Below are 142,022 nucleotides of genomic sequence, written 5' to 3'. Positions count from 1 at the left end.
ATGGGGCCAGCCCCTGGATGTTTTCTTTTTAAAGATAATTTTCACCCTTTTCCTAGGCTGCAGGTCTGCAGTGCTGTCATACTGGAAGTGGAACTCTCCACCCGTGCATCTTAAAATCACTTTGTTAATTCACCAGCGATGCCCATGTCCGTAAATATAATCGACATGTTCATTCCTTGTCTTCTTCACTCCGCACCATTCAATTAATCCTTCATTCTTGAAACACTCTGTTCTCTTGGCTTCCATAGGACCACACTCATCTTGTTTTGTCCTGCTATTCTGGTTTCAGCTGCTCAGTCTTGTTTGCTCCCTCCTCATCTAATATTCAACATAACCATCGATCCTGTTTCATACATAGAATTTGACTGTCATGGGTACTAGTTGCAAAGGCAGAGAGAGAATAATCAAAGCAGAAAGTCGCCACAGACATTCTAAACTCCACCAGGAGAGTGAGTTCTACCATCTTCCAGGCCTGGGTTTCCCCGTTGAAGCAGCCCCTACAGAGAGTGCACGCGAGGAAGAGTGGCTCACAGACGCTCAGTGAAGCAGATGCTATTTTTGGCTTTACAAAAGCCAAATAGTCATTTTCCCTTCTACTCAGTTTAAGCTAGGGTTGAATGTGTGACTGGATACCTGAAAATGAGATATAAGAGAAAGTGTTCTGGGAGGATTCGGGGAAGGAAAGAAAAGACATCTCTGTGGATAGAAGAAAGTCCTACAGAGGGCTACGCCGGGCCACATGGAGCCATCTACTTCTTGTGTTTGAGTGAGCTGAGAGGGCTTCCTGCCCTCTGGCAACCATGAGGAGAAGACCCGGACGATCAGACATGCCAGCCAGTCCAGGGTGCTGAACACTGAACCTTTGAACTAAGGATAACAGCTGTGTATTTTTAGGCATTGTGTTACTTGTTTCAAAAAGAAAAACTCTTATTTGTGTCAAATGGAGCCATCCACATCTGCATACCTACACGTCATTGTTTATTTATACCTGTCCTGAGCAGATCAGCAGGAGAAAATACAGCTTGCCCAAAATGTTCTTTTTTTTTTTTGAGGAAGATTAGCCCTGAGCTAACATCTGCTGCCAATCCTCCTCTTTTTACTGAGGAAGACTGGCCATGAGCTAACACCCATGCCCATCTTCCTCTACTTTATATGTGGGATGCCTACCACAGCATGGCTTGCCAAGTGGTGCCATGTCTGCACCCGGGATCCGAACTGGTGAACCCCCGGCCGCTGAAGCGGAAGGTGTGCACTTAACTGCTGCGCCACTGGGTGGCCCCCCAAAGTGTTCTTAAGTGAACACATGGGTATATCCTTGGGTCACTGCACAAATGCACTTTCATAGTATTTGCTTTTTTTGTCTCCAGTTTAACTTCTTTCACATTCCCCCATCTCTGATAGTGTGTTTTTTGTTTTGCTGGGAAAGATTCACCATGAGCCAACATCCACTGCCAACCTTCCTCTTTTTCTTATTTTTTCCCTCACCAAAGCCCTAACACACAGCTGTACATACTAGTTGTAGGTGCTTCTAGTTCTGTGTGAGCCACTGCCACACCATGACTACTGACAGACGACTGGTATGGTTCCACGCCCGGGAAATGAACCTGGGCCACCGAAGTGGAATGTGCCAAACTTTAACCACTAGGCCATCAGGGCTGCCTTCCCTCATATTGTTTCTTGGATGTCAAAGCTGTACTGTATTCTCCTCTTTATAATGGCAGTTCCTTTAGTGATGGTTTTCATCTAATCTCTCCACTTCAATGCATGGAACCAACGTACAGGTGGGGCAAATGGAAAACAGCTTTAAATCAAAGTACATCAGCAACTATATTCAATATAAAAAGAATAAGTGTTCCAATTAAAAGGCAGAGACTGACAACCTGGTATAAAAAAAAATCATATGTTGGTTGAAGACAAAAAGCCCAGATATAGGGACATATAAGGGGACAGACATACCCAAGTTGACCATAAAAAAATTGGAAAAATTTATACCACCATCCTAGTCTTGCTGCTGTAACAAAAATACTGAAACTGGGAGGCTTATAAACAACAGAAATTTATTTCTCACACTTCTGGAGGCTGGGAAGTCCAAGATCTAGGCACTGGCAGATTCAGTGTCTGGTGAGAGCCCGCCTCCTGGTTCGTGGATGATGCCTGATCAGCGCATCCTCACGTGGAGGAAGGGGCAAGGGATCTCTCTGGGATCTCTTTTATAAGGGCACTAGTCCCACCAGGACAGAGCCCTCATGACCTAATCACCTCCCAGAGGCCTTACCTCCTAATACCATCTCTTTGGGGGTTAGGATTTCCTATTATGAATTTGGGGGGACATAAACATTCAGTCTGTCACACTGTGCAAATACTAATCAAAATAAAGCTAGTTTAGTCCTACTAATATCAGACAAGGTAAACTTGAAGGCCAAACATTACACTTAGAGATAAAATGGAGCATTTTACAAAATCCACAGGGTGAATTTCCCAAGAAGAAATAAAATTCTACAGTCTAAATGTATTCTTAATGAAGGACATACCTTCTGAAAACATAGCAAAGCAAAAACCAATACAGGTATAAAGAGAAAGGCAAAACAGCCACCACAGAGGGACATTCAGCATCCATGGCTCAGTCATTGATAGAACAAGTTCTTGGTCACATCAGACCTGTCTTTGTTCAAATGTAGGACTCGGATCATGGTACGTGGTGCCTTGCAAGCATTCTATCAGCACTAGCCTTTTTTTTTTTTTTTACCTGACTTTAAGTTTTTTACTTTACTGCACCCTTGAGTTAATTTCTTGAACGTATAATAATGTGCATTCACATTATTGGTTGAATTAATGGTTGATCCTTAACGTACCCATGTGCCTCCTGGATCAGCCAGGTTACATCCTTTCCCCCACTATTCTCCCAGGGGGGTCAAGTAACCAGCACCCATGACATCCCCCGTGGTACCCCTGGGAATCTGTACCTGAGATTCAAACACAGTTTCTCTTACTCCAATCCCATGGTATTCAACCTCTTAGCTACAATGATAGACAAAATTCTGCCATTAAGACAAAGGCCAGAGACATGGTTAGGTTGGGTCAATGGTTGAAGCTCAGATTTGGGATTAGTGGTATGGATGCAACAGCACTGAGGTAAGGGATGAAAGCACTAGATAGGGATAAGTTATTGTCAATAAAAATTTAGAAGTATTAGTTCCCATTTATTAAGCACTGAATCTATACCATACTCTGTGCTACATATTAGGAGTTGGGACCTGAGTTTAGTACCCAAAAGGTAAGTGGAAATATTGAACAGAACGCCCAGTAGGTGTTCTAATATGTTCATTGGATGCTGCATATGTGAACTGGTCAGAGGGAGTAATGGAACACTGCTTCCCTGCTTCAGCTGCCCGTGAGTCAAAGCATAGATCTCATCAGATAACTGAGATATCTGTCTCAGATAGTCTGCCTTGGCTCTTTGGAGGGAATCCCAGAATCCAGGGATGTTTCCTGGAAAGTGGCAGCTGGCCCTGTGAGTTCATGGTGCTTTGCATGGAGTTCGGAGCCTCCTGGCAGCTCGTTATTTGGCCTGTTTTCATGCCTGGGTCGGGAGAGAAACTGCGAATCAAAAATGAACACACCTTTCCTTTACTGAGCACTTGTCATCTACAAGGTCCTATGAAATGTGTAGTAAGTGTTGTATGTACTGTGGTTCTTAAATCCTACCTTTCACTCCTTCTCCTACAAAGTTCCTGACAGTGAAGTTCTGTGTGTCAGTACTTATAGGTTAAAAAAATGGTACCACTGTAATCAGGAGCTGGGCCTCCACCAATAATGCAGGGCTCCCTCAGCAAAAGATGCTGGAATTCAGGCCTCTGTCCTAAAGACTCAGTGAAGTTTCAGGTCCTCCTTGCCCAAAGGGAAGACCCTCAGACCATGTTCTCCATCTATCAAGAGGACAAGTGGCTGGCACAGAGAAAGTGTGGGTCACGTCTAGGTCTGGCTCCTGGAGACAGGCCCACGGACCCTGCCGCTGTCTGCCTGTCCCACAGGAACAGCGCAAGAGGCCCAGCTGTGGGGAAGGGCAGGAAAGGAAAAAAGATACAAGAGGAGGGCTCCCTCATGCCTTGATAAATGAGGACATTCTTTTGAAAATTGTGCCTCTGAGGAAAGTGCAAAGAAACCTATTCAGAAACATGCATTTTCAGCTTCACAGGGAACTCGCCCACCTGTGAAATGAATATTTGGTTCCGGACAGTCAGATTGGTGACATCTCCATTGAGAAGAATTTGCTCAAAGGGTGGAAAGAAGTTTTGGAAATGTGAGATGAAAGGTCTTCCTCCCGCACCTACACCTGGAACTCAAGTAAGGAAGGGAAGGTCCCCTCCCCGAGCTCCGCCAACAGCACTGAGCTCTCCATCTCCATTTACTGAATTACACAGATGACTGCAGCGAATCAGGGATCACACTGACTGCTAAGGATTCTAACTTTACAGAAGAGGTGACTCATTTCTCTTCATAAGAGAGTTCCCGATGTCCCTTGACCTCGTTTAGTTAAAAGCCACTCTGCCTCAGATTTAATCAGCCGAGTGAAATTCAATTTTCAGAAGCATTCAATAATCAATGGCTGGTATTATTAGTAACATTTAAAGATTCCTTCGTTTATTTGTTCCTTCAACAAACATTTATTAAACAACCAGCTAATGCTTAGTAGGCACAGGACGGGCCCCCCAGCAATCCCTCGCCACAGGCCAGCTGGCCCTTTACGCTGTGGAGAGAGGCAAGTGCTGTGTCAGCACTCTGCCCTGCAGCCTACTGTTAGATATTTTCCAGCACGCTGCTGAACACAAACAAGTAAAAAAATCTAAAAAAGCGTTTCATGTGCTGTGACAGCAATCCACACAAAACACAAGAGGGAAGTGCTGGGCTCAGACTGGACTTAGTGCCCAGCCCCGGACCGTCTCTGGCGGTCGATAGAGGGTAAACTCTGGCCAGAGGTTCTTATTTCTCTGATTCTTCCTAGGGGAGATGAGAGGTATGTAGTGGAGGCAGATTGTGGCTTCTCACAAGCATTCCTTCTGTAAGCAGCTCTCCCCTCCCACCTCTTTCATCCTATCAACTCCAGCGCATACTCCAGTCCTCAGATTAACGAACATGTCTACAGGCTGGGCTTCACCGACCACCTAGACCACATTAGACTTCCTCCACTCTGATCCTGGTGGAGTCCTGAATTCCCTGTGGAGGGACAAGAATCCCCCACAGTCCCCTAATAAATAAGAACATAGACGCAAGAAAACCCTAACCTTTCCTTGAGTCTCCACTCGGTTACTGAGTGGCTATAGGAAAGTAATTAAACCTTTTTGAGCCTTAGTTTCCGTGTATGAGAGGAGATATTGCATACACAGTGCTTTGCATCATAAAACAAGCCAGGGCAATATTCTGCCTTGTTTTATGCATTCTGCCACACAAGTGTTCTAGAAATTTCCATTTGATATGAAAGTTCCAAGGAATTTTTTGGCAGAGTACACTGGGAGCATAAGCTGGGGCATTTGCAGTGGGTGGTGCTCCATGAGGTTTCCTAGTTATTATTGTTCTACGCAGTTGGGTTGGAGGCAAATATCTTTGCCTGTCCAAGATGATGGCCATTCCCAGTGCAATATGGTCCCCAATGACCAGTGTGTGGGCATGCACAGGGAGCCTGGGCTGGCTATTACACGGCCTCCATAAATGAACACATGATGAAAAAAGTCAATGGCTGTTGCCCATGTATATATCAACTTTTTACTCTATCCTTGAATGTTAAATATTCATAAAATCCCAAGATAATACCTATCCTTAAACCTTAGAGAAATTTTAGAAAAAAAATCATATTCAAATTTCTGCACTTATCAATTAGCCTGAATGAAAGTTTAAGTTTTTGTGATATAGACATAATTACATAAAGCTGTGGCATTGGTACCATGCCACTGTCATTTGGGCTTATGTTAACTAATGACCCCCATGTGTCTTGACATCAAGGAACTGGCAAATTCCTTTTTTTTTTAAAAAAGATTTTATTTTTCCTTTTTCTCCCAAAGCCCCCTGGTACGTAGTTCTGAATTTTTAGTTGTGGGTCCTTCTAGTTGTGGCATGTGGGATGCCGCCTCAGCATAGCTTGACGAGTGGTGCCATGTCCTTGCCCAGGATCCGAACCAGCAAAACCCTGAGCCACTGAAGCAGAGCATGCGAACTTAACCACTTGGCCATGAGGCTGGCCCCAGTAACTGACCAATTCTTAGAAGGAGAAAACTGGTAAGTTCTTACAAGGAGAAAAATTGTGCAAGTAAATGAGCAGCAGCACCTTGACATTAGAAGGAAGTTAAACATCCTAATTTTGTTCTCCTCTGATTGGGTTATTTCAAAGTTCCTATCCTCTAGATCACTGATTCTATCTTCCATTTGGCCTACTTTGATATAGATGCTCTCTATTACATTTTTCATTTCATTCATTGAATTCTTCAGCTCTAGAATTTCTGTTTGGTTCTTTTTTATTATTTCTATCTCTTTCTTAAATTTCTCATTTGTTCATGTATTTTTTTCCTGATTTTATTGAATTGTCTTTCTTGTAGCACATTGAGTTTCTTCAGAATAGCTATTTTGAATTCTTTGTCAGCTAGATCACTAAATTCCATGCCTTTGAGCTTGGTTTTTGGAGGATCATTGTTATCTTTTGGTGATGACATGTTTCCTTGATTCTTCATGTTCCCTGTTGTCTTGCATTGCTGCTTTCGCATTTGAAGGAGCAGATACCGCCTCAAATCTTGGTTAGTTGCTTTCAGGTGGGAGATGCTGTTTAAAGGTCCTGTTATATCTGGGGTTTCCTTTGAACTTATATGGATACACCCTGCTCCCCACTTTCTGCTCCCCACTTTCTGCTCCCTCTTGTGGTAGAATTCTTGAGCTTTTACGTCTTCCCTGGTTTGTACAACTTACCAGGCTGACTGCTGGAAACATCTCTTGTTTTCCAGAAGGTGGCACTATAGCTCCAGTTTATGGTTTCTCCTTTGCCCACACACACACAAAAATGATAATTATGTGACACGATAGAAGGATTAGGTAACACTGTGGTGCTAATCATATTGCAGTTTATAAATGTATCAAATCAACACATTGTACACCTTAAACTTATACAATGTTATATATAAATTATGCCTCAATAAAAAAATAAAAATAAAAATACATGTAATAAAAAAATCATGCACTTTTTGAAAGGATGCAATAAGGATGCATCCCTTCTGAGATATTCCTGCCAAGCATTCATAATGTGAATCAAGAGGAAACATCAGACAAACTCAAAATGAGACACTCCACAAAATAAATTGCCTGTAATCTTCCAAAGTGTCAAGACGAAAAAAGTCAAATAAAGAAAAAGAACCTTTTCCGGTCTGAAGGAGTCTGAAGAGACAGGACAGGTAAATAGCAACATGTAATTCTGACCTGTCTACTTTCACTACTAAGGACTTTATTGAAATAATTGGTGAAATTTGATTAGGGAGTGAGGATTAGATCGTAGTAAGTATCAATGTGAATTTCCTGGATTTCGTGATTGTATTGTGGATATGTAAGCTAAAATCCTTGTTTTTAGGGAATATACACTAAAGTAACCAGGGGGTTAGGGTTCCGGGTTAGAAGATAACTCTCAAATGTTTTGTGAAAATAAAAGCCAATTTTGCTGTACTTTGAATTTTTTGTAAATTTGAGATAGTTTCAAAATAAAAATTGTATACAAAAATGGAAAAATTAAAATTGAAAACTCAATGTATTGGTTTGAAACAGAGAAACAGTTGTGAGAGAAATGCTGTACCAGAATGACAGAACAATAGACATTTATATTGTGCTGAAGATGATGTGAGAACCTGCAGGCAGGAGCGCTTAACCATGTGGCAGTAGGAGTGAAATGGATCAAAGCACTTTGGAAAGTTTTTTGCACCATATCTTAAAAACACTGGTAATGCATCACTCCCCAACCTCCAGAAGTTGTATTCACCTGTCTGTGTCCCACCTGGAAAAGTTCTCTTGCTCATGTGCACTGAGACACATCCCAATATGTAAATAGCAGGATTTTTGTAATATCATGCAGCAAAGACAGGAGAATTAATAATTGTGAAACAGCTATACAACAGAATAATAATCAACAATATCTGTAGTTCGGACTAAGAAACAATAGTGAACATGAATAAACTAAAGTTATGGGCAAAAACATGCATGAATGGCATAAACAAAATATTAACAAAAAAAAACCACACAGAGAACGATTCCATTTGCACACATTTTGAAAACGTATGATAAAACCCTAAGGAAAGCAAAGGGATGAAAAACAAAAAATTCAGATCTTTGGTCACTTTGTGTAGAAAGGGGAAAATGCATTTCTAGAGTGTCTTTGAGGAGTGTCCCTGCGTGGGAGCCCCTCTGGGTTTTATCCCTAAAATCACCCTCATCATTACCAATTATAGCCAAATTAAGACTATCTGGTTTGAAAAATAAGTCTAGTTTCAATAAATTTGGCCCAATTATTTACATAAGTACAGCAAGAATAGTAGTTGATCCTATAGGCTCTTTTAAATCTGCTTTGCTGGAACTTTTCATAAGGAATCTCAGATTGAATTTTAAAGGCCTCTCAAGACCGGGAAAACCAAGCCACGGACTTGTCATCAGACTTTGCTGGCAGTACCTATAGATTTGGGTGGGTTCCTCTCTTCTCTTGAGGTTCCCCAAAATATTCTGAGGTTTCTTGCACCTGCCAGGGAAGTGGCCTTCTTTATTCACCCGGTAAGGTTGCTAATCCTCACAGTGCACATAGGGAGTTGTGCCTCCTATATGGCAGCAGAGGGAGCTGAGGCTCAAAGAGAAGGCGACAGGGCAAAGCATCTTTGGGCTGCTGGAAGGACCCGATGAGATGATGTCAAGTGGTTGGCAGAATTTCTGCAGCCTAGTGTGTGCTCAGCTAATGGCATTTAGTTGTTTTTATGATCACGGTTGCTTGGTTATTATTATTAGATGTCTTTGACCAGCAAATTAGATGCATTTTGACCTGCCAACTGGTCCCAGCAGTCAGGCTATCTCTCCAGCACAGTGATGGACCCTGACTTTGAGCTGGTCGTGGCCCCCATGAGCCAAAGCTTCTCAGCCTCCCTTGCAGCTGTGTTCTGGGCCATGGGACGTGGACAGAAGTGTGTACCCCCTCCATCCACCTTCACCCAATCTCTCTCTTCCTTAAATGTCACTGCACTTCCCAGAAATGGTCCCTAGGGTAACCCTGCCCCACCTCCCTCCCCCAGCCTGGGTGCAGGAAGAACTTACTTTCTCATGGTCCCTTAGGATCTTGTACTTTTGGTCATCACAGCACTTTTCACACTCTTCTGGGTGCCCATTCACTTGTCTGCGGACCCCTGCCAACACCACCCCATCCTGGAGGGCTGCATGGTGCAGCCGACACCCTCACCCCGGGGGGGCACTCTGTGTCTGAGGAAGAAGTGAGGAGGTTCTTCCTGGACTATAATGCCTGGCTCTCCACCTGGGCTGCACCTGGGAGCTTCTTTCTTCTCCCCCCACCACCCCTGCAGCTTTATTGAGATATTGTTACCACATAAATGGGTTCTCCTACCTGATGTGCATTTTAAAAAGCCAATTATTACAGAATCAGCTTTTGGAAAAAGAAAACAGCTTTATTGCTAGATCCATCTGCAAGGAGACAGGAGGCATATGCTCTCAGATCTGTCTCCTGATCCAGGGCTTGGGGCAAAATCTTTGAGAGCAGAGGCAGGGCGGTCTGAAGTGTGGAGAGAGATGATCTGAGGTAAGAAGTGAGGTAATTGCTGATCTGAGCAAGTGTGATCAAGCTCCATGGCTCTCCATGGGACACATGTTCACAAAATGGTGGTGTTAGCATGATCTGAGGATGGAGTTTTCAGCCCCCTGACATCAAAAGGGTCACTTATCAGGCATTCGCACAGGCCCAGTTGAAGGGTTAGTGATCTCAACTGGCCTGAACTGAACAAGGGGTCTCAGTTTCTGAAAAACCCACTCTTAATTAGTCTGATAAGATGGAATCAGTTGAACTGGTCCTAGAGGGCCCGTGGTTACAATGATTGACAGATAACATTGTGTAACTTTAAGGTGTACAGCGTGTTGACTTGATACATTTGTATTATAAAATGCTTGCCACCACAGCACTAGTTAACACCTCCATCCTGTCACATCACTACCATTTCTTTAAAAGATCGGTGCAGCACCACCTGGGGCCGGCTGAAGCCCAGCCTCAGGGATGGACCCCCTGCCCCTCTAGATGATTCCAAGGTGCAAGAGGTTAAGTAGATGCCGTAATGTTGCCGCGAAGCTTTGCAACTGCAAAGGACCAGACGGTGCCATACTTTGGTGGCTATTCCAATTCTTATGAGCCTTCAAGAACCGAAAAAGAATCTTGTGACTTTCTCGAATCTGTAGGATCCTAGTGCTCCTTTCCTGACCGTGCCTGTGGGCAGAAGCTTCCTCCCCCCAATAAAGAACACCCATATCAGCCAAGTTTCCTAATCATTCTAATTTTGTCTCTTCTCCATCCCATTTTCAAACTTGAGTGCCTCAGAATCAACTGGAGGCCCAGGAAACACAGTTGCTGCCCCACCCCTGGAGTCTCTGGCTCCATAGTCTGGAGTGGGACCCTGGGAATTTGCATTTCTAACAAGCTCCCAGAAGGTGCAAATGTCGTTGGTTGGGAGACCACAGTTTGAGAACCACCAGCCAGAGGGTTTTTAGATTTTAATTTGCATGAAGTAGTAATGAGCTATTACTCAGGCTGGTCCTTAGCCACTGAGGTAGATGCATCTACACCTCCCCCAGCCCTGTAGGGTGGATACAGACACGCTGGCGGGGAAAGGCATTGGGGACACAGGGAAGAGGGGCCATGTGTCACCATCAAACCTTCCAAAGGCTCGAAGGATCCCTCTGCTCAGGTGCAGGGACTATTCTGGTCTTGCTTAGAGTCAAAAAGGAAGACGGCATCTTTCCTGGGGGCAGGGGGAACTCAGCAATCCAGAAAGGGGTTACATGTTCTGACTCTGACACCAATTATATGTTTTTCTCACACACCACCAAGCAATTCCGCGGAACCAGCTGGGTGTCCTACAATTCAACTCACTTCTGACACTATCTATGCATCTGGAGACAGCATCAGATGCCACACATGAAGGGCTCAGTCCTCTTCAGAGCTCCTACCTCTTCAGAGCCCAGTCCAAAGTCCAGGATGTCACCTGTGCTTCTGACTGACCGGCTGTAAATCAGAGGTTCCCATGACCCCCTCCTCAGGTTCAGTTAATTTGCTAGAGCAGCTCACAGAACTCAGAGAAACATTTTACTTACTAGGTGACTGGTTTATTATATAAGAATATAAGTGAGGAACAGCCAGGTGGGAGAGACGCATAGGAGGAGGTATGAGGGAAGGGGTATGGGACTTCCATGCTCTCTGAATGCCCTATTCTCCCCAAAGCTCCACGTGTTCACCAACCTGGAAGCTCTCTGAACTCCATCCTTTGGGGGTTTTCTGGAAGCTTCATGACGTAGGCAGGACTGATTAAATCATTGGCCTTTGGCGACTGATTCATCCTGAAAGGTCTGACCTTCCAATCAGCTGGTTGGTTCCCATGGCAACTAGTCCATCCTCAGGTGCTTTCCAAAAGTCACCTTATTAACATATAAAAGGCCTTTATCCTTTTCATCACTAACGAAATGGGAGCTCTGTGTCAGGAATGGGGACAAAGACCAAATATATATTTCTTATTATACGTCACACCTGTATATGCCACGTAATCACCACAGCGTGGGAGGCAGGAAGATGGCGAGGCTAACAGCGAAGGTTTTGACAGTAAGTGGATGCACTGGGCTGTCTACTTGCTCAGTGGCCCCTCTGCCCAAGCGAGGGAGCTGCTCCGGGCCCAGCGTTCTCAGGGTGAACTGGGGAGTACAGAGAGGAGCCACATTCAGGGGGTTGTGGCGAAGGTTTAAACAGTAACGTAATCATTTTACAGGTTTTGGCACAAAACAAGGATTCAGTACATGGTAGCTATTATGAGCTGATACGAATTCTATTAAACAGATAGTATGTATCATTTTTGAAAGAAATTATATGCTAGCCCCTTCACATTTACTCTGAAAAGGAAAACAATCGCCAACAATCATTGAACACCTGTGCAGGGCCCTGACTTAAGACCTGTGTGCGCTTCCCATTGACTGTAACAAGCCTGGGAGGGGATCAGATCCGCCACTGAAACCCGAGGAATTGAAACTCTTGCCTTGGCTCCGGCTCTGTAGCTAGGTGGCGCCAGAGCCAAGATCCAGACCCAGGTCAAGATGCAGCAAGCAAACCTGTAACCAGGATGCATTATCAGGGGGCAGGAGCTCCCACCTGAGCTGGCTGTGGGGGGAGGGAGGTGAGGTCCCGGTCTCAGTAGTTTGCTTGGTGCCTGGTAAACGCTCTGATCCGTGGCAGCTTGCGTTAGCATTCACAAAGCAGAGACCTGGTCTAGATCAGTGGTCCTGTTAGCCCAAGGGGGGATCCTCTGCTCACCACAAGACATGCCAATAGTCAGAAGGCAAGGTGGGAGGAGAGAAAGGGTTTTTATTACAGCTTGCTAGCAAGAGGGAAGATGGCGGACTCATGTCTGAAAGAACCATCTCCCAGAACAAAGACTACAGGCCAGTTATATACGGGGCTGGCGTCCAGGTGGGCAAGGCGGCTGGTCTCTGGGTTGGGTAGACATCTGGTCCTAGGTCCTGATAGTCCTTTGTTTTACTGGATATGCATCACGGAATGGAGTAATGCCCTATGCCCTGATCTTTCAGTTGTCATTGATGATGGCTGTGAGCGTAGGTTCTCTGCCTGGGGGTCATCACATTCCTAGAGAACTCAAAAGACTACAGATATCACCATAAAGCAGCTGGGAGGGGCCACACAAGCTACAGAGCATGTCTGGGCTAGTTAATCAGAGGTCATTCAAAGTTACAATATGGTTTCTTTTCTACGGTATGGTTTCCCTTATGTCAATCTCGTGTTGAGCTGGTATCAGTCCCACTTGGTTTTTTGTTTTGTTTTCGTTTTTTCTTTTTAGGAAGACTGGCCCTGAGCTAACATCCGTGCCCATCTTCCTCTACTTTATATGTGGGCTTGACCAGCAGTGTGTAGGTCCGCACCCAGGATAGGAAAGGGGTGGGGGGGAGCAGCCAGCCAGCTCAGTCAACACCTTCCCCACAGCAACCGCAGCTGGAGGGCCGCAGTTTGACCACTAATTCCAGACCAAACCTAATGTGAAAAAAAGAAAGGAAGTAAAATCATAATAGCATTAGAGGGAATTCAATTACGTTGGGCCAGACTTCATAGGTTGAGGGTACAAGATCGCCCCCACTTTAGACATCAGCCACAAGCTCCAGGGCTCCTGGGCCACTTCTGCACAGACCACCTACACATTCGAAGGTTTCCTACCCACCTCAGGTTCGGTAACTCGTTAGAATGACACAGAACTCAGGAAAGCTCTGTACTTACGGCTATAGTTTTATTATAAAGGATACAAACCAGGGCCAGCCGCAGGGAGGTGTGCGAGATCCCAGATGCAAAGCTCCCCATGTCCTCAGGATGTGGCCAGTTGATGTGTATCACCAACCAGGGGGCTCACCAAGCCTCGGGGGTGCGGGGTTTTTACTGGGGTTTCATCAAGTAGGCATGATGAGTGGATGACTGGCCGCCTCATTTAACTCAATCTCCAGCCCCCACTCCTCCTCACAAAGCCCAAACCGCCAATCACAGGGGTGGTCTTTCCGGCATGACCAGCCCCCATCCTGAAACTATCCAGGGGCCCACCACCATGAGTCACCTCGTTATCTTAAGCTCACGCAGGGTCCAAGGGGCCCACCATGGAATAACAAATTCCAAAGGTGTGAGGTTCCCTCCCAGGGACCAGGGAACACAGGCCAACCACTTCTTACTATCCAGCAGCCTGCAAGGCCAAAACATAGTTACCGATCATGATCATAGATGACCGATCATGAAGTCTGAGAACATGAAGAGTACACATTCTCCTGATTCTTTCTCAGGAAAGTGGAATAACAGCCACTGACACCTAACACACCTCCACTGGGCTGGGCAGACACTGTGCCTCCTGGCGGAGGCAGGGACCACCCCCCATCAATTCCCCATACACTGTCTTAGGGGAACTGTGGCTGCGACTTCAATTTGCCACTGACCCTTGGGCCCAGCAGGGGGAAGAACCCTGGGGGGCCAGCAGCCTTGGCTGAGCCATTTTACTGGTGATTACTCATCTGAGAGTAAGGGATGAGACCAAGCCCCACGGGGTTGCCAGAAGAATGAAATGAGAGCATGTCCACCGGGGGTCTGACAAACGCTCAAGGAGCATCATCTTGATTACTAATTGCCTGGTGTTTAAGAGACGAGCCCCTTGGGCCCAGCTGCCAGGGTGGTACCTAGTTCCACGGTCTTGCACCAGAGGCCTCCCCTCCAGAGCCTGGGTTTTCCCACCTGTAACAGGGAGGTGACAACAGTACCAGCTCCGGGGTGGTGCAAGGAGTCAACACATTCTGTGAAGCACTCAGGACAGGGCCTGGCACACTCGGCCCTTTGCGCAGACTAGAAATAGAAAGCTCCTCACCCACGTTTATGGAGAAGCGGAAAAGGACCCCAGGCCCTGGTCTCCCGGCCTCCACAGAGGAAGGTTCTGAATCAGCACCCTCACCTCCTTGACCCTCCCACTCATAGCAGCTGACCGCACGGGGAGGGGCAGCCAAGGGGCCAGATGACCAATCACCCCTACACTCCAAGGTTCAACTCCAAACTAAGAGGCGTAGAAACTCCCAGACGACAAAATAAGGCTTTCCAATATATTTTTCAAATGGCACATTGAGGGCTCTAAAGAAGGCTCTGCTGTTGATTCTCTGCCCCAAATTCCGCCCCCTGTGTCTCCGAGGTAATGAGCTAAGCCGTGCCAACGCCTGGCCCGCACCTGGGACGCGGGTTGGCAGGTTTCCGCCAGTTTGGGACACAGGTTAGGGGGTGTGCAGCCCTAGAAGCTGGGCGAGGGCTGAGCCGCTCTAAGGGCCCTCCGCACTCCCCGTAGGCGTGGGGCCGCAGCAGGCAGGGGTCCCCCACCACGGTGCCGCCAGCGTCTACGCGCTTGCCGGGCGCCTGCCCTCCCCGGCGGGTGCCCTCACCGGCCGCGCCCGGGCGCACGCGTGCGTCCCGCGGTGGCGCGCCAGGTGCGCACACTTGCCAAAGGCCTTCCCGCACCGGTCGCACTCGAAGGGCCTCTCGCCCGAGTGCACGCGCAGGTGCTGCGCCAGGTAGGCGCGCTGGGTGAAGGCCTTGCCGCACACAGGGCATCCGAAGGGCCGTTCGCCCGTGTGGATCCTCCGGTGCTGCAGCAGGGCGGCGGACGAGCGGAAGGCTCTGCCGCAGTCCCCGCAGGCGTGCGGCTTCTGCGTCACGTGCACCTTCTGGTGGCGCGCGAGGTGCGCGCTCTGGCTGAAGGCCCGGCCACAGCGGACGCACGCGTATGGCCTCTCGCCCGTGTGCACGCGCCGGTGCTCTACCAGAGCCGAGCGGCGGGTGAAGGCCTTCCCGCAGGTGAGGCAGTCGTAGGGCCGCTCCCCGGTGTGCGTGCGCTTGTGCAGGATGAGCGAGGAGCTCTGCGAGAAGGCGCGGCCGCAGTCCCGGCACGCGTAGGGCCGCTCGCCCGTGTGCACGCGCCGGTGCAGGAGCAGCGCCGAGCTGTGGCTGAAGGCCTTGCCGCACTGCGCGCAGGGGAACGGCCGCTCGCCGGTGTGCGTCCTCTGGTGCACCGCCAGGGCCGAGGGGTAACTGAAGCCTTTCCCACACTCGCTGCACTTGAACGGCTTCTTGCCCGCGTAGATCCTCTGGTGGTCGAGCAGGTCCGAGCGCTGCTCAAAGCTCTTCCCGCAGATGGCGCACTGGTGATGACTCTCTGCCGAAGGAGCTTTCCGAGGCTTGCCGACAGGCCGGCTGGCAGTCTTCTCAAATCCATAACATGGGTGGCCTTCGTCCTCCACGATGGTCAGTTCCCCCAAGAGCGGCTCCTGGTCGTAGGGTGGGTCCTGCCTCCGGGCCTCTAGGGGCTCGGGACACTGAGGGACCTCCATCGCGTCCTCATGGGTTTACTCTCCAGAAACGTCCCTGTTCTGGTGCCTCCGCTAAGTTGCTCCAGCTGAAAGAATTTGAAAATGCACGTGTCATCCATGGGGTTCCCACAAAGGAAAAAAAGAATTCTGTTCTTGGGTGAGCACCCCTCACCGCCTGCACAGCTTAGGACGGGTGATGCACACAAACGGCCCTGGCTCCAAACAGTTTATCCCAGCTCCACCTCCTAACAGCTGAGGGACCGTCTACAACACGTGGACTCGAATTCCTGCCTCCAGGTGGTGGTGTGGCTTAATGGATGCAGACAGCTCTGGTCCCTTCATCCCCTTATAAGGGCACCAATCCCATCGTGGGGGCCCCACCCCCATGACCTCATCCAAACCCAATTACCTCCCAAAGGCCCCACCTCCAGATACCATCACATTGGCCATTAGGGACGCAACATATGGATTTGGGGGAGGGGCGGGGCCCACAAACATTCAGCCCACCACAGAATGCCAGCAGCTTCTACACCCTGGTAGAGGCCAGGCAGCCGAGTCATCCCTAGCTGTTAGTTTAGGTGAAAGGTTGACTATTAGTTTAAATGAAGGGGTTAGTGACCGAATGAAGGAAGCCAAAGGGGGAACAAGCACACACCTCTTTAGGATTCAGGAATGAAAAAAGTGATGAATGTTAGAGCACAACAGACCTTTACAGATCATCCAGCTGGTGTTTCTCAATGCTACTACATGTTAGAATCTTCTGAGGAGTTTTAAAAACACAATGCACTGGGCTACAACCAAGAAAACTTGAAACAATCTCCGGAGGCAGGGCTGGGCACAGTATTCTTTTTTTTACAGTTCCCAAGTGGTTCTGATGTCCAACCTAGAGTGAGAACCGCTGAATGTTCAAAAATTATTTTTAAAATGAACCTTCATTGTACTGGCCCAAATGGAAAGCCAGTATCACTTGCCATAAAGAGAAGATTGGATTCTAACAGTAAATACAATGAAACCAAATACAATCTGATACAAAAGAGATGGGTAAGCGTTAGAGCTGTGAGGATATGCTTACTCTCTCAGTAATGAGAAAGTCAGGGAACAGAAAAAATAACAACTTCCTGACCACGGGCTTCAATGATGCCATCGCCTTATGCCTCCACGGGTCATGAGGGGCAGTGACCTAGTTACAGTCCTATTTCAGAGGGGAGGCGAGAGGGAAACATGACTGGCCCAGTTTTGCTACACAACTGGAAAAACAAACACGGATGAACAATGGGTGAAGGCCTATCTGAGACTAAGAGGAAAAAGATACTGCGACACCACAAAGGGAGGTCTGCATGGGTACCAGATTTACTGACTGCAATTTTAGCACGGAAAGCGACCTCCAAGTTCAATTGTACATCCCTTGGTTATTTTACAGATGGTGCAAGGTCAGACCACACAGCTTGCCCAAGGTCACCAAGCAAAGTCAGGGGTAGTGCCTGGACCAGAAGCTAGAATTAGAAGTCCATCCCCATGATTTTCCACTGGAGGAAACTCAGGGCTCCTCAAAGAGCCGTGGACCAGGTCACGCAGCAGTGAACACGACAAGGGCAGATTTCTGAAATTCCGGTGTCTTACCACCAAACCCTGTAGCATCTCTCGGGGAGAACAAAGTCATTGGTTGTGTGCCCAGAAGAAAGCTTAGTACTCACGAAACCCAATACGTCCAATTTGCAGATCAACACACTGAGACCCCAGAGGAGGGAGGGACCTGTTCAGATGCCAAACAAAAGACAACCTGATGACAAGCAGAGACGGTCATTGTGTCCAGGACACTGTCCTAAGGCTCTTTAATCTTCACAACATTACGAGTCAAGTTCTATCATCATCCTCATTTTAGATGGGGAAACTGAGGCACAGAGCCCATGTACCTTGCCTGGGATCTTAGAGCTAGTAAGGGGCAGAGAAGGAACTCCAAAGATCATTTCACAAAAAGGGAAACCGAGGCCCAGAGAGGATGAAAAGGTATCGGCCCACCCTTCCCGGGGTGGGGGATTCAGGGTGGGCGGCCCGGAGGAGGTGGCGCGGCTCAGAATCCATGACTCCAAATTTGCTCGCTCTCCCCGCGAGTGGCAGCTATGACGTCACATGCGAGCGAGGAGGAACTGTTACCGTGGAGACAGGGAATCCCATTCCGAAACCCGGGCAGGGGAGCCGAGGGTCGCACTCACCTCCAGGGGCACTTCGGAGCCTGCGCCTCTGGTTTGGGTAGGGAGGCCCTGAGCATGCGCAGACTCCACCTCCCCGCAGCGCGACCAGCGACACCGCCCAATTGCTGGAGCCTTGAGGACCCCCCAGCCTCCCCGACCGAAAACGCGCGGGGCCAACGCAATGCGCATGTGCACCCCTGACCCGTCCTTTAGGGCTGACGTAGTGGCCTCTCCGCCAATTAGAAGCCTTCTTCCAGCCTTGCCCCTCCTCATTCGTTAGGCTTCCGGCGTCTCGCTGTCTCCAAGGCAACCCTCCGCCAGAGGGCCTGGGAAAGAGCAGCCCAGAGGTTTCTGGGTATTGTAGTCTCAAAGGGGCAGAGAAACAGGAGGCGCACATTTTGGTAAAAAGGAGATTGTGATACAAATACCTACGTTCAGGCATGACTTTATGGATAGAAAGCGCCTGTAAGTGCTTTCGCCAACTGTTGTTTACTGGCGAAGTGGAAAGAAAGGAGGGGGTGGCCGCGGAGGCTTCTGGGAGTTGTAGTTCAGCACGCTGGGGACGGGCTGGGAGCTGGCGACCCCACCCTGGATACGGAAGTGGCCGCCGAGCGACAGGGCCGCTGATGACAGTGAGAAATGTCCGCGACCCAGGCGTTCCTGCTTTCTTTCCCTGGCTCCGCTTGTCAGGTCCTGCCACGGTGGCCGGCCCGTTTGCGAGCCTTGGAGTCGGTTATGGGGGCTCGACCGTCACTTGTGGACTTTTCTGAGCGCGTTGCGATCACCATGGTAACACCGCTCGCTCTCCGCCCCTTGCGTGGTGATGTCACGCGCCGAGCCCCGAGAGGAAGCAGTGGGCGCATGCGCCTGGGCAAGGCGGCTGTCGGGTGGGTCGTGGGACGGGAGGGGCTCTTGCCAACCCTGTACGTGGGGTTGGGGAAACCTTACCTGAATAATGATATATGTGCGAGCACCTGGTAGTGTGCCTGGGCGTCTGCTTTCTAGTAGGTGCTCAGAGACTTCTCTGGAATTCACTCACTCTTTTAAAAAAAGTTTTTTGCTCCCAATTTGGTGGGAAACTTGGACTTTCCATTTCACGCGTGTCTCCAATCAAAAGAAGTGACTAGTAGCTCTGGGGAGCACCCCCGCCTCCCCCTGCCTGCTCTGGGCCGTGATGACATGCTCGTGCTGTGCACTTATTCTTTCAACAGGTCATTATTAAATGCCCAGTAAATGCCGGTTGCCAAGGAGACAGCAGTAAACAAGCAGGGGAACAGCCTCGGACGTTGTGTTGGGAGCTCGGGTAGGAAGAAAGTGAACCCTGTTTCTCATCCTCAGCGTTATTGACATTTGGGTCTGATCTTCCCTTGGGGTGAGAGCCGACCTGCGCACTGTAAGATGATGAGCAGCATCCCTGGTCTCCACCCGCTAGATGCCAGGAGCAACACCCCGACCCCGCCCACCAGTCTGACGGCCCAAAGTGTCTCCAGACACTGACAAGCGTCCCCTAGGAGGGTAAAGTCAGCCCCCTTGAGAGCCACTGCTCTTCAAGGGGTTTTCCTAAGCACCCATCCTACTTTCAAATAACTTGGGCACCTGGTAAACTCTCGCCAGCTCCTTAAATTGTGACATCTGTGTATTTCAGGGATGCTGAGTGGATCTTAAAGGTTCTCATCACACACACAAAAAAGTAACTATGTGAGATGACAGATGTTAACTAAACTTATTGTGGTGATCATTTCGCAATATATACTTGTATCAAATCATTATCTTGTACACTTTAATATAATGTTGTATGTCAATTATATCATAATAAAACTGCAGGAGGGAATCTGATATCAATTGCTGTGATGAGCTGACAGGTTAACAAAACTCAATTTTAAAGATTTTCTTTTTACTTTTCCTTTTTCTCCCAAAGCCCGCTGGGTCATAGTTGTGTATTTTTAGCTGTGGGTCCTTCTAGTTGTCACATGTGGGACGCCACCCCAGCATGGCCTGATGAGCAGTGCCATGTCCATGCCCAGGACTTGAACGGCAAAACCCCAGGCCGCCAAAGCAGAGCGTGCAAACTCAACGACTTAGCCACGCGGCAGCCCCAAAACTCAATTTTAAATAAGATTTAAGAGAGCCTCCTTCACCACCACCACACCCTCAAAGGGAAGGGGTGATCGGAAAGGCCCTTAAAGGTATACAGGGAAAGTTACAAAAACCACCTTGAATAACGTCAATTACCTGGGCTGCTTCTGGTTAGCATATAGAACCTCTTCCTTATAATACCTAGTTTAAAATTAATTTTAAAAATTAGTTACTGCTGCGGCCAGCCCTGTGTTGCAGCAGTGAAGTTCACACATTCCGCTTCCGCAGCTCGGGGTTTGCCAGTTCGGATCCCAGGTGTGGACCTGTGCACCACTTGTCAAGCCATGCTGTAGCAGGCGTCCCACATAAAGTAGAGAAAGATGGGCATGGATGTTAGCTCAAGGGCCAGTCTTCCTCAGCAAAAAGAGGAGGATTGGAGGCAGATGATAGCTCAAGGCTAATCTTCCTCAAAAAAAAAAAAAATTAGTTACTGCTGGGTTTCACTAGGATAAAGGGCACAGTACCATTATTTTTGCCTGATGTATCTAAAGGAATTGGCATTCCCTTCCATCTGTCTGTCAGAATCATCACCAGTGGTTTCCATAGTTTTTAGCAGTTTCTTCTTATTTATTAAAGGAGCAGCCCCATTTGTACTCAAATTGCTGAAGAAAAGACAACAGCTTCCTATGAGCTCAGAGGCACCTGTGCCAACACAGCCATGTCCACACCCCCTTGAATGAAGGAGTTAGGTTGACTTGGGAAGTCACACGGAGCTTGGTTTTAGAGGAGTTTTTCATGACCGCTTAATTGGAACTCAAGCACGTGAAATTACCCTCTGAGGAGTACAGGAAAGTCTTTATTTCCTTATCCATTAAGCTACCACTCTTCCTTTAAATGGATTTTGAGGGGGCTGGGAGAAAGACAGTCTCATTTGCCAAGAACAGATACAACCACGTTTCCTCCACTACCCTGGGCAAGGGCCCTGTACTCTGGCTTTTCATTCATCCGACAATCATTGAAGCCTGTTGAGTGCCAGTCCTTGGGCTGGCAGCTGGGTCCACAGAGGCAATCAGACACGGTGTCCCAAAGATTCACAGCCGAGAGAGGAAGACAGACAAAACCATTACAACCAGAGGGACAGTGACCGGGAAATGTTGCCTCAGAGTCTGAGGAGTCCAGTAGAGGCCCCCTTCCCCCCAGAGACTTTCTGGGGGTTCAGGGAAGGTGTGGGGAAGGGGCACATGGTGCAGGTCCTCAGTCTTGCAAAATATTAAAAAACTAGTCAGGATGCTGTGTTGTAAGGTCTAAAATTTCATGTGCTGCCTTGAGATCTTTGAGCCTCACAGGGCCCCAAGGCTTAACCATGAGGTCCCCTATTCTCACCACATTTGTCGCCCACCCAGTGGAAAAGGCTCCCCCCAGCTAGGCCAGCTGCACCCCACCCAGTCCCCAACCTAATGAAGAAGGATATAAACTATCACATTAATAATAGTTTTATCTGTTGCTTGTTAAAATGATAATATTTTGGCTATATTGAGTTAATTCATATATATTATTAATACTGTTTTCACCTATTTCTTTTTTCACCTCTCTGCCAGCCCGTGGAATTATTCAAATAAGCCAGTCACAGGAAGCGAGGCTCACCCCGAAAGCCTGCCTCCCATAGCCCCTCCTGGTTCACTCTGCTTCTGAGCACACCCTCCCTGTGGCCCTGGGTGTCCTCCGCCCAGGCTGTGAGTATTTGTGACTGATAAACTGCTGCCGGCTCATCTGTGCAGTGTCAGGTGTCCTGTCACGCCATCCTCATGACCCTAGGGCAGGAATCTCTCCCTCACCAGTGGGGTGAGGAGGAGGCAAACAAAACAGACTGACTGGTGGGCTGACGAGGGGAGGTGCTGGTGAGGGGACTGCTGCAGTGGCTGCCCTAGGGGAGTTTTGGGTGGGCCCTGCCAGGCTTCCAGGGGGCCTGTCCCAGTACCCTGTTCTGGTGCACGCCTGCCCCTCAGGCTGGCTGCCTCTTCCCCGCCTCCATTCCAGCGCTTCTCAGTCAAGGCCTTAGACGACCTTGACAGTTTCGAAGAGGACTGGCCAGGTGTTTTATAAAATGTCCTTCAGGTGTTTGTTTATGACTAGACTTGGGTTATCAGTAGGAACTGACTTTCTAATTTAATCTTAATTTAAAATTGATACTTGATTCAATTATTGGACAACTTTTAAGCATGTTTGGAACAACTTGGATATGGGAATCTACTTTTTTCCTTCGAAATTTTATGACATCTAACTGCAGATCAATGATTTCTGGTGAGAATTTAGCATTCCAAGGGAGATGTGCTATATGTGAAAAATGCATACTGGATTTCAAAGAGTTCATGCAACAAGAAGGATGTAAACTATTGCATTAATAATAGTTTTATCTGTTGCCTGTTAAAATGATAATATTTGGGCTATATTGAGTTAATTCATATGTATTATAAATACTGATTTCACCTATTTCTTTTTACTTTTTTCCAGCTTTATTGAGATAGAATTGACATATAGCATTGTGTAAGTTTAAGGTGTACAACGTGATGATTTGCTACACGTATATATCATGAAATGATTACCACAATAGGGTTAGGGAACACCCCCACCGCCTCACATAATTACCTCTTTTGTGTGTGTGTGGTGAGGACATTTAAGATCTACTCTCTTGGCAACTTTTAAGTACACAATACAGTATTGTTACCCAAAGTCACCGTGGTGTACGTCAGATCCCCAGAACTTATTCATTTTATAATTGGAAGTCTGTTCCCTTTGACCAATATTTTTTACTTTTTTTTTTCTCTTTTTACTTTTTAATGTGACTACTAGAAAGTTTAAAATTGCTATAGCTCACATTAGATTTTGACTGGACAGCGCTGCCCTGGATAATAATATACTAACTAACATTTGATGAGAACTTACTGTGTCCCAGGCATTGTGTTTGGGAAACATCATTTCATTTAAACCTTACGGTAACCCTAGGAGGTAGATTCAGTAGAAACTTTCTTAAACAAACTCCAGTTTTAAGTGATTCCTGGCATAACTGATGCCCCCCATTCCATCTCTAAGACATACGGCTGATGTCCAGGGCTCACGGGTGCCTGTGGCCAGCGTACTGCTCTTGGACATGCCTGATTTCTTCTCCTTTGTCAGTTCCAAGAGTTAGTTGTATTTATTCCAAACTTTCTCATACTAATAGAATTGGTTTCAATTCTGTAAAGCCGTTAAATATTACGTAAACCAGGAGCATTTCAGTGCATAGAATTGTTTCCATGAAAGCAAATGTAAGTGCTTGGGAAAGATGTGACAAAGGCCAGTTGTTAATAAGAACAGCTACAACAACAAAATGTGTTGCCTTCAAATGGGCAAGATCGCTGTAAAGATGGACTTTTTCTCTTGTTTTCCTCTAGGAAGGGTCTATGCTCAAACTGCTTTGAAAGAGTTCCCAAATTTTTGCTCCCCTTTTAAGGGACAAACTGGAAATTGTAGGTCCACAGACCCACACTAAAAAGAAAGCAAGACCTTTGTCCTGTATCAAAAGATTGGCAAATGGGTGTACATTTACATGCTTTAAAGTATTTTTAATTGCCCTTTTTTTTTTTTTTTTTTGAGCAAGTTTAGCCCTGAGCTAACTACTGCCAATCCTCTTCTTTTTGCTGAGGAAGCCTGGCCATGAGCTAACATCCATGCCCATCTTCCTCTGCTTTATATGTGGGGCGCCTACCACAGCATGGTGTGCCAAATGGTGCCATGTCCGCATCCGAGATCCGAACTGGTGAACCCGGGGTCTCCGAGAAGTGGAACGTGCAAACTTAACCACTGTGCCACTGGGCCAGCCCCTTTAATTGCCCATTTTAACCAACTTTTTGATGAACCAACCAACTACTAGTCCTGATCATGATGATAAGAGGGCTTCTACTCTGTTAATATCCCCATTTTACAGATGACAAAATAAGGCATCAAGAGACAGCTTCCCCAGGGGGTGGAGCTGGGATTTGAACTCAAGAAACTTGTCTCCAGAGCCCAAGCTCTCAACCAGGACGCTGGGCCTCCTCAAACAGAGGCAAGAAACGTGCAGGCTGGAGAGCCACAATGCAGCTGACTTATGGAGCCGCTACATCTTCAGATGCCATTTCCCCAGCGGGGAGCCCTAAATCTTTATTACAAAAAGACCTTGGAATGGGTCAAATCTCAGTTCTGTCACTTGTGTGAACTCATACAAGTTATCGATCCCCCCAGCCAGTCTCTTCATCTGTAAGGTAGATGACATAATAGGACCTCCTGATAGATATTGACTTGAAAAGCCTCAAAATGAGTTTATTTGGAAACAGCCAAAAGAATTGCAATTTGGAATGTGCGCCCTATGGCAAACCATAGGCAAATCCAACAAACAAGGAAGGGGAGCTGCTTTTATAGAGAAAAAGGGAGAGTACGGAGGGGCTGCTCTAAATGAAATTCCATTGGAGGAAAGTAGCGGGTCAGGGCAGCAATGGCTTCTCACTGGCCGGGCTGTTCCTAGGTGGGAGGAGAAGTCTTCCTTCAGTGGTGAAGTAGCTCTGCTTCCTCTCCAAGATGGAAGCCATCCCTCTTTTCCTGTCTGGTGTAATTGAGGATGTGTGATAGGGCACGAGAGCTCCCCCTACAGGTCTTCCTGACTCCAATTTAGTCAAAGTTTCTCTTATTAATTTCCATATAGAGTTGTTGCCAGAATAAGTGATATATACGATTCTTGGCACTCATCACCCCACACCCTGTTAATTCTTAATGTTAGGTGAATGGAAGAACAGAGCATTTAGCCATTTCAACAAGCCTACATTTTATTATAGAAACAGTGGGGAAGAGTTGAAAAAGGCCTGGAAACGAATTTGTAGGAGAAACCCCTGCACGTGGTCACTCAGCCACTCTCTGGGACCATCTTCTCCCGGCCCTCAAGAGGCCTTCCCACCATGCCCCTTGGCAGACAGGTGTTAGTCCTCAGAGGACCTGATTAATTATCCTCCAACTTGGCAGTCCAGGGAGCAGAGAGGTTTCTTGGGAGGTGACACTACCTGGGAGATGAGGACTTGTGAAGGTTGCGCTGAGATGGAGCCGGTTGGCTAGAAAGAACAGCAGGGATCATCTCTAAGGAAGGGAAGAAAGAAGAGAGACTTGTATTTGCACATTGATTTACATCTTCATGCATTCTCAAACTCCTTGCCTTGCCTTCTGCATGACCTGCCCTAAGCCCACCTCCTCCTTCTGTCACCTTAGACCACATTCCTCACTCACTATGTTCTGCTCGCTCTGTCCCTCCAACCCACCAGGCTGTTCCACCACCTGGAACAGTCTTCCCTAGGTTTGAGCTGGGCTGGCTCTTCCGCATCACTCAGCACAGATGTCTCCTCCTCAGAGAAGGGTTCTTCTGAACACCCAGTTGAACAAAGCTGTCCTCTCCAGTTCCTCTCTGGCACAGCACCCTGTCAGGCCTTCCAGGAAACTCATGTGATTGCTAGTTTACCCCCGCCCTCCCACTAAGGGGTGCACTCTGTGAGTGCAGGGACCTGCTCTGCCACAACCCAGCTGCATCCCCAGCCTAGCACACTGCAGCTGAATATATATGGCTTTCTCTGGGCACTAGAGTCCCAGGGATAGATCAGGCATACGTCTTGCTCCCAGAGGGGCCCATGGTCTAGGGCAAGAGTCTGCAAACTAGGGCCCAAGATCCGTTCCAGCCTCCACCCCTTTTTGTATTTTTTTAAAAATTGAGGTAAAATCCATATAATGTAAAATTCACTGTTTAACAATTTTAACTAATGCAGGATCCATCGTAGAGTAGATGCTCAATAAAAACTCGTTGAGTGAATTCCTCAATAAGTTAAGCATAGAATTAATCATATGACCCAGCAATTCCACTCTGAAGTGTGTACCCCAAAGAATTGGAAATAGGCATTCAAACAAAAATTTGCCCTCAAATGTTCATAGTATCACTAGTCAAAATAGTCAAAAAGTGGAAACAACTCAAATGTCCTTCAACTGATGAACGAATAAACAAAATGTGGCTTATCAATTCGATGGAATACTATTCAGCCATAAAAAAAGAATGAAGTACTGATCCATGCTACAACCCAGATGAACCTTAAAACTTTATACTAAGTGAATGAAGCCAGACACAAAAGGCCACATGGTGTATGATTCCATTTATATGAAATATCCAGAACAGGTAAATCCATAAAGAGAGAGAGTTGACTAGTGATTTCCAGGAGCTGGGAGGAGAGACTGCGTATGGGTATAGCGTTTCCCTTTGGGGTAATAAAAATTGTCTGTAGCTAGATAGTGATGAGGGTCACACAACATTGCGAATGTATTAAATGTCACTAATGGTATATTTTATGTTATGTGTATTTTGCCACAACTTAAAAAAATCCAACATAAAAACTTTTGAGAGAATTTGTAAATGAATTCCTCCAACTCTCCACATCCCCATCATTTGTAACGTTCTTTATTAGCCATGTCAAGCGGAGGCTTGAGATCCAGGGTGATGACCTTGGGACCTTTCATGTAATTCTGTGATTCTGTGATTGGAGTTTCCAGACCCACCTGGGGTTCACTACTCAAACACTAGGCACTTGGGACCAAGCCCCCCCAGCCCAGCAGTGGTCCAAACCCCCTTCCCTACAGTAACATACCTGATGTCCACTTCTGTGTTGCAGTAGTGGCAGTAACACTTGGGAGGTTGACAAAGGGGTGAACCAGAAACAGAGAAAGAAAAGGTCGGGGTGAGGCAAGTCAACTTCCTTCCCTCCCTTTCCCCCCTCTCCTTCTTTCCTGCCCACCTCTCTCCTCCCTCCCTCCTGTTGTGAGTTACAGTGGTCTTACTGATCTATTCAGCCTCACTTCTCACGGCATCCACGTTCTGCCGCATCTTCCAGCCAGTTCTCCCCATCCCCATATGTGACACCATCCTCTAACGTGGGGCTTCGCAACCTCGTCACTGCTGACATTTTAACCCGGATCATTCTTTGTTTAGGGGGCTGTCGTATACAATATAGGATGTTTAGCAGCATGCCCGGCCTCTTCCCACTAAATGCCAGTAGCACCCCCTCCCCAGTTGTGACAACCAAAAATGTCTCCAGACACTGCTGAGTGTCCCCTGTGTGACAAAGTCACTCCCATTTGAGAACCACTGGTCTAACCAAGGGCGCAAGCCAAGCCTGGGGCTCATCTCCTTGGTCTCTCCATTTCCTCATCTCTCACACCCGATCTGTTAGCCCTTCTCCTTGTAGAACTGCTCTCAGGTCCTCCTCGTCTCCACTACCGTCACCAAATTGTCCTGTGCAGCCCACCTGGGCCTCCTTCTCTCAGTCTCTCTGCTTCCACTCTTGCCTCAATCCCAATTACTGTCTGCATACAGCACCCAGAGCGATCCTTTCATGCCTCAGATCAGATTGCTCATGACAGCTGTCCCGGGGCAATTCTCAAGGCAGGCTCCGCCGTCCAATATCGCCTTCCAGGTAAAGCAGCCCACTGCCCTACACGCGCTGTGATACCCCCCTGATTTACTCCCTCTTCTGGGGCTCACTGCTTATTTTATTTCTGTCCCCCTGCTACTATCCCGTGAGCTCCGCAGGCCCAGGAACCCTGTGGGTTCTGTTCTCCTGAGTCTCCAGCATCTAGCATGGGGCCTGCTATGAGCATAAATATTTGAGGAGTGAATGCGTGGATGAATGAATCACACTGGCCATTTCAGGCAAGTAATGCTCCCATACCTCTACTCCCACACCTCTGCTCCCACGCTTCACTCTCGTACCTCTACTCCATGCCTATCCTCCCATGCCTCTACCCCTACACATCAACTCCCACGCCTCTCGGCTCACACCTCTACTCCATGCTCTACGCTCATGCCTCTCCTCCCACATCTCTACCCTCATGCCTCTACTCTCATGCACATGGTGTTTCCTTTCCTGGAATGCTTTTTCCCCTTCTCCCCTTCAATTGGCTAATTCTGTGCCAGATGTAGTGGAAGTGGCATCTCTTTCAGGAAGCCTTCCATGAGTCCATCCTTGCCCTGGGCTGGGATAAGAGCCACCACCTCCTCCAGTAACACAGCCCCAGAGGTTTGCGTGAGTCCCACTTGGTGATCTGAACATCGTTTTTGATGCCTGTCTCCCTTACAAAATTATGACCTACTTGAAGGTAACATTCATCAGCAGCTCCAGCAAAACAGTAAATAGTGGAAGGAGAGAGAGATGGGGGGAGAAAGGGAAGGAGGGAATGAATGAGTGGTAGTGTTTCAGAGGAATCTCTGGGGTTTGCTAATGTGGAAGGAAGTGGCTCCTATCCAAGCCTGAGGATGGAGGGAGGGTTAGAGAGGAGGGGGGAGAGAAAGGGAGAGAAAGGAAGGAAGGAGAGGGGTTTTATTAGAAAGGGGAGTCTTCTCTCCTACACCTTTACTTGGTTGGCACTTCCTTCCCTCCCGCGCTACCCTTCTCTCTCTGCTCCCACTCCCCTCCACCTCCCTCCTTAGGGAACAAGGTTTTCTCTTACCCAGTCTCCTTTATTGTAGGACACGAACAAGAAGGTGAACATCATGTAGGCGCATTTCAACAAGCTCCACTTGTTCTTTTTCCTGGGTGGTTTCTTGGGGGGGATGGTAGTGGGGGGAAGCTTAACTGGGAAGAACGGGATGGAAATGAAGGCATGCCCCTCCCTGTCTAAAGTTCCTGTCCTTCCTGAATCTCCATTCCCAGCATAGATCTCCCTTCTGAACTCCGCACTCACACCTCCACCTGCCTCCTGAATTGAAATTTTGGTTAATTGTGGTGGGTTCCCACACCTCTCTGCATCCCCAAGGCACCAGCCTTCTCAGCTCGCCTCTTGATCATCATTGTTTCAGCCACCTGGTCCACACTTCCTCTCCCTCAAACCATCTCCCACCAGGGCACCAGGAGGATCTTTCTAACCCCCAGATCTGACCATGTCACCTCATCGTTTCAGACCAAATGTGATACACGAATGTTGTTTTTACCTATCCAACATTCTTCCCTCTTCTTTTTTCATTTTGAATTTCTATGAACGTATTACGTACAAAAAATTCAAATTTTTACACACAAACTCTTAAAATTATGTACAAAATGGAGACCGGACTTGAAAATTCCCTGAGCTGACAAAAGCATTTAAGCCACAGAAGGTAACCTAAGTCTAGCTTATTTCATGAACATTATCGAAACTTAAGTTACTTCTTTTAAATGCCTCTGATCATCATAAAAGAAACTTGAGTCATCTTCCTAAAGTGGTAGAAGATGATCACTTTTAACTGATCCCACAGCTGTCTGGAAACCTCCGTTGTAATAACCAATCAGTGTGAAGGTTAAACAGCGTCCTCGTTTCCACCTTGGAAACCATCCGGGAGTCAGGCACCTGAGGTTGGTATCCGTTTTGAATCTTGAAAGCTCCCAGTTTGAGAACTGCTCTTATATGCACAATAAACTCTTACTTAATACTATTTTACTGATCTGGTGGTTTGAACTTCGCTATTTCTGGATTTTTGACAAACACACCTGTCTAAACAGACCTCAAATAAAAAAATAGAACATTATCAATGTAAAGGGTAATACAAATTGAAAAAGGAAAAAAAATTAATTTTCCCTGTCGAAAATTCGGGAATAGAACCCTGTCCCCTCTTCTTAGAGAATTTCCTTGAGAATATTTGTAGTTCTAAGTCCTTTCTCTGTCTCTTTGAAATGTATGCAAATCCTTCTTAAAAGCTACATACGCCTCCTGGCAGTTTCACAACGAGGGACGCCTTTCTCAAGGACCTTGGAGGCATCTCTTGAAATGTTAAACAGCCAGTTTAACTCCCTGTGGGCGGTCAGGAGCCTCACTTCTGTGGGCGTCTTTCTTCAAGTTACAAAACTACCTCCTGTCATAAATCTATGAGTTTATTTTCCTTTGGATAAAATCAATTAGCTAGCACAGATGGTCACCCCTATTGCCAGGTGAATTTAGGTTGAACTCTGTATAATAAATAGTGCTGTCGAGTCCTCTTACTGGAGGGCTGGTTAGTGTTTATCTTGAGAACGTGTATGTAACGGGTTGGACCCACCTGGCTATAGAAAAAGAGACTGCTTTCTGTCTTTGCAATCTCTTGAGCGGATTGCCTGTGATGCATATCAAATTCTGCTTTGACGCTGATTTAATAATAAAACTGTTTTCTCTCTCTCCTACCTTTGTGGAGAGGTTTTCTGGGTCAGAAGGAGATTTTGTTTTTAATCACATTTCACCTACACCAGCATAATATAACCCCCTCGGGTAGAACCTCCCAGTCAATGGTGTATCGTGAGTACACAATCATGTCTATAAAAATGAGAGTTTTCTTTCTTCCTTTGTGATCCTCGTGCCTTTTCATTCTTCTCCCTTCTCTGGGTAGGACTTGGGCTGGACAGAACATCCAGTACAGCGTGTGATAGGAATGGCAATAGCCAGAATCACTGATGAGCTCGAGGGAATGCTTCCAGTGTTTCAACACTAAGCAGATTATTCCTTGTAAGTTTTTGTAGACTCTCTTTATCATATTAGGACGTTCTCTCTATTCCTGATTTGCTGAGATTTTATTTTTTAATCATGAATGACTGTTGAATTTTACCATCTTCTTTTTCTGTGTCTATTCAGATGATAATATGATTTTTCTCCTTTTTATATCGATAAGGTGGGAATTACATACAGAGATTTTCATATATTAAACTATCTCTGCATTGCTGGAATAAACTCCACTTGGTCGTGACTTTTTAGAAAGTATATCACCGAGCTGGGTTTGTTAACATTTAGTCTAGGATTTTGCTTCTATGTTTGTGGGAAAGATTAACCTAAAATTCTTCCTTCTCTATAATATCTGTCAGATCTTTCATCAAGGTTATTCTGGCCTCCAAACGAGTTGGAAAATGCCTGTTTTTCATTTTATGGAAGATTTTGTGTGTAGGATTGGTGTGATTTATTCCTTAAATGTTTGGAAAAAATCACCATGAAAGCCATTTGACCTTGGGAGATTTTTTTTTGTGGAAAGGTTATTTAATTTCAGATTAAGTTTCTTTAATAGGTAGAGGACTATTCAGAATTCTATAACCATTTATTTCACTTTTGGTAATTTGTGTTTTCCTAGGATTTTGTCCACATCATCTAAACTTTCCATTTTATTGGCATCAAGTTTTTCAAACTATCATCTTATTATTCTTTTAGTACCTGCAAGATCTATATGATTCTCCCCTCTTTTCTCCTGATATTGGTCATTTGTTTCTCCTCTAATTTTTTTTTCCTATCAGTAATGCTAGAGGTGAGTTAACTCTTTATCAATTTCAATGTCCCTCTTCATCTGTAGGAACACTTCTTGCCTTAGAACCTACCTTATCTGATGTTGGAATAACTTTGTCAGCTTCCTTTTAGTTAGCAGCTCATGGATATACTTTTTTATGATATAATTTCCATTATTTTTCTTTCAAATTTTCCGTGTCCTCATCTATAAGGTGTGTCTCTGGTAAGCAGTAAATAGTTGGGTTTCATTGGTTTTTATTTAGTCTAACACTCTTGGTTTTTATTTGGAATAACAGATCTATTGAAATTCAGAGACATTGCTGATGTAGCTGGGTTTACAAATATCATCTTACTCTTTATTTCTAGTTGATGCATTTCTATTACAATCACTTTTTCTTTCTTGCCTTCTTTCCTACTGGTCAAATATTTTCATTATTCCATTTGAAGTACATTAGCTTATACATTACATAGTCTTAAATCATTCCTTTAGTGGTTGACTTAGAGGTTCTAATATGTATCCTCGACTTATTAGGATTTAATATAAATTATGTCTTTTACCACGTCCTTGTACAAGGCCAGGAAATTAGAATGCTCTAACATATTGTACCCCAACCTGCCTTTTGTGTGTATCCTGCATTTTCTCTATATATTTAATTCACACTAGATATTAGTATTACTGTTTAATGCATTGAATGTTCATCTCTATTTAACCACATGTTTACTTTCACATTGTTTTGTATTCCGTCCTCATTTCCATGCTTCCACATGAGATCATTTCCTTTCTGCAGGAAGTTTCCTACAGTATTTCATTCATTCAAGTCTGCTGGCAACAAATCTGTCTTGATTTTTTTTTCTGAAAGCCTCTATTTTCCTTCATTTTTAAAGGATTTTTTTGGTTAGGTGCAGAATTCTTGGTGAGCAGTTCTTTCAGCATTAAAAAAAAATCTCACTCCATCATCTTCTGGCTTTCATCACTTCTGTGGAAAGACAGCTGTCATTCTTCTTTGCTCTTTGGATGGTAAAGAATCTGTTATGGGTTGAATTGTGTCCCCCAAAAAGATTTGTCCAAGTCCTGACCCCCAGTACCTATGAATGTGACTTTATTTGGAAATAGGGTCTTTTCAGATGTAATCAAGTTAAGGTGAGGTCATACTGAATTAGAGTGGGCTCTAATCTCATGACTAGTATCCTTATAAAAAGAGGAAAATTTGGACACAGAACACACAGGCAGGAGGCCATGTAACGACGGAGGCAGAGACGGGAGTGATGTATCTGCAAGCCGGGAAAGTCAAAGATTGCCAGCAAACACCAGAAACTAGGAGAAGGCGAGGAAGGCTTCTCCCTGGAGCCTCTGGAGGGAGCGTGACCCTGCCAATACCTTGGTTTCAGACTCATAGCCTCCAGACGGTGAGACAATGACTTTCTGTTGTTTTAAGCAACCCAGTTTACAGTAATGTTGTTATGGCAGTCCCAGGAAATACATCCAGTCTTTGTTGTTTTGGGGGGGAATGGGGTTAAGATGGGGTTTAATTTTTTCCTCTCTATCTGTGGTTTTCAGACATTTGTGGCAGCATTCCTAGAAGTGATTTCCTATATATTTGTTCCCCTTGGGGTTCTCAGAACGTTTAACATCTTCGCTGGATGGTTATTTTTATCAGATGCAAAATTCTTAGCCATTCACTCTTCAGATATTGTTTCAGCTTCACTCCCCCTTGCTTCTCCTTCTAAAATTCTACTTTCACCTACATCACAACTGTTCACTGTGTCTCATGTGTCTCTTGTGCTCGTGTCTGTATTTTCTACTCTTTTATTCATTGTGCTTCAGTTTGAATAAGTTCTCCTGACTTGTTTTCTAGCTCACTGATCGTGCTTTCTGCTGTGAAGCCCAGCTATTGAATTCTTAATTTCAGTCGTGTTTTCAATTCTAGAATTTCCATTTGATTAATTTTTTTTTTTTTTTACAAATTATAGTTCTCTGGTGAAACTATTCATCTGTTTTTGTGAACTTAATAATTATAGCTATTTTAAAGTGCTTGTCTCCAATATCTGGGTCACCTGGTGGCTTACTTCTATTGTCTGGATTTCTTTCTCTTGGTTTCAGCCATACAGTCCTGTCACTCAGGGCTGGCCTGGTAATTTCCAGAGGGAAGAGAAGTTTCAGTGCTCAGCAGAAGAAGCGACTGGGAAAAACAAAATCGTTTTCCACTCATACTTCAGTATGTTGGGTCTCCTTGATACCAACGGGCAGTACAAAGGGGAGGGTGGTCTGAAGCTTTGGGTGCCCTTTAGAAGTACATCTTCTCAGGTGCTGAAGCCCTGACCTGGTTCTTGAAATCTTCTCTTCTTAAGGCTTTCTCCTAACACAGACTGAAGGAACTCAGTGACCTCTAGATGGAAAAGGCATGAATCCACGACTCACCTTCTTCCTTGCAGCCATTTCTTTCTTCTAAAAATGAAGAAGGAGAAGGAGGAGGAAGAGGAAGATAGAAGAAAGGAAGAGTAGAAGGAAGGAGGAGAGAGGGAGGAATAACAAGGGGAAGAGGAGGAGGAGGAAAGAAAGGAAGAAGACGCATCATCAGTGAGTTATGAAATGGATGGACACCAAACTGTAAACAGTGCGTCTGACTGTGTCAGAGGAGGAGAGAAGAGACTATAACTGGCCTCCTTGCTGTACCCTTGATCCCAGGCACTCTCCTGCCTCATGGCCTTTGCACATTCTGTTCCCTCTGCCTGGAGCAAACTTTGCCCAGATGTACACATAACTGGCTCCCTCACTTCCTTCAAGTCTTTGCTCAAATGTCACTCTCCCTGGTCGCCCTTTAAAAACTCATCCACCTCTTCCACACTGCCTTTCCCTCTCCCTCACTCTATTATCTTCGTAGGGCTTAACATCCAACAGACTTTTAACCTAATTCTTTATTTATTTATCCTCTTTCCCCTCTCATTAGAATTCAAGTTCCATCTGGGCACAGATTTTTGTCTGGTCTGTTTCCTATTACATTCTCAACACCTAGAACAGGATTTAACAGTATTTGTTGGATGAATGAAAAACAAAGTTAAACATTTATGATGCTAATGATGATGATGATAGAGAGTGTGAAGCTTGATGATATCTAAAGTCTCTTCCAACATTAAAAAAAAAAAAAAGAAACTAATAGCTCTGTATTTCTGTGCACAGGAGCAAACACAGACAGAAGGTGGCACCAAACAGGAGTCTCCACTTACCGCTTAATGCCTGGAGGCTCATCAAACCTAAGGAAGACAACACACAAATTGAGTTGCAAACGGCAGTGTGATAAATGCCTCCAGATCCACAGGTCAACAAGCTCACCCCAAGCTGCCTCTCCTCTGAAGAGCCCTGCTGGATTCCCATTTTCTCATTGCCTCTCCCTTGGACATTGATTCATGTTGTACTATAACTATCTGTCTGTCTCCCCCATCAGACTATGATTTTACGTAGAAGTACAAGCAGATTAGATTCATCTTTGGGTTTCTACTCCCCTGCATGGTCCTGGCACATGAAAAATATTCTTGCCAAACAAGCTTCCCACCAAAATCCCAGGGCATGCGTAGACTGAGATATTTACCTAGGATCTCTGATGTCACCCGTCCAGAAGGAAATGTGGTCCGGGAGGCAAGACCATGGTCAGGGTCGCAGACAAAGTCCAGAATGTTGAGTCCAATGGGCCATGAGAGTTGAGACCATAGTAGGAAAAAAATCACTAGATCAGAAGGTGGGAGATTGGGAGCCAAGGAAAGCAGAGCCCAGGTGGGTTGTGGTAAGCAGTTAGGACTTAGGGCAGTGACCCGGGGGAGACCGTTGAAAGCCCCATTGTATGGGTCCGAGAGGAAATCTAGTGGCTTAAAGGACTTGCATTGGACCACAGTTGGGTTGGGAAGGCAGCTACCACTCCTCCATGTGTGGAGTGTCACCATGTTGCAGGCACCTTACACACTTCAGACAAATAATGCTTCCTTTGTGAAGAAGTTGTGGGAGATACATAACCTAATTCATGAAAGGTGCTGTTTCCAGTGCCTGGCGCCTGGGAAACTCTTAATGCATGTCAGTCATTGCAGTCACTGTCTCCATAATAAAGTTGCCCATATCCATGACTTGAGGAGGGCGTTGGTTCCCATAGGACACCCCACCTTTTTGAAGGAGAAGATAATACAGCTATTTTTTTTCCAGTCCCTGGGTTAAAAAAAAATTCTCTGAGAGATGATTCATGGTTAAGAATGGATCCCTTAGCAGAGATAAGAAAGGGAACAAGGCAGAGTGGGGGCAATTTGAAACAAAGATCTTACGCTTCAATACTGTTGAGATGCGAGCAGCAAGGAGGAGAAAATCCAGCGGGAGTTATCAGGCGCCGACAGAAGCAGAGAGGAAAGGATGAGAAAGCTGTTAATGCCTTCTTCCTAGCTTATCCCACCTGCTGGTTCTCAAAAGAGACCCTGCAAGGGAGGGAAATGGGAGCGTCTCCCAGATTTCATGGGATAGGTTGGGGGGGGGAGGGTGATTCTAGATACTTCTACTACACTGGTCCCCTTTGGAGACATATTTATCCACATGGTTGGAATCCCCAGGTACCCAGTTTCCTTGAGGATTCATCCCCCAGAAATTAGGAGGATTATCAGAAGAGGATCCCCTTAACCCATTTGTGTCTCGTTATCTCATTTCTCTCCTGAGGAGTCAGAAGAGAGAAAGCTTGAGGAAAGTGTAAGAGGACCTCTTGGGTCCTCCTTATTCAGTAGAGCCTCCCAACATATACTCAAACTCAATACGTCTTTGTTTTCTGGGGCAGGTCCTTGGCTTTTGAGAATCTGATAAAATCTGGGGACCTTCTATGCATCTGAGCTCACATGCCCAGTCATACCTGCAGCCCAAGACCCACCCGCATCCCAGACACACCCTCGCGATTTTCCACGCAATCTCAGGGGGCGTGTGGACCCCTGAAGCTCATCCTGAGCCTTCTTCAGTGATGGGGGCAGTAGATTGAGACCTCTTTTAGCAGAAGGTTTCTCTCAACCCGGGTCCTAAATTAAGAAGAACAGTCCAAAGATTCCCTTCTCTTCCCTGTTTTCTCTTCTTCCCAGCATCTGAAAACATCAAAGTTAACCACAGAAAAGGAAAAATAACTTACTTTTCACTGGAGGGTGCAGCAGAACCGGAAGTCAGGGAGTCAACATGGAAAAGAGTGAGTGAGAGACTAAAATCAAATTAACTCCCACCCCCCCATACATTCCGTTATTCCTTTACTAAATACTCTTAAAATTATTTCTAACTTTTTATTGTGTAATAATTACAGATTCACAAAATATTATAAAAATAGTGCAGAGGAGTCCTGTGTACTCATCACCCAGCGTCCCCCAGTGGTGGCATCTTGCATAACCATAGCATGTTGTCAAAACCGGTACATTGACATTAACTAGACTGTAAACTTTACTCAAATTTCACTAGTTTTTTCATGAACTCATTTTTTTTGGTACTTTATTAAATATTTACCTATCTGTGGTCTTAGAGAGGCTATTTTAAAATAATAAAAACATAATTGCTTTGCTTTATAAATGAAATAGGGAGACTCCTACAGTCGCTGAGGGTGTCTAGGTTTAGAAGTTTCAAGCAATGACCCCAAACAGGTGGATACCACTGAGTCCCTGCCTCTCCAACTCAAGGGGAGAGTGGAAGCAGGAGTGGAGACTAAAGACTGGCGATTGAAGGGAAGCACCCCTTCCTTATTTGTCTATGCACATCGTAAATTACGATGGGCCCCACCTAAACAATCTGCCTGTTGAGTTGAAGTTGGTGGGTCCATATGTGCAGGTTTAGTGTGTACATGAATCATCACCTGGTAAGCCTGTTATAAACAGAGCCTCAAGCTCCACCCAGAAGTCGTGATTCCTTAGGTAGATCTGAGGTGGGATCTTAATTTTAAACAAAGACCCTGAGAGGCATTGCTCTGGCTCAGAGGTCAACAAACTTCTTTGTAAAGGGCCAGATAGTAACTATTTTAGGCTTTACAGGTCATAGGATCTCAGTCACAACTACTCAGCTCTGCCATTGTAGCATGAAAGCAGCCATGGATGATACATAAATGAATGGGTGTGGCTGGGTCTCAATAAAACTTTATTTACAAAAACAGGCAGTGGGCCAGGCTGTCGTTTGCCAGCTCCGGCTCTACTTCGGTCATTCCCAAACCATCTGAATCAAGTCACCTGAGAAACTTCGTGAAAGAACAGATTGCTAGACCCCACCCCTTGGCATTCTCAGGCAGAAGTTCTGGTTGGAACACAGAAATTCAGTAGTTTGTAAGTTTCTGATGATCAGCCGGTTCAGGGAACCACATCTTGTAACTCAGGCTCCATCCGTCTCACAGTGCCATTGTGAGAATTCAGTAATATAACAGAGGTACATGCTCCAATATTAATTCTCTTCAATTCCTTCCAATTAGCAAAATAACAAGCATTAGCAGTTGTAGGGGTCACTCTTTAAGAAACATTCGTGCAGCCGAACTGTGTGTTAAACATTTTTCTAGGTCATGGATGTAAACAATGGACAAGTCTTTGCCCTGGAGGGGCAGTAGAGAGGAAGACAGGGGTCCTTCTCCATCTCACCTGAGCTGGAGTGTATGTATGTACGTGTATCTGCAGAGGACATTGTAACACCATCTTTCTTCCTTGAAATTTCCCCTCCACTCTCTAAAGGGCACACCCCTTTCTCTCCCAAGAACCACCACTTTTCCTTCTGGAAGGATGAATGGGGTAAGCTCCTTCTCATTGGAGCAATTTATACACCAAATAAGAGAGACATAGTTTTGACTCAGGGATATGATGAAGCTGGCTCGCCAGAGACAATTGTTAAATTTTCAGGAATTTTGTGAGCCAGCTGTGAAACCACTAATAGCCTGAAATCAGCCAGGATTAAAGTACTTATACTGTGGAAATTGACAATTGCTCCAAATCAGGGCTCCCTTCTCCACCCCTCCCCCACAGAGGTGGTTGCTAACCATCTACCAGCACACCGCAGTAGAGATTCTTCAGTGGAGTCTATTTGTACTGATTATGCTCCTGATCCCAGGCCAATGGCTAAATGCCAGGGCCTAGACCAACCCTTCTTAGAAACTTTTAAAGGTGTTTCAAGACCCAGAGGGGGTTACAAGAATCTAATCTGAAGCACCCAAAGGACTGTCACAGTACTTACTTTCTTCTTCTGTCCTATCTGGAAGTGAGAATGCAGGCAGCCAGGTTCCAATGGAGGTGCAGAGGAGAGAGAGAAATCGGCATTAAGACTTGGGTCCCAGACACCACCAAGTAAGCGTCCCTGACCAGTCAGAAGAGAGCAGAGGCAGAAGTGCTACCGGAGATGAGGCAGATGAACACTCAGACTCCCTTATGCAGTCAGTCTTCCTCTCTAACGAATATTAATGGGGCACCTACGAGATGCGAGTTCTGGGGGACACATGGAAAGCAAAGCAGGCAAGGTCCCTGTGCTCAGGGAACATAATCCAGCCAGGTCTAGTCAGAGAAGCAGGCAATAAAAGAGTCATAAATTGGGTACAGGCGGGATGAGTGTTTCTGGGTAAACCTGCAGGGTGCAGCGGGAACCTATAAGGGGCGGTGGTTGCTGACCTTGTTGGGGTGCCGGGGAAGGCATCTTGGAGGAATGGTCGCTCTGTCTGAGACCTGAAAGATGAGTAAGGGTTAGCCGGGTGAAGACATCTAGAAGGGGAGAGAGAAAAGCATCCCAGGCAGAGGGAACAGCGTAGGCATGGTCCTGGTGGGAAGGAGTCCAGAGCGTTGGAAGGACTGAGGGATTGTGCCCACCGTGGGGACACAAAAGCAGAAGATGACGGTGGCACAGGAATGTCCAGAGCTAGATGACACAGAGCCATGCAGGTAATTGTAAAGTACTCAGATTTCATGCTGAGAACAACAGAGCATCGCTGAAAGGTTGGGACCTGTGTCCAAATCCCAGCTCAGTGCCTTACCAGCTTTGGTAACTTACCCCACCTCTTTGTGCCCCAGTTTCCTCATCATAAAAGCAGAATTATAACAGGATGACCAACCATCCTTGTTTGCCTGGGACTGAGGGCGTTCCCAGGATGAGAGAGTTTTAATGCTAAAGCTGGGAATGTCGTGGGCAAATGGGGTCACTCTACATTGTCGTGGCATCTACCCCTCTCAGGGGGCTTATGGGGATTAAAGGAAACAATACAAGCAAAGCCTTGAAAACACACTGGAGTTTTTAAGGCGCCTAGTGAAATTTATGTTAGTTGCCGCTTTGTCTTGGAAGCTCTGCTTCTTTCCGGGCCTCAGTTTCCCCATCATTGAGTCAGATGATCTCCAGCCCCCTGAGCCTATGACTCTTGCCTCATCCACCCTCAACTCCAGGTTGACGGTTTTAGGTCTTAGGTTATTACGCCTAATAATGGCTACATTACATTGATCATTGGCTTCACAGCCACTTTACCTGCGGAATAAGAAGCACACTTTGCTTTTTATAAAATCCAACTGCCTTCCAAGGAGGGAGGTTCTCGTTCACAGAGGACTGACGTTTATGGGGTGGGTGGATTTTTGAGGGGTAGGAGTCAGAAAGAGCTGAATTATTCAGCTTGTCAGAAGGAGGAGGACTTGGAGCTCCACAGGCAACGTAGGGGGAAGGAAAGGGGAGAAGAGGAGGGAGAGAGCAGAGCTGCTGAGACAGAAGAAAGCCGTCTACTCAAGGCTGTGACTATTCTTGACATGCTAATCTTCATCAATTGTAGATCTGAGCAGATTTCTCATGGGAAGCGATGAAGGAGAGTTCTGCTTCCAGGTTAATGAGAAAACAGAGAAAGCATACAGTTGTTTAACAATCAGGTGGAGAGAATTGAGAATTATCTTCCAAGTAGCAGAAATTGTGGAGGACTTTGGACTCCAGAATCCACGGAATGGCGGGGTGTGGGGAGCTGAGCCAACTTTTACAGGCTCCCTCATACTTGAGTTTTTCATATATTTTAATTAACATCACAAGCACCCAGTGGAGTGCATATTACTAGCCCTACTTTGTGGGGAAATAAAACAGACTTGTCCCTGGTCACATATGCTGGTAAAGAATGGAGCTGGGTTGAAAGTCCAGGCACATGTGTTTCCAGAAGCCCAGCTCACATTCCCTCTGCTGAGATCTCTGGATCCAGGCATCTCCTATGTAGTGGGATATGAAGCCTTGGTGATGGCTGAGAGGATCTCAGGCGGACACAGATTGGGTCCCAACTCCCACATGGTGGGAAAGTTATTCCCTTTACAGTTCTCTTCAGACCAGAGGGAAAGTCTCAAAATGATGCTAACTTGTCTATAACACCTCTCTAAGGCTCACTAATCTTCTTTTCTACCAAAGAGAGAGCAGCCTTCAGATGAAGAGTCTCAGCAGAAACCAGTATTGCATCATAGTTGACTAACATTTTATTTTCTTTATATTTATTATTATAGTTGTCTTCTCCTTATAACAAACTGGCTTTCCACCAACTCAAGTGGTATAAAGTTTCTTTTTCAAGCTTATCTATGTGAGTGAAAACTGAGTCCATTTAAAGAAAAATAAAAATGATTGTATTGGTAGCACATAGATGTGGCAGGAACTCCTACCGATCGATCTCTGTCTCTGTGAAAAGTGGGGACCCATTTTGTTCAGCCATCCCATCCTCGAAAGTCATAAACTTAGGTAATACCCTGTGTTGTTGAAGGTGTGGGGAAATGAGCATTCTTGTAGCCTGTTTACAGGACTGTAAATTTGTTAAACCTCTGTCCAAATTTAAAATGCTTATGCCCTTTGACGCAGCTATCTCCCTTTTAAGAATTTATCTTACAGATAGGTATACGCAAAAATGAGAAATGCAACGATTGTACAGGGATGTTCGTTGTAGCGTTGTTTGCAATGGCGTAAAAACAGACTGAGACAAAACTGAATTCAAAATAAATTAGAGAAAAATGGAACATCCATGAATAGGAGACTCATTAACTTATATGAGTATGCATGAAATATTATTCAGGTATTTGAAAGAAGGAGGTAAAGTTCCATTGCTGAAATGCATAATATTTTTAACTCAAAAAGTTGAGGATATGCGTGACTATTTCTTGTGAGAATATGCAAGAGACTAGTAATGGCGTCTGTTTCCAGACAGTAAAACTGGGGATGGGACGAAGAGGAAGATTTTGGCTGTCATTTTATGTTTCCTCAACTTTTCCCATGTGCATATACTATTTTTATAACTTAAATAATCTACAGCATAATAATTATTAGGTAAAATTCTGGCTGTAATGTAATACAGTGATAGAGATTTCTGTTACCTCAAAACTCAAAGAAACCAAAGAGGATCTGATACTATGTGAAAGGTTCTTCCAAAGTAAATCAAGAAAAAATAAATGAAATAAAATATTTATTTTAAGTCAAAAAGTAAAGACAGAAATGACTGCCTAAGTCTGCTTTAGCTTGTAGACAAGAGAAAAGAAACACCAGGAAGGATGCAGTCCTCACACTTACCATCCGGGGACAACCTGCTCATCATACCTGAAGAGGAAGAAGACATACCACGTGACGTGTAAATGCAGCAGAAAGAAATATTCCTAATTGACGGATGTCCCAGTTCCACAGATTTGACAAACTCTCTCGTTAGGGCAGTATGGCCACAATTTTTCAGGCATGATTTAGGGTTCCCTCAATATTCCCACCATCCCTTTTCCAAGCCCCATCATCACCAGTGGGCATGACTTGTCTCTAATCTAATTTAATTCTTGTTTATTTGTCTCTGCTCTCCACCAGCCTCTGAGTTCCTAAAGAGTGAGCATATCTGATCCATCTTTGTGTTTCCATCACCAAGCACATATTAGATGCTCAGAAATTCTTGCTCAAAGTTTCCCCGCCAAAGTTCACAGTCTAAGGGCACCAGAGATGTGGTAAGGTGTTTACCTAGGATTCCTGATGGCAACCCATCCAGAAGAAGAGCCAGCATGGTGGTCACGGATGCAGATGTGGCACCAAATGGTGGGATCACAGAGATGAAGCCATGAGTAGAAAACCAAAAACAAGATCAGATGTTGGGAGCTGGGAACAGGCTGGGAAGTAGAGTCCACAACGGGTTGTGGTGAGCAGTTGGGGACTAAAGTACAGAACCCTGTGAGATTATTGGGATCCCCTTTGCATTTGGTGTTGGGAAAAGCTTAAGTGAGCTGGGAAACCTCATGGACCATTCTTCAGTCATGCGAGGAAGAGAGGAAGGAACGACGCTTTACTGACTCTAGAAAGAGGTGCAAAACTCTTCACTCCTACTGACCTCACACTAACCATGTCAGATGAGAGAGCTGTCTCCCTGTTGCCTATGAGGAGAGCCGAAGCTCCAAGAAGTTACATAATTTGCCGTGAGTGAAAGGGCAAGAATTCAGACTCAGATCTCTCCGACCCTGTAAACCTTCCATTTCTTCATCCTTAAAATAGAATATTAATACCCATCATAAGGTTGGGATTAGGCTTCCTACAAACTGAGGAATTCTACTAAGTCAGTTAGTGGAAATTCCTTTATTTATGTAGCTCACAAAACCATCCTCCACATCACTTAAAGTCATCGGGTAATAAATCTAACTTGTCACTGGGAATATTGATGTGGAGGCTAAATGGCTGATATCCGGGCTGTACATTTTACTAACTGGGTCATCTTGGGCTGGTCACTGAACTCTCCATGCCTCTGAAAAATGCAGACATTATCTCTCATTTGGAGCTGTGGTGATAACGAAGGAAGACAATGCATATGGAGTACTTAGCCTAATTCCTGGCCAAAGGTAAACATTCAGTAAATGTTATAAATAGTAATATGAGGTAAGTAATAATAATAGTTATTATTATTATCATCATTGCATCCTTACTTAGGGATGATTGGTGTATGTGTGCATGTGTGTATAGTGGAAGGGGTGGTTAGAAGAAGAGAGAACTGTTGAACCTGGTTTTCTTTTCTTTCTTTTTTTTTTTTGCTGAGGAAGATTAGTCCTGAGCTAACATCTGTTGCCAATCTTCCTCTTTCTGTATGTGAGCCACCACGACAGCATGTTGACTGACAGACGAGTAGTGTAGGTCTGCTCCCAGGAACCAAACCTGGGCCACTGAAGTGGAGCACACCGAACTTAACCACTAGGACACCAGGTCTGGCCTGAACCTGAGTTGAAAGGTGTTTCACATCTGTGACTTGCATTTGACTGCATGAAGTAGGCACACAGAAGTGGACAAGTTTGTCCAACCAGGAAGGGGCAGACGGGCTCTGAATACAGGATGACTAATGCTGAGCCACTACCGTTTTTGTGGGTCATTATCTCACTTCTTGACTTAGCCTCCTACCTCCCCAACTTGCAAACTCAATCATAAAGCTGTGATCTCATTTCACTAAACTTGTTCCAGATTGCCATCTGTTACGAAATGAATGTGTCCCCCCAAACTTCATACGTGGAAGTCCTATGTGATGGTATTTTGAGGTGGGGCCTTCCGGAAGTAATCAGATTTAGATGAGGTCATGAGGGTGGGGTTCCATAATGGGAGTAGCATCCTATATAAGAAGAAGAAGAGAGACCACAGCTCTCTCTCCCCACCATGTGAGGACACAGCAAGAAGGTAGCCGTCTACAAGCCAAATAGTGGGCCCTCACCAGGAACTGAATCTGCTGACATCTTAATCTTGGACTTCCAGCCTCCAGAACTGTGAGAAATAAATGTCTGTTGTTTAAGCCCCTGGTCTGTGGTGTTTTGATATAGCAGCCCAAACCTACTAAGGCACCATCTATAGGAATTATTGAATACAGAGATCGTGGTGGCTTTTTCTACCTGATCTCAGAAAGCGGAGATGGAAATCAATGTGTTTGTCCAAATATGAGATCTCACGTAGACCTGAATTTAGCTTTCTGACCTGATGACTTTCCTTTAGTCATATGTGAACCACGAAAATGCACTGAATTTCTGGGCAACTGCTTTTTTGCGGGGGGTGAGGGGGGCAATGCTTTGTTTTCGTCAAGATATTCCAGTACTTGATTTTTTACATTTCTAAATTAGAAGCTTGGCTCTAGGCAGCCAGGAGCAGAAAGACCCCATTGAAGTTCTACAGAAATTATCTCTGTTGGACAAAGGCAATCAGAACCAAAAGAGAGAGAGATGGAATGAGAGTCTTACCTTTCAGCACTGTTGACATGCAAGCAGCAGGAAGGAGAGGGCCAATGGTGGCCGGTGGAGATCATTTTCCCAATAAAGATTCAGAGAAAATACGGAATGAAATTAAGTTATCCTTTGTACCTCATTGCATCCCATAGGTCCCAAGATAGGATAGGGAACCAGAATGAGAAGCCATGACCCGTTCTAAGAGCCCTGGACCCCTTTGGAGACACGTGTGTCCTAGAAGTCAAGAAACCCCAGGGATACCTGTTGCCTGGGGCATCCACCCCTCCCTGCACCTGAGTTTAGGGAGGTTGGCAGATGGAGGGTGTCCATAACAACCAATTGTCATCTCCATTTCTCAACTGGAGACCAGGGTGGTTAATACTTGGAAAAGAGGGAGGTTTTATCCACTCTGCACCATATTTTTCCCATCTAAAATCTACCAATGAATACACACAATCCAACCCAATCCAGTTGTACATTTTAGAGAAGAAGGTAACTGATCCAACTGAAAATCTGATCCAAGCTATGAAGTCCATATTCCCAGAAAACCACACAAGTTCTGTCTCTCATGTACCCAGTTTTACACGAGATTACAGAGGCTCGTTGACCTCCCCAAAGTCCAACCAGTTGTCCCCAGGGATCCGCAGATTCTGGGTTCAGAGCCCATGCTCAAATTGAGAGCATGTCTCTGAGCTGCCCCTGGTTGAACATGATGGTCAGCACTTTCTCCTCTCCCTCTCGCCCCTTCCTTCTCTGGGTTGGAGAGCTTCCTAGTCATGTAGGGAGAAGGAAGTAGGACTTACATTTGACTGGAAGAGGCAACAGAACCAGGAGTCAGTGAATTGACATGGAAAAGAAAAGCAAGAAAGAGAGCAGGATTAATACTGATATTATCCACATCGGTTAATTTCCACGCGCATTTCTTTATTCCTTCATCTCCCTGCCTATTGTTATACAGGGAGGGGTTTCATGAGAGGCTATTTTTATGTAGTTTGTCATATATGATTAGACAAGGACCAAACAGCTTGGTAACACTGTATTGGCAAGGCTATTGGGAATCCTTCTTTAACATTACAGCTTTATAAACGAATCCTACAGATAGATTATACATATATATATAAAAAATTGTATAATATGTTTGTATAATACATTATATTAATTACATATTATATAATAATTATTAATTGTATAATTAATTTAATTGTGTATAATATAATGTAATATATATCTGTAGGATTCCCTTCTGAAACTGTATGTATGTATATATATATGTATCCCACTGTGTGATATTATATAAGATTATTTTTCTCTGAAACACTGTATGAAATTGTGAACTATTGGAAACAGCCTGAATGCCCATCAACAGTGACTGGTGAAATAAATTATGGACGTCTACACAAGAAATATTATGCAGCCATTAAGAAAAAGCTTGAGGATGCTCTTTATAGACTGACATGCGGTGATCTTTGAGATGTATTGTTAGGTGAAAAAAGCAAGATGCATGCAGAACAGTGTGTCTAATGTGCTGCCTTTTGTGTAAAAATAGAAACAGGAAGACTATGACTATATCATTACACATTTGCTTCTACTTGCATAAACCATCTATCTCTGGGAGGTTCTGTAAGAAACAGGAAATATTGGGGGCATTTGGGGAGGGGAAAGGGTGAACAGCCTGGGAAAGAAATTTTTTACAGTATAAATTTGAGAACATTTGAATTTTGAACCTTAGAAATCTTATTTTAATTGAAAATAAAATATTTTCAATTAAAATAACATATTGTAAATTAAGTATTTAATTATTAACTTAAATACTATTAGATGTTAATGTAATTGGTATTTTAAATTATTAATTTAAATATTAATAAAACAGTAATTTAACATGAAAATAATATTTTTAATTAAAACAGCACAATATTTTAAATTAAAACAAAAATGCGTGAATCGTGAGATGTTTGCATTCATCAAGGTTTAATGTGTTCATTTTTTTGAGGTGTGCAGCAGAGTGGTCTGATATATTTGTATCTACTGCAAAATGACTAACACAATAAAATTAGTTAACACATCCCTCACCTCACATAGTTTGAAATTTTTTTTTTAAGATCTTTCACTTTTTGAATACAGGAGGGAGCTAGCACAGGCTAGCTTTTTAGGTATAAATATTCCAAAGCCTTTTCTGAGGGCATTTTGATTTACCTGGTCTGGTGTGGGGAGTAAATATTTAAAAAGCTTCCCAAGTCATTGTGAAGAAGCGTGAGGATCCAGAGCTCTGGCCATCTCAGACCCCACCTGGCACATTTACTATTGTGAGAATTAAATGTCGTAAAACATTTTAAATTCATGGGTCACGTACGTGCTTGATTAACATTGGTTCCCTTCTCTCCTTTCAATCTGAAGTAATAACATTGACTTACATTTGCACGGCGCTTTTGTATTTTACAAAGCCCTTCCCATCTATTTAGCCCTATGGGACCCTGGGACTTTCCCTAGGCTGTGGGAATAAGCAGATCCCTAAAATACAGTCCCTGCCTTCTAGGAACTTAGTCTTGGAGTCCAGTAAGGGTGGGAGAGAGAGAGATCCTTTCTCCTCCCATCCGACACGGAACAGCAGCTCTCAGCTGTCCGTGCACCATTGGGGGTCCCTGAGACAGGAGGGGGTCTGTGTGCTCCTCCCTTTCCTAACTCCTTATCTGTATGAGACTGGATTGTCATCATTTGCTTCATCCAGAACAACATATCACAACAAATTGAATGTAGAAGCATAAATGAGAATCCAGCTGTTTTTTATAATTAAACCAGGCATTGAAGAGATTTGCAAAAAAGTAAAATAATAACTCCCTTCTCACTAAACAGTTTTTGGTTTGGAAAAAATAGTAGTTTCATTAAAGTATTTTATTTGTGTTAATGTGCAATGTGTTTATTATCACTATTTTTTAAATGAAGTAATAAATATTTGAATAACAGCTTTATGGAGATATAATTCATTCAACATACAAGTCACGCATTTCAGTGGTTTCTACTATGTCACAAAGTTGTACAACCACCACCACATCAATTTTAGGACATTTCATCACCCCCAAAAAGAAACTATGGCGCCCTCAGCCATCACTCCTCTACTCCCTCAGCCCCACCCCACAGCCCCTGGGGACCACTGATCTATATTCTGCCTCTACGGATTTGCCTATTCTGGATATTTCCTATAAATGGAACAAGATAACACGTGGTCCTTTGTGACTGGTGTCTTTCGCTTGGCATGTTTTCCAGGTTCATCCACGTTGCAGCTCGTGTCAGTACTTCATTTCCCTTTGTAGCTGAATAATATTCCTTTGTGTGGATATGCCGCACTTCGTTTATCTATTCATCAATTGATAGAGATTTGGGTTGTTTCCACTTTTTGAAACAATTTATGAAAAATGCTGGTGTGAACATTTGTGTATAGGTTTTGGTGTGGACTTATGCTTTCAATTCTCTTGGGTAAGACTGAAATTGCTGGGTCATATGGTAACTCGATGTTCAACATTTTGAAGAACTATCACACTGTTTTCCAAATCAGCTGAACCATTTTACCCTCCCACCAACTACTGTTCCAATTGCTCCACACCTCATCAACACTTGTTATCATCTGTCCTTTTTTTTTTTGCAGGGAAATAGTCGCCCTGAGCTAACATCTGTTGCCAATCTTCCTTTTTTTCCTCCCCACAGCCCCACTGCATGATTGTGTATCTTAGTTGTAAGTCGTTCTAGTTCCTCCCTGTGAGCTACTGCCACAGCGTGGCAACTGACATGCAGGTGGTATGGTTCTGCACCTGGGAAATGAACCCGGGCCACCCGAGTGGTAAGCGCAGAACTTTAACCCCTAGGCCGTCAGGGCTGTCTTTCATCTGTCTTTTTGGTCATAGCCATCCTAGTGGGTGTGAAGTGGGATCTCATTGAGATTTGATTTGTGTTTTCCTGATTGCTAAAGATGTTGAGAATCTTTTCATGTGCTTTTTGCTTTATTTGTATAAATAAATATTTTAAAATTAAAAATTTTTAAATTTCTACTAAGATAAACATCAATAGAAATAACCTACATTTTTTAAAAAAAGCTCTTTGTGGGGCCTGCTCTGTGGCTGAGTGGTTCAAGTTCTACATGCTCCACTTTGGTGGCCCAGGTTCACAGGTTCGGATCCTGGGTGCAGACTTACTCCACTCGTCAGCCATGCTGTGGAGGCATCTCACATACAAAGTGGAGGAAGATTGGCATGGATGTTAGCTCAGGGCTAATATTCCTCAAGCAAAAAAAAAGAGGATTGGCAATGGATGTTAGTTCAGGGGGAATCTCCCTCACACACACTAAAAAGAGGGGCGCCAGCCCAGCAGCATAGTGGTTAATTTCATGTGCTCTGCTTCAGCGGCCCCAGGGTTCACAGGTTTGGATCCCAGGTCCAGACCTAGCACCGCTCATCAAGCTACACTGTGGTGGCATCTCACATAAAATAGAGGAAGATTGTCATAGATGTTAGCTCAGTGACAATCTTCCTCAAGCAAAAAGAGGAAGATTGGCAGCAGATGTTAACTCAGGGCCAATCTTAATCACCGAAAAAAAAAGTCTCTTTGGGGTCCTCAAAATTTTAAGAGTGTGTAAGGGTCCTAAGACTATAAAGTTTGAGAACCACCAGCTAGAGTGAGTATGGGTCATGCCAGGGTGTTACTCTAGTGGAAATATCACCACCATTCTTCTTCCTGATAAGAGTTCTCCATTAGCCTATTAAAGCTCCCTTCCCCAGACAAAAGGATGAAGGAGGGGGCAGCTCTTTCGGTCCCACCTTTCCCCAGAATTTCCTCAGGGGTCTTATGATTTAAATGAATCTGTAAGGAGCTAGCCATGGGAATATAAACTTGGGGTTTTCACAGTTCTTACTTTTTTCTTCAATTGCGACTGGAGGCAAAAGTGTCAGCCATCAGATCCCAACAGGAGCAGGAAGCAGGCAGCAGGGAGAGAATTCAGCATTAGACTCAGATCATGGCAATGACTGAGGAGATCAGAGCTGGAAGTGTCATTGGAGATCAGCTAACTCACCCACTGTTTGTAGTGATAGATCTACTAGGGTCCATCCATCTATCCATCTGTCCATCCATCCATCCTCCAGCCATTCATCCATCCACCCACCCACCCATCCATTTATCCATCCATCCATCCATCCATCACTCACCCAACCAACATTCATTTGGCACATACTCTGGTCACTGGCCTATGCTTGATGTTGGGTATGCAGATGAATTAGACTCAATCCCCACTCTGGCATTTGCAAGACTGTGTGGGAAGAGAGATGCTGGTATAGGAGTAAACAAGACATCCCACACCCTACTATCACGGAATTTGTGACCTATACATGTCTTGAACATTTTACAGGCTGTCCAAACTTAGCGTGTCCAAAAAGTCACCACCCTCCCACCCATCAAAAACCAATCCGTTATTTTTTGTTAACAAAATAAATATCCATGAGTTCACATTGATAAACATAAATCTTGAGTAAACAAATAGAGCAGAAGCCTCAGCTCTTCCTTACAGAAGAATTCCAACCAATACATGTAAAGGGAATAAGAGAAATAGAAAATCACCACTGTGCAAGCACTACAGGAATCCTTTCTGCAGGCGAGATTCACAGACTGATGCTAAAACTGGTGGGTAAACAATTGAGGAGAAACAGGATATTTGCATGGTCTCCAAGTACCTCCCTCAGGATATTTATTAATGAAAATGAGGAAAATAGAAACTGAACGGTAGAGAACTCCAGCAGACACCACCTTCTAAGTGATGAGACACAGCAACCTCACGTAATCCCGGGCAAAATGCCCGGAGAAGGGTGTAGCACCACCTCTGGGGTTCTCCTGCAAAGATGCACCACCTCAATGTAATTGTGAGAAAATGTCAGACAAACTCAAATCGAGAGACATTCTGCAGAATATACAACCAGGAAAGATTGACGGACTTCGGTCTCAAGTTCTAAGGACTAATCACCAGAGTAAGGAGTTGTGACCGGATCCTCAACCAGAAAAAGGATGTTCGTGGAAAAACTAGTGAAACTCTCATAACGTCTATAATTTAGTTAGCCTTTTTTTGCTGATGTTAAGGTCTTGGTTTTGATCACTGTACAACAGTTAGGTAAGACTGCAACATTAAGGGAAATTGGGAACTTGACTATTTTTGTGACTTTTCTGTAAGTTTAAAATTACTTCAAAATGAAATTTGAAACATCGGCGGCTCTACAGAACTTTGTCATCTCAGTTAAGGGAAGCCTTGATCATCTGGTTCCAAAACAGAAAAAAATTATGAGTCTTTCTCCACTCCTCTCTTTCCCTCCATCGCTCAGTCCTGCGAACTCTTTCTCCTAAATGCCTCTTCACCTTCCACTTATCTTACCTCCCCAGATGATGGCAGTGATCTCCTGACTGGTGTTCTTGCTTCTGCTCTGGTTCCTGCCCAATCTATTCTTCACCCAAAGGCAAGACTGATTGTCTAACTACACACACACACACACCTCTGAATATCACACTCCCTTGCTGAAAACCCTTTAACATCTTCCTTTTGCATTTATGAATATTCAAAATCCCTGATAAGACCCACAAGACCCTGTGTGTTCTGGCTTCTGCCTCCTCTCTATTCTTACTTGTAACAATCCCCACCTGCTATGCCCCTCACCCTGTCCAACGTGCTGCAGATACACTGGCTTCTCTCAGACCCATGAAGGGACCCAGTGCCTTCCTGTCCCAGGACCTTTGCACGTGCAACTCCCCCACCCAAATTTGTCTCCCCTAACGATTTCACTGGCTAGCTCCTACTTCTCATCAGGGTCTTGCCTCAAACATCACTTCTCCAGGGAGGCCTTCTCTAAATCGCCACACTAGGATGTGTTTATTTGTGTGACCTGATAATTCCATGAAGATGGGACCGTGTCTGTCTTTTTCAGCCACTGCATTCCCAGCATCAAGCACATGGGACAAACCAGGAACTCAATGTCAGCTTTGGACAAGACTCAAGTCCTCTTCACAATATATGGTGTCTTTCTATTATAAGGATCTGGGGTCTCTCTAGAAATCTTTCTCCTAATAATGTTGACCTCCAGGCACCATACAAACACAGCAGTCCTTACACTGGTGATTCTTCGGATGACCATTGGCCAGATGAGGACAGTGAGGCTTACAGAGGAAATGTCTCCCCCCAAAGTCACAAAGAGTCCATGAGAATATCAGGATGCAGACACGTGTCTGTCTCCCAAGGCAGAGGCTCCGGTACCCAGGACTCACACCCCCACCATCTCCACCAAGAGAAAGGAGATGAGAATGTCCAAACCTGAAGCAAGAAGGAGTCTGGTTAGACTTCCGGAGGCCCTATCTGAAGCCAGCCAACAGGAGCCTCCCCATCATCAGAAGTGGAGGGGGCACCAGCAGTGGGTGCGGTCATTACCTTCCCGGGGGATGCAGGCTTCTGCCAGGCCCAGGAAGAGCAGAATCAGCAGCGACATCTTCAGAAACAGCTCCAATCTGCCCATAGTGGGGCCGGATAGTCTCCTTCCAGGACAAACAGGACTCAGCTCATCCACTGTTCTCCCAAACTCCAAGGGCCCAGCCAACTGCCCACACGTGTCCTCCAGCTGGCCTGGAGGCTGGCAGGTGCCCAGGCCTGTGCCCACGCCACCAGGTGCTGACGCAGGAACTACTTCTTCCCGCCTGCATCTGATTATTTATCTTAAAGCAGCATTTTAGAACAACTTCACGCTGATCACGATGCCTGTCATCCTATGAGCCACAGGCCAAATCCTGGTTTTGCACAGCCCACGAGCTAAGGGTGTTGTTTTACATTTTTAAGGGGTTGGTTGGAGGAGGAGGGAGACAAAAGAAAAAGAATATTTCATGACGTGAAAATTACATGGAACGCAAATTCCGGTGTCCACAAACAGCATTTTATTGGACCCACACCCATTTATGTGTGTACTGTCCACGGCTGCTTTCAGGCTACAACGGCAGAGCTGAATAATCGCGACGGGAACCGTCTGACTCACAAGCTTAAAATAGTGTCTGGCCCTTTAAAGAAAAAACTTTGTCGACCCCATCCTAGGCAAATTGCAAATTTCAGAAAAACAACAAAACAAACAACAACAAAACCACCCATCACACTTCTACTCAGAGAAAACATCACTTCCCATTTGGGGCATATCCCCTCCCAACAATCTCTACATTTATACCTGTCTCCAACACCTACTAGCTGTGTGCCCCGAGTGAGTTCCTTAACCACGGGGTGCCTCAGTTTCCTCATCTATAAAATAGGAGTGATGGTAACAACTTTCTAGGGTTGTTGAAAAGATTAATTGTGTTCCTATCTGTAAAGCACATAGTGCATACAGTCTCTCTATATGGATCTTAAGAAAGCAATATATGTATATATCATAAAAATACCTACATTTAGTGTGTGATATATATAACATCTTAGGCACGTATATCTCAAGAAGTGATCATTTCGTGCATGAAGTATTTAAACTGCCTTGGGGCCAGCCCAGTGGTGCAGTAGTTAAGTTCACATGCTCTACTTTGGCAGCCCGGGATTCGCCAGTTTGGATCCTGAGTGTGGACCTACACGCCACTTGTCAACCCATGCTGTGGCAGGCGTCCCACATATAAAGTAGAGGAAGATGGGCATGGATGTTAGCTCAGGGCCAGTCTTCCTCAGCAAAAAGAGGAGGGTTAGCAGCAGATGTTAGCTCAGGGCTAATCTTCCTCAAAAAAAAACAAAAAACAAAAAACCCTGTCTTGTTATTTATGCACAATAAATACTGGACATTTCTCCAAGGCTTCAAATATTCACTAACCACAAAGTTTTGTAAGCATTATATATATATATATATTTTTTTTGGTGAGGAAGATTGGCCCTGAGCTACATCTGTTGCCAATCTTCCTCTTTTTTTTTTGAGGAAAATTGTTTCTGAGCTAACATCTGTGCCAATCTTCCTCTATTTTATGTGGGACAGTGCCACAGCATGGCTTGACGAGCAGTGCTAGGTCCGTGCCCAGGATTCGAACCTGCAAACCCCAGGCCACTGAAGTGAAGCATGCAAACTTAACCACTATGCCAGCAAGTGGGCCCCATTAAGTTTTTTTATCATGAAAGTAAAGTGTATTATAAATGGATGGGGCAGAGGGGATTTTTAGGGCAGGGAAACTATTCTGTGTGATACTGTAGTGGGGGATACATAACATTGTGTGTTTGTCAAAACAATACAAAGAATGAACCCCAATGCAAACTATACACCTTAGTTAATAATAATGTATCAATATTCATTCATCAATTGTTACAAATGTATCACACTAATGTAAGACGTTAATAATAGTGGAAACTTTGTGTGTCCAAGATCAGGGTGACAGCAGATTCAGTGTCTGGGGCCAGCCCCTTCCTTCCTTCCTTGCAGGTTGCCATCTTCTTGTTGTGCTCTCACCTGGCAGAGAGGAGAGAGCAAGGCAGCTCTCATGTCTTTTATAAGGACACTAATGCCATTCAAGAGTGCTCCACCCTCATGACCTCATCACCTCCCAAAGGTCCCACTTCCAAACACCATCCCATTGGGGATTAGGATTTCAACACATAGATTTGAGGAGGACACAAACATTCAGTCCCTAACCCACAGGAATATTTGCAGGAGCACCATTCACAATAGCCCAGAGGTGGAAGCAACGCAAACGTCCACTAACTGTGAATGGATAAACAAAATGTGGTCTACCCATACACTGGGATGCTGTACAACGACAAAAGGAAATGAAGTGCTGACAGAGGCTGCAAGATGGATGAACTTTGAAAACATCACGCTAAGTGAAAGCAGCCAGACACAAAAGACCATGTATTCTGTGATTCCCTACATCTGAAAGGCCCAGAATAGGTAAATCCATAGAGACAGAAAGTAGATTAGCGGTTGCCAGGGGCAGGGGGCAGGGAGGGAAAAGGGAGCGACCGTTTAGCAAGAACCAGGTCTCCTCTGGGGGGTGGAAATGTTTTGGAAGTAGGTGTGGGTGATGGTTGCACAGCATTGTGAACGTGCTGAGTGCCAATGAATTGTACACTTTAAAATGATTAATTTCGTATCAGGTTGATTTTATCTCAAAAAAATTTTAAGTATGGAAACATACATTAAAAGCTCTAAAAATAACAAAATAGCATTCTGTATTACCAAAAGAAAAGGCCAAGTTACCAGCACAGTGACTGTACATGTTAAAAATAACCAAATTTAAAAACTAAACCATTGGCAGCAACCGCCCAGCTCTCTATAGAGAATTAACGAAAATTGTTCGGACCTGCCGTGCGTTCCTGGAGCAACCCCAGAGCTTAGTCATGGTGGGAGGGAAGAGCGTACTGTCCTTGCCACAGGGACGTTCCTCCCACGAGCAGCACCCACACAGGTGGTCACGACCTCAGCTGGCGAGACCTGCTCTGCCACATCCATGCTTCTCTGACCTAGGCAGGCTGGCTCCCTTCTCCCAACTTCCGGGGAATCCCAAGCTACTGACGAGGTCCTGGAATAGACAACCCACTTCCAGGGCTCTGTCTGGCTGTCCAGTTAGTTTCTTCACCTCTAAGCTGGATGGAGGGTCCACTGGAGTCTCTTGTCCCCCACTAAACAGATGAGGGAGCAATGAGTTTAAGACATTTGTCTGGAAGGGACTTACACCGTGTCATGGGGATGAGCCAGACTGAAATCAGAAAGGTACGGAATCAAAGCCCCTCAGGCAGCTCCTCTGCCTCCTGGCTCTGTGATTGTGGGCAAATTATTTCTCCTTTTTGGTCCTCCATCTCTTGAGAAGTAACAATGGAGACATCATAGCAACAGCTAATACTTTTTTACACTGTTGACTCTGTATATACCAGACGTTCTTCCAAGTGCCTTTCATCTAGTAACTTCTACAACCCGATGAGATAGGAACTGTTATTGGCCCCATTGTGCGGATGGGGAAACAGACCCAGATAGCATAAAGTCAACACAAAATCATGTAGATAGTATTTGGCAGAACTGGGGTTTGAAGCCAAGCATCTGAAGGTGCGGGGTGTGCTCTAAACCAATCCTGTCCAATAGAACTTTCTGCAATGATGGGCACACCCTACCTCTGTGCTGCCCAATATGGCAGCCACATTTGGCAACTGAGCACTTGAAATGAGGCGAACGAAACTGAGAAAATGTAGTTTTAATTTTATTTCACTTTAACTAATTTAAATTTAAATCCCCATGCTAGTGGCTCCCATATTGGACGGCACTGCTCTAAACCATGATGCTATGAACCATCTCATCAGACTGTCTGCCTGGTGGGGTGGCTGTGAGGCTGAAGAGAGAACCACATAAGCAAAGCATCCTCCATGCACTAAGTAGTCTAGGTGTCAGGGGTTCAGGGTCTGTAGACCAAAGAGTTTATATTCTAGTGTAGGAAGACCAAGGATAATATTGGCAAAACATAATACTGCTTCAGGGACTGGTCATTGCTGCAAAAAAGGTAAATAAAATAGGTCATGGGGTAGCGAGTGATGGGGTTGTGACACTGCCTTAGAGTTGTCAGGAAAGACCTCACTAGGGTGGTACCATTGGCATTTAGATCTGAATTGGTGACAATCTGGGGCAAGATGGCTTTGATATAGGTTGTGCAAAGCTCCTGAGGCAGACAAGAGTGGGAAGAATTTGAAGGACAGACATGCTGTGGAAGCCTGTGAGTTTCCATCAGCCCCAGTGCCTCTTCTGCAGGACCCTATGTCCGTATGATGCATCTTAGAGAAATTTGCACACAGCAAATCAGAAAGGGCAAAATTCCTTATAGCATCTCTAGTTTCTGCAAACCACCAATGAACTAAATGAAGAACCAAAAACTGGGGGGAAAAGCACTAATCATTTCTTTTTGTTTACTTATATTTGTTTACTTAACTGTGAATGGAAGTGACAAACCAAGAAAAAATAACTACAAGTTTTTAAAGCTGTAATGTGAAAACTGTCTTCCAGTCAAAAAATGATTTCAATCCAAAGGAGGCTGTTGACTGAGTGAAGCTTCCTGGAACAGCCACGATGACACTGCCAAACAGACGTGTGTGCCTCCCCAGCAGGTAGGAGAATGCAGGATTCTTAAAAACTTTTAAAAAGGCCTAAAATACCATTTTATGTCATTTGTTTATATTTGTATTTATTTGTGATGTTTTGTGACCCAAAGTCACAAAACCAATAAGTGGCGGAGGCAGGTTTTGAACTTTCCTTTCAGATCAACTGCACAGCATGCATGTGAATCCTGAATATGAAAACCTTCTAAAAATCATTTTTAGCCACTCAAACATGTGAATTTTCAGCCACTAAAATTTTATGTGTGCCTGCATATGTGGATTCCATGAGGACTCCTCACAAACAGGAGGGACAGAGAGGTCAGAAAGGGTACATCTGAGGTGGGATGGAGGAGAGGCATGTGGTAAAACAAGACCAAACCCAAAAGAGAATGTTGGTTGGATTCTACAGATTAAGATCCCAGGGGAATCTTATGAGGGACAATAAGGAGAGGATGGGATCAGAAGTACAGGGAGGGAATGCAAACTGGTGCAGCCACTATGGAAAACAGTATGGAGATTCCTCAAAAAATAAAAAATAGAACTACCATACGATCCATCTGTCCCACTACTGGGTATCTATCCAAAGAACCTGAAGTCAGCAATTACAAAAGTCCCATGCACCCCAATGTTCATTGCAGCATTATTTACAATTGTCAAGACATGGAAGCAACCTAAGTGCCCATCAACTGATGATTGGATAAAGAAGATGTGGTACATATATACAATGGAATACTACTCAGCTGTAAAAAAGAACAAAATCATCCTATTTGCAACAACATGGATGGACCTTGAGGGAACTATGTTAAGTGAAATAAGCCAGCTAGAGAAGGATAATCTCTGTATGACTCCACTCATATGAGGAATTTAAAAATGTAGACAAAGAGAACAGATTAGTGGCTACCAGGGGAAAGGTGGGGTGGGGGCTGGGCACAAAGAGTGAAGTGGTGCACCTACAACATGACTGACAAACAATAATGTACAACTGAAATTTCACAAGATTGTAACTTACCATTAACTCAATAAAAATTAAAAAAAAAAAAGAAGTACAGGGTGGGAAGATGTGAAGCTATTCCAGCTATCTATGACTAAACAACACATAGCCCCAAAACTTAGTGACTGAAAACATCAGCAATTATTTTGGTCTCTCTCGTGGTTTCTGTGGGTCAGGAATCCGGGGAAGGACTGCACTGCATGGTTCCGGCTCAGGGTCCCTCAGCCGACGACTAGAGCCAGAACTACATGAGACTGAAGTGACTGGAGTAGCTGAGGACTGGCCCCCATCTCTCTCTCTTTGTGTTGTCTCAGGGCCTCTCCCTGTGGAACTGGCTAGTTGGGTCTTCCTCACAACATGGCAGCCTCAGGGCAATGGGTCAACTGAGGCCAACACAGGCCTTCAGTGCAAGGAGGGGGGAGGTTGTATCAAACTTTCTGCCACATTCTGTCAGATACAAGAAAGTCACCACCCTGCCCAGATACAAGAGAAAGAAAATTAGACTCCACCTCTGTACGAGGAACTGGCAAGTTGAGAACACGTGGATGGGAGAGTATGTCATGACCGTCTTTGAAAAACACAGCAGATGCTTTTGTGCGTCTGTCAGCCCTGCTTGACTATGCAACCTTTCAGAGCAGAAACTCCCTGATGTCTCCCCACTGTCCACACAGGCCTAGAACATGGTAGGTACTCCGTATTTACTGAAGGTGGTAGGTAGCCCTAAGGAGGCTCACAGAAAACGTGGGGTTGGTTGCCCCAAAACTGCACCCCTGTAACTCCCGAGGGAGGCGCCAAGGGGCAGGTGGGGGCAAAGCCCTTGCAACCTGCGGAGGCTTTCCCTGCCCGTGTCCAAGAAGATGCGGCCGTGGTGGTGGGGAGGAGACAGGTGTGGAAGGCGGCCAGCTCTTCGGCCGGGTGAGGACAGTGGGCGTCCAGTGTGTGCACATCAGAGGTCTGTCTGGAACTGAAGGGACCCCACGGCCCACGGCCCGGGAACAAGTGTTCCGTATCCTCCCATACCTTCTCTTGGGAACATGGCCATCAGCCCTGGGTTCATCTCCAGCTGCCCCCGGCCCCGATGAGTCAGCCCCTTCCAGGAATTCTGTCTCAGTGGCCCTCAGATCTCCCCTTGGTCTCCCCGAGCATTGCCCCGGTCCTGACTCAGGACGCCCCCACGATTCCCTAGGTCCCATTTCTCCTACTTAGTCCTTCCTCTGGTCCCGGACTCCAGTGCAGCGTTCTCTCCCCACACTCTCTCCCAACTATTCTGGGCTCTTTGACCCCTCTGGGATGATGGCCAAGTCCCATGTCTACTCCACAGCCCCAAACCTAGGGATCCCATGGACTCCAAACAGCTCCCCGACACACCACAGGCCTCTCACTGACCCTGAAATGAGCGCTGAATTTCCCCCTCTGGCCCTGCTCCTCATCTTGGGCTCCTTTTGGGGGATCCCCAAGGCACCGATTTGCTTTTCTGTACCCCCACCTGCAACACATGAGTCCCCACGACCCCTGCCCTTTGGGCTTTTTGATGCCTCTCAGACTCTCTTTTCCTCCATCCACTGCCTCGCTCAGAGCAGGGTTGGCACATACTAGCATGTCCTGGGTCATGGCAGTGGCCTCTCTGCTGGTGCGTGCCACCAGGGGCACGTGTCCCCACCCTAACTGCCAGATTGATCTTTTTCTTTTAAGGAAATTCTGATTGTGTCACTCCTGTGTGTAAGTCTCTTCCATGGCCGCCTAGTTGTTCTGCATTTTAAATCTATGTGTGTAACGCGTGTGTGAATATATATGTACATACATACGTATACAATGTATACGTGCTTATTTATGTAGTTTATATATACTTACATGAAGATGTATGCGTATATACATTTGTATAACGTATATATATATATGTATCTATAAATCTATGTATGTATATATATATAGGAAAAATATCAGAAGGACACGCTAAATATTAAAACTGCTTGAATCTACATGGTGGGATTATGGGCCACTTACATATTCTCCACTATCCTGTTTCTGTATTTTCCAAATATATTCAATAAATATACGTATACTATCTTTATGATCAGAAACAGGCAGAGATGACTGGTTTTTAAACAAGCATTGAAGTGAAGCAGGCCGCCCTGGAAGCTGGCAACTGACAAAAAATATTTTCCAGATCTTTAGAGTGAACTTTCTGATGCCAATTTAGCACCTCAACTGGCAGAAATTGAGCCTCACGCTCCGGGACTCATTAAACCACCTTAACAACCCTCGCAGGGCCCCTGGAAGTAGCTGGAGCTGTGTTCTTCATCTTTCCTGCCAGGTTGTGTAATTACCACCAATTAGTTAACCCAGCTCTGGGCTGGCAGGAAAAACAGCTTCTTCTGGGAGGGGGAGAGAACACTAAAGGGAAAAAGAAAACTTTGGGCCACAGAGAAGGGAGGTTTGGGAATAAATAAATTTGAACTTGTTAGAGGGAATTAAAACTTTGAAACAGCAAAAGGAGAGTTGCATCGGGGCTGTAATTAGGCTGAATCCACCTGCGAACGTTGAGGCTGTTTTTGCTTTTTGCTGTTTGCATGATGACAGGAGCTGCGGGCGGAGATCCCTATTCTCTGTGGTGACTGGAGAAAGTTTGCTCCCGGCTGTCAACCACTCTTTTCCTCCCCACTACCCACCCCAGGTTCTCAGGCGGCCCTGGACTACACTTAGGCTCAATATTGACGTTCTTGAAACTGCAGATTAGATGTAACTTTGTGTATGTTTTCACAAGCTAGATAGTAGCCAAAAAGCTTTTTAACTAAAATGGAAGTACCTTTACTGTTTCAAAGGACCTCAGCTTTAAAGATGCAGAGAAAGCAGGAGACTTTCCCTGGCCATTCCGCTCCCTTCATTCCCTTCTCCCAGGAACGCTGTTTGCAGTTGGACACTGTAGACCTTTTACAGGCGCGCATGGATGCAAACACCTGCACGCACACCTGCACGCACCTGTATCGAATATGCAAATAGACCCAGCCCATGTCTTTGGTTAGGTCACCTGCTTTTTTTCAGTTGTCAGTTTGTTATGGACGTTTTTCCAGAGCAGTCAAGGTCTATCTTATTCTTATTCTTCCTCACTGACTATGTCGCTTCCATTCTGTGGAATCCCATGGTGTTATCCGTCCACTCCTTCTGCAAATATTGTTGAGGCATCTAACATGTGTTGGGTATGGTGCTAGCATCTGAGGATGTAGTTGCAAAGAAAAAGTAATAAAAGATATATTTATCTTTGGGGATTTTTTAATGGAATTTATGAAGAATGTTCTAAAGTTCACGTGGAAGAGAAAGTGCAGACACCACACAAACTCGAAATAAAATAAAAAGAAAGAGTAATAACGAGAAAGATGCCTATGACTAAAACGTGTTATTGGAGCAGAGCTGCATAGATGAAAAGAAGAAGATAGAGGGCATAAAAACACCGCGTATACAGGAGAATTTTGTGCATAAAAAAAATTTACAACTCAGATGTCCATTAACAGATAAATAGAAAAAGAACATTGTGTCTACGCAATGGAATAACCCTCAACAATAAAATGCATGAATTCTTGAAATGGGAATAACAGAAGTGAATCTCAACACCAAAATTCTCAGTGAAAGAAACCACATCCAAAGTGTACATGCTGACTGTGTGATTCCATTTATTTAAAATCTAAAAATTGCAAACTAATCGATGACGATGCAAAGCAGAACAGTGGTCTTTGGGCAGGAGGGAGGGAGGGACCACACAGGCTCACGTGGAAACTTTCAGGGAGGATGAAAATTGTTACCTTGATTGTGATAACGGTTTCACAGGTCTATACAGACATCAAAAGACATTAAATCATAAACTGATAATATGTGCAGTTTATTTCAATTATACCTAAAAAATTGTAAAAAATGTTTTTTAAAAAAAGTCACCTTTCCTGCTTCAAAGGAACACAATTAACAGCATGCAAAGCAACCTATGGAATGGGAGAAAAGATTTACAAATCATGTATCTGATAAGGAGGTTAATATCCAGAATATATAAAGAACTCCAAAACTCGACAAGAAAACTAACAACCCAATTAAAAACTGGATAAAGAACCTGAATAGACATTTCCCCAAAGAAGATGTACAAATGGCCAATAAGCACATGAAAAGATGCTCAACATCCCTAACCATCAGGGAAATGCAAATCAACACCACCATGAAATACCACCTCACACCATCACTGTCAAAAAAAAAAAAAAAAAAAACCCAAAAACCCCCACAGAAAATAAGTATTGGCAAAGACGTGGAGGAATTGAAACCTTGTGCACCGTGGTGCATAAAGAAAACAATATGGAAACAATTATATGATCCAGCAATGTCACTCGTGGGTATGTACTCCAAAGAATTGAAAGCAGGAAGTCAAACAGGTATTTGTACACCCATGTTCATAGCAGAATTATTCACAACAGTCAAAAGGTGGAAACAGCCCAAGTGTCCAGCAGTGGATGAAGGGATAAACAAAATGTGGTCTATCCATACGATGGAATATTATTCAATCTTAAAAAGGAAGTGAATTCTGACACATGCCACAACATAGATGAACCTTGAGGACGTTAACCTACATGAAATAAGTCAGTCACTAAAAGACAAATACTGTATGATTTCACTTATATGAGGTGCCTAGAGTCAAATTCATGGCAATCAAAAGTAGAATGATGGTTTCCAGGAGCTGGGAGAGGCGAGACTGGGAAGTTACTATGTATTGCGGATAGAGTTACAGTTTTGCAAGCTGAGTTCTGGAGTTGGTTGCACAACAACGTGACTATACTTACTATTGAACTATACACTTAGAAATGGTTAAGATGGTGATTTTTATGTTATGGTGTGTTTTACCACAACAAAAACAATTGGGGAAAAAAATATGTTCATTTGAACTGATTCTTTGTTTTAGTTTTTGTTACTGTTTTCTGTGGAATTCATCGTTATAATTGACATGAGGCAGAAGACCAGCTGAGAACTCTCCCGTCTTCCAACCTTGTGTCTGTGGTATATTTGGCTGAAATTATTGGCTCCAAAGTCTTTTCCTCTTTGGCATTTCACTTATTTTCTTGAACATTTTACTCAATGATCAAGATAAATTTTTTTTCACATTTATCTTTATTATCTTTCTGTTTTCTCTTTCTGAGGCTTTAAAAAAATTCTTTCTGATATTAGTAGAGAGAACATAATAGCTTAGCAGTTTATCCCAGAATTTGTTACAATTAAAAATATGTAAATGATGATAATTTTGGTCTCATAAAACTTTATAATAAAAAAACAGGCCATAGTCTAATCAGAATATCATTATATAGAGATCATAATTTTATCTCTTTGTAAGACTTTGGGGTCAAAATAATGATTTGTATAATAACATAATATTTCATGATGAAATTTAAACATAGCATCCTAGTAAAAGAAAAAATGGCAAATCATGTGAACTGCCATAGGAAGGATCAAATTGAGCCCCACACTAACAGCAGAAAGACATATTTTAAAAAGATATTCACTCGTATATCAGGTAGAAAAAACATTTCCCCGTTTGAAGCATTGGTTATTTTAAATGTTGGTAAGAGAACCATCTAGGGACACATCTAGCGAAGAAGACCTTTGTTGCCACCTAGTGGACATTTGTCATAATAAATATACTAATTAGCTCTAAAATCGACACGATTTTACAATTTAAAATGTTCAAAAAACCCCGAAGATGTGTAGGATGCTAGCGGCAGCAGCTGAGACATAGTCACCTTGTTCTGTGAAAAACTAGAACCGGTAAAGAAACGGTAAACCCTGATTCTTCCAATTCTCATTTACTCCTCAGGCCTTGAACCCCTCCCTGTAAGAAATATTTCTTCTTTAATGTCAATAACGCAAGATAATTTCTCATCATGAGACCTCACTTTGCTAACCTTCCAACATTTAAAATTTTTAACCTCAGTCTTCCGTAATGTCATAACCCCTCGAGGAGGTGGAGGCAACCTTTCCACGTTTACTGTGTACACATTGCCACCGAGAAGTTCATCTTTCTGGAATTTTCTTGATGGTTCCAGGACTTGGTGCACACGATTCCTTTGTGAGTTCCCCTAGGGTCCCATGGACATGAGAGCACCACGCCGCCATTTCTTTCTGGGGGTCTTCCAGCCTTTCCAGGTGAGCTATGTTCTTGGGACAATTTTCTCTCTCAGTCTCTTTCTCGCCCCTCCTTCTTTTCTGTTCTGTTCATTTCTCAACTCTTAGCCTCTCCTCGCTGTCCAGTAGGACCCTCTTTTATTTGGAGTGTGGGGAAGTCTTGCAGTGCCCGCTGCATTTCCAAGAAATGTCAGGTACATTTTCTATTCTCTCAAGCTATCGTCTAAGCTCGCTGCAGTTTGAAACGTCAGCAGGACTTGGAAAAATGTCTGCTTTGCTCTCTGACACATGCTTCCCCCAGGCAATGAGCACACAGTGACACCTTGACTGAGGAAGGGAATGAGTGGAAAAAAAAGATTCAGATGTTGATTTATAGATTAATGTCTGAAAGTTCTATCTGCCTATACTGTGTATAGTGTGATCCTGTTTTGTAAAAGAAAGTCAGACAACAGTGAGTAGAGAAGTGGATATAACAACAAATAAGCAAGCAACAGCACCATTAGCCACCAAGAGGATGGCTATACTGGGCATATCCATATGCCACAGACATGGAATGTATGCAGAATGTAATATGAATACACTACAGTTATACTTAAAAACGTGGATGTATTTTAGTAACAAATTGAATGAAAAAAAGCAGCTCCAAGAAGATTTCCTTCAGTTTGTTACTTTTTTGTAAAAAAAAAACAACAAAAAACCCAAACGAACAATATGTTCTTAGCCACACACACGAATGTAACAGTTATTTTCTAAAGTGAGGGAGTGATGATGTTAGAATTTGTGACGGGTTTCCTCCAGGCGGGCAGGCTGAGAGACGTTCTCAGGGAAGCAACTCCATAGACGTGTTAGGGTCAACATTCTATTTCTTGGAGATGATAGTGTAAAAGTAAAATTAACAACAGTAAAAGTAAATTAACAAATAAGTATATAATTAAAGAGAAATATAACTACACCAATTACACTAGTGTCAATACAATTCTGTGACCTGCAGATAGAATTAAATAAATTTTTAAAAGGAAAGAAATAGAACATGTTAACAATTAATATCTCTGGGTATGGAAAGTATGCTTTTTAAAAATGTTCTTTCATTTTCTCTGTATCTTAGAGCTACTGCATAGTGAATGGGTACAACTTAATTTTTTTTTTAATTTTCATTCTAACAATCTGATGGTTTTTAGCCCATAACAAGGATATGCCACTATTTGCAAATCTGGAAGAGGAGGATGTGAGGCAGAGGAGAAGGAGAAAGAGAAGTCAGGTAGAGAAGTGGAAATTCAGACGAGCGTGTGACTGAAGCCAAGAGGACGAAGGGTTTGAGAGGAATGGAATGGCCAATTCCGTCCACACCTGCTAAGAATTCAAGTTAGAGGTAGGTTGAGACTGACTATTGACTTTGACGAGACCAAAGTCACTGCGGACTTTGATAAGAGCTGTTTTAGTGGCGAGGAGCCTGAAGAAATCCTACATAGAGGGGCTGAGAAGAGAACAGGATGGGAAGAAACAAAAACAAGTCTATCCACCCATGTTCTCCATCCTGCTGTTCCCTTTAGATGGTTCATTACAGCCATCCCCCCTTGTCCCCGGTTTCGCTTTCTGTGGTTTCAGATACCCGCTGTCAACCTCGGTCCAAAAATAGTAAATGGAAAATTCCCCAAGCAAATAATTCATAAGTTTTGAATTGCCGCCGTTCTGAGCAGCACGATGACGTCTCAAGCCGTCTGGAGCCGTCCTGCTCCGTCCACCCAGGACGTGAGTCATCCCTCTGTCTGGCGGATCCACGCTGTATCGCTACCAGCCCTTAGACACTTAGTAGCCAGCTCAGTTAGCAGATCAATTGTTCAAGAATCACAGTGCTTCCGTTCAAGTTACACTTCTTTTGCTTGACTGTGGCCCCAAAGCGCCAGAGGAGTGACGCTGGCAATTCAGATGCGCCAAAAAGAAGCCATAATGTGCTTCCTTTAAGTGAAGAGGTATAGATTCTCAACTGAATAAGGAAAGAAAAGAAATCTTGTGCTGAGGTTGCTAAGACCTACGGTAACTACTATTACAGTATATTGTTATAATTGCTTTATTTTATTATTCGTTATTGTTCTTCATCTCTTACTGTGCCTAATTTATAAACTAAACTTTATCAAAGGTAGGTACTTACAGGAAGAAACATAGTACACATACGGTTCAGTAGGATCTGTGGTTTCAGGAATCCACTGGGGGTCCTGAAATGTATCCCCCCGCAGATAAGGGGGAACTACTTGTACATTGACTTTGTGCCACTTGGAAGTGTTTTTAAAAAAAATTTTTTTTTTATTGAGTTAATGATAGGTTACAATCTTGTGAAATTTCAGTTGTACACCCCACCTTTCCCCTGGTATCCACAAATTTGTTCTCTTAGTCCACATTTTTAAATTCCTCATATGAGTGGAGTCACACAGAGATTATCCTTCTCTAGCTGGCTTATTTCACTTAACATAATTCCCTCAAGGTCCATCCATGTTATTGCAAATGGGATGATTTTGTTCTGTGTTGCAGCTGAGTAGTATTCCATTGTATATATGTACCACATCTTTATCCATTCATCTGTTGATGGGCACTTAGGTTGCTTCCATGTCTTGGCTATTGTAAATAATGCTGCAATGAACACTGGGGTACATAGGACTTTTGGGATTGCTGACTTCAAGCTCTTTGGATAAATACCCAGTAGTGGGATGGCTGGATCATATGGTAGTTCTATTTTTAATTTTTTGAGGGATCTTCATACTGTTTTCCATAGTGGCTGCACCAGTTTGCATTCCCAGCAGCAGTGTATGAGGGTTCCTTTTTCTCCACAACCTCTCCAACATTTGTTACTATTAATTTTAGATATTTTTGTCATTCTAATGGGTGTAAGGTGATATCTTAGTGTAGTTTTGATTTGCATTTCCCTGATGATCAGCGATGATGAGCATCTTTTCATGTGTCTATTGACCATCCGTATATCTTCTTTGGAGAAATGTCTGTTCATGTCTCCAGCCCATTTTTTGATTGGGTTGTTTGATTTTTTGTTGTTGAGTTGTGAGAGTTCTTTATATATTATGGATATTGAGCCTTTCTCAGATACATGACTTGCAAATATTTTTTCCCAGTTAGCGGTTTGTTTTTTTGTTTCAATCCTGTTTTCATTTGCCTTGAAGAAGCTCTTTAGTCTGATGAAGTCCCATTTGTTTATTCTTTCTATAGTTTCCCTTCTCTGAGAAGGCATGGAGTCCAAAAAGATCCTTTTAATACTGATGTCAAAGAGTGTACTGCCTACGTTTTCTTCTAGAAGCCTTATGGTTTCAGGTCTCACCTTTAGGTCTTTGATCCATTTTGAGTTTATTTTGGTGAATGGTGAAAAAGAATGGTCAATTTTCATCCTTTTACATGTGGCTTTCCAGTTTTCCCAGCACCATTTGTTGAAAAGACTTTCTTTTCTCCGTTGTATGCCCTCAGCTCCTTTGTCGAAGATAAGCTGTCCATAGATGTGTGGTTTTATTTCTGGCCTTTCAATTCTGTTCCATTGATCTGTGCACCTGTTTTTGTACCACTACCATGCTGTTTTGGTTACTGTAGCTTTGTAGTCTGTTTTGAAGTCCGGGATTGTGATGCGTCCCATTTTGTTCTTTTTTCTCAGGATTGCTTTAGAAATTCGGGGTCTTTTGTTGCCCCATATGAATTTTAGGATTCTTTGTTCTAATTCTGTAAAGAATGTCATTGGGATTCTGATTGGGATGACGTTGAATCTGTTGATTGCTTTAGGTAGAACGGACATTTTAAGTATGTTTATTCTTCCAATCCATGTACATGGAATGTCTTTCCATCTCCTTATGTCGTCATCCAGTTCTCTCAGAAAGGCCTTGTAATTTTCATTATATAGGTCCTTCACTTCCTTAGTTAAATTTACCCCGAGGTATTTTATTCTTTTTGTTGCGATTGTGAATGGTATTGTGTTCTTGAGTTCTTTTTCTGTTAGTTCGTTATTAGAGTGTAGAAATGCTACTGATTTATGCAAATTGATTTTGTACCCTGCAACTTTGCTGTAGTTGTTGATTACCTCTAAGAGTTTTCCAATGGATTCTTTGGGGGTTTCTATGTATAAGATCATGTCGTCTGCAAACAGGGAGAGTTTCACTTCTTCCCTCCCTATTTGGATTCCTTTTATTCCTTTTTCTTGCCTGATCGATCTGGCCAGGACCTCCAGTACTATGTTAAATAAGAGTGGCGATAGAGGGCATCCTTGTCTCGTTCCTGTTTTCAGGGGGATGGCGTTCAGTTTTTGCCCATTGAGTATGATGTTGGCTATGGGTTTGTCATATATGGCCTTTATTAGGTTGAGGTAGTTTCCCTCTATGCCCATTTTGTTCAGAGTTTTTATCATAAATGGCTGTTGGATCTTGTCAAATGCCTTCTCTGCATCTATTGAGATGATCATGTGGTTTTTATTCCTCAGTTTGTTGATGTGCTGTATCACGTTGATTGATTTGCGGATGTTGAACCATCCCTGTGTCCCTGGTATGAATCCCACCTGATCATGATGTATGATTCTTCTGATGAATTGCTGAATTCTGGTTGCCAAAATTTTGTTTAGAATTTTTGCATCTATGTTCATCAGTGATATTGGCCTGTAGTTCTCTTTTTTCATGGTGTCCTTATCAGGCTTTGGTATCAGCGTGATGTTGGCCTTGTAGAATGTGTTAGGAAGTGTTCCATCCTCCCTAACTTTTTTGGAATAGCTTGAAAAGGATAGGTATTAAATCCTCTCTGAAAGTTTGGTAGAATTCCCCAGGAAAGCCATCTGGTCCTGGGGTTTCATTCTTTGGGATGTTTTTGATTGCTGTTTCAATCTCTTTCCTTGTGATTGGTCTGTTCAAATTGTCTGCCTCTTCTTGAGTGAGCTTTGGGAGATTGTAAAAGTCCAAGAATTTATCCATTTCCTCTAGGTTATCCATTCTGTTGGCATATAGTTTTTTGTAGTATTCTCTTATTATCTGTTGTATTTCTGCAGAGTCTGTTGTTATTTCTCCTCTTTCATTTCTGATTTTGTTTATTTGACCTTTCTCCCTTTTTTTCTTTCTAAGTCTGGCTAGGGGTTTGTCAATTTTATTTATCTTCTCAAAAAACCAGCTCTTTGTTTCATTGATCTTTTCTACTGCCTTTTTCATTTCAATAGTATTTATTTCTGCTCTGATTTTTATTATTTCTCTCCTTCTGCTGACTTTGGGCTTTATTTGTTCTTTTTTCTCTAGTTCAGTTAGGTGTAGTTTAAGATTCCTTATTTGCGATTTTCCTTGTTTGTTAAGATGTGCCTGTATTGCGATGAATTTTCCTCTTAATACAGCTTTTGCTGTATCCCATATGAGTTGGTATGGCATGTTATCATTTTCATTTGTTTCCAGGTATTTTTTGATTTCTTCTTTAATTTCTTCAATGATCCATTGCTTGTTCAGAAGTGTGTTGTTTAGTCTCCACATCTTTGTGCCTTTCTCAGCTTTTTTCTTGTAATTAATTTCTAGCCTTATAGCATTATGATCAGAGAAGATGCTTGTTATTATTTCAATTGTTTTTTAAATTTGTAGAGGCTTGCCTTGTTTCCCAACATATGGTCTATCCTTGAGAATGTTCCATGTGCACTTGAGAAGAATGTGTATTCAGCTGTTTTAGGGTGAAGTGATCTATATATGTCTGTTAAGTCCAATTGTTTTAGTTTTTCGTTTAGCTCCACTATTTCCTTGTTGATTTTCTGTCTGGATGATCTGTCAATTGATGTGACTGGGGTGTTGAGGTCCCCTACTATTATTATGTTGTTTTTAACATCTTCCTTTAGGTCTGTTAATAGTTGCTTTATGAATCTTGGTGCTCCTGCGTTGGGTGCATAGATATTTATAAGCGTTATTTCTTCTTGATGAAGTGTCCCTTTGATCATTATATAGTGTCCCACTGTGTCTCTCTTTACCTGTCTTATTTTGAAATCCACTTTGTCTGATATAAGAATTGCAACACCTGCCTTATTTTGCTTGCTATCAGCTTGAAGTATTGTCCTCCACCCCTTCACTCTGAGCCTGTGTTTGTCCTTGGGGCTGAGACGTGTTTCCTGGAGGCAACAAATTGTTGGATCTTGTTCTTTAACCCATTTTGCCATTCTGTGTCTTTTTATTGGAGAATTCAATCCATTTACATTGAGAGTGATTATTGATGCATGTGGACTTAATGCTGTCAATATGTCGCTCATTATCTTGTTTTCCTGCATTTCTTTTCCTGTGTGCTTTAGCCTACCCCTTTAATACTGCAATTTATTATGCTGGGTTTCTTAGATTTTTCCTTATTTATGATTTGTGACTCTGTTCTGTATTTTATTTTAGTGTCTACCTTGAAGTTTGTATTTAGAATCTCGTGTATAATATAGTCTATTCTCTGGTGGTCTCTTACTTACTTGGCCTAGACTGATTTAGACCCTTTGCTCTTCCCCTCCTAAATAATTATTTTCATTTCTTACTCCAACTCGTGTTATGAATTTGTAGTTAGAGTGATAAGATTGTCCTTGCTTTGGTAGTTTCCTTACCTTTACCCTAATGCTATAGTTGAATATTTGCTAACCTGTTCTGGTTCTATCCATCGGTCTCCCTAGTCTGTGGATTGTGACCCCTTTCTCCCTTTTTTCTTTTTTCAGGTATGAGAGCCTCTTGAGGATTTCTTGTAGTGGAGGGCTTTTAGTTTCAAATTCCCTTAACTTTTGTTTGTCTGGAAAAGATTTAATTTCTCCCTCATATCTGAAGGAAATTCTTGCTGGATAGAATATTCTTGGCTGAAGATTTTTATCTTTTAAGGCTTTGACTATGTCACTCCATTCTCTCCTAGCTTGTAAGGTTTCTTTAGAGAAATCCGCTGAAAGTCTGATAGGAGCTTCTTTGTAGGTTATACTCTTCTTTTTTCTTGCTTCCTTGAGTATTCTTTCTTTATCTTTCCTTCTTGCCAATTGTACTACTATGTGCCTTGCAGTAGGTCTTTTTACATTGACAAATCTAGGAGATCTGAAAGCTTCCTCTACACGCATTTCTCCGTCAATCCCTAGATTTGGGAAGTTCTCTTCAACAATTTCGTTAAGCACACTTTCTGCTCCATTTTCCTTTTCCATATTCTCGGGAATTCCTATGATCCTTAAGTTCTTACTCCTCATTGAATCCATTATCTCTCAGAGATTTGCCTCGTTTTTTAAAATTCCTAGTTCTCTTTCTTCCTCTGTCTGGAGCCATTCAGCCTGTCTATCTTCAGTTATATTAATTTGCTCTTCTATGGTGTCTACACGGGCATCCAGGGAATCTGTATTCTGTTTTATCTGGTCCATTGTGTTTTTCTTCTCTAGTAATTCTGTTTGATTCTTCCTTATGATTTCAATCTCTTTTGTGAAATAACTCCAGAACTCATTGGCTTGTTTCTCTATCTTTCTCTCTACCTCATTGAGTTTTTTGATTATAGCTGCTCTGAACTCATTATCACTTAGTTTACCTAATTCCAAGTCCTCAGGACTTAATTCTGTGTTTTTATTGTTTTCCTTCTTGTCTGGGGCTTTTATAAATTGCTGGATGGTAGAGGAGCGTTTTTTTCGCATGGTGGTAGAATTCGGTTGCAGTTACAGCCTGTCGCCACTAGATGGGGGTCGAGAGCCACGTGTTCTGAGCTCTCCGGCTTGGAGCAAGATGGCTGTGCCCAGCGTAGTTTGCCGGGAGGGAGGGGCTGCTTTTCTCGCGCGCTGATCTGGATTCAGATCAGTTCTGTTCTCTGGTCTCCCGAGGCCCTGGGTTTATGGGGTCCCTGCAGACGGAAGCTTTCCCCCCGTCAGCGGGTTTCCACTGAACCAGCGACAGGAGTCCTGGATGATCCCCCGGTCGCGCGGCCCCTCTCCCGCTCCTTCCCGACTCACAACCCCAGACTCTAGAGGAGGGAGCCACGTTCTCTCCTACCCGTTCCAGTGCCTCCGAGGCCGTCAGCAACGTTTGCCTTCTCCGCCTTCTTGGTATTGTAGGTCTCTAACGTGTTGGTATTAGATTTATTCTCTGAAATTCAGTTTTTCCAATCTTTTGTTGTATTTTGGGGGGAGAGAATCCTGGGTCAGCTCACCCTGCCATTTTGCTCTGCCCCTTCTCCCTGGAAACGTTTTTTAATAGGTCGGATGAAAGCTACATGAGACCTCCAGGCACAATTTTTGCAACTTCCTGTGAATCTATAATTATTTCATAATAAAAGAACAGAAGTCTACCCAGGTGATTCCAAATCTAAGAACCGAAGATGAAGGGCAGTGGTTCACATATCTTGGGATGTATTAGAATCACCTGCAGGGCTTGTTAAACCAGAGCCGGAACCCCATCCCCAGAGCTTCTGATTCGGTAGGTTTGGGTTAGGGGCTGAGAATTTGAATTTCTAACAAGTACCCCAGGTATATGGATGCAGCTGGTTGTGGGGGGCAACCACACCTAGAGAGGTGGGACTGACTGAATGGTTTATCATATGTGACCTCCTCTCTTCCTAAATCCTAACTGTATCCTCTAAGAGGGTCTAGAGGCCTGGAGAATACAGTGGTGCCAGAGGCAGACCTCTCTGCACACACAGCAATGCTCATCCTCTCCAGGTTGAGGGTGGAGGTGGGTGAGCAAGCCACTGAAATGGACTCACTGATTTCAATGAGAGGATGGGGACACAGAGTGACAAGGCACCTAGCAGTCACTAGGGTTACTACAAGGGACAATCAGAAAACTGACCTGGCAGAGTCAGGCACACCGTAAGACCACACTCCAGACCAAGCAAATCCTTATCTCTGGGTGTGGCCCCCAAGCATGGGTGGTTTTCTTTTTCTTTAACTTTCCAGGTCATTCTGACATGCAGCCAAACTGGAAAATGGAGCTACAAAGAAACTTTGAGCGTGCTTAATTGATCTCAGAGTCCCTACGATTAAAAGAAATGAACAGGTTGGATCAGCAAAACATTTCCCAGGGGGCCGGCCTGGTGGCACAGCGGTTAAGTGCGCATGTTCCACTTCGGCGGCCCCAGGGTTCGCCAGTTCGGATCCCGGGTGCAGACATGGCACCGCTTGGCAAGCCATGCTGTGTGGCAGGCATCCCACATATAAAGTAGAGGAAGATGGGCACAGATGTTAGCTCAGGGCCAGTCTTCCTCAGCAAAAAAGGGGAGGATTGGCAGCAGATGTTAGCTCAGGGCTAACCTTCCTCAAAAACAAAAGCATAAACAAAAACAAAAACATTTTCCAGGTCCGGTGAAGGATGTCAGACTAAATCACCAGGATGGAGAGCCACCTCCCACTCAGCCCCACACTGCTCAGTCTGGAGTCCTAGCATGAGAAGGGAGTCCACCTACCCTGGATTAGGGACGTGAACCTGCCTCACGGAATTCCTAAGCCCGGCTCCTGAGAGGCCTGAGGGCTTCTGTAAATGGGCCATCCCTGAGGGAAGTGACAGACCCAGACCTCTGAAGACGACCAGACCCTGCCTGCCAGCTAAGCCCACCTTTCTCAGGATGTCCCAAGACCAGAATCATTGGTATCCCCTGAGAACTTCTTAAAACACAACAAGGAGAATCTGAGAAACCTTCACCGCCAAGAGGAGGCCAAGGAGATGGCAACTAAATTCATTATGGTTTCCTGGACAGGATCCTGGAACAGAACATTATGTGACAACCAAGGAAATCTCAATAAACTATGGGCCTTAATTAATCTCAGTGTATCATATTAGTTCATCAGTTGTGACAAATGTACCATATTAACACGCAAGGTTAATAACAGGGGAAATGGTGTGGGATATATGGGAATCCTGTGGATTCTATTTATTTATGTATCTTTATTATTTACTATTATTTTTTCTTCTCCTCCCTAAAGCCCCCCAGTACATAGTTGTATATTCTAGTTGTGGCTCCTTCTGGTTGTGCTATGTGGGACCCCATTTCAGGATGGCTTGAGGAGCAGTGCTATGTCCGCGCCCAGGATCCGAACCAGTGAAACCCTGGGCCGCTGAAGCTGAGCGCATGAACTTAACCACTTGGCCATGGGGCTGGCCCCAGATTTTAGAAAACTATTCTAAAACTCACTTTATCATAAAATGCAGATTCGCAGGTCCCACCCAGAGCTACTCAATCAGAAACTGAGTGTGGGTCCATCCATGTGAGGTTTAACAAAGGCTTCAGGGGGTGTGGATGGAACTAAATCAAGGAGCACTGATAATTAGCGGCTCAGAATGCTCTGTAATCCACTGGTCAAAGGGGGAATTTACGGGTTGTCAAATTTAGTAAATAAAAATATAGGATACTGGGGTAAGGAGGGATGAATAGGCAGAACACAGAGGATTTTTAGGGCAGTGAAACTATTCTGTATGATACCATATGATGGATACATGTCATTACACATTTGTCCAAGCCCATAGAATGTACAACAGCAAGAGCGACCCCTAATGTAACCTATAAGCTTTGGACGATGATGATGTGTCGACGTAGGTTCATCAATTGTAGCAAACGTCCCAGTCTGCTAGGGGATGTGGATAGTGGGGGAGGTTGTGTGTGGGCAGGGCCAGGGGTCTATGGGAAATCGCTGTACTTTCTGCTCAATTTTGCTGTGAACCAAAACTGCTCTAAAAAATAAAGTCTATTTAAAAAACACAAGATGCCCAGTGAAATTTGAATTTCAGATAAAACAACGAATTCAGAACATTATATTAAAAAACTTTGTTTATCTGAAATTCAAATTTCACTGTGTATTCTGTATTTAATCTGGCCACCCTGCTTGGATCAGCCTATTTTACAAAGAAAGAATGGGCAAGAGGTGCACAATCAGCAGCCTCAGTTTAACCACGAAATACTATTAAGAACTAACGAGACTTGCAGGCACTGAAGAAAAGCAACATAAACCAAAAAACATACAGGAAAGAAAACAATAGGGGATAATACAACAGAAAACAAAAACCAATAGGGAAGCCAAATAATTACTCAAAGATCCTTTAATTAAGATTTATAGAGCCCCCATTGTGTGCCAGAAACCTTCTAAGTGCTTAACACGTCATACATCATTTTTATAACACAGGTGACAGGTCACGGTCAATTTCCTTCTTGGGGCAGAAGGGAATCACTGGGAAATCATTTTTGAATGTGTTTTTTGGTGGCGTTTAAAAGTTCCCAGCTGACGGAAGGCACCTTGGCACTCGTGACACACATAGGGTTTGATTCCAGAGTGGGTGCGTCGGTGGACGTTGAGGTTCCCCTTGTGGGTGAAAGCTTTCTCGCAGTCTTCACATCGGTACGGCTTTTCCTTGGTGTGGATCTTCTCATGGCTGCGCAGGGTGGAGTCGTGAGTGAACTTCTTGAGACAGAGTCTACAGCAGTACGGCTTCTCGCCTGTGTGGATTCGCTGGTGAACTCGGAGGTCTGAAGCCTGCATGAAACCCTTGGGACAGATATTACATTTAAAGGGTCTCTCGCCTGTGTGTGTCCTCTGGTGAAGGTCGAACTGAGATTTATAATGAAATCTCTTATTGCATACCCTACATTCTTTCATCCATCCTGTGGCTTCTTTGCCAACAGGAAGATCGGATGATTCCACGGCGCTTGGCGAATGAACTGAATTTGACCCAAGCTGTCCTGAGAATTCTCCTTTGTCCAAATATGTGGCTCTTTCTTGAGGCATGTCTTGGGAAATGGGAGTGTTGTCCTGTTCTCTTCTTTTGGAGTTTCTCACACTCTTCTGGGAATCTACTCTATTCCCAGTCTGAGTCAAAACTTCTCTCTCTGAAATGAGGGTGGAAGGTATGTCGGCATCCACATTTTTAATAGAAGTTTCTTCTTGGGGATTCTTCCCGTCCTTGGCCCTTACAGAATCTGCTGAAAGAAGGGGTTCAACGTACAACATTTAATAAAGAGCATTTTCAACGATGCCAAACTCATTTGAACCAAACACTGATGTTGGCTGAGAACGTCCTATCCATCAACACACCTAAGAGACTGGATTGTAGGACACTCTGGAAAGTCAGTGATGGAGAAAGCTTGGCATTTTGAGAGCCACCTACCAGCACCCCCCGCCCCCCACCAAGAGATAGTAATGCTGAATACCCAGCCCTGTACCAGCATAGGAAGAGTCACTAACTCCTCTGAATTCCCAGTTTCCATACTCTCCAGGACACTTCGGAAGCTGAGGCTCTTGAGATTCACGTGTTGTTGTCTCTTCCCTGTCTTCCATCAGGTCCTCCTTCAAGTTCTGCTTGCGTCTCAGACCCTCCCGGTCATCTACCTTAGGAATGGTCTCTGGCAGGAGAACTTTCCGTCCCTGATAATGGCAACCAAGTGTAGTTACTAACAGGTCTAAATTTGGGAAAGCTTGTCCCTTCTTTCCCCATCCTACTCATCTCCCTGGTCTGAGACACCAACTTTCCTAATAACATACTTTTATGGATATGCCTAGACTTTTGGGCCACCCCATCACCCCTGATAATCATCACCTGATTCCCAAGTCTGTCGTTAATTGGCACACCTTTAAGTCAAGTCCATACATGAGTTTTTACTCTTAATTCTCTAAGCCTACTCTCTAAGTCATCCCAACTTCTCCCTGCCCCCGATTCTGGAGGTAGAATGACTGTAGGTCCAGGTCTCTGAACTCAGCACTACTGATATTTTGGTTGGATGATTCTTTACTGTGGGGGCTGTCCAGTGCATCGCAGGATGACCAGCAGCATCCCTGGTCTCTACTCACCAGATGTCAACAGCATCCCCCACCCCCACCCCATTTTGACAACCAAAAATGTCTCCAGACATTGGCAAATGTCTTCTGGGAGGCAAAATGACTCCAACTGAGAACCACTCCTTTAAGGAATTGACAATATTCCAAAAACTGGGTCCTTGGCCAATTATCATTTTAGGGAATGCCTTTGAGGAAACTGACTATGGGGAAATGAGCTTTCAGTTCATTAACCTCTGGCAAATTGACCTAGCACCATTTCATTGAGACTATTTCTTTCTCTCCAACCTTAACACTAAAAGCTGTAATGATGGAGGGACAGAGGTTAAGTCTTCATTCTTCACACTGGCTCGGCAATGTCTAGGGACTTAATGCGTCCGTGGCATTCCTAGGGTAAATGGGACCAGTTCTGTTCTGTGCCAAATATCCAGTTATTCTAGCAGCTACACCTTCTGCTTCCTCTTGTACCTCCTACCACCTCTCCCTGGAGACGAGGGAGGGCATCACACACTCACCTGCGCCGTTGACATTTCACAGATTCCTGGCTGGTTCCCCAGCTCTCGGCTGACCTGCTGATTCTTCTCTGGATGTATCTCACTCACAGAGGATTGATGCTTCCTGGACAAGTCTATCACATCGTCCATGCCACTGACCTCAGCTTCGGCCATCTGAACATCTGAATTTCGTATAAGAAATTTCTGTCCTCCTAAGCTCACTATGGTCTGTGGGGAAAAAAATAAAATAAGATCGGGCTCGATCAAAGAACCAGAATGTAGCTCTCATGCTCCCTGCATGCATCCCACTATGCACTCACACTTGGCTGGGATTACCTCCTTAAAATAGTAACCTCCCAAGTTCTAACAACCAAAAAATGTCTCCCAACATTGCCAACTTGCACCGTGGGAGGTGAAGGTGGACTCAGCCCACCCCCTTGCATGGACAACTACTGGCCTCGATCAAGATTAGGTTGTATCACCTCTGAACCGTCATAATCACATCTCTGATTTGAGTCTGGCCACAATATCTAATGTACCTGAATACCTCCCCATTTTCTCCTGCCTCCTCAGTTAGTAATCATCCCTCAAACTATGCCATCATAATGCATGCTTTGTCCATTTCCCAATCTAGGAACGTGCGACATGGTGCAATGAAATCCAACACCTTGCCAAAGGGATGCTTCAAATGTTTGGCTTTTGCATCTCACGCAGCTGGGTCTTAAGAATTTCTTTATTAAACCAGGTTAACATTCTACAATTCCTCATAGCATTTTTTCCAGTGTTGTCAAAGCTTATAATTCCCACTCTTCGCCCCTAGCGGATTTCATCATCTACCACAGAACACATGGGGAAAGGAGGAGTGCCATGTTGGACTATCTCATTTCCATCCTGTCCACTCACAAAATCACCTATAAATGAACCTATTTCCCCATGACTGGAGCAAACTGTGCACCATGTGTACACCAGGTCCCATCCCCTCCTAGATCTTTTTGAGGCTTTTTTCCCCCTCCCCTTCCTTAATTCTTTCTCCAAAGCATGTGGGCACACTCAAACCTCCATGATGAAAACTGTTCTCATTTAAGTATCACCTAATCCAGTGGTTCTTACCTGGGAGCCATTTTGACCCTATGAGACATGTGGCAACGACTGGAGATTTTTGGGTTTTGATTTTCACAACTGAGGGAGGTTGCCATTGGCATCTAATGGGTAGAGACCAGAGATGCTTCTAAACATCCTATGATGCTCAAGACAGCCCACCCAGCAAAAAATGATCTATGCCCAAATATCACCACTGTTGATTTGAGAAAGTCTGACATTGAGCAGCATCTCTAGCCTCTACCCTCCAGAAGCCAGTGGCATCCCCTCTCCTGCTCCCCACCCCCCATTGTGACAGTCAAAAATGTCCCTAGACATTGCCAAGTGTCCCCTGAGGGGCAAACTCTCTCCCATTTGAGAACGACTTTCTAGTCCAACTCCATCTTGCAGCCCCCATACCAGCTCTGCCTTTCCCACTCCACTCATGAGGGTCCTACTCACCCATTTCTTGGGTTTCATGTTATTTCTTAGCATGTCCTCCAGGTCTCTGCAACTCTCCACACCACTCTCCTTGACTAAGACCTGGAGCTCCTGCGGCATTGAGATCATAAACTGCTCCATCACCAGCTTATCCAGAATCTGCTCCTTGGTGTGAAGATCTGGCCTCAGCCACAGATGGCAGAGTTCATAGAGTCTCCTCAGATCCTGGATGGGGTCTGATTCCTCCGAGCTGGTAAACGCTCTAAAGCTAATGTGCCAAGCCTCAGAGTCACAGTCCTGCTTTTCAATCAGGGCTCTTTGGGAGTGTACAGACGGTGGCAGCCCCGATCCCCAAGGGCTATCTTGGGGTTTTCCATGACCCCAGGAAAATGTCTGGTCCATAGCCATACCTACTGGAGAATTCTCCAGTTTGACTCTGAGCAAACTCTTCAAGAAGCCAGTGCCTAATTGAGACCTATCTAAAGAGATTTATCTCCGGGTTTCCTCAGTAACAGATTGACTGTTTCTTCAGAACTCTGGAGGGGGAAAAAAAAAGAATGAACCAGATCAGTTTAATTTCTTTCTCCACCCTTCCCTCCCCTTTAAATTCCTCATCCCAATTTTGGACCCCATCCTCCACTGGTTCTATGTTTAATATTATGGAAATTAATCCATACTAGTGTTCTTCCAATATCCACCTTTATAGTAAAAGGTGGCTGAAATGACTGAATCCCCCTAGATTCTGAGCTCTAAAAGTATAGAGGTGGGGTCGTTTTCTCATCTGTAAATTGGGACAATGTTGTTCTTTACTGTATTAAATATGATTACTATGTGTAAAGCCCCTAAAAAATTGTAACGATAATGTCAAGTTTTTCTAGCCTCCCATCAGGACAAGATACAAGGCAAAGCTGTGTTAGTCATGATTCTGCAGAAAAAAATATTTACAGCCTGAGAATTCCATAGAATTAGAATGGTTAGTAACACTGGAAATATTAACCTAAGATCATCCCCGACACAGTTCCTCCTTGATCCCAGGATATCGATCTGTCCAGGGAAGGGAGGGAACAAAGGAATCCTAAGAGAATTCAGCTCCTGAACAGATCGTTTGTTACTATGGTAAAATACACATAACATAAAGTTCACCATCTTAACTCTGTTAAAGTGTGTGATTTCGTGGCACTAAGTACATTCGCAATGTTGTACAAGCGTCCCACTGTTCAGGTCCAGAACTTTTTCATCACCTCAAAAGGAAACCCCATACCCATTAAGTGGTCACTCCCCATTCTCCACCCACCTCCACCCCCCAGCCCTGGGCAATCCGTTAACCTGCTATCAGTTGCTATGGGTTACATATTCTTAATCTCATCCCAGAAAATGGATTTAAAATCCAGTGCTCTTTGAAATTTTCAGGAAAGTTTTAAGAGAAAAGTTTTTAGGAGGTCCTATATCTAGCTTCCAAAGGCAAGCACCACTTTGTGATATTCTCCAGACATCAATTTTGTCCCAAGTTCAACAGCTTTGAAAAGAATACACCCCAGCTTTCCTTCTAGCCACAGGTTGGAGATCAACCTGAAGGTCTGGGGAGAGGAGAAAGACCCAGGAGGGAGGGTCTTGGGCAAGGTTGCTGGAGAGCCAGGACGGAGACCCTAGGAGAGGTGGGGGTTCCCAGAGCTTCCTGTGTCAGGAAGGCGGGAAAGCATGCAGATATGAGAAAAGAGAGCTGGAAATCTAGGAATGAAAAGTGGTTTCATGTTACTAGACGTCTGGGAGGAGGCAGGGATTCAGCTGGGAATTTTTAATCACTTTGGGTTCCTTTCACATTAGTGCAAGCCACGGAACCTCAGAAGAAAAATTAAAGCAGGACACATTTTAGGATTCAATTCTGGGGGACTTAGCACGCCAGTGAGCGCCACGGGGCACCAAGACAGACAAACGGGCTCTGATCCTGACTGGATTAGGAGGTTGAGAGCAGGTCCTTAATTAAAGGTTTGATTGACCCTGTGGATAGTAAAAATACCATAATATTTTTAAAGTAATAGCAGGACCTGAGAAGAAATCTCCTGGGGAAAACCACATCCCATGCAGAAGAATTCAGAGGTAACCCACTTGCCTAAAATCCACAGTAGTTGAAGTTTTCCTATGTCAGATCATTTGGGGAAGCTTGCTCAGTTCTGTGGGGTTTTTTTACTTTTGTTTGTTTGTTTTTTGAGGAGATTAGCCCTGAGCTAACATCTCTTGCCAATCTACCTCTTTTGTTTTCTCCCCAAAACCCCAGTGCACAGTTGTATATGCTAGTTGTGGGTCATTCTAGCTCCTCTACAAGGGACGCCACCACAGCACGCGGGCCCAGGATCCCAACCTGCAAACCCGCAGCAACCAAAGCAGAGCAGGGACTCCACCACTCGGCCACCGGCTGGCCCCTCCGTGTTGTTTTAATTCCAGGCTCTGTCTTTGATTAGCTGTGGTGTCTTGAGCAAATCATTTAGCAATTCAGACACCTTAAAACTTCACTCTTAGATTGAAGGCAAGATAAGATGGTGCTGATAATACGCCCGGCACATTGTTGTTGGTCGTAGTGATTAATACTTAAAGCAATGGTTCTGAGCCACAGGTGACTTGTGCCCCCACTGCCCCCCACCCCCACCCTGGGGACATCTGGTGATGGCTAGAGACATCCTCGGTTGTCACATTCAGGGCATAGGGGAGGGAAGGGGCTGGAGAGAGAGATGCGGCCAAACATCCTACAACACACAGGACAACAGCAACAAAATTTATCTGGCCAAAAATGTCAATCGTGCCGCGGCTGAGAACCCCTGGTTTACACTATAAACCACACCACACCATGGGTGTGCTGACATGATTCCCATTTCACAAATGAGCTAAACAAGAAATCAGTGTTAATAACGGGGTGCGAGGGAGACCCGTGGCTTCCACGAGATCTCAGAGCTGCTGCATGGCGAGTATAAACCCACACCCCTCTGACACCAGACCCGCGCCCCCGAGTTTCTGAGGCCGCCCCGCGTGGACAGGCCCAGCTAACTTACCGCCTCGGCGTCTCCCCGCCCTCAGCCTCCCGCGCTCCGGGCCGGCCGTCCGACTGTGCCCTGAGCCCAGACGTCTCTGCTTATATAGGACCCGAGAAACTCCGGGACGCGCCTCCTGCTACCTCATCAGCCCACTGATTGGTTTAAGGCCCCGGAACCAACCATTTTAGACAATCCGCGAGGATTACGTTTCCCTCGGAAACTCCACCAAGAGAAAAAATAATTTAGAAATAGGTCCACACTGGAAACAATATTGATTTTCCTGGTCTAGTGAATTATTCATCCTATGCCTGAAATGTGCGGAGGAGTCAAGGAATGTAGATCCGCCAAGTTTTACCCAGTTTGGGCCATATCTTTTTTTTTTTTTTAACGTAAATGAGTCTGAAAAGATTTTATTTAAAATAAGCTAAGGGGCTGGCCCGTGGCGTGTTGGTTAGGTTTGTGCACTCCGCCACAGCGGCCAGGGTTTCCCAGGTTCGGATCCCAAGTGCGGACCAAACACTGCTTGTCAAGCCACGCTGTGGCTAACAGCTCAGGGTCAATCTTCCTCACACGCAAAAGAAATAAAATAAAATAAGCTGACAAGGCCAAGTATGAGAAGAATATACTTCTGAGTAGGCATTTAGAAAACTAGAGGTGTATACAAGTAGAGAAAAAGGATGACATCATATCAGTTTTGCAAGCCATATTTCTCCTAAATGCCAAAGAGAAGCAATATCTTAAGGAAGGAACACGAACTGATATCAAGTCCATGATTTAATCTAGCTCCAGCACAGTTTTGATTTAATTCCAAGATATTGAAAAAGGAAAAGTAATTATTGATACATAAAGAATATTAGTGATTTTTTAAATTTTTTTTTTTACTATTTTTCAATATCTTGGGATTAATATGTTAAAGCTTTGCTCGAACTAGGTTAAATCAGGGACTTGATGTTAATTAACTTACCCCTTTACAAAAACAATGGAAACCAGAGAAAAAGACTGGACACCACTCTGTGTTCCATTCCTCCCCGGGGTGGGGAAGATGGTTTGTAGACAGACTCAGGCTCCTACACGGACCTTAATTCTTGACGCCCTGAATCAGATCTTACAAATTCTGAAAGGCTAAAACGGTGGGTCTGCAGGTTATTGCGTGAATCATTGTGTTTATGTTGAATTTTAATCAAGGGCTGGGCGTGATGAGATTACCATTTTGGAAGTTCCCGGTGTCAATCAAATCATGACAAATCCATGTGTCAATCAAATCATGACAAATCCATTCCAGAGGTGGTCTCTTTGTTTCAGGTTCAGAGTAAATTTTTTTGTTTAACATTTCAGATGAACTGGAGGGCTGCTGGCCTCAGACTGATTCTGGTTTGGATCTGTGGGGAATCTTAAGCGAGCCTCTTAACGCTATGAACCTCAAATTTCTCGTAGGTAGAATGGGGGGTTATTCGATGCCTCCTGTGTGGTTTTGAAAAGTCAAGGAAGACTATGGTAGGAAAGTACCTGATACATCGTTGTTTTAGCGGAAACTGTGATGATTATTTTCTGACATTTTTCCCTCTTAACAGTTGAGATTGTGACAATGCGTTAGAGTGAATAATGGTGAAGCCAAGAATTAACTGGAACCTGCCTGGAACTGCCATCGACCTCCCCAAGTTGTCCAACTCTTCCACTTTGGAAATTCATCTCATTCTAGTTTTAGCCTTCAAATTTTCTTTTAGGCTTTATTTTTTTTAGAGCAGTTTTATGTTCATGGCACAATCACCTTTATTATTTTGATCTTAGATCTGCTATAAATCCTCAATGGAGCTAAAAATGTCTGATTTAGATAGGCCTGAGGAACTCTGGGCCCCCATTTTGTTTCAACTTAAACTATTCACATGCTCTCGGCTTAATGATTAAATTTGGAAGACATCAATTGTTTGAGCATTACTTTACTTTTTTGGGGGTAAGGGGGGAGATTAGCCCTGAGCTAACATTCGCTTCCAATCCTTCTCTTTTTGCTGAGGAAGACTGGCCCTGAGCTAACATCTGTGCCCATCGTCCTCTACTTTGTATGTGGGACGCCTGCCACAGCATGGCTTGACAAGTGGTGCGTAGGTCCGCACCTGGGATTCGAACGGGTGAACACTGGCTGCCAAAGTGGAGCGCGTGAACTTAACCACTGCACCACTGGGCTGACCCCTCTGCATTATTTTAACTATATGACTAGATCCCCAGCCAGAACACCCTCATGAAATGCCTCGAAAGCAAATCTATCCCTGGAAACACTGATCTGTCCCATTACACCTTCTTGGTTTCCATCATGTCACTAGGATTGTGTAAGATGTAATCATTAGGAGAAGCTGAGTGAAGGGTACACAGGAGCTCTCTGCACTAACTTTGACACTTCTATGAGTGTCTAGAATTATTTCAAAACAAAAAGTTTACAAAGAAACAGTAGGGCATCTGATTTCTCCTGAGAAGTGGGTTTCAGGAGAATGACCAAAACAAAAGCAATCAATGCACATCATTGCTTTTCCTAAAAATGGTCCTTTTTTAATATTTTATTTTTATTGAGGTACAATTGAAAAATAAGATTGGGCTGTCCCGGCGGTACAGCAGTTAAGTTCACAGGTTCCACTTCTTGGTGGCCCGGGATTTGCCGGTTCGGATCCTGGGTGCTGATATGGCACCGCTTGGCAAAAGCCATGCTGTGACAGGCGTCCCACTATAAAGCAGAGGAAGATGGGCATGGATGTTAGCTCAGGGCCAGCCTTCCTCAGCAAAAAGAGAAGGATTGGTAGTAGTTCGCTCAGGACTAATCTTCCACAAAAAAAAAAAAGCAAAGAAAAGAAAAATAAGATTGTGTATATTTAAAGTATACAATGTGATGGTTTGATACACGTGAAAGGATTACTACAGTCAAATTAATTAACACAGACAGAAGGGGCGGAGCAAAATGGCGGGGTAAGCTGACCCGGGATTCTCTCCCCTCCAAAATACAACAAAGGATTGGAAAAACTGAATTTCAGAGAATAAATCTAATGCCAACACGTTAGAGACCTACAATACCAAGAAGGCGGAGATCATAACCTTGCTTACACCCTCGGAGGCGCTGGAACGGTAGGAGAGAACGTCGCTCCCTCCCCTAGAGTCTGCGATCGCTGCTGCGCGGGTCCAGGAAGGAGCGGGAGAGGGGCCGCGCGACCGGGGGGATCATCCAGGACTCCAGCCGCTGATTCAGTGGAGACCCGCTGACGGGGGGAAAGCTTCTGTCCGCGGGGACCCCATAAACCCAGGGCCTTGGGAGACCAGAGAACAGAACTGATCCGAATCCAGCTCTGCGTGTGAGAAGAGCAGCCCCTCCCTCACAGAAAAGCGCACTGGGCGCTGCCATCTTGCCGAAGGCGGAGAGCTCAGAACACGTGGCTCTCGACCCCCATCTAGTGGCGACAGGCTGTAACTGCAACCGAATTCTACCACCATGCGAAAAAAACGCTCCTCTACCATCCAGCAATTTATAAAAGCCCCAGACCAGAAGGAAAACAATAAAAACAGAGAATTAAGTCCTGAGGACTTGGAATTAGGTAAACTAAGTGATAATGAGTTCAGAGCAGCTATAATCAAAAAACTCAATGAGGTAGAGAGAAAGATAGAGAAACAAGCCAATGAGTTCTGGAGTTACTTCACAAAAGAGATTGAAATTATAAAGAAGAATCAAACAGAATTACTAGAGATGAAAAACACAATGGACCAGATAAAACAGAATATGGATTCCCTGAATGCCCGTGTAGACACCATAGAAGAGCAAATTAACATAACTGAAGATAGACAGGCTGAATGGCTCCAGACAGAGGAAGAAAGAGAACTAAGAATTTTAAAAAACGAGGCAAATCTCCAAGAGATAGTGGATTCAATGAAGAGTAAGAACATAAGGATCATAGGAATTCCCGAGAACGTGGAAAAGGAAAATGGGGCAGAAAGTGTGCTTAACGAAATTGTTGAAGAGAACTTCCCAAATCTAGGGATTGACGGAGAAATGCGTGTAGAGGAAGCTTTCAGATCTCCTAGATTTGTCAATGTAAAAAGACCTACTGCAAGGCACATAGTAGTACAATTGGCAAGAAGGGAAGGTAAAGAAAGAATACTCAGGGAAGCAAGAAAAAAGAAGAGAATAACCTACAAAAAAACTCCTATCAGACTTTCAGCAGATTTCTCTACAGAAACCTTACAAGCTAGGAGATAATGGCGTGACATAGTCAAAGCTTTAAAAGATAAAAATCTTCAGCCAAGAATACTCTATCCAGCAAGAATTTCCTTCAGATATGAGGGATAAATTAAATCTTTTCCAGACAAACAAAGGTTAAGGGAATTTGTAACTAAAAGCCCTCCATTACAAGAAATCCTCAAGAAGGCTCTCATACCTGAAAAAAGAAAAAAGGGAGACAGGGGTCACAATCCACAGACTAGGGAGACCGATGGATAGATCCAGAACAGGATAGCAAATATTCAATTATAGCATTAGGGTAAAGGTAAGGAAACTACCAAAGCAAGGACGATCTTATCACTCTAACTACAAATTCATAACACGAGTTGGAGTAAGAAATGAAAATAATTATTTAGGAGGGGAAGAGCAAAGGGTCTAAATCAGTCTAGGCCAAGTAAGTAAGAGACCACCAGAGAATAGATTATATTATACACGAGATTCTAAATACAAACTTCAGGGTAGACACTAAACTAAAAAACAGAACAGAGTCAAAAAACATAAATAAGGAAAAATCTAAGAAACCCAGCATAAGAAATTGCAGTATTAAATGGGTAGGCTAAAGCACACAGGAAAAGAAATGCAGGAAAACAAGATAATGAGCGACAGATGGACAGCATTAAGTCCACATGCATCAATAATCACGCTCAATGTAAATGGATTGAACTCTCCAATAAAAAGACACAGAATAGCAAAATGGATTAAAGAACAAGATCCAACAATTTGTTGCCTCCAGGAAACACGTCTCAGCCCAAACACAGGCTCAGAGTGAAGGAGTGGAGGACAAAACATCAAGCTAATAGCAAGCAAAATAAGGCAGGTGTTGCAATTCTTATATCAGACAAAGTGGATTTCAAAATAAGTCAGGTAAAGAGAGACACAGTGGGACACTATATAATGATCAAAGGGACACTTCATCAAGAAGAAATAACACTTATAAATATCTATGCACCCAACACAGGAGCACCAAGATTCATAAAGCAACTATTAATAGACCTAAAGGAAGATGTTAAAAACAACATAATAATAGTAGGGGACCTCAACACCCCAGTCACATCAATTGACAGATCATCCAGACAGAAAATCAACAAGGAAATAGTGGAGCTAAATGAAAAACTAAAACAATTGGACTTAATAGACATATATAGATCACTTCACCCTAAAACAGCTGAATACACACGCTTCTCAAGTGCACATGGAACATTCTCAAGGATAGACCATATGTTGGGAAACAAGGCAAGCCTCTACAAATTTAAAAAAATTGAAATAATAACAAGTATCTTCTCTGATCATAATGCTATAAGGCTAGAAATTAATTACAAGAAAAAAGCTGAGAAAGACACAAAGATGTGAAGACTAAACAACACACTACTGAACAAGCAATGGATCATTGAAGAAATTAAAGAAGAAATCAAAAAATACCTGGAAACAAATGAAAATGATAACATGCCATACCAACTCATATGGGATACAGCAAAAGCTGTATTAAGAGGAAAATTCATTGCAATACAGGCACATCTTAACAAACAAGAAAAATTGCAAATAAGCAATCTTAAACTACACCTAACTGAACTAGCGAAAAAAGAACAAATAAAGCCCAAAGTCAGCAGAAGGAGAGAAATAATAATAATCAGAGCAGAAATAAATACTATTGAAATGAAAAAGGCAGTAGAAAAGATCAATGAAACAAAGAGCTGGTTTTTTGAGAAGATAAATAAAATTGACAAACCCCTAGCCAGACTTAGAAAGAAAAAAAGGGAGAAAGGTCAAATAAACAAAATCAGAAATGAAAGAGGAGAAATAACAACAGACTCTGCAGAAATACAACGGACTATAAGAGAATACTATGAAAAACTATATGCCAACAGAATGGATAACCTAGAGGAAATGGATAAATTCTTGGACTCCTACACTCTCCCAAAGCTCACTCAAGAAGAGGCAGACAATTTGAACAGACCAATCACAAGGAAAGAGATTGAAACAGCAATCAAAAACATCCCAAAGAATAAAACCCCAGGACCAGATGGCTTTCCTGGGGAATTCTACCAAACTTTCAGAGAGGATTTAATACCTATCCTTTTCAAGCTATTCCAAAAAAGTTAGGGAGGATGGAACACTTCCTAACACGTTCTGTGAGGCCAGCATCATGCTGATACCAAAGCCTGACAAGGACAGCACGAAAAAAGAGAACTACAGGCCAATATCACTGATGAACATAGATGCAAAAATTCTAAACAAAATTTTGGCCACCAGAATTCAGCAATTCATCAAAAGGATCATACATCATGATCAGGTGGGATTCATACCAGGGACACAGGGATGGTTCAACATCCGCAAATCAATCAACGTGATACAGCACATCAACAAACTGAGGAATAAAAACCACATGATCATCTCAATAGATGCAGAGAAGGCATTTGACAAGATCCAACAGCCATTTATGATAAAAACTCTGAACAAAATGGGCATAGAGGGAAACTACCTCAACATAATAAAGGCCACATATGACAAACCCATAGCCAACATCATACTCAATGGGCAAAAACTGAACGCCATCCCCCTGAAAACAGGAACGAGACAAGGATGCCCTCTATCACCACTCTTATTTAACATAGTACTGGAGGTGCTGGCCAGAGCAATCAGGCAAGAAAAAGGAATAAAAGGAATCCAAATAGGGAGGGAAGAAGTGAAACTCTCCCTGTTTGCAGACGACATGATCTTATACATAGAAAACCCCAAAGAATCCATTGGAAAACTCTTAGAAGTAATCAACAACTACAGCAAAGTTGCAGGGTACAAAATCAATTTGCATAAATCGGTAGCATTTCTACACTCTAATAACAAACTAACAGAAAAAGAACTCAAGAACACAATACCATTCACAATCACAACAAAAAGAATAAAATACCTCGGGGTAAATTTAACTAAGGAAGTGAAGGACCTATATAATGCAAATTACAAGGCCTTTCTGAGAGAATTGGATGACAACATCAGGAGATGGAAAGACATTCCATGTACGTGGATTGGAAGAATAAACATACTTAAAATGTCCGTTCTACCTAAAGCAATCTACAGATTCAACGCCATCCCAATCAGAATCCCAATGACATTCTTTACAGAATTAGAACAAAGAATCCTAAAATTCATATGGGGGAACAAAAGACCCCGAATTTCTAAAGCAATCCTGAGAAAAAAGAACAAAATGGGACGCATCACAATCCCGGACTTCAAAACAGACTACAAAGCTACAGTAACCAAAACAGCATGGTAGTGGTACAAAAACAGGTGCACAGATCAATGGAACAGAATTGAAAGGCCAGAAATAAAACCACACATCTATGGACAGCTTATCTTCGACAAAGGAGCTGAGGCCATACAATGGAGAAAAGAAAGTCTTTTCAACAAATGGTGCTGGGAAAACTGGAAAGCCACATGTAAAAGGATGAAAATTGACCATTCTTTTTCACCATTCACCAAAATAAACTCAAAATGGATCAAAGACCTAAAGGTGAGACCTGAAACCATAAGGCTTCTAGAAGAAAACGTAGGCAGTACACTCTTTGACATCAGTATTAAAAGGATCTTTTTGGACTCCATGCCTTCTCAGAGAAGGGAAACAATAGAAAGAATAAACAAATGGGACTTCATCAGACTAAAGAGCTTCTTCAAGGCAAATGAAAACAGGATTGAAACAAAAAAACAAACCGCTAACTGGGAAAAAATATTTGCAAGTCATGTATCTGAGAAAGGCTCAATATCCATAATATATAAAGAACTCTCACAACTCAACAACAAAAAATCAAACAACCCAATCAAAAAATGGGCTGGAGACATGAACAGACATTTCTCCAAAGAAGATATACGGATGGTCAATAGACACATGAAAAGATGCTCATCATCGCTGATCATCAGGGAAATGCAAATCAAAACTACACTAAGATATCACCTTACACCCATTAGAATGACAAAAATATCTAAAATTAATAGTAACAAATGTTGGAGAGGTTGTGGAGAAAAAGGAACCCTCATACACTGCTGGTGGGAATGCAAACTGGTGCAGCCACTATGGAAAACAGTATGGAGATCCCTCAAAAAATTAAAAATAGAACTACCATATGATCCAGCCATCCCACTACTAGGTATTTATCCAAAGAGCTTGAAGTCAGCAATCCCAAAAGTCCTATGTACCCCAATGTTCATTGCAGCATTATTTACAATAGCCAAGACATGGAAGCAACCTAAGTGCCCATCAACAGATGAATGGATAAAGAAGTTGTGGTACATATATACAATGGAATACTACTCAGCTGCAAAACAGAACAAAATCATCCCATTTGCAATAACATGGATGGACCTTGAGGGAATTATGTTAAGTGAAATAAGCCAGCTGGAGAAGGATAATCTCTGTATGACTCCACTCATATGAGGAATTTAAAAATGTGCACTAATAGAGCAGTTTAGTGGCTACCAGGGGAAAGGTGGGGTGGGGGGTGGGCACAAAAGGTGAAGTGGTGCACCTACAACATGACTGACAAACATTAATGTACAACTGAAATTTCACAAGATTGTAACCTATCATTAACTCAAAAAAAATTATTTAACACACCCATCACCTCTCATCATTACCTTATTTATTTATTTAACATTGACCCTGAGCTAACATCTGTTGCCAATCTTTTCTTCTTCTTCTTGTCCCCAAAGCCCCCCAGTACATAGTTGCATATTCTAGTTGTAGATCCTTCTGGTTGTGCTTATGTGGGACACTGCCTCAGCATGGCCTGATGAGCAGTGCCATTTCTGTGCCCAGGATCCGGACTGGTGAAACCATGGGCCGCCAAAGCCTGCAAACCTAACCACTCGGCCATGGTACCCGCCCCTGTTTATTTATTTTTTTTGATGAGAATGCTTAAGATCTAATTTCTTAGCAAATTTCAAGTATACAATACAGTATTATCACTATTGTCACCAGAACTTATTAATCTTATACCTGGAAGCTTGTGCACTTTGACCAACATCTCCCCATTTCCCCCACCCCCACACCTGGCAACCACCATTCTTCTCTCTGTTTCTATGAGTTTGACTTTTTTTTAGATTCCACATATAAGTGATACTATACAATATTTGTCTTCCTCTGTCTGACTTATTTCACTTAGCATAGTGCCCTCCAGGTTCATCCATGTAGTCACAGAAGGCAGAATTTTCTTCTTTTCTAAGAGTGAATAATAATCCTTTGTATGTATAAACCACTTTTTTTGGGTCCATTCACCTATCAATGGGCATTTGAGTTGTTTCCACTTCTTGGCTGTTGTGGGTAACGCTGCAATGAACACGGGAGTGCAGATATCTCTTTGAGATCCAGATTTCAACTCTCTTGGATATATACTCAAAAGTGGAATTTCTGGGTCATATGACAGTTCTATTTTTCATTTTTTGAGGAAGCTCGGTACTGTTTTCCACAATGTCTGCACTGTTTTTCCTTCCCATCAACAGAGTCCGAGGGTTCCTATTGTTCCACAACCTCGCCAACACTCGTCATCTTTTATTTCTGTTACTATGGCTTTGTGACGTCTATACTCCAATGACAGCCACTCACTCACTCCAGCCTGACACCTCTCCTGAACTCCAAGCTCAGACATTCATGTGCTTTTTCAAAGGTCCACTTGAGTGTCTAACAGACCTTGTAGACTTAGGGCAGCCATGAAAATCTCTTTACCTTCCACTGATAAACTTGTCTTCCCAAGCCTGTCTCTCTCAATAAACAACTCAAAATATTGGTTTTCTGGCCACATAAACTTGATGTCATCCTTGACTCACCTTTCTTTTGCATTGAAAGTCCAATGGAGCAACAAATCCCGTTGACTCCACCATCAAAGCAGATTCAGAATCTGACCACTCATCACCCCCTCCATTTTGCCACTTCCTAATCTCTCACAGATCGTTGCAACAGCTTCAGAAATGGTCCCTCTGCTGGCCTCTGCTGGCTCTCCTCCACACAGCCCCTGAACTGTGCTGTTTTAAGACATCAGCCACACATTTTGCTTCCCCGCTCAAAAATCTGCCACTGGCTTTGCAGAACACTGGGATAAAAATTCAACTCCTTTGTCATGGCCTCAAGGCCCTTCAGGATCTGTTCCTCTGCACCCCATCTCACCTCCAGACATTCTCTCCCTGTCTCATTCCACTCCCCAGCGACCTTGCAAGCCAAATGCACTTCTGCTTTGAGATTTAGTTCATGAGGTTCTGCTCCACTGTCTGGAATGCTCTGCCCCCGATACAGGCATGGCTGACCCTCACACTTGGTTTAAATTTCAATGCAATTCTCAAGGCTTCGGAGAAGGCTGCTCCAACTGTGCTGTATCAGTCAAAATCCCACTCCCATCACTAGAGTTCGTCAACAGCAGTCTCTCAGCTCCAGCGCTTTGGACCAGAGCATTCTTTGTCATATCCCCTGTGCATTGTAGGACGCTGAGCAGCATCCCTGGCCTCCCCTTACTGGATACCAGTAGGTTCTCTTAGTGTGACAACCAAACACATCTCTAGACATTGCCAGTGTCCTCTGGGAAGCACACTTGCCCTGCTTGAGAACCTTTATGAGCCTGATTTATATTTATTCATATTATTTACCACCATCACACATATTATACATTTATTTGCTTATTTCCTTATTGTTGGTCTTTACTACGATACACTGCAAGCTCTGTAACATCTGCTCCTTTGTTTTATTTACTACGTCAGCATTTAGGCTGATGCTTGAGACCTAGTACAATGTTTACGCAGTAGATGCTCAATACAGATAATACAGATAATAGACAGACAGATGATAGATGATAGATAAATAGATAGATACATCCAAGGTTCTATGCTATTTATTAAGATCTTCCATCATTTTTTTTCATGCCTATAAATGGCCTTGTCTAATTGAGAATGTGCTCCGCACACAATCTCCATTGGACTGACTATTTGGCTGCACAGAAAATTATAGTTTGACTTTGCTTTCCTTCAACTTCAAAAGTGTTGCTTCATTGTCTTTCCACACCCAGTGTCACCGCTGGAAAGCCTTATCGCCTTCCTGGGGAAACGATGGGTCTGGAAGGTTTTTGAATTTTTCTTTTCTCTTTGTTTTAGGTATTTTTGAAACTCATTGTTTTGTGACTAGGTATAGATTTTTTTCCTGTTTGGCCTTAAAAACCCTACCAATCTGAGAGGTTTTTCATCTTTAATCTTTTGAAATTTACCTTTATTATTTCTTCGAATATTCCTCCTCTCCCTTTTTATTTTTTCCTCTTTTTGGGAACCTATTATCTCACGTTGGTTCTAGATTCTTCCTACTTTCTCGCTTCTAGAAAAGTTGCCCAGTTTTTTTTTAATTTAATTTAATTTGTTTTTTTGAGGAAGGTTAGCCCTGAGCCGACATCTGCTGCCAATCTTCCTCTCTTTTTGCTGAGCAAGACTGACCCTGAGCTAACATCTGTGCCCATCTTCCTCTACTTTATATGTGGGACGCCTGCCACAGCATGGCTTGTCAAGCAGTACCATGTCCCCACCTGGGATCCCAAATGGTGAACCCCGGGCCACCCAAGCAGAACGTGTGCACTTAATCACTGCACCACCGGCCGGCCCCGTTCCCCAATATTTTCTTCCACTTCTCTAATTTATTTTTCTGTTGTGTCCATTCTACCATGTCTCATGTAGTGTGTTCTTTATTTCAGCTATTATATATGTATGCATATATATATGCCATCGTCACAGCATGGTCACTGATGAGTGGTGTAGGTCCCCGCCTGGGAACCAAACCAGGGCTGCCAAAGTGGAGTGTGCCGAATTTAACCACTAGGCCACTGGGGCTGGCCCTATATCTTTTCTTAATTAATATTCAACTGCATTTATGGTTTTGAATTTTTTTTTTGAGGAAGATTAGCCCTGAGCTAACTGCTGCCAATCCTCCTCTTTTTCCTGAGGAAGACCGGCCCTGAGCTAACATCCATGCCCATCTTCCTCTACTTTATATGTGGGACACCTACCACAGCATGGCATTCCGAGCGGTGCTGTGTCCGCACCCAGGATCTGAACTGGAGAACCCCAGGCCACTGAAGCAGAACAGGTGCACTTAACTGCTGAGCCACCGGGCCAGCCCCCACGCTTTTGAATTTTTAACTCTTATTTCATCTTGCTAATTTCTTATGTTTATTATGCTTATTTATGTTTTCTTAGATGGCAGTTTTAATGCCCTTGTTTCTGAAAATACCTGTGATCCAGTTTTTATATTCTTGGTTGATTTTTTGAGTTAGTTGTCTCCTTATTTGGCCTGTGAATTAACAACCTTTAGGATAGGAATTCTCAGTCCTGGGTAATTTTGCCCCAAGTGGACATTCATCAATGTCGAGAGACAATTTTGGTTGTCACAACTGGGGAGAGGATGCTCTTGCCACCTGGCAAGGAGAGACCAGGGTTGCTGCTCAACATCCTACAATGCACAGGACAGCCCACCATGACAAAGAGTGATCCCACCCGCCGGCCCCCTGGCTGAGTGGTTAAGTTCACATGCTCCGCTTCAGTGGCCCAGGGCTTCACTGGTTCAGATCCTGGGCACGGACCCAGTACTGTTCATCAAGCCATGCTGAGGTGGCGTCCCACATAGCACAACCAGAAGGACCTACAACCAGAATATACAACTACATACTGGGGGCTTTGGGGAGAAGAAGAAAAAAAAGAAGGAAAAAAAGAAGATTGGCAACAGATGTTAGCTCAGGCGCCAATCTTTAAAAAAAAAGAAAAAGAATGATCCCATCCGAAATGTCAATAGTCCCAAGGTTGATAAACCCTGGGATAGGCTATTATCTGTAGCTGATAAGCCTGGCAAAGAGCATTCGGCCAGAAACTCAACTATTCTATTTCCAATGCCCTTGAAGAGTGGAGATTAACCTGTGGTTAAGACTCCCTTTAGTATGTTCCTCCCAAGTGGAACCTCAGACCAGGGCCTCAAATGCAAACCCCCTATGGAGCCCACATTGAAAGGAGACACTCCCTGAACTTGAGATTCTCAACTGTAATAGAATCACAGGAACATAGGGAACAAACAAACAAAAATACCTCCCATGCCTTTACCCCACCCTGGAGAGTCTGATTTATTTGGTCTAGGGTGGGGCTTAGACAAGGACTTTTTTAAAGGTCCCCAGGTGATGGAATATTACCCAGGCTTAAAGAGAGGAAATCCTGTCAGAGGCTACAACACAAGATGAACCTTGAGGACGTTATGCTGAATGAAATAAGCCAGACACAAAAGGACAAATACTGTGATTCCAGACGGAAGGTAGAATGGTGGCTGCCAGGGGCTGGGGGAGGGGGATGGAGAGTGAGGGTTTAATGGGGATGGAGTCTCAGTTTTGCAAGATGAAAAGAGTTCTGGAGATGGACAGTGGTGATGGTTGCATGACAAAAATGAGTGTCCTTAATGTCAATGAACTGTACACCTAACGTTATTAAGGTGGTAAATTTCATGTGACGTATTTTAACGTGATTAAAAAAGTTTTTAATTCAATATTTTTAAGAGACTAGTTTGGGAAACTTGATTAAGGAGAGATCATGGCCAGATATGTGCCCACTGCCCTCCCCTTCCTCAGGTGTGTCCCTTACCTGAGTTCTCTGAGCACAGGATGCGTCTCAAACAGCTGCTGGTTCTACTCGTTAGGACCTGTCAGTCACCAGGACACATGGAGGGTGATTTGCACCTGAAATGGAAGTCTTCTCCACCTCATGTAGACCTCCCTGTCTCCCCCTGCAGACACAGTCACTGCTCCTACAGGGGAGAAAGTGATGGCAGCTCCTGGGACTTTGACCCAGCTTTCTCCCTTCACTCTGACTGACGTGGCCCTGCACGCAGCCTTAGAAGCAAAGACCAGTCCAATGAGTGGCCCCTGATGGTTCTAGCCGTCCAGCCTCGGAGGGAGCCCTGGGGACCTGTGTGTTGAGAGGTTGGGCAGAGTGGTCTCCCCTCATTCTGTTGCATCACTCCTTTCCTTACCCAACTCTTTCCTTCCTGAGCTGCACAGAAGGAGCAAGGACTGAAATCTGAAGATGGGGCTCTGACCCCGAAGCCACTCAAGGAATGGGCTGTGTTGACAGTGACCTGCGTCCTGGACGGTTGGGTGTTGACGGCACTCCAGGAATGAAGCTGTCATGGCTCCAACAATTGTAAGCAAATAAAAATTCAGGATGCCCAGTTAAATTTGAATTTCAGATAAACCATAAACAAATTTTAGCATAAATATGCCCCACACAATATTTGGGATATACACATACATTTGGATTTGAGACGAACAATGAAATTTTTTAATGTACACATATTGCATGCAATATGAGCCCCATCTATGCAACACAGGACCACGCCTCTGCAGGGTTCCAAACCCCCATCAGTATGGGTGAAATTCGAGCATCTGGACAAGACCCTTATCTTTACTCCCCTCATCCTTAACACCCATAGACCTACCTTTCTCTGCCTTGGGGACACCAGGTCTCATTTCAATATATCCTTTACTTATCTTTTTGTCAGTTTCCAAAAGAAGACTAGGTGCCCCCCAGGCATCCCTGAGCCCCCAGGCCCTAGACATAACACGAATCTGGATCTCCCCTATTGTAATACCCTGTTGCCTCCCAACTCCTGAACCCTTCCGTAATGTCTTCTACAGGGCATGGTCACTCAGCAGGAGAATTCCTTCACCTCAGCCTCCTCTACGAATGTGTCCTTCATGTCATTCACCCTCACTCCTTGAAGGGCTTAGTTCCCACCTCTAATGTTATCACTACCATAGTTCTTGGGTATTTCCAGCTCCTAAATAACATTCCCTTGATCCTCTGCCACACACTCCTGTGAAGCCATACCTGTGGGTTTGTCATCTCCAGTAATTGCAATGCTTCTACAGTCTCCACTCCCAGGCTTGCACTCTACTCCCCTCCACTTCCTGTTTCTCTCCCTGATCTTCTTTTTTTAGTGAGGAAGATTGACCCTGAGCTAACATCTGTTGCCAGTCTTCCTCTTTTTTTTTCTCCCCAAAGCCCCAGTACATAGTTGTAAGTCCTTCTAGTTCTTTGCTGTGGGACACCACCATGTCATGTCTTGAGTAGTGTGTAGGTCCGCGCCCAGGATCCGAAACTGGCAAACCCAGGGCCACTGTACCGGAGCGCGCGAACTTAACCACTATGCCCTGGGACGACCTCCTCTCCCTGATCTTTGAACACCACTGAGGCCTACAACCTATTGAATCCCCAGAGCTCTGCCCTTGGACCTCTTCTCTTCTCTGTTTGCTACCTAAATCCTACAGTGCTCCAAATTAGACGTCCGTTCTGCACCTCTCTTTTTTTTTTAAAGATTGGCACCTGAGCTAACATCTGTTGCCAATCTTTTTTTTTCTCACCAAAGCCCCCCAGTACATAGTTGTATATTCTAGTTGTAGGTCCTTCTGGTTGTGGCATGTGGGATGCCACCTCAGCATGGCCTGATGAGCGGTACCATGCCCACGCCCAGGATCCAAACTGGCGAAACCCTGGTTCACCCCTGGAGAGCGCGAACTTAACCACTCAGCCACAGGACTGGCCCCTGCACCTCTCTTCTGAATTTGAGATTTGCATATTCAACTCCCAGCTCCCTACCCCCTATTGCATAACCAATAGGCATCTCAAATTTAACATGTCCAAAACTGAGCTCCTAGTCTTTCCCCCAAGCCTGCTCTATGCATGGCTTCCCATACCCTTCAATGGCAACTCCCTCCTTCCATTTACTTAGACCAAAGAAATAGGGACTCACCCTTGACTGCTTCTCAAATCCCATGGCAAGTCTGTTGGGGAATCCTATTAGCTCCACCTTCAATTGTATCTAGAATGTGACTGCTTTTTACCACCTCCACTGCCTCCACCCTGGCCCAAGCCCCCATCACCTCTCACTGGCATTACAGCATTGTAAGTGGTCTCTGCCCTCTTTTGTCTATTTTCAAAACAGCAGCCAGAACAATCCTGTTAAGATGTGAGTCGTTTCATGTCACTCCACTACTCGAAGCCTCCAATGGCTTGGCACTTCACTCAGAGACAAACCCGAAGTCCTAGTGGCCGACTCCAGGACCCCACCTCCCATTACCTGTCTCAACTCATCTCTTCCACGCTCCGCACTCAACTGATTCGAGACCCACTTACGCAGCTTCCTGACCCTTGGAAACTTGCTCCCACCCTGAGCACTGCCCTTGGTCATTCCTCTGCCTGGCATCCTCTTCTCCCAAATATCCTCATGTCTCCACCCCTTTCTCCTTCAGTTCTTTATTCAAATTTCATCTTCTTCACACCTCCCCTCACCACACACTGAAAATTTCAAACTCACTCCTGGGGAACTTCCCATTGCCCATCTCTGCCTTTGTGTTCCCCATAGCACTTATCACTGTGTGGAATACTGTCTATTTTACTCACTAACTTTTTTCAATGTCCAACTGCCCTCTCTCCCAGAATACAAGCTCCAACAAGACAAGGATTTTCTTTTTTGGTCTGTTTTGTTATCCACTCTATCCTGAACCCCTAGACGTGTTCTGGCATATGGTAGGTACTTAACAAATATTCACTGAATGTTAAGTTAATTGTAGACCGTTCAATCTCCCTGTGTCTTCAGTCTGTCAGCTCCTTTCAATGCCCACTTCTGTCTCCTCAGCTAAGGATGCCATCATCTCTCCCCAGGAATAGCACAACAGCTTCCTATTTTATCTGCCTCCAGGATCATCTTCCTCCAACGCCTTTTCTATGCCAGCCACTGGAGTGGTCTTTCTAAAATGCAAACCTGGCCATGTCAGCTATGGGTGAGATGCTATGTGTCCACCAAAACCCATGCTCCCTTTCCCAACTTAGTATTTGTAGCTGGGGAGCAGCTTCATACAAAGGGAACTTATTGCCCCCACTTTTGAGCCAAGTGTGGCCAGATGATGAATATGAACAAAAGGGATGCAGGTACTTCCAGGCCAAGGCTTTTATGAAGCAGGAGTGCCCCCCACCCCCTGCATATTCTCTTTCCCCTTCCACTGTTTGAGACAAGACCCTAATCGATGGGTGAACAACTATATAGAGTGAATCTTGGTTTCTGAATCACTGCATAGAGGAGAGTTCCTGGCCAACTTGAAACATCCTCCCTGGACTGTTAGGTGAAGGAGAAAAAAAATTTATTGTGTTCAATTCATTGCATCAGAGATTGGCTAACTTTTCCTGTAAAGGGCCAGATAATACATACTTCAGCCTTTGCAGTCTCTGCTCATCTTCTTCTTTCTTTCCCAACCATTTAAAAGTATAAAAACCTTTCTTAGCCCAGGGGCCAACCATCAACAGGCAGCCGGGCTGGGTTTGGCCCGCGGGCCATAGTTTGCAACCCCCTACATTGCATGCCCACAGTCTAATCTCTCTTTGGTGTTACACCTTCAGCCATTTCTAACCGTCTTCATAAGAAAGTCCATGCTCCCAAGACTGAAATTCAGAGCTTGTCTTTGCTCCTGTTTCCCCACCCCCGCCACCCTCGTTGCTGTCCTCTTGGTCTCTGAATTTTATACTCTAATCCCCCTGAGCAACCTGCTCGACTTTCTGTGCCCACATATTCCTCCCTCTGGGTCTCATGAAAAGTGCCAATTCTTCCTACAAGTCTGAGTCCACATATATTAATGCTCCTTGGGACCAGTTTCTCAGCCTGACCCCCAAGTTGGTCAGATGCTCCTTGTCCTATTGTCCCCTGTGTGACTTCTCCCAAAGCCCTTGTCCCCCTCCATTTCATCTGTCCACTCACATGTCTGGTTTCTCCCCTCTGTGAGATCTTTGAAGGCAGTGGTGGTGTCTTATTGGTCCCTGAGGCTTGCTGCTGCCTCTCTCTTCCCATTCTGCTATTTAAAGTTGCTAAGGGCTTAGAATAAGATTTTTGATGATATTAGACTGCATACGGCCAGAGATCTAGGCATGTCAGAATCCTGCACTAGCAATCCCTGCCATGTGACGTTGCTGAGAAAGATGTAAATCCAAAGGACAACGGCAAATCAGAACAAGTGGCTGAATATCTATCTCCAACTCTTCCATTATCTTGTGTTTTTAACTGGGCAGTGCCTCCAGCTAAAGACAACATTTCCCAGCCCTCTTGTGACTAAGAATAGCCATGCATGAGCTAACATGATGTGTGGCCTTTCAGACTTTCCTTTAAAAGGATTGGTGTGACACCTGCTGGCCCCCTTTCTCACTGGAGGTAGATGAAACATCCCTCTTGGGTCCAGAGACAAAACATCATAACTGAAGATGTCATGGCCATCCTACCAGATCCAGATTGCCCCCTTCTGGACTGTGACATGACAGCGAAATAAACTTTTATCTTGTTTGCACTACTCTATTTTGGGGACTCATTGTTACAGCAGCTTGGCCTTAATCAATGTCCTAGATAATAAGGCAAAAGCCCTGAATTCCCATGTAAGAATTCAGTGATCCTAAAACCATCACACTGGAGAAATCATGTGTAGGTACTTGAGTCAACTCTCCCAGCCGAACCCGACCTTCTGGCTAGAGCCATCCAGGCACCAGACTTGTGAGTGAAGCCACCTTGGACTCTCCAGATCAGTCTACTCACCAGCTCAGCACCCCCAGTGGACTCCATCAAAGCCACATGGAATAGAAAAATCATGCGTTTGAGCCCACCTGGACTCCTGACCTACGAGATCATGATGTTTAACAAAATAGTTGTTGTTTCAGGCCACTGGGTTTTGGGGGTAGTGTGTTATGCAGCAGTAGTTACCTGGAATAGGCAAAAGAGAATCTAAAGCAATAGGCATTAATGGGGATAACAGAAGTCTATTATATAATGATAAAAAGAAGTTTCCTCCAGATATTTATAAAACTTATAAACTTATATGACACTGACAACATAGCTTCAAAATATGTAGAAGTTTTAAAATGAATGAACTGATGAACAGAGAGTAGGTCAGATATCAAGGTAGGGACAACTGCCAAAAATTAGAATTAAATTTAGGCCTCTCATCAGATAATCCAAGATCTAATGCCTCTAAGAGTTTATATGTCCCCCCAAATCCCCCACCTGACTCTATCATCCTTGATTTTGCTACCCCCAAGAAGTTTCTGTACTAATTAATGGAAGAAAACATTGATTATTTGAAAAGAAATATTTTATTCTCTCCATTCTGCTCCAGATGACCTCTCCTCATTTCCAGCTGGAGGAGGCTTGGATGAGGTGGAAAAATGAAGAAAGGTGAGGATGCTACTCTGGAGCATCTTTTCAAGTCAAGACATCATAGAACCTCAGAGTTAAAAGGGATAATAATATTGTATTGTTCAATAGTTCCTGTTATGATTCCAAAAGAACACAATTATTTTAAATGTACTGCAGGAATATTCCCTGATACCCCCCACATAGAATCTCCTAAATGGTTTCAGAATTATTCTTGAGTTTGTTAACAACACTTTATACTTATTCCAAAGGTTAATTAGTAAAATCTGAAACAGTCCAGCGACTTTTGAGAATAATTCTTCAAATGATCCAAAATTCCATCATGAGATTTGGGGATTTAGCTTCAGGATTTTAGTCTCAGTAGAGAGTGTCTAGACAGGGCTTCAGGAGGAGCTGGAGAGGAGAAGGATGAGGAGCAGAGGTTTGGAGACATCTATGACTGCAGGACGTCTCCCCTCTTGGGAACTCTCTTGCCAAGCTCACTCTGATCTGCGAGAGAGAAAAGGGTGAATTTTGAATGGTTCTGTTTACCACCACCCCCCAAACCAGGTTCTTGAGGTTGGGATGAAACTCTCTTTAGTTCATCTCAGATCCAATAGCCTTCCCTCTTCTCACTCCCTCTTTCCTTTTCTGTTCTACCTTCTTTTTATTTTCATCTACCCACATATTTCCCCTTTCTGCCCCCATTTTAAGATGGCACATGGTGGTGGTGGTGGGTGCTTTCAAGAGCCAGACTGTAGCCAAGGTTGGTGTGGGAATTAGTGAATTCAGAAGATGTGTCATGTCCTGCCCTGGTAGGTGTCTAATAAATAAATGCTTTTCAAATGAATTAGTACAGTTGGAATAAAGGCACTGTGTTAGTTTCCAAAAATAGGGTTAGGACTGAAAAAGGAGATGGAATTGGAAGGAAAATCCACCTGGAGGCAGGCAGAAGCCAGGGTTGATTGTTGACTTTGATCATGGTTGGGAAGGCAGTATGTGAAGACTGAATTTGGATAATTTAGTTCATTCATTTAGCAAATGTTTACCAAGCACCTGCTATGCATCAGCCATTGTGCTAGGCAGTGAGCAGGACAGAAAAGGTCTCTACTCGCATGGAGCTTGGAGTTTTTGGGAGAAGATGGAGAATAAACAGAAAGTCAATATATGAAGCAAAGAAGAATCATATAATGATGAATGTTACCATTAAATAAAACAAGATGACAAAAATAGAGAAAAAGTAGCTTTATTTCAGGGAGTGTCTCTCAGGAGTTGATGACTAAAATGATTTCTGAATGACGTGAAAGATCTAGCCATGCAAAGCTCTAGAAACAGAACATTCTAGGCAGAGGCAACAGCTGGTGCAAAGATTCTAGAGTGAAATGGACCCAGTGTTCCAAGAAAATCAGAAGTCAGAGTTGAGACAGAAGGGCATGCTGGAGTATGAGCACGGAAGAGTATAGAGCTCAGAGTAAGGTTAAAGGTTGGAAATAAAGATCTTCTTTAGGAGGGAGGTCAAAGTTTGGATTGAGCTGTGAGGTCAAAGTGAGGGTTTAAAGTCAGTGTCATAGCTAAAGCTAGGCTTGGGGGAGATCAAGGTTTGGGTTTGGGGTCATAATTGGAAAAGTACCAGATTGTGGGGAAATGCCAGTATTGGTTGGACAACTAGATTTAGACTGTGAGGCAGGATGTGAAGTGAAGGAACAGAGTCGAAGTGAGCAGTCAAGGCCAGGATGGGAATTTAGCGTTAGGATATGTGGTCAGTGGTGGACATTGTGGCTATAAGTCAGGGGGCCTCTTGGTTGATTCCTGTTTCCTCCCCACCCTCCCAGGCCCTCAAAGCTCTGCCGGCCACATCTCCTGCCCTCTTCTTGTATCTATTTCTCTCTTCCATGTTCCCCCTGCCTTTACCTCCAATCTCTGGTTCAGCAAAAGTCTCGCTCAGACTCCTCTTGGAGGCCTGCTGAGAGAGGGGATAAGGGAGCCCATCTAGAAACAAAAACAGAAATCATTGTGACTTATGCCACTCAGTTCAGTACTTTGTACCGTCCAACGTGGTTCTACTTCCCCTGTGTCCTTGGGAATCTGACAGTTCTTAGCGGTTCTCATCCAGGGGCACTTTTGCCCCTCTGGGGATATTTGGCAACATGCAGAGACATTTTTGGTTGTCACAACTTGGAGGTGCTACTGTCTTCTAGAGGTGGAGGCCAGGGACGCTGCTCAACATCCCGTAATGCGCAAGATGGACCCCATGACACAGAGTGCTTCAGCTCCAAATGTCAGCAGTGCCAAGGTTGAGAAATCCTGCCTTAGATACACTTAATTGCCTCCATTTAGAAGGTGACAATGACAAGGAGATTCCCTTCAAGTCATATGCTGCATTCACTGTGTGCATACGCAGGTGTCCGAACCCCTTTGTGCCTCCATGATTCTTTCCCTTGAGATATGACACGGGAAGGAGAAGGGAATCTCAGAGATATCACTTGGTCAGGTAAGAAGAGGAGATAATAGCACCAGGGGTGAGCAAAGAGGAAGTGAATAGGGGATCTTGCAAGGAGATAATATTAAAAATAACAGCTTAGGAATTTTACATGCATTCTCTCATTGAGCCACACAATCGAATTACGAGGTAGTTTTCATGATACCATCTTACATAGGGAGGGGTTTGAGGCTCAAAGGAATTGCATCACTTACCCAGCTCCCTCAATCAGTAAGTGGCAGAGCGAGGAATGGAGCCTACATCCGCCAGTTTGCAAAACCAGTAGTGGGCGCGTGGAGGAGAGTGATGGCGATGAAGAATGGGGGAAGTCTAACTGACCATTCACTCACCAACGGCCTTCCACAGCTCTAGGATCTCGAGGGCTGTCTTCTCCTTCCTGCCTTGGTCAGCCTTCTGGGGAAGGTGGAACTCTGGGGAGTGGGGGAAGAAGCAAGAGCTGGTGGTCTGTCAAATGGCAACGGCAACACACAGAATCCAGCAATCCTGTGGCATTCATTACCCATCTGAAGGAGCACGTCCACCAAATCTGTGGGACGGGGTACGCTTTGACCATCCCTCCTTGTTAGTGAGGAGACTGTGGCTCTGAGAATTCTCTTGCTCAGAGTTACCCCACTGCTAAGTGGCGGAACTGGGGTTTGAACCCACCTATGTCTGAATCCAATTCTTACGTCCTTTCTGCTATGCCACACCGTTATGGGAGCCTGGGTTTTCTTGGACCACTGAATGAGGCCCAAGATGAACTCTGCCTTGAGCATCATAGGGGATCCCCTTATGTAATGGGTTTAATTGTCACCAAGCAGCACATTGCCACATGTGCAAAAAGTGCCCAGTGCAGATGCAGTCAGGGGCACAGAAAGAGAAGGATGGGGGAATATGTCATATATTGCTCTACCTTATCTAATCCTCACGTCATCCCTATGAGGCAGGGGCCTTCATGACACTCTTCATCATAGATGAGGGAACTGAGGCATAGAGAGATGAAGGCCACACACAAAGCAAGTGGCAGAGCTGGACTTGGACCCAATGCTCTGGCTCCAGGATCCACATGCCCATCACTCCGCTAGACTAACTCTCAAGACAGGTCTGGAAACAAAACCCGTGGACTTCAATGAATGTGAGTTGAGGGTCTTTACAGGGTCGCAAACTCACTGCCCACAGGCACCAGGCAGACACTAGCCGGGGATGGAGCGCTCAGAGCAGGCTCACTCACCAGGACCCAGAAGGTAGCCAGCACTGTTGAGGGTCCAGCCTCCTCGCCCCTGGATGGAGATGGAGAGATCAAGACTCAGAGAGGTGGAAGGGTAGCCGGCACCCCCAGGTCTGGGATGGGGTGGGTCAACATGCCCCTTTCCCACCAACCTGTGAAGCAGGTTCGCTTGATCTGAATTTCACCAAAGAGGAAATTGAAGACTTCCTAAGATGTAACAACTCAGAATGCAAAGAAAGCCTTAAAAACCACTGCTGGAAGTCCTTTATATGCATAGTATATTGTCACCAATCACACACACACACACACAGAGGGGTTCAAGGCCAGGCTACATAACTGGATGGCTAACATCTGTTGTGGGTTTACCATATGCTAGCATCCATTATTTTTTTTTCTTTCAATTTTTTTTCTTTTTTGGAGGAAGATTAGCCCTGAGTTAACCTCTGCTGCCAACCCTCCTCTTTTTGCTGAGGAAGACTGGCTCTGAGCTAACATCTGTGCCCATCTTCCTCCACTTTATATGTGGGATGCCTGCCACAGCATGGCTTGCCAAGTGGTGCCATGTCCGCACCCGGGATCCGAATCGGGGAATCCCGGCCCACTGAAGTGGAACGTGCGAACTTAACTGCTGTGCCACCGCGTTGGCCCCAGCTAGCGTCCATTCTAAGCAGGACTGGCTACATAATTTAGGGGGCCCAGCGCAAAATGAAAATATGGGGCCCCTTGTTCAAATGTGATTAAGAATTTCAAGATGGAGACAGCAAAGTGTTAAATCAGGCACAGGCGCCTTCTGAGCGCCCCAGGTGACAGTCCAGGTTGCATGAGCATGAAGCCAGCTCTGCTTCTACGTCCATGACGTATTGACTGATCTAGTCCTCGCAACAACCCTGGTAGGTAAGAACTACGATTAGCCTCATTTAACGGAAAAGGAAACTTCCACAAATAGTTTGGGCAAATTTCCTAAATTAACACAGTGAGCAGCGGGCTGACTTCAGACTTAATGACTCCGTGGACCCAACATTCAAGTCTTAGTTTTCCATTCTGTAAAATGGAAAGTAAACAAATGGAATCAACTCAAAGTGCTGCTGGTGCAACTGCAGCTGCCTGTCAGGGGGGGTTCCCACGGTTCCCGGGGCCAAGAAAGCCCTCCACATCCGTTAGAGCCTTGTCAAAATGCCCTGGCCATCCTCCCAAATAGGTGCTGTTATCCTTTGGTTACACAGAAGCAAGGGAAGCTCAAAGAAACTTGAATGGCTTGCTGAGGACCTGTCAGTGTGAGGATAGCTGGTACCCAAACCCAGGACAACACAACACCAAGCCTGGGTCCCCTCCATTAGATAACGAGAGCTGACTGCCTGCTCACGACGTTCTCAGGGCCTCGCACGATGAACTCAGTTAACCCTGCAGTGCTGTGACTTTACAGAGAACATGGAGGCACTGCGAAATTAGGCAGCTTGCTGGAAGTCATGCAGCTAGAACGTGACAGAACCAGAACTCCAAACTCAGCCCGGTTTCCATATCCCACACTCCTAACCAGGGGTTCTCACAGTGTGGTCTTGGGACCAGCAGCATCAGCGTCGCCTGGGAACGGGGCAGAAATGCAGGCTCACCCAATTGGACTCTCCAGCGGTGGCACGTGGTTGGTTGTACTTCAACACACCCTCCCCTCCGGGCGATTATCATGCAAGCCGAAGCCCTGAAGACGCAGAATGATGGAGAGCTCTGCCTTGGAAGGCATCTTTTTGCATGTCTGGGCAATGCTAATCCTTAGGAAGTGAACCCTGACTCCTCTTATTTCACCTGTTCTATTCTACCCCTGGGGCCAAGGAGATGAAGTCTGTCCCTGTCTTATCGTATTTTCATAGCTTGGTCCCCACGGCCCTGGCTCAGCCAGGAAAATTAGGAGACTTCCTGGAGGGTAGGAAGGGCTCACCTGGTGGACAGGTAAAGAGGCAGGAGTCTCTGCCAGGATGAGCAAGACGGTGAGAAGCAGGACCAGTTGGACAGAAGGAGCCATCTGAGGGTCGGAAGGATGGGCGCTCTGCAAAGAGAGGGTGGTGAGTGTATTTATTTTAGCTTTATTGAGGTATAATTATATGCAAAAAATTGTGCCCATTTAACATCTACATCTTGATGAGTCTGGACTATGTGTACACCCGTGATGCCGTCACCACCATCAAGGCGATGACATACCCACCACCTTCAAAACGTTCCTTGTTTTTTTTTAGTTTTACGTTTTTGCTTTGTTAATGTGAGATCTATTCCCGTGACATATTTTTTCTTCCAGTTTTGCTGAGATATAATTGACATACATCACTGTACAAGTTTAAGATGCACAGCATAATGACTTGACATTTGTATATACTGTGAAATGATCACCACAATAAGCTTAGTCAACATCCGTCACCTCACAGTTACAAAAAAACCTTTTTTCATCGTGATGAAAACGTTCAGGATTTACTCTCTTAGCAACTTTCAAATATACAACACACAGCATCATTAGCTCCAGTCATCATGTTGTACGTTACATCCCCAGGACTTATTTATTTTATAACCGAAAGTTTATGACTTTCGACCACATTTACCCAATTCCCTCAATCCCGCCTCTGGTAACCACCCACCTGATCTCTTTTGCTACGAGTTTGTTTTTTTAGATTCCACATGTAAGAGAGATCATACAGTATTTGACCTTCTCTGTCTGAGTCTTAACATATTGCAAAGTGTACAATACTGTATTGTTAACTGAAGGTTAATCTCTATGCCTTTTTGTCTTAAGCATATGATAGAAAAATAAAACAAACATTTTCAAGTTTCTTGAGATTTTCATGGAGCTCTGTTTTGGAACCCATTTATTAAAGTAAAATGAAAGAAGCCGGTTGAGGGAAAATGCCACAGGAAATAAGCAAGTAACAGGATGTTGGGTACATAAAACCCCCACAACTCATGAAAGACCAAAGTTTAAGATTCAGAGGCATTAACGCTTCTCCATCTCTCATCACAGCACCTGCCTCCCGCCATCCACTCTCCCAGACCCACCGCCGTGCCCTGGAATGCTCGTCCTCATTCCCTCTTCTACCTGTTCCCCAGACTTCCCCGGTCCTCTGCCTGCTCCCCAACTCTCCTCCATCACCACTGCTCTCATTTTACTTGACCCCCCATCCCTTCTTGACCTCCCTGCATCCTCCCTTCTCTCCTCCCGCTTCCCTCCTCTCACCTCACTGGAGTTGGCAGCTCTGCCCAGCTCTCTCTGGGTTCCAACTCCCCAGACTCCAGCTTTTATGCCTCCCAAGGAGGAGGAAGGAGGAGGTGAGAAGGGCAAGGAGAAGGAGGGGGTCAGAGACCAGGAGGGAGGAGGGAGAGAGAGCACAGAGGATGGAGGTGGGATGAGGATTCACCCACACAACGGGCTTTTGTTAGCTGGCCTGTGAGGTCAGAACAAAGATGCTTCCCTCGGCGTCTCCCCTCTGACCCTCTAATCGGAGATGTGTGCTCTGCGTTTATTCAGGTACCCTCCTCCCCACATCTGTGTGTGTTTGGGTCTCAGTGGTGCCCTTTCTATCCACACCCCCTCGGTCTCTCCCGACCTGGAGCCTGTGCCCCCACAGCTCTACACTCCTCTCTCTGCCATCTCTTCAATCTCCGTGTCTTCGAAGTTCTCTTGCTGTGTCTGTTTCTTCTCTCCTGCATGATGTACGTTGTCTATTTCTTTCCTTGTTTGTTGGGTATCTCCCCCTCCCTGGAAAATAAGCTCAAAGAGGGGTGGCAATTACATCCTGCACATCATTGTGTCGCCAGCCCAGAGAGTGTCAACCGGGGGTGGTTTTGTCCCCAGGGAGACATTTGGCTACATTTGGGGACATTTTTGTTTGTAACTTGCGGGGGATGCTTCTGGCATCCAGTGGGTGGAGCCCAGGGATGCTGCTCAACACCCTGCAATGCACAGGACAGCCCCCCACAGTAAAGAATGATCCAGCCCCAAATGTCAATAGCACCTAGGATGAGAGACCCTGTGTCATCCCCTAAAGTAGTGCCTGGAACTCCATAAATGTTTGCTGGGTGAACAAATGCAGGTGTGTTGTTCTCTTTCTTCCTCTCTGTTTCTGCTTTTTGGTTTATCTGTCTCTTCGTTTCTCTCCCTCTCAGCCCCGGACAGCAGCAGTTTTCCAGAGGAAAGAACCCCGGAGTCAAGCGGGGGCACATACCCCTGGCTTTGCCCTTGGCTTCCTGAGAGTCCCGGTGTTTGGGACGCAGTGTCCTCGTCTCTACCATGAAGGGCCAGCCTCCCTTCTGTCTGTCTGAGGCTCGCTCTGTATCTTTGTCCCATCTCTGTATCTTTGCACCAGCCCTCCCACCCCCCTTGAAGGGACCTTTCTGGAACCTCATCCCTTCTCGTCTCAGTTGAAAAGGAAGACCCCATGGGAGGGACAGAGTGAGAGTAAGAAACTGGACCTCAAAAGTCCTGTTGGCTCCTGACCCTGACTTTGCTCCTTATGTTCATCTCCCCATGTCCTTCATTTCTCCTCTGGAGGGGAAGGGGGAGCTCCGGTGGGGGAGGAAGTGACAAGAGGGTGTGAATGGCTCTGCTGGGAAAGAAGATGAAGAAGGATGGGTGACGGAGAGGACAGAGGATGCTGAACGCCTGCCCAGAGCTAGTTGCCTGGAGACCCACAGAGAGTCAGAGAAAAGACAACCACAGACCTCACCTCCCCGGTTAAGCAGCTCATGAAAAGTAAATGTAGTGCGACCAAATCTCATTAAAAAGAAGCCCAGCTGTGGGAGAAATGTCGCTCTCTTCATATTTCTGTGACTGAGCCAAATGTCTGTCTTGAGGCTGCATCCTTCTTCGTGCCTTGGAAATGTAGAAACAAACGCTCCTCTCCCAAGGTGGACACTCCAGTCACCTGTCCTTCATTTGGTCCTGTGGGTGATGAGTCCGCTGGCTTTCACCCACATAGGTGCTCTTCTTCTATGCGTCCCACCTGCGATGGGGACGCCAACCTACACCTGGCCCTGGGGCACGGCAGGAGCCTGGGCTCAAAACTCATCCTCCTTCCTTCCTTCCTATCTCCCTTCCCTCCTTCCTTCCCTCCTTTCTTCTTTCACTTCTTCCTCCCTCCCTCCCTTCCTTCCTTCCTTCTCTCCCTCTCTCCTTCCCTCCTTCCTTCCTTCCCCAAATAGGAATTGGGTGCCTAAAGGTACCATATCCTGCTCACAGTCCAGATGAGCTCATGTCCCAATTATTCCAGTTGCTGAAAGTAGAAAAGATATTTTCTGAGGGCTTCTGAGAAAAAAAATTTCTTCCTTGTTCTTTCCTTGAACTTTCAGGAAAGTTCAAATAATTTCTGAATGCTCAGACTCTCCAAATGTTTAGGTTTTACTGCATTCAGTTTCTCTGATCCCCTTTCTTCCTCTCTCCTCTCCGCATATGGACATACAGATATTCTGAACTGTTTGAGGGTAGTCGCAAACATTGTGCCCCTTTGCTCCTAAACTCTTTTCAGTGTGTTTTTCCTAAAAGCAAAGGACATTCTCTTTTTCCTAAAAGCAAAGGACATTCTCTTATGTAACCACAGTAAAACTGTCAAAATTAACATTGATATCCTACTAATGTCTAAGCTACAGATCACATTAAAATTTCACCAACTGTCCCAGTAATGCCGTTTATAGCAAAATGAAAGAAAACCCAAAAAACCCCTCCACGCCTCTTTAGTCTCCTTTAACTGGAAGAGTTCCCCTTCTTTCCTTCTTTCGTGACCTTGGCGTTTTCCTTGACATTTTTGAAGAGTACCAGTGAGTTGACTTCTCCATTTGGGTCTATCTGATGTTTGCTCGTGATTAGATTCAGGTTATGCATGTTTGGCAGGAAACCCACAGCAGTGATCTCAGTGTCATATACATCACAGCTGAGCGTATCCCGTCATGGGGGCACGGGACGTCGACTCATCCGCTGCCTGTGATGTTAACTCTAATCACCTGGTTCAGGCGGTGTGGCTGGCTTTCTCCACTGCAAAGTCACTTTTTGTCCCCTTGTAATTACAAAGTGTCTTGTGGGGAGATACTTTGAGACTGTGTAAGTGTGCTTCCTTGCTCTTTTGAGAGAGTTTCCAGAAGCACCTCTGTCTGTAGATATAGATGTGGATATAGACATGGAAATGGATATAGATGACATAGATATAGACGTAGATAGATATGTATATCTAAATCTCTCTTCCTTAGAAGGAAGCCCAGACCCACGAGTTGTTATGTCACCCCATCACCATGAGGGGCAGCCGTGCTTACGATGAAATTAACAACACAGAAGGCACAGTGGAAACTGAGCAACCCAGTTCAACAAACCTCAGAGCCGCCCCCGCCCCTGCACTCCTAGTCCTGTGTTCCTATGCTGTTATTAAGCCAATTAGAGTTGGATTTTTTAAACAACCTTATTGAGGTATAATTTGTGTACAAAGAACTGCACATGTTTAATGTAGATAATTTGATGAGTTTACACATAGGCAAACACCTGTGATGCCATCACCACAAGCCAGATAGCAGATATGTCATGTCCAACACTTCCCAGAGTTTCGTTGTCTGTCTTTGCTTTTGGTTTTTCTAAAGACAGATCCTCCAAAGGAGCTCAATTGTCTAAATGCCCTCCCAGGGAGTTTCATCCGTCAGGAAAGACTGGCTCTTATCTCAGGAGAGGAGACCAGAAGTCAACACCATACCCAGATGCACTTCGTCACAAACTGTCATACCACCTGTCTATTCTTCTAAGGGCCCATTCATCTTTCCTAAAAATCATTTACTCTCCCCTAAAAGCCCACATCCCGCTCCCCTTCCCCTATTAAGATGGTATTTAAGCCGGAGTTCTAAGCCACTTCTTTGAGTTACTCATTTTCTCCTGGCTATCCTCCACGTGTACATGAGGCACACACATCAATAAGCTTCTGTTCGTTTTTCTCTCATTAATCCGTCTTTTATTGAAGGCTCTCAGCCAAGAACTCAGAAGGATAGAGGGAAAGTTGTTTTTCCTTTCCCACACATCTCTCCCGCTGGTAGCTTTGAGGACATCTCCATTCCCATCCCTCCAGGCACTGGCCATACTGTGTTCCCCACAAGTGTTCCTAGTCCACCAGCTCTCCACACCTTGTCCTTGTCTCTCTTGGGCATCCAGGATGCAGTCTTCTTCTCCGTGCACACGGTGGTCCAGGGGACCCTCCAAAATCATTTCCAGTCCATTCACCTAGATAAAGACCCTGAGGTCTACTCTGGAGTCTTGGCCATCTGGTAGACTGTACTAATGCCTTCTCTACAGCTTTCACTCAGCTACCCTTGCTTCCTTCTGTTCAAGGATGGAGAAGCATTGTCCTCAGAGCGGTAGGGTCCTTCCCTCTGGCCAGGAGCATAAACCATGTTCAGTATAAGCCAATCAAGGTGTGTCAGTTTGCTTGGGCTGCTGCAACAGAGACCACAAACCGGATGGCTTAAAACAGCAGAAATGTATCGTCTCTCAGTTCTGGAGGCCAGAATTCCAAGACCAAGGGGTAGGCAGGGCCACGCTCCCTCTAAAACCTGCGGGAGGATCCTTGTCCTCTTCCCAGCTTCTGGGGGTTTGTAGGTAGACTGTTTGGTTATTTCCTTTGTAGCACTCGTTACTCAATACATTAGCTCAAGTCCTTATGCTTTTATCGTGCCTCCCCCAACTAGTATGTGAGTTGCATGGGGCAGGAACTTGTTCTTTTTCACTGCAACATCTTTAGTGCTTCGAATTAAAATCAGTACCTGGCACCTAGTGTATGCTCACCTATTTATGGAATTTTGTCTTCAGCTGCCATTGGGAACAAGTGAAGTTGACCATATGACAACAAGGGAAAGAGCCATGAAGTCCAAAGCTTCAGGAAGCCACAGGAAGACAGATTTAATATAAAGGTAAGAAGGATTCACTAGTAGTTCTGAGCTTGGAATGTGGGGGTATCCAGAGGGGCTAGGGAGATGTCCCTGTTCACCCCTAGCAGTTTTCAAGTTTATTGACTCTGTGTGTGCATATCGCCATTTCTCTGAAATAATGACTAAGAATCTTTTTCTCCACATCTCCTCTCCCCACCTCCCCCGCCTGCCACTCTCGACACACACGTTCTACTTCTGCTGGGAACACTCATTAACATCCAAAGGAACTAATTATCCACTCCATTTATTTTCCATCAAGTACTTGAAGGAATGAGGTACAAGGATTTAGCCTGCCCCCAATTACTAATGTATTTAAGTGCCTAAAGGATGATTGCTGTAAATTGAGAGACAGAGGAGAAAACTGGAGGAGGAAACAGGAGGAACTGAGTTTTCTTTCTCTCTGCGCTCTTCTACTTTAGAAGACCGAGAAAAAAATAGAGAAATAGAGATGAGGATGGATAGAGATAGATACATACATACGCACATAAATAGAAAGGTAGATAGATGATAGATATATAGATAGATAATAAGTAGATAGATGATAGATAATAGATTATTGATAGCTAGATAATAGATGATAGATAAGTAGATAGATGATAGAGATAGATAATGAGTAGATAGATGATAATACATAGGTAGATAGATAGATAGGTAGATTGCAAATTCAATCATGTGAAGCAGGCAGAGAACATCTTAATGCATAAATATTTCTACAAGTTTCTCATTAATTTATTAGGCTCAAATCCTAGAGGAAAGGTAACTCAGTCAAAAGTTATGAACAACCTGAGGGTCTTAGTGTACCAGTTTTCAGCTCCACCAGCACTATAGAAAGGTACCTGTTTCATCTGAGAGAGTTATAATTTTGAGGGAAAGTTAATGAGAGGGGTTAGGAAAGACATAAGCACTGTTGATGTAGGAGAAAGACCTAATTGGATTATTGAACCAGAACGATTGAATTCTTAGACTTTTAGAGATGGTTGGGCTAGTGAAGCTGAAAATCATACTATCAGAAGCATTAAGATGTTGAAGAAGTGACAGGATAGGAGTCTGTGGTCCAGAAGACACGCTTCAGAGTTGACTCTCCTGAGAACATTCCTGTGCAAAGGGGTGGTGAGTCAGAATGGAGTGGAGCCAATGAGGTGTACAAGTGTTGACAGCAGCATGTGAAAAACATCACTGATGCTAATGCTGCATTCACACCATTGACTCAGGTGGAATGACGTGGCCTGGAGAGCGCAAACTCACGGGCTAGAGTCCTGAAAGGTGAGCGAGTGCCCTGGAGTTCAGCAGATGACAACAGCCACAATGGGAAGTAGACGCAAAAGTTGAGTGGAGATCAACTTGTAAAAAATAAAAAGGAGTGCAGAAAACGTGGCAACCTCTCTTGATTTTGAATGGGAGGGAGTGCAGGAAACGGAACAGAGATGGTTGTGTGAGAGATGATGGGCGCCTTCATGTTAGTGGGGTGGGCTGTGTCTTTCTAGCGTTTGCTTTCCTTGTAGGTGCACAGATAATATCAATGGGATTGAAAAGGGGGTTGTATATTGACAAAAACAGAAAGGGAGAGAACATTCTACGTTGGCTTTGCCAGATATTGCTGGATGACTCCCTTCCTGCAGAGTCTGCAACACGCTAGACTGAAAAATTAAAAAATAAAACAACGGGTGGCCCAGTGGCTCAGCTGTTAAGTGCGCACGTTCTGCTTTGGTGGCCAGGGTTTGCCGGTTCGGATCCCGAGTGCAGACATAGCACCGTGTGGCAAGCCATGCTGTGGTAGGCGTCCCACATATAAAACAGAGGAAGATGGGCACGGATGTTAGCTCAGGGCCGGTCTTCCTCAGCAAAAAGAGGAGGATTGGCAGATGTTAGCTCAGGGCTCATCTTCCTCAGAAAAAATAAAATAAAATAAAATAACATGAGCTAAAAGGTCATAATGAAAGTATGGGACAAAAGCCTGACGTGACCATGGCAGGCTGTGTCTTTCATGTTAATAACTCTGGTCACCATGATGGTTTGAGGAGGACTGTAACTTAGAGGGACTGTCAAATTTATGATGGAAAGGAGGGTTTCTTTCTAAATATACATACGAATGTCTTAAAATTTTACCCCTTCTGAGCTGGGCAAGTTCTAAAAATCCATGCCCACTTTCTGTGTTGTCCAAAAATTTGGCATTCATAAAACTCTTAAAATTTTATTTTATTTACAATATGAATCTGTATTTTTAAAATTTTAATTTTCTTTCTTTTTTTTTGAGGAAGATTAGCCCTGAGCTAATGTCTGCTGCCAATCCTCCTCTTTTTGCTGAGGAAGACTGGCCCTGAGCTAACATCTGTGCCCATCTTCCTCTACTTTATATGTGGGACGCCTACGACAGCATGACTTGCTGTATGGTGCCATGTCCGCACCCAGGATCCGAACTGGAAAACCCTGATCCTCCAAGAAGCAGAACGTGCGCACTTAACCACTGCGCCATCAGGCAGGCCCCAAACTCTTAAAATTTTAAAGTTTAGACCCACATCTGTCTTTTCAATCTTACCAAAGAATTCCCCTCGCATACACGCAATATAACAGGAAAGGGGGTGCTTCTACAGGTTAAAAACAATGTGCATGAAAGCTTTATTTCTCTTTCCCATCCAAGAAAGGAGGTAAAAATAGATTTGGGGGCATGGAGAGGTGTGTATCCTTCTTTCCTGTACTCAGCTTTGAGCAACTACCTCTGTCCATTGTGCTGAATAGTCAACGGTCTCCCTCAACCTTGTCTTGGACCAAAATGAAGAGATTACAATCAACCCTCTGCAGGACATGGGTGTGCTATTGTTTGGGGTTGGGAATCTGAGTTAGGATTAAGACCCCCCTCTCTTTCCTGCCCATAAACCAAGGTCAGTGTTGTTCCAACACCCTCCACTTGTCCACTCCTGTCTCTTCCACTTCACCCCATAAAGGAGGGGTTTGGGAGCCATTGTTCAGTCATCGCCCTGACTCAGAAGGGAGCAGTGAGGAGACATCCTTGCATCTCACTGGCCTGTCATGGGACTGTGGGAAAGTCACTACAGGTCTTTGGACCCCAATCGCCAACCTGATAAGTTGAGGAACCAGATCAGATGTTGCAAACTTTGGTAAGCCACACCAGACTCTCAGGGATGCTTTTGGTGTGTCTGCTTGTTTGCTCATGTTTTCTTTTTGTCTGTTTTGGTTCCTCTGTGGTGTTTTTGAAGAAATGCAAATTAAGCCACCAGTGTGTAGAGTTCAGAAATTTCACATAAAAATCCAGATTTCTGGCTTCTCTTGATATGTCAGAGGGTCTGTAAACACTGCATCCAGGTCCCCTACTTCCCTGGGGCTGGGTAGCAGCTTTTGACAGGACTTGTCCTTTCCATTTCACCACAGACCTCACCAGTCCCTAATGTGTCCCTCTAGGCTCCTTTACTCATTTCTGCAACCTCCTTGGGCCCTATTATATTTCACATGAAACGCCTGCTCTAGAAACCCTCAAATGCCTCAGATTGAACGACTAATACAGAACTTTCCCCCGGGCTTTGTGACGGGAAGCGGATATCTGCAGCAGCTTTTGGCTGGCTCCCTGCTCTGGAATTCAGCACTTTCTGATGTCTTAGTGTCCTGGCATCTCTCATTCCCAGGGCTGCTTTGTGTCTCTTTCTGCCTCTGTCATGTCCCGTGTGCCTCACTCTCTGCTGCTCTGTATTTCTTTTGAGGAAGAAAGGGACATAGGAAGAGAATGGACTTCAGAACCAGACGTGCCTGGGTTTGAATTCCAGCTCGGCCACTTCCTAACCAGCCATCTGAGCATCAATCTCCTCATCTTTAAAATAGGAATAATAATAATAATAATAATATCTTTACAGGGTTGTTGTGAGGACATTTAAGTATTGGGGACCCTGCGTATAAAGCAGGCTGAGAAGGGACCCACTGTGGAAGGGGGTCTTCATCAACTATCCCAATCCTGTTAATAGTAAGCATCAGCACCTACTGGGTTCCAAGTGGCATGTTGTATACCTGACCTCACCGAATCCTCCCAACCACCCTATGAGGTAGCTGTCACCCTCCCTGAACCAATGACAAACATGGGGGCTCAGAGAGGTTAAGTAACTTTCCCAAGATTGTGCAGCTAGTAAATAGGCAGATCCAAACCTGGGCATTTGGACTCTGGAGCCTGTTTGCTTAACCATCATGTAGTCACGCCTCTCAGTAATAAGTAACTTCCTATCTGCACGATTAGAGAAAAGGATGCGCCAAGAGGGGCCACGTTGGACCCGAGGTCACGGGCGAGGGAGGAAGTGGAGGACACTTGGTTCTTTTCCCAGAACTGATCACCAGCACCCGCAACTTGTCATCTGAGCCTCCTGCTTTCATCCTCTTCCCACCTCCATCTGTTCTCCACATGGCAGCCAAAATATTCCTTTTAAAATACAAATAAGATGATGCAACTCCTGCCCAAACCTCCCAATGGCTTCAAAGCATGCCAAAAATACAACTAAATTAGCCCACACGTGCTCACAACTCCTCTCCTTGCTCCAGCCACGCTGGCATTCTCCGAACCTCCGACTCATCGGTGCCTGTGGCCTTGGCACTGGCTGTTCCCTACCCCTGTACCGCTCTTCCCCGCATCTTGGCATGGCTGGAGGGGCATCAGCCAGGTGCCCGCCCAGAGTCCTCTGCGGAGTCCTTCCCTGACAACCCACCTCCACTGTCCACTCCTTCACTCCCTCTTTGTCCCATCTCCATGTCTTCGTTTCTTAGAGCAGGTGTGTCACTCCCTGCACCCTCATTTACGCATCTGTTTATTGTTTTCTGTCTTCCTCCCCTTTCCCTGGACCAGTAGGATGTAAGCTCGACTGGACAGTGACTTCGTTTTGGTTGGCTGCTACTTCGATGGACCACCTGACACAGACCTGGGCACAGCAGGCTCTCGTTAAAGACTGCTGAATAAATGAAGAGCTTGTAGGAGAGTGATTGCACTTGGGGCCCCAATTCTCCACCGTTTCCTGCATCCAGCCCCTGCGCAATGCACCTTTGCCACCTGCTCATCAAGAGGCTGTCTCCTTCCTGACCTCCTGATGTGGACTGGCCGTGCAGCTTGGTTCAGCTGATAAAACCCGGTGAGAGTGAGTCGTGCTGGGTGCAATCCTGGCCCCAAGAGGCCAGGCACACCTCTGCTCCCTCTGTCTTGCTCACTCTTGGAACCCCACCACTGCCACGTGAAAATGCTGACTAGTCTGCTAGAGAATGGAGACCTTTTTCAGACAAGGTTGATTCTTGCTGAGTGACAACTCACTACTCCCACCTCTCTCACCTCCTCACACTCTATGTATCACTCGTCAGAGCAACGGGAAGCCGTGAAGTCTATTTTAAGCAGGAGGAAATGAGAACACATATGGCTTGAGCTAGACGGGGCTGATGAAGACGGGGAAGGCCGTGGGGATATATCCGGGATATATTTTGGAGGTGGAACCAGAAGGCATTCGGGGGGATCAGTGAGCGGTCACCCACGAGAGACACACTGAAGATGGACCAGGACACTCCTGCTGTTCACCTGCTCACACAGCGAGTAAGAAGCGGGGTCAGGTTTGGACCTGGTATGTTGACTGCCTTTCACTGGAGCAAAGGGCGGGGTAAGGGGAGGCGGGTAATACAGCCAGAGGGGCGACTGAGGAGAAATCAACTTCTTTCCGCTGGGTCCTGACAGAGGCACCTGCGCCAGGCCCCCGAGGAGATGAAGCAGGAGGAAAACCACGGCTGTTGCCCAATTTGCAGCTTCTGGCCACCTTCCTGGTCCCACAAGGACCCCTGTGGGCAATAGTCTCCCTTCTCGCCACTGAAGAAGGAAGCAGGAGAGCCGAGGCCCAGCATTCAAGGCCGCAATCCAGGCTCTCTGGTCTGCTGGCCAGTCAATAAAAAGGACCGTGGACGTGGTGGCCTGTGAGTCACGGGAGGCCCGTCACAGGCTGTCACAGTGGTGATTGTGGGGTAAGCTGTTGGTTTCATTTGTCTATTTTTCTCTTGAGATGCAGAAGTCTGCTCACCATCACTGGTCTGTGCAAAGCCCTTCTCTTTTTAAATTTATTATAGTATTCCCTTTTTTTTTAAAGATTGGCACCTGAGCTAACAAGTTGCCAATCTTTTTTTTTTTTCTGCTTTATCTCCCCAAATCTCCCCGGTACGTAGTTGTATATCTTAGTTGTACATCCTATTAGTTGTGTCATGTGGGACGCCGCCTCAGTGTGGCCTGACGAGCAGTACCATGTCCACGCCCAGGATCCGAACCGGCAAAACCCTGGGCCACCACAGCGGAGCACGCGGACTTAACCACTCGGCCATGGGGCCGGCCCCTATAGTATTCCCTTTTATCATCACTGCTCAGTCCCACTCTCCTCCCCTGGGGGCAATCACTAACATACTTGGTAGGCATCCTCGCATCTTTTACTACTTCTAAGTATTCTTTTAACATCTGTTATTTGGAGTGGGGCGGGAGGGGTGGCGCTCCAGCTCTCACTACATTCTTTTTCTTGTTTCCACTCAGCACCATGTTCTGAAGACGAAGTCATGTCGCTGAGGATGCCTCCAGCTCATTGCCTCCAACTCCTGGTAGTATTCAGTAAAATCAGAGTTACTGAATTTTTGAAAACAATTTTCACACAAATAGGCAGCAAGCCTGGGCTGATGTTTCATTCAGCTCACTGCAGACAGACCAGCAGTAGGTCAGAGCTGGTTCAGAAGAGGACGGGAAGGCCAGGATGGCAGAGTCAGGGGGAGGGCTTCAGGAGCACGGGGGCTGTGTCAGAACTGCCTCACATCCTGAGGACGAGCAACCTGGCCGCCTGGGGTCATCCTGTCTACCAGACAGAGTCACAGTGGCCCCCACACCCAACCAGCTTTGTACAAGTTAGCCTCTAACTTGACAGGACTGGCAAACCAACTCGTCTCCAAACTACCATTAGTCCAACGCAGTTGCATGTTCAAGGAGTTAGAGACCCTCAGGCAGAATATTTTTTTTAATGCTCTAGAGTGATTTTATAAGGTGCACATTTTCACCTTATTTCCACGTGTTGGACAACTTTTACTGAGCGGTGTGGGTGCACCTCCCCTTCCCCACTCTCCCAGGCATGGACATTTTTTGCTCCAATTTCCGAGCGACACTGCGATGAAATGCAGTACGCGTATTTCCGTGGCCACGCGGGCGAGTCCGTCGGGTGCGGGGGCGGTGGGTCCACAGGCAGCGAGATGTACGCTTGCATCTTTGGACAGGGCTGCCAATGGTTGTGTCTGTGCCCCGCCCCCCCCTCCCCCCCCAAGCTGGGCACAAAGCTTGTATCGCCCACGCGGAGGATCTTTTGTTTTGTTTTAGCCTTCCAGCAGCACCTCCTTCCTGTTTGGGGGATCCCCGCCCCGGGTCTTGGAGGAAGGCATGGCCCATCATCAGACGTGGAATCCTTAGACCAACGCTCCCCCTGGCAGGCACAGAGGGCTGGGCGCGTGAGTGCTGGGGGAACTGTCGGGTCTCCGCGTCTTCCTGGTTGACTCCAGGGGTGTTCCTTCCCAGCCCCTCCATCCCTAACCACAACCAGGCGCAGGCAGGACTCTGCCTCCTGAGCGAGTGCCATGAAAGCCGAGAGTGGGTGGGACACCTGAGGGACAGTCCACACTGATGGACACAGTGTGTGTGTGTGGGGGGGGGTCTCCCCAGGGGCAAGTGAAGGTCTGGGGGAGCTCATCAGGAGAGGAGGGATGGAGTCTCAACAGCCACAGCAGCGGCAGTGCCGGCAGCAGAGGTGAGGAGCCCTGAGTGACGGTGGGAGCTGGAGGAAATACAGCTATGTGATGAGCAGGTGCCAGGGTGCTGGAACCTGAGCACCCGGGTCCAGATCAGTGACTGCGGCCCAGCCACTTACCTTTTGAGTGCCTGAGTTTCCCGGTCTGTGTGACGGGGATAACAATAGTGCTGCCTCAGTGGGTCATGATGATTAAATGAGTTGGCGGATTTAATCACTTCAAGGAGGATCTGGCCCATGGTACGCGCCAGTTTTTGCTGTTATTATCAGAACCCCATGCTCAGACCCCAGCCTGGCCTCTCCCCCACCCCCGCATGTTCCTCATCCCCTCCTGAGGCCTGCAGCAGATGAGGTGGCTGCTCCAAGCCCGTTTCCTCTGCTAGACAGTGGGCGCAGTACCCTCCAGAGGCATAGACCTCTGGAAGGAGGACACTGCCACAAAAGATGCCCGTGGGCGCTCACGCTGGGCCGGGGAGGGCTAGGCACTTTGTGCTCATTCCCTCACTTCCTTTCCAACAATGGGCCCTTCGCAGCAGGAATGCGATCAGCTGTTTCACCAGGTGGGCACTGAGGCCCAGGGGCCTGTTGGGCACCCCGGCGGTCACTGTCTTGCCCTGAGACTGCCGGGCACCTAAGGCTCCCTCAGCTGTTTGGGTAGTTTCCTGCCTTATGGGTCTGGGAAGGTGGGGTCAGCCTCTGGTGACAGATGCTGGACAGTCCAGCTAGCTGCCTTCCCAGATTTCCTTGCATCTAAGGCACAGCCTGTGGCCTGGGTTTTATTGGTCAGACACACCAGTATCGCCCTGGAAAGAAAGAACCAGGGCCTGGACCCCAGGACATTGTGCTGAACTGAGAACAAGGGGCGAGAGGCACCTTGGAAAGGGGGCTGGCCAAGGTCTGCACTCAGCAGTGAGCCACCCAGTGCCCCACACTTGAGCAGTCCCAGACTCATGGCCGCCAGACTCGAACCCCACCCCCAGGAGGAGACTGGATTCCTCTTGGCTAAATGGGCCACCCAAGAGACCTGCTGATATGGACATCTAGGGGTCCCCCATGAAATGGGGTGACCTACCCCAAGTAATACTCTTAGCAAGGGAGATGGGCATCATCGTTCTTTACAGATGTGGAAACTGAGGCTCAGAGAGGGGTATGACCTAAGACTACGTAGCCAGTTTGGCGCTGGGCTGGATCCCTCCTCCTATCTCTGTAAGATGCAAGTGGGGAGACTTGCTCCTGGGGCCACGAGGTGGGGCCACGAGGTGACGTGCGTGAGCACTTGCTGTGCTGTGCAGACGTGGGTGAAAACTCACGTCCTGTCGCCTAACGGGACTCCTCATCTCTAGGCTCAGCAGGGGACCGTGCCCCAGGGCTGAGCCCATTCTCTCAAGGCCTCCCGCATACTCAGGGGGTCCGAGGTGGGACCCACAGAGCCCTCTTCGAGAGGCGCTCAGCTTGTGGAGGGCGGCCGCCTAGGACAGAACCTGGGACTCCGGGTCTGCACACCTCATCAGTGACTTTATTACTCTGCAGATGCTGGTGAACTGTCATCTCCGATGCGCTTGCCATGAGCAGGCATCTCTGTCCATCTCATGCCTTCCTGGCTTGCAGGGAGGAAAGGGAGATGGAGGAGCCCACCGCCAGGCCCCCGACCGTCCTGTCAACCATCCCCCCCCCCCGTCCCCATCTGTCCCTCAGTCTGTCCTGAAGGGTCTCCTAGGGACAAGATCCGGTCCCCTTCCTCCAGCCTCCTCTTGATCAATGGGGCCGGGCCTGCTGCTACTGCCCTCGCTCCTCTTCTGAGCTCCTGGCCCGCCTTGTTCTCCACGTTGAGGGTAGGGAGTGAGTGGACAGGAAAGGAGGGAAGCGGGAGGGGAGGGGGAAAGGGAGGACACGGGGAGACACCTTTTACAGCGTGGGTGAGGCTGGGAGGTCAGGCAGGATGACAGAGCTCACCTCACGTCTGAGTAGGACAGGGAGCTCTGGACAGAAAGAGTCAGCAGGGCACACAGAGCATTAGGACTTGGGGAAGTCAGACGGGGAGGAGCGGATGGAGAGAGGCAGGCAAGGAGCCGCTGCTGGAGGAGGGCTGCGGGACGGGCCTGGACCGCCAAGGGCGGCGGCAGCTACCCTAGCGGCCAAGGCGGGAAGGTCCCCCCGCCCTCGGGGCCCGTGGGCGCCGGCCCGCCAGCGCCGCCCGCCGCGCGGCCGTGGATGCGCTGGTGGCGCAGCACGTGCTCGCGGCGCCCGAAGCCCTTGCCGCACTGCCAGCAGGCGAACGGCCGCGCGCCCGAGTGCGTCTTGCGGTGGCGCACCAGGTGCTCGCGCCAGTAGAAGGTCTTGCCGCACTCGCAGCAGGCGTGCGGCTTCTCGCGCGCGGGCAGCGGGCGCAGGGCTGGCCCGGGGCCGCCGGGGTGCGTGCCGCGGTGGCGCCGCAGGTGCTCCTTGCGCCGGAAAGCCTTGCCGCACTCGGGGCAGGCGTGCGGCTTCTCGCCCGAGTGGCTCTGCCGGTGGCGCAGCAGGTGCGCCGGCTTCAGCGAGGCCTTGCCGCACTCGGGGCAGGACGCGGCGCCCGGGGCCGCCAGGAAGGCGGGCGGGCCGGGCGCGGGCGGCGCGGGCGGGGGGCTGCCCGGCTCCTGCTTGTAGGGACGCGCGGCCTGGGCGTCCCCCGTCGCCAGCTCCTCAGCCCGCGTGGCCGCATCTCCTGCCGGGCAAAGACGCAGAGTCAGGGCGGCCGGCGGCTCCGCGCAAGGCGGGGCGGCGGGGTGCCGGGGGTGCGATGGTTAGGAAGGGCAGTGCCGGGGCGGGCCTAGGGACAGTTAACGCCAGGAAACCGTTGGGATGGGAAGAGGGTTGACCGTGGCCACCTTCTTCGTCCCTGTGTCCCCGGTACAGCACAGTCCCTGGTGCACAGTAAGTGCCCAATAAATAGATGTAGGAGGGATGGCTGGATGGATGGTGGGTGGGGGAGAGCGTATGGGGGAGTCCCCTGAATGGATGCGCAGGAGGGCAGACTGATGGGTGAGTGGTGGGGGGGTGGACACGTTGACTGTATGATGTACCAGGGCGCAGGTACCTGAGTGGGCACCCAGGCAGACCAACGGGTGGGTGGGGGAGTGGGGATGGGTAAGCTGGCTGGAGAGATGAAGCACGTATCTCCTTTTCCCAGGTCTTCAAACTGCCCTATGGAACTACAGGGAGATAAGCAACCTTTGGTTTTGTTTCGCACTAGGACAGGCCTAATAAGAATAGCAACGGCTAACACCTGTTGCTCTCTGCCTGGGTGCCTGGCACGTGTGGAGCATGTCATCTCGGCCTCACAGCGCAGCGAGGGCAGGGCTAAGGCCATGACAATGGCGCATATCTCAAAGGGCTGCCGTGGGATTTCAGAGACCTGGCACACACCAGCGGCTGGGATGCTCACTGCGGGCTGGCTGTCCTGTCTGACCCCCACTCGCTGTGCCCTCCAGGGCAGGGGAATGTCTGAGCCATCTCCAGCCCTGGTGCCCAGCACAGGGCCTGACACACAGGAGGGACGCCAGGGTCGGTCACTGAACAAATGAAGGACGGGCAGGAGGGGGACCCCCCTTGGGTAAGGAGAGGAGAGCGGTGCGGGAAAGGGGGTGAGCTGCTCACCTAAGGGAACCATCCCACTGTCTTCCTTTCCAGCGCTGACCCCAGAGCCTTCTGTCGCATCCCGAGGGGCCCTCATGGCTGGTCCCTGAAATGAGAGACACCACATTCCAAATTGAGACACCTGGGCGAGAGCCTCTATTTTTCCACCTCTGTCCCCACCACCTTCAGCCAGTCCAAGTGCTACCGCTTGCTCTGGGGGACACCGCCTGTCCTGCTGGAGGACGCTCAACCACCCACGGCGAGGCCCACGGGGTGAGGAGCTAGGTCTCCTGCCCACCACCATGTGAGGGAGCTCCTCCAGCCCCAGGCCAGCCTTCAGGTGACCACAGCCCCGGCCAACATCTTCACTGCCAGATCCGCCCCAAATTCCTGACCCACAGAAACTGCATGAGATGATGTTTTACTGTTTTAATTAAGTCTGGGGTCATTTGTTATGCACAATAGATAACTGATATGCCTGCTTTAAATTTTACTTTAGTTTCTTACTGCCCCTTGCAAACTCCTTGACAAAATGCAGAGGAAAAACACATAAGCGACTTTTAACTCAGAAAAAATTTAAGTAGGTTCAGAGTGGAACTCTTCCCCGGCTCAAGCGGTGGACAGCTTCTGAACAGGACGGCGCCAGCCAGGAATAACGAAGGCTAAAGTTTTCGGTTCCTTACACTATTGTCACTGTTCCTCAAGGCCACGTCCTCGAGGAAAAGATCAGAATTCTTCTGGAGCCGATGGAGGAGACCTGACTCATGAGTAACATGCATCTAAACCCTTTTCTCACATTTCACTTGTTTCAGATGCTTTTGGACTAAAGTAACCATCAGGGTGAAAATTAGCCATGCCTAAAATTCTGTCGGTTGGTGAGAGGACTCAGCAGGGAGCTTCCGGAGCCTTCCATAAGAGTGCAGTGCTTGGGATCTATAAATGCCCACTGTCTGGCAGGGGCAGGATGGACACTGCATGGTCACCTTTCCACCCTGGCAGTGAACTGATTCCTGATCACTCCTGCAGCTCAGGGCGCTGTGGTGTGTGGCACAGGCACTGTCCCCTGCTTGCTTCTGCTGCAGCCCACAAGGCCCAGCGTGCCCTGGCCCCTGCCACCCTCTCCAGCCCCACCTCTAGCTAGGTACCTGCCTGGAACAGTAATCAGCTTATGGTGTCCTGGGCATGCCAGGCTCTCTCCAACCTCCACTCTCTTGCACACGCTATCCCCTCTCCCTGGAACCCCCTCTCCCATTCCCTTCACCCCGTCTCCCTCCACGTCCTTCAGGAACTGACCGAGCCCCCATCTCTGCCACCCCTATCCTGGTGTCTGTCCCACTGCACTTTTCAACAGCTTTATTGAGATGTGATTCACGTGCTACAGAATTCACGCACCTGAAATACAATTCATCGGTTTTCAGTATATTCAGAGTTGTGCAACCATCACCACCATCAATTTTAGAATATTTCATCCCTCCCAAATCTCGAGCCCCTCAGCAGTCACTCCCCTGGGAACCACCAATGTACCTTCTGTCTCTATGGATTTGCCCATTCCAGAAGCTTCATATAAATGGGATCATGCAATACATGGTCCTGACTGGGTTCTTTCACTTTTTCCCCCACGATGTTTCCGATGTTCATCCCAGCTGTAGTGTGTGTCAGCACTGCATTCTTTTTATGGCCGAGTAATATTCCCTTATATGAACATCACACATTTTGTTTATCCACTCCCCAACTGGGGGACGTGTGGGGTGTCTCCCCTTTTGGGCCATTCTGAACGCTGCCGCCCTGCTGTCCTCAGACCGCACCACGCACGAACTTCGTGTGGACGTTGTTTTCGTCTCTCTAGGGTGGACACTCAGGAGTGAACTGTGGGCTCACATATCACCCTATTTAAGCTACTGGGGAACTGCAGGCTGTTTTCCACCACAGCTGCGCCACTGTGCACTCCCATCACCGTGGAAGAGGTTCCATTCCTGGTCCCTCTTACGGCAGATGCTGAGCGAATGAACGGATGGGGCACGAAAGGGCCAAACAGTCTGGCTTCGCTTAGATCCATCAGGAAAGGTTTCCTGAAGAGGAGGATCAGGATATGGGAGAGCCGAGGCGTGGGGAAGGGGTCTGGCATGAGGCCAACCAGGTCCCTGGGTGCCTGCCCCACAGACCTGCTGGTGTGACACCAAGCAAGTCACTTCCAATCTGGTGTAGTTCAGAGGGGGCTGGCGCACCCAGCCTCACCTGAGTCCTCACTCGGGCCGGTGGACACTAAGCAGGCAGCGTGAGAACTCCCCGACTCCTTGGCCCTCAGTGGCTCCCAGGACCCTGGGGGAGGCTGGCCAGGTGCAGGCGTGGCGGGAGCAGAATGCCTGCCCGGTGCCTGCCATCCCCAGCCTCAGCTGCACCTGGTCAGCATGCCCGGTCTTGGAGCCCAGGAAGTGGCACTGCCGGTGGTCCTCCAGCGATCCCAGGGCACACAAAAGCCTGAGAACCTTCACCCCCTGGGGGACCCTATGGGCACTCTGGTTCGGGGTCACAGACACAGGACGCTGGACCCGGCACCACCCACAGGAAGATACGGAGCAGAGCAGCCACGGGGCTGGGAGCGGGCTGTGGGCTAGGTGGCTGAGGCTCAGGGATTAGAAGCAGCAATTTCGAGCCACAGTACATGGATTCTAATCCCTCTGCTGCCCCGCAACGAGCTGTGTGACCTTGGGTCAGTTGCTTGACTTCTCTGAGCCTCAGTATCTTCACCTGAGAAGTAGAAAGGATAACCGTACCCCGTACCAACCCCTCAGCACCGTGTGGAGACTGGAGGAGATGCTGCATTTTGTGCAGTAAAGGGTCAGCCTTGCCCAAAGTGAGGTTGGGCCCTTGCGTCCAGCTCCTGGGTGGGGGGTAACCTTCATGCCTCCGTAATGTCCTGCCCGGTAAGAGTGTCTCTGCTCCCACGGGGACCTGGGGCCATCCAGATGTGCCGCGCTGGGATTCACGGGGGCCCTTTCGGGCATGCAGCATCAGCTCGACCTCCAGAGGGACGGGAGATTAAGGTCAGCCACGGGCAGCCAGCTGTCTATGCAGCCAACCTTGATGAAAACCCTGCACGCCAGGCTTAGGAGCCTCCCTCGGCAGCAGTGCTCAGCGCTGGCCGCACGCGTGCAGCTCTCAGCGAGTTCTCAGTCCTTCTCGTGAACTGCTGAACCCGAGGGGGCTCCTGGGGACCCCAGAACCTGCAGCTGGTGTCAACGTGAGGGTGGTCTGGGGGCTGGTACACAGCAGTGCCCATCCACGGCAGCTCAGGCCCACGGGCTCAAGTTGGAGCTTGGTCCTGGAGCCCACTCGCGTCTTCGACAGAGCCTGACCCCGTGCCTCTCAGCTGTCCGCTGGGTGCTGTGCGACAGCACACGGGGCCCACCCCTCAGCCAGGGCCACGCTCCCGACGAGCAGCTGCACGGTTGCCTCAGGGAGCTGCGACAGGGGATGTCCGGGTCTAGCATCGCTCACATCTGCTTGAACGGATTAGTGAAGAGATGAAGGGAGAGGCGAGATTACGTGAGGTGTGTCTAGGAAAAGCCTAGCCATCAGGGAGGCGCTGGAGGCCGGGGTGGAGGCCAGGGTGGAGGCCGCGAGGGCAGGAGGGCTGGCGGGGCCACCTCGCACAGGCCTCCCAGCCACATGAGGAGGTGGGACTGTTTTCTCTGTAGATTCGAGGTCTTTCTGACCCGACTCCTGCTGACCTCTCAGCCTCCTGGCCTCCAGCTGGAGCCACCACACTGCCTGTCACCTGCCCTGGACAACCGCAAGCCTCTGTGCCGCCACACGTCCGAGCCCCTGCCTTGTCCACCAACGTGGCTGTCACGTTCCCGAAGCCGGCTGCCTGGAGCCCCAGGACCCCCAAATTCCGATCCTGAGACACAGACTGCCCGGCCTTTCCCACTGCGCTGACCAGGTGGGCTCTCCCCACCTCGCTACTCCCGCCCGCCCAGCAGCCATTCTTTGGGTGTCCTGGGCTGGCAGACGCCGCCCCCCACCCCGGGTTACTGTGGCGGGAACCGGGCGCCCGGTGACCACAGCCAGGGTGGTCCACCTCCCTGCGCCTCCTCCCTCACCTGCAGAACAGGCCAGGTGCTCCCTCGGCAGAGGTGAGGGAGGCGACCACGCCTGCCCTCGCCCCTGCAACCATTCTCCTTTGGGGCAGGATAAGGGAGGCCTGGGGAGGGCTGTGCACCTGCTCCTTAATGAGCACCTACTCTGTGCCAGGCATGATCCTAAGCACCAGGGACACCTCAGTGACAAGAAAGACAAGGTCCCTGCCCACAAGAGTCCACGTTCTAGTCAGCGCTAGACAGATGGTGGAAAAGTAATAAATTCTACACGGCCAACTTGGCCAGGAAGGGATTCTCTCAGCCCCGGAAGCCAAGGCGCTGAGAAGAGTCCTCAGAATCACGGAGACTCGCACATTGCTGCTGGGGTCGCCAAGAGGCACAGCCTCCTGGGAAAGCGGTTCAGCAGTTCCTCATGAATTAAATGCACCTGCCGTGGAAGCCGCCACCCGCCTGCTGCTGGGCGCTCACCCTGGATAAATGAGAGCCACGCGCACACAGGCGCCTCTGCCCAGAGAGTCAGCAGCTGCGTTCACAGTCACGCGACGCTGGAGACCACGTGGGGCCTTCATGGGGGAGGGAGAAACAACTCATGCCACACCCAGGCCGCGCATTCTCTGGCAGTAAAAAGGAACCGACTACGGACGCATGAGGCCACACGGGTGACTCTCAAAAGCACCATGCTGAGCGAAAGAGCTGGTCTCGAAGGCTGCACCCTGAGTCCATGGACCACATTCCCTGGAGATGAGACTGTCGTGAGGGGAAACCGCGCAGGTCACTGGCGTGGGGTGACTATGAGGGGGTGACTGTGAAGGGGCGACTCGAGGGAGTGCTTTGCGGTGATGGCACAGTTCCCTATCCTGACTGTGGCAGTGGTCACAAGAATCTGTCATGTTAAAAACACAAAGATGGGGCCACCCCATGGCCAAGTGGTTATGTTCATGTGCTCCACTTCGGCGGCCCAGGGTTTCGCTAGTTCGGATCCTGGGTGTGGATATGGCACCACTCATCAGGCCATGTTGAGGCGGCGTCCCACATGCCACAACCAGAGGCACTCACACCTAGAATATACAACCACGTACCGGGGGGTTTTGGGAAGAAGAGAAGAGAAAAAAAGAAGATTGGCAACAGATGTTAGCTCAGGTGCCAATCTAAAAGAAAAACACAAAAAACACAAAGAGCTGTACATCCAGTAAAAAGGTTCAAAAAAATAGTGAAGCCAAGTCCCCTCCCACCCATGAGGACGGACTCAGAACCCAAGTGTAGGTCCTGGCACCACCGGCGTTTTTCAAAGCTCCCACGTGTTCTCACACGCAGTGGAGTCACGAACACTGCCTCACACCCATGCAGCACGCGCATGCACTTGGCTGTCCTTGTCTCTCTCCTTCCTCGCCGTGTCAGGGACGGCTCGGTTGGGGACAGGCGAGGACCCAGAGACACCCTCACGGAAATGGCCTTTCGCAGAGGGCAGCTTCTGTGTACACCACCACCCTCTGAGCTCAGTGGCATGGCACTCAGGTTATTATTACTCTTTTCTACTTTTACTTAAAATAGTTTTATATCATTATCAGAAACGGAAAAACAGTCTTACACAGAGAGGCCACGGGAAATTCAACAGTTATACAAAACAGTGTCTACTGACCCCCTGGAAGGTCCGAGCCCCAGGCCTGCTCTTACTAAACAGAGACACAAGCAAAGGTGACAGAGGTGACGAAGGCAGCCCAGCACGGGGCGAGAGCGTCTCCTGAGGCGGGCAGAGAACGCACAGGGACCAGCCGGCTCCATGCTGAGCCTAACGCTGAGTCCCCACACTGCCTCCCGTTCGTCCCGCGTCCTCCTGCCCTGTGGGAGACAGAACAACTGCCCCCAAGATGTCCACGTCCTGATCCCCGAAACTTGTGACTGGGTGACCTCACAGGGTAAAGGCACGGGACTTTGCAGATGCAATAAATTAAGGATCCTGGTGTGCGGACATGACCCTAGATCACCCAGATGGGCCCAGCATCATCACGAGGGTCCTTCGAAGCAAAAGACAGAAATAAAAGGATCAAAGTCATAGGAGGGCACGTGATCACGGAAGCAGAGATCAGAGTGACATGCTTTCAAGACGGGGGAAGGGGCCACGAGCCAAGGGATGCAGATGCCTCTAGAAGCTGGAAAAGGCAGGGAATAGATCCTCCTCTGGAGCCTCCAGGAGGAGCCAGCCCTGCTGTGTTGACACCTCGGGTTCAGCCCAGGGAAACCCGTTTCGGACCCCTGACCTCCAGAACTCTAAGAGAATAAACCTGTGTTGTTCTCAAGGCACTGAGTTTGTGGTGACTTGTGACAGGAGCGAGAGGAAACTCAGAACCAACTCCGGGAAACACTGCCCCGGGGAGGTTCTGAGGAGCGGGGTGTGGGAAGAGGTGGCCGTGAGGGGAGGAAATCGAGGGCGAGCCGCGTCCCAGCAAGTGAGAGAGAGGCGTGTTTTAGGGGAGATGGGGTGGGAGGTGGGCAAGCTAGGCGAGAAGAGAGACAAACGAGACCCCTGGACTGGGCAGTGTGGATGCCGCCAGTCACCTCCACAGTAAGTGTCCCATCGGAGGAAGGGCGGGTGCCCCGCTGGAGGGGACTGAGGGTCTGCTCTCTGCCTCACGGGACCCTGCCTCCTCCACGGCTACGCTCCAGCACCTGGCAGGTGATCACAGGCATTCATGGTGAATATGTTGTCATTCTTTCTGACACCTGACCCCCATCGTCTGCCTGCCTCTGACCTCATGTCACTTACACACCCGCCTCGTTCACTAGCCTCTCCAGCCACCCCGGGGCCTTTGCACTGGCTGCTTCTGTGGCGGATCACTCTTCTCCCAGGTCTCTGCATGGCTAGCCGCCGCTCATTACTCAGCCACGTGAGGGTACTGAGCACTCGAAACGTGACAAGTGCCGCGGGTGGAAATGGTCACCCCTTGGATATACTGAGTTCAATAAGGTCAGGTATTAAAATTAAACCACCTGTTTCTTTTTACCTTTTCTCACTACTTGAACGTTTAGGATTACAGATGCGGCTCACAGTGTATTTCTCGTGGACAGTGCTGCTCTCAACAGGGGTCAGCAGGCTATTGCCGGAAAGGGCCAGAAACAAAAGGTTTTCGGCTCTGCGGGCCACGTGGTCTGCATCTGACTGCTCAGCTCTGCCCTGCGGTGAGAGTGGCCACAGGCGATGCATAAATGAGTGGACGTGGCCGTGCACCCTGTAAGCTCTGTCAGCTCCACAGAAACGGGGTGGGCTGGGCTCGGCTCACAGGCCGCAGTTGGCTGATCCCTGGTGTAAACAATGTAACCTCACCTAAGAGACGCCGGCCCTCGACTCCGGGCTGTGACCCTGCAGCCTTTGGCATGTCCTGCCTGACAGAAGCATCTGTGTCTGACTGTGACAAACCACAACCCGAGCACGGCAGCTTCCACTGAATCTTGAGTCCTTGGACTGAACCGTCAAACCTGAGGGAGGTCTGGGGGACCCCAAACCTGCAACGAGTGTCAGAAAGGAGGGCGTCCCGTGTACTGTCCTGCTGTGCGGCTCTCCCTCTGCCCTAAAGCACCCCACTCTCGATCGCGGCTTCTTCTCAGGATCGTGGTCCCAGTTTCATCTGTCTGCTTACATGTGGGGCATCATTCCCATGAGCTCAGGGCCAGCGACCCTCTGGAGAGCAGGTGCAAGGCAGGCCCGTCTCCAATGGCTTGGAGGGATCACACACAGGGACCAGGCAGAGGGAATCACATGCAGGGACCACGCAGACGGATCACACACAGGGACCACGCAGGGAATGACACACAGGGACCACGCGGGGAATGACACACAGGGACCACGCAGAGGAATCACACACAGAGACCACGCGGGAAATCACACACAGGGACCAGGTGGAGGGATCACACACAGGGACCACGCGCAGGGAAGGCGTGCGTGTGGGCCCCTCACCCGACCCGGGCTCACCCAGAGCTCCTCCAGCAGGGCCACGGCCTCCTCGCCGCTCTGGGGCCCCCGGCTGCACACCCAGGCCTGGATGTCGGCGGGGAAGGCGCTCAGGAACTGCTCCAGCACCAGCAGCTCCAGCATCTGCTCCTTCGTGTGCACCTCGGGCCGCAGCCAGTCCCGGCAGAGCGCACGCAGCAGGCCGAGCGCCTCGCGGGGGCCCGGCGCATCGCCGAGGTGGAAGCGGCGGAAGCGGTGCCACGGCGAGTCCAGGGCCAGGCCCTCGGCCCGGCGCTCCTGCTTCACGGGCAGAGGTGCCGGGGCCTGCTGCGGGGGGCACGGGACCTCCATGGGGGCCTGCGAGCCCTGGTGGGACAGCAGCACCTGGGGGGAGGGAAGTTGAGCATGGTGAGAGCTTGGCTCTGTCCTTCCGGGACCCACCCCTCCCACCGGGAAGGGATGCAAGCAGGGACCCGGGGTCTGGAACCAGAGAGCAGCGACCCCACTGAGGAGCAGAGTGACCTGGAGTAGGTGATGTCCTCACTCCGTGCCTCAGCGCCCCGCCTCTAAGAGGAAGCGCTGGCCGCCTTGTGTTGGGGGGGGGCTGCTGAGATAGCGCCTGTGAGGTGCTGCACTGGGTGCCCGCATACAACAGGCGTCAAAGTGAGGGGATTCTGAGCCCCTGCTGGGATGGACCGGGTCCAAATCCTGCCTCTGTCCCTCCCTGGGGGTAACCCTGGGCACCGCTGTACCTCAGTCTCCTCCCACAGCTTCGTTGTGAGATTAAACAGGAGAACACACACACGGGTTTTAGAACAGGGCCTGGCCCGCGGCAAGTGCTCACAAGATGTCGGCTGTCAGCAGCAGCATCGTTATCACAACCGCTCTGCCCCGTCTGCGCACCAGACGCTGCGTCCCCCACAGACACTCTCAAAAGCCACCCCCCGGTCTTCCTTGCTAACTGCTGTGGACTGAACTGCATCCCCCAAATTCACACACTGAAGCTCTAACCCCAGCGGGACTGGATTTGGAAACGGGGCTGTTAGGAGGTGACTGAAACTAAATGAGGTCATAAGGTTGGATCCAAATCTGTCAGGACTGGTGGCCTTACAAGAAGAGGAAGCACTGTCTCTGCCATGTGAGCACACAGCGAGAAGGCAGCGGTCTGCAAGCCAAGAAGAGGTCTCTCCACAAACCGACCCTGCCGGCACCTTCATCTTGGACTTCCACCTCCAGAACTGTGGGAAACTGTGCGTTGCTGAGCCGCCCAGGCTGTGGCGGCTCAAGTCGACTGAGACTCTAAAGGGCCCCAGTCACATCTGGGCAGTGTGGCCATGTCCCCATGTCCTTTCTCCATTCTCCTTTTTGTAGTACCCCCGCCCTGGGGACAGCTGGTGTCCCCCACTTCCTCTTCCACCTCCCTGAAGGAGGGAACACAGATGTGGCAGTGGCTTCAGTTATGACCCTGACACAAGAGCCCAGAATAGTGGTTCTCAACCAGGAAGCCGTGGAAAAGTCTGGGGACATCTTTGATTGTTGGATGGGGCGGGGGGAGCAGGGCTGCTGTCATCCAGTGGGTGGAGGCCAGGGACACTGCTAAAGGTCCCACAGGGCACAGAACGGCCCCACGGCAAAGAGTGACCCAGACCCAAATAAACCCTGGTCTAGAACCACCGTCTGAGGTGGTCTGGGGACCCCCAAGATCCTTCTGGGGTGTACTACGAGGTCAGTACTGTCTTCCTCATACACGAAGACATGACTTCCTCTTCTCTCATGCTCGCCTGGCCGTACAGTGGGGTCCCCCGGAGGCCACCTGGCCCCAGGCTGAACGCAGAAGCAGATATGAGAACCGAGCAGTCTTCTTTCAAGTCAGACATTAAAGAGGTGTGCAGAAACAAGATGCACAATTTTCCATTTTGGAAAACATGGTTATTTCTCACATTAAAAAAATGTTATTTACGTTAACATATGAAGAGCTGATTGCTGCTAATTCTAAATGCATTAGTACTTTGAAATTTTCTTGGCTTTAGTTTCTAGCAATAATATATATGCATGGCTAGAAGGCCCATACACAAAAGTGGTTTGGGGCCTTCAACGGGTTTTTAGCAATATAAAGTGCTCTGGGTGCACACCTTTGAGAACCCCTGGCCTGCAGCCTGTCTTCTCAGTGAGGTTTCACTGACGCCTGGCCAAGCTGTCTGCTCTGCACCGTCCATGGCTGCTTCTGACCTCCAACGGCACACATAGGACAGCCTGCGAGGCTGCGCCCACGGCCAGGGATCTCTACTTTCTGATTCTTTCCAGAAAACATTTGCTGACCCCTGACCTAAAGGACAGTGGAAGACCAAGACAGGAGGGACCCAGGAGGACCCCGTGGGGCACAGCACTGATGCATCCTAGAAGGCCTCTGGACCGTCACGTGAGCAAACAGTAAGCTCTTCCATCTTATCTGAGCCACTGGATCCCGGGGTCTCTGTTACAGCAGCTCGGCCTGGTCGTAACCACCAAGGGTGGCTCCCGGGCCACTGGGGGATGGACGCGCTCAGCCTGCCCAACCAGACTGAGAGGAGTCCGCGTCTGGACGACGTTTCTCCGAACACGAGAGACGCTCCCCCGGCGCCTCCGCCTGGGCTCTTCCCTGGGGGTGGAGATGATGGCCTGATGCCCCAGCCACGCTGTGACAGCGAGAGGAAAACGGAAGAGACACACACTCGGGCTCTGCCCGCGACGTTGGCTGAACTCGTCCCAGGAAACTCGAACTCCCTGCTTCTTGTCACAGAAAAGCCAAGAAGCCCAGTCAGCTGGGCTGCTGTCACTTGCAGCCAAGAGCACCTCGAACGGACAGTGCCACACTGACTCTGTCACCTTCACAGCCACCCGTGAAGGTGTAATGATGACATGGGGAATAGTTCACTGGGCACTGTGCGTGGCCCAAGCGAGCGCCCTGCAGACAGCAGTGTCTTCCTGGTAGGCCTGCAGGTAGGGCCAACCCAGTTCCGCGGCAGGCTGAGTGACAGAGCTGACCCAGTCTCTTGGACGGCCTGAGTACACAGCCCGGCTCCTGATCACGATGCGCCCTTAACCACACACATCATCTCGCTCCTGGGACAGCTGCCACAAGCCCCCGCAGCGTCCCCCTGCCCCCACGTCTGCCACCCTAGAGTCAGATCACCCCCAGCAATCAGAGCGATTTTTTTCTCAGTGTAAATCACATTATGTCACTTGCCTTTCTAAGTCCTCCGCCTGCTTCCCGTGAGACTCAAAACAAAAACCCAGGCCCCTCACTCCAGCCGGGTCCGCACCTACCTACCTCTCGACTCTCACCCTTCTCTCCTGGGCTCCCGTATTCCAACCACACTGGCTCCTGTTGATCCTCTCAGACTTAGGGCTCGTCCTACCGCAGGGCCTTTATATCTGCCACTCTCTCCCTCCCCGTCTTCACTCAGCTGGCCCCTTCTCATCATTGACGCCCAGATGCAATTCTTACCTCCTGGGAGAGCCTCCCCAAATCATCCAAGTAACGCAGGATCCACACACCAGTGCCTGCAGCTGCTATCACGGCACTCGTTAATCTTCTTTTAACATTTAACGAGATCTGTGCCTCTTCCCTCACAAGACCTGAAACCTCACAAGAGCAAGAGACCACATACAGAGCTGAGCACGCTGCGGGGCACGCAAAGGAAACTGACAGGACGATCAGTCCTATGAGATCAGATATTACTGCCCCCATTTTGCAGATGGAGAAGGTGAAGGTGAAGGCGTCTTGCCCAGTCACCCGGCAGAGTGGCAGAGCCTGAATTCACACCTGCGCCTGCCTGGCTCCGGAGCCAGTCTGCAGCACCACCTCCACCCTCCCATCCCTCCATCTAAGGACCCAGTAGCCTGGGAGCGACAAGGAAGGCTTCCCAGAAGACTGGGGCCACAGTCGAGTCTCGAAAGATGCACAGAACCAAACTCTGCCATGAGAAAAATCCCTCTGGGACAGGAGTGGAATCGGAGGGACCATGGCTCCAGACATCAAGCTGAAGGGCCTGCAGTGTCAGGGAGGACCACAGGTACCCGTCTTCCCGGCTGTCCACAGTGAGCCCCTCGGGGCAGGTCCGGTAGCGTTCATCTCTGGGTCCTGGGGTCACCTAGCCCAGGGTCTGCCCCTGAGAAAGCACACAGTGAGTGATAGTAAGGTCATCGCACTGTGTAAACCAGTGCTCTCATCCAGTGAGGGTCCAGTGCCTCCTGTGGCTGACAGTGTCCTGTGCTACCTCCTCGGAAGCACCTGTAACACTCCTCCCCCTGTCTGTGTCCGTCTGTCCGTGTCCATGCAGCATCGTCCTGCCAATCAGGCACCCTGGGGGGCCTCAGGAAACAGCCACTGAGTGACATCTGTCTGACATGACCCTACCCAACGCTCCCAATGGCCCTGTGATTTGGGGAGATGGGTCCCCCTGAAGAGAAGGAGAAACGGACACTCAGAGTGACAGAGGCGGGATTTGAACCCAGAACTTTCCTCACTCCAGAGCCCATGCTGATTCCACCCAGCACCCACGCGTGTGTGCTGGATTAATTAAATGGTTAAGAGATGGGCTCTGGAGCTTGGCTGCCTGGCTTCAACTTTCAGCTCTGCTATTTATCTGCCATGTGACCTTGGACACGTGACTTGCCCTCTCTGAGCTGAATTTCTACACCAGAAATACAGAACTAGTAATAATAGTTCCTTCCCTACAAGGGGTTGCTGGGAGCATGAATCAGAAGTGGCCCGGCACGGAGTAAGCGCTCAAGGGAGGCCTGCCTGTCTATTCCAAGGTTTCCTAACCTGGCACTAGTGATATCTCAGACTGGATAATTCTACGTAGTGGCTGCCGTCCTACGCAATGGAAGATATGTAGCAGCATCCTTGGCCTTTTTTCATCCGATGCCAGAAGTATCTCCCCAACTGTGACAACCAAAAATGTCTCCAGATAATGCCACAGGTCCCCCGGGGGGCAAAATCGCCCCTGCTTGAGAGCCACTGGTCCACGGGACAAATATTTACTCAGCACACAAGGGCTCTGGAGCAAATCCCAGCTCTGCCACCTACCAGCTATTTGTCCTTGGACAAGGTACAACAGCACCTTTTACACACTTAATCTCCATTCCTGGGCAGTCAAATGGGGGAGAAAATCATGCGAAGCCGAGTCGTCGTAAGAATTCAAGATAGAAGGAAAACAAAGATGCTGAGGGCACTTAGCAAGCCCTCAACCAGGGTTAGCGTTTAAACCTTTGTTACTTTGTGAGGTTCTGAGGAAACCGCTATTAACAAAACAAACACACGCACTGAAACCTAACCACGAATTGGAACAGGCGTTAAAACAGGAAAGAAAGGAGGGTATTCGAGGCTGACTGGGGTAGAGGTGGGGAGGGGGGCGGCTTCAGACGAGGATCACAGCAGACACAGCCTCAAAGCACTGTACGCCCATTAACGAGTTTAATCCCTTGCAACAAACTAATGAGGTGGGTACTCTCCATGAAAAGGAAAAAAGAAAACAAGGCAATTAATCTTATTCTCAGGAATCTCACAACTCCGTAAAAGTGCGGCCGTACTCGTAAAAACGGCGCACAGGATGAACTACCTGCACCCCATATACGTCATGACGAGGACATTCCCCCAAAATCCCTTCCCGCAAGCAAACCTTTCCGACGGGGTCAGTCCGGGCGCCCCCAGACTCCTCGCAGGGCCCAGCCCCTCCCCCTGCTGGAATCCCCTCCCCCTTCCCCTCCCCGGGACCTCCCTCAGTCCCCTCCCTCAGTTTCCAACTCGCTTTCACCTTCCCCACCTGGAGGATCCACAGCTCCCTCCCCCTTCCCTCCCCCTCCCCCTCCCGTTCGCTCTACCATCCCCCTCCCCGCCCTCCCCCTTCACCCCGGCCCCCTTCTCATCCCCTCCCCCAACTCTTCCATCCCTCCCTCCTCTGGCCTCCAGTACCCCCTCCCCAAGGCTCGTCCAATCGCCCCCCTCCAATTCCCCCTCCTATCCCCCCCTTGCTCACCTCACTCACCCAGGCGAGGCCCCCCAAGCCCCTCACCTCCTCGCACATGCGCACAAAGCTCACCGGGACTCCATGCCCCGGCAGGCTTTGCGCCAAACTCATCCGTCCCCCTCCCCCCAACACTGAGAGACAGAGTCGCCTGCACTGGCCAACAAAGCTCCCTTCACACCCCGCCGGCTTCAAACAGAACTACATTTCCCGGGAAGCATCGCGGCAAAGGCCGCTTCCCATTGGCCCTTGCCGTGGCGACCCACACACGCCTGTCTCCAAGTGGCTCTGCCAGCGCCAGAACTACATTTCCCAAGATGCATCGAGCGCCGCCCGCGGTCTATTGGCCCTCGTAAACATGGCCTCTCTGGGCGCCCGGTTTTGAACTACATTTCCCAGAATGCATGAGGGGGCTTCCGATTGGCCCGCGCGCGGGCTCCGAGCATGCGCAGACGTGCTGACAGGGAGTCGGTGGGCCTAGGCAGGGAGAAGGAGGAGCCAGCGCGGCGTCGCCGTGGAGACCGGAGGAGGCTGGGCGCTGGCGGCGCTGGGGAAATGGGGCCTCCGGACCCGCAGGAGCGGCGGGCGGGCGGGCGGGCGAGGAGGAGGGGCGGGCCAGGGGTGTCCGCCAATCAGGGCAGCGTGGTGCGTCTCCTGGACCCCGGGTCGCGTTGCACCGCCTTCCGAACCCAACGAGAACCGTTAGGGTCCCAGGTTGGGGCGGGATCCGGACGCCAGCGGGCCGCCGGGTCCGAGGGGAGCGCGGCCGGGGTGCCCTGCTCTGCCTGTGTGAAGGTGGCACACGGTATCTGGCCTCAGTTTCCCCATCTCAGAAACGGGATGAAGGAGGAGAGGGAAGAAACCGGAGAGATGGTTGATGCTCCGTACCCAGACGGTTCCAGCCCAGTGGCGGCCCACACACGCCCCGTGGACCCAGGGTGGTCCTCGCCCCGTCCTCGGCGGCTTCCTGCTCCGCAGTCGGGGTGAGAATGAGGCCGCCCCCGCCGCGACGGTGTGAAGACGAAGCGTGACCTTGGCCGGCGCAGAAGCCATTAAAAGGGCGATAACTTTCCCCCGGGTCTGGGTTTCACAAGCGGTTAGTGGCTGAGTCAGAACTTCCTGCCCCCGACCCGGGGAAAGCCGCCCTCCTTGTTGTGGCCTGACCTGCCCTGGCCCACCTCTCCGCCCCCGCTCACCTCCTCCCTGATGGGTTCCGGCCACAGCGGCCTCCTTTCTGCCCCAAGAACGCGCCGATCTGGTTCCCACTCACCTCCGATGGCCCCCTTGACGTTTCCACTTGGGTTTTCCACCAGGCATCTCAAACCTAAGGGGGTTGGAGAGAATTTTATGCCTCCCTCTGGCCAGCAAAGAAACTTGCTTCTCCCCAGTACTCTGCCCTCTTAGAAAATGAATCTGTCAATCACCCAAATGTCCAGCCCAGCGTGCAAGGGTCGCCCTCGATTTAACTTTTCCATCACCCCCTCCACATCCACTGACAGCAGGTCCTGTGGGCTCTGCCTTCGAAACAGTGTTTGTCCACGGCTCTTGCCTCCACTGCTGTCACTACCTCCTGCTTGGCCAGGTGCCTGTGGTAGGGGACAAGGTTCTCCAATGCCACTTTCTCTCATGAGCACCATGCTTCACCACAGGGGCCTGAAGCTCCTCTAATCCGGTTCTCAAGGTCAGCTCCCCAGACCAGCTGCAGAGCATCACCTGGGGGCCGTTAGAAATGCAAATTCCTGGCTCCCCGCCTCAGACCCACGGAATCAGAACCTCGGGGGAGGGACCCAGCACTTTGTTGTAACAAGCCCTCCAGGGGATTCTGCTGCGCTCAGCGGCCTTCAAGCATCCGCCCGACCCCTTAAACTCTTAAACGAAGAGTAACCACTTCACAGGGTTCTGGCCGGGATTCTTGAGTGAATGCCTGCAAAGTGCTTAGAACACTGTCTGGTGGAGTAAAGAATGGATAAACAATAGTTGTTTTTTACTTTACCTACAGTTGAGTAACTCGTAAAAGCAAGCCCCAGCCAGATGCAAACTCGAACCCCTCCCCCCCACCATGTGATGGAAGCAGCTATTTCACCACAGAATGTTGTCTTCTCATCACAGGTCCAATTCACGTGTACCGGGCACCAATTGTATGACAGGTGCTGGGCAGGCTCGGAGGATACAGGGCAGACAGGGCCAACGGAATCCGTGTCCATCCCGAGTTTAGGTCACCACACAGCTGGTGTGTCAGGATTCAGAAGGCCCCCCAACGCCCCCCAGCCTCGAGACCCTGGGCAAACCAGTTAGTGTCGTCGTCTGAACTGGAGATGATAGAGTGCTCACAGAGTCACTCGGGAATAATGAGGATCCACACAGGGCCTGTGCTTGGTGGGCTAAGTCAATCGTGTTGCTCTCCTTGCCCATGACTGGCTGTGGCTCAGGTCTGGGTGCCATCCTGGCCAGTGCATTGTGAAGGCAGATTTGCGAGGCACCGCTAGGAGGGGGTTTCCCAACTCTAAAACAGGAGGTAAGCAGCCAGTTGTCCTGTCTGTGGGTGACACTTTAAACTGTAGCAGCCACCTGGGTGCCATGAGGGGTGATAGTCAAACACTCCGCTCAGGGTGGGAGGGAGGAGAGATGGAGGAAGCTGGTCCTTCGTGGCGTGGTCGAGCTGCTGAGTTAACCGCCCCTCGCTGGAGCTCCCCTACCTCCAGGCTTCTCTCTACGTGAAATAAGAAGTCCCCTCAAGCCTTTTCAAGTCAAGTCGGTCTGTTCTCGAAATCAAAAGTGACAAAAGTCACACAGCTATCCAGGGCCAGTTTCCTGGGGCTGCAACCTGAGTAGTTGCACAGGGGCCCGTGCTCAGTTTAATGCTCTCCTGGGGCCATCTCAAAGTTCTTAATGCTTTTTTTTTTTAACAGGGGGCTCTGCATTTTCATTCTGCACCGGGCCCTGCAAATGAAGTAGCTGTTTACGTACACATCACCTTGATCATTTGTGCAGTGTCCACACACCACCGCTTTTTCTCCAGCATTGAAGCGTACCATAAATAATTAGGAATGGAACGAAGAACTGACTCCCTGGAATGTCCTGCCTACGCTTCTCCACCTGGTAACATAGTACATCCCTCAGTGATCAGTTCAGAGGCGGCCTCCTCCAGGAAGCCTTCCCAGACTACCCCCACCCCAATCAACCTGGATGAGGCGCCTCATCTGGGCGTCCACAGTCCCCCTCCTCTCTCCATCTCATGCTGGGACTATTTTTTTTGTGACTGCCCAGCCCACCTTCTGGTGAACAACTCAGTAACAGAGACCCAGTTGTTGCCAGCTCCCAGCTTGGAGCCTGCCTGTGAATGAGTAAATAAGGATTGAAGGAAAGTGGTTCTTACCCTATTTCCCAGGCCTGAGGGCGAGAATTCCTTTGGCAGTAAATTTAGCCCATACCCTACCAAAGCTTCAGCTCCTTTGTAGCACCGCTATAATTATTACTCAAAATAATAATTAACGTTGTCTCTTTGCATGGTGCTCTAAAGCAGGGAGCTCCTCCATCGCGGGGAGGGGGGTTTGGCTCATCTCTGGGTCTCCAGCC

General features: G+C 46.8%; 5 protein-coding genes and 1 long non-coding RNA gene across 25 annotated transcripts; 1 reads left to right on the top strand and 5 right to left on the bottom strand.

The window, feature by feature from the left end:
- Positions 1-11,363: 11,363 nt before the first annotated feature.
- On the bottom strand, positions 11,364-19,747 carry LOC102148356 (zinc finger protein 34). 12 transcript variants are annotated; one of them, XM_023651505.2, is made up of 4 exons: positions 18,366-18,527; positions 17,773-17,905; positions 16,860-17,035; positions 14,885-16,238 (listed from the first exon to the last, which is right to left on the bottom strand). In XM_023651505.2, exon 4 carries the CDS (start codon positions 16,171-16,173, stop codon positions 15,184-15,186), a length of 990 nt encoding a protein of 329 aa, XP_023507273.1. In that variant the 5' UTR covers positions 16,174-16,238; positions 16,860-17,035; positions 17,773-17,905; positions 18,366-18,527; the 3' UTR covers positions 14,885-15,183. The 12 variants fall into 12 exon arrangements, with proteins under 12 accessions (XP_005596621.2, XP_023507273.1, XP_023507274.1 ...); XM_023651506.2 differs by having other exon boundaries at positions 16,808-17,035; positions 18,366-18,519; XM_070224964.1 differs by having other exon boundaries at positions 17,847-17,905; positions 18,366-18,509.
- A 5,493-nt stretch (positions 19,748-25,240) lies between these two features.
- EDDM13 (epididymal protein 13) lies at positions 25,241-52,600 on the bottom strand. The gene is made up of 10 exons (XM_070224973.1): positions 52,333-52,600; positions 49,777-49,803; positions 42,238-42,264; positions 39,351-39,404; positions 38,899-38,940; positions 34,950-34,976; positions 34,144-34,170; positions 28,965-29,089; positions 27,107-27,144; positions 25,241-25,562 (listed from the first exon to the last, which is right to left on the bottom strand). Exons 1-10 carry the CDS (start codon positions 52,415-52,417, stop codon positions 25,538-25,540), a joined length of 477 nt encoding a protein of 158 aa, XP_070081074.1. The 5' UTR covers positions 52,418-52,600; the 3' UTR covers positions 25,241-25,537.
- A 22,508-nt stretch (positions 52,601-75,108) lies between these two features.
- On the bottom strand, positions 75,109-85,301 carry LOC100057519 (zinc finger and SCAN domain-containing protein 5B). Of its 2 annotated transcripts, XM_005596773.4 has the most exons (5): positions 84,970-85,301; positions 78,887-79,401; positions 77,369-77,575; positions 76,244-76,445; positions 75,109-76,000 (listed from the first exon to the last, which is right to left on the bottom strand). In XM_005596773.4, exons 2-5 carry the CDS (start codon positions 79,271-79,273, stop codon positions 75,252-75,254), a joined length of 1,545 nt encoding a protein of 514 aa, XP_005596830.1. In that variant the 5' UTR covers positions 79,274-79,401; positions 84,970-85,301; the 3' UTR covers positions 75,109-75,251. The 2 variants fall into 2 exon arrangements, with proteins under 2 accessions (XP_005596830.1, XP_023507262.1); XM_023651494.2 differs by lacking the exon at positions 84,970-85,301 and having other exon boundaries at positions 75,109-76,003.
- A 15,994-nt stretch (positions 85,302-101,295) lies between these two features.
- Positions 101,296-108,588, bottom strand: GALP (galanin like peptide). Its single transcript, XM_023651514.2, has 6 exons — positions 108,276-108,588; positions 106,995-107,102; positions 105,065-105,113; positions 104,184-104,264; positions 103,266-103,343; positions 101,296-101,864 (listed from the first exon to the last, which is right to left on the bottom strand). The coding sequence occupies exons 2-6, from the start codon at positions 107,076-107,078 to the stop codon at positions 101,809-101,811; spliced, it is 348 nt and encodes a 115-aa protein (XP_023507282.2). The 5' UTR covers positions 107,079-107,102; positions 108,276-108,588; the 3' UTR covers positions 101,296-101,808.
- Positions 108,589-115,955: 7,367 nt separating this feature from the next.
- Positions 115,956-119,665, top strand: LOC111775461 (uncharacterized). The gene is made up of 4 exons (XR_002811164.2): positions 115,956-116,106; positions 117,828-118,584; positions 118,695-118,975; positions 119,529-119,665. It is a non-coding gene; the product is annotated as an uncharacterized lncRNA (long non-coding RNA).
- A 2,608-nt stretch (positions 119,666-122,273) lies between these two features.
- On the bottom strand, positions 122,274-139,855 carry ZNF444 (zinc finger protein 444). 8 transcript variants are annotated; one of them, XM_023651495.2, is made up of 6 exons: positions 138,459-138,493; positions 136,495-136,586; positions 135,923-136,053; positions 132,457-132,819; positions 124,411-124,495; positions 122,274-123,478 (listed from the first exon to the last, which is right to left on the bottom strand). In XM_023651495.2, exons 2-6 carry the CDS (start codon positions 136,547-136,549, stop codon positions 122,901-122,903), a joined length of 1,212 nt encoding a protein of 403 aa, XP_023507263.1. In that variant the 5' UTR covers positions 136,550-136,586; positions 138,459-138,493; the 3' UTR covers positions 122,274-122,900. The 8 variants fall into 8 exon arrangements, with proteins under 8 accessions (XP_023507263.1, XP_023507267.1, XP_023507269.1 ...); XM_023651499.2 differs by lacking the exon at positions 136,495-136,586 and having other exon boundaries at positions 138,459-138,651; XM_023651501.2 differs by lacking the exons at positions 135,923-136,053; positions 136,495-136,586; positions 138,459-138,493 and adding an exon at positions 139,717-139,855.
- Between the last annotated feature and the right edge of the window lie 2,167 nt (positions 139,856-142,022).

This window comes from Equus caballus, chromosome 10 (assembly GCF_041296265.1).
Source record: "Equus caballus isolate H_3958 breed thoroughbred chromosome 10, TB-T2T, whole genome shotgun sequence".
In the NCBI taxonomy this organism is placed as follows: Eukaryota; Metazoa; Chordata; class Mammalia; order Perissodactyla; family Equidae; genus Equus; species Equus caballus.
The sequence above is the reverse complement of the archived record's forward strand: the minus strand, read 5'-3'. Positions and strand labels throughout refer to the sequence as shown.

What these genes read in the sequence shown, in the direction of transcription:
- LOC102148356 (XM_005596566.4), bottom strand. Translation starts at nt 16,173, where the DNA reads ATGGAGGTCCCTCAGTGTCCCGAGCCCCTAGAGGCCCGGAGGCAGGAC.
- EDDM13 (XM_070224973.1), bottom strand. Translation starts at nt 52,417, where the DNA reads ATGGGCAGATTGGAGCTGTTTCTGAAGATGTCGCTGCTGATTCTGCTC. An exon ending in TTCCCCGGCACCCCAACAAG is followed by an intron (nt 38,941 to 39,350) that starts GTCAGCAACCAC and finishes TCTCACTTCCAG; the next exon opens with ATAGGACAGAAGAAGAAAGT. An exon ending in GAGCCTCCAGGCATTAAGCG is followed by an intron (nt 34,171 to 34,949) that starts GTAAGTGGAGAC and finishes CTTCATTTTTAG; the next exon opens with AAGAAAGAAATGGCTGCAAG.
- LOC100057519 (XM_023651494.2), bottom strand. Translation starts at nt 79,273, where the DNA reads ATGGCTATGGACCAGACATTTTCCTGGGGTCATGGAAAACCCCAAGAT. An exon ending in ACATGAAACCCAAGAAATGG is followed by an intron (nt 77,576 to 78,886) that starts GTGAGTAGGACC and finishes TTTTCCCCACAG; the next exon opens with ACCATAGTGAGCTTAGGAGG. An exon ending in TAGTGACTCTTCCTATGCTG is followed by an intron (nt 76,004 to 76,243) that starts GTACAGGGCTGG and finishes CCCTTCTTTCAG; the next exon opens with CAGATTCTGTAAGGGCCAAG.
- GALP (XM_023651514.2), bottom strand. Translation starts at nt 107,078, where the DNA reads ATGGCTCCTTCTGTCCAACTGGTCCTGCTTCTCACCGTCTTGCTCATC. An exon ending in CCTCTTTACCTGTCCACCAG is followed by an intron (nt 105,114 to 106,994) that starts GTGAGCCCTTCC and finishes ATCTCCATCCAG; the next exon opens with GGGCGAGGAGGCTGGACCCT. An exon ending in TGGCTACCTTCTGGGTCCTG is followed by an intron (nt 104,265 to 105,064) that starts GTGAGTGAGCCT and finishes CCCACTCCCCAG; the next exon opens with AGTTCCACCTTCCCCAGAAG.
- ZNF444 (XM_023651500.2), bottom strand. Translation starts at nt 136,165, where the DNA reads ATGGGGGCAGTAATATCTGATCTCATAGGACTGATCGTCCTGTCAGTT. An exon ending in CCCTGCTGGAGGAGCTCTGG is followed by an intron (nt 124,496 to 132,456) that starts GTGAGCCCGGGT and finishes CTCTCATTTCAG; the next exon opens with GGACCAGCCATGAGGGCCCC. An exon ending in CAGTGGGATGGTTCCCTTAG is followed by an intron (nt 123,479 to 124,410) that starts GTGAGCAGCTCA and finishes TTTGCCCGGCAG; the next exon opens with GAGATGCGGCCACGCGGGCT.